This window comes from Mustela nivalis, assembly GCF_964662115.1.
Source record: "Mustela nivalis genome assembly, chromosome: 7".
NCBI lineage: Eukaryota > Metazoa > Chordata > Mammalia > Carnivora > Mustelidae > Mustela > Mustela nivalis.
Window position 1 is genome coordinate 82,017,447 of NC_139026.1, and position 104,743 is coordinate 82,122,189.

General features: G+C 36.0%; 1 protein-coding gene across 1 annotated transcript; it reads right to left on the minus strand.

Moving 5' to 3' along the window:
- Positions 1-412: 412 nt before the first annotated feature.
- ADAMTS20 (ADAM metallopeptidase with thrombospondin type 1 motif 20) lies at positions 413-103,894 on the minus strand. The gene is made up of 27 exons (XM_082742264.1): positions 103,690-103,894; positions 103,456-103,592; positions 100,813-100,930; positions 97,991-98,086; positions 96,849-97,015; positions 96,568-96,697; positions 90,822-90,948; positions 89,062-89,272; positions 88,552-88,716; positions 87,881-88,045; positions 86,945-87,064; positions 86,273-86,380; positions 84,933-85,097; positions 84,534-84,824; positions 83,701-83,862; positions 82,103-82,279; positions 54,780-54,947; positions 45,379-45,552; positions 45,133-45,303; positions 39,859-40,059; positions 39,134-39,263; positions 38,825-38,919; positions 38,645-38,739; positions 37,995-38,128; positions 32,659-32,750; positions 3,023-3,127; positions 413-594 (listed from the first exon to the last, which is right to left on the minus strand). The coding sequence occupies exons 1-27, from the start codon at positions 103,883-103,885 to the stop codon at positions 505-507; spliced, it is 3,990 nt and encodes a 1,329-aa protein (XP_082598390.1). The 5' UTR covers positions 103,886-103,894; the 3' UTR covers positions 413-504.
- Between the last annotated feature and the right edge of the window lie 849 nt (positions 103,895-104,743).

Genomic DNA, 104,743 nt, shown 5'->3' on the forward strand with positions numbered 1-104,743 from the left:
CTATGTACTCTTTTGATATAACTATGAATTTGCTATTTACCTGCCAGATTCAATAATGTTTCTAGGTGTTTTAAATAAATTCATTTTCCTAATTTTTACTTGCTCCATTTTAACAAGTAGAATAAATATTCACTGTACAGTACAATACTGAGTAACGATTTATATGTGTGTTTATAGGCATAATGTAACTGTGATCCAGTGCAAGCTATTTGTTAACAACAACATTATTTTGGCATAATTCATTCAAATATCTCTGTATATTATACCATAAATTATTTTGTCCTTTTAAAAAGTTCCTAACTAGAGTCATATATCTGTTAAGTTTATTTTGAAGGCTTTGGAAAAAGTAAGCAGTGATTTGATTCCCTGATGAGCACCCTGAAAAAAAATAAGCACAGCCATTTTGGAAATGGAAATCCCAGGAAGGGAGGAGTTCAGAAATGAGCACCAGTTATTTGTAGATATTCCAAAGAATATCTCCTCATACTTCCCACTTCTGAATGTTCATACGACTTGAATTGGGAGACCAGTAGTCATGTGAGGAACGCATTTCCCACAGAATCCTCCACATCTGCCGAAGACTTTGGTTCCATCCTGAAAATAGGAAGAGGCAGAAATACAGGAAAATTGGGCAAAAGCTGGTATCTGTGTACATAGAAAAAGCAAATGCTTTAAATCATACAGCAGAAATCATTAGCCAAAGTTTCCTATAACAATTACATTTGAGGTCAAAGATCATACCACTTCAGGATTAGTTGAAATTGGTGGTCATGGGAATCAGATAATCTGAGATTCAGATTAACTACTGATGATCATAAACCACATTATAATTTAGACAATTCATCTCAATCCACGTGTTTTTCCTCCAGGTGTATTTTGCTTCAGTGAGGTTGTTAACCTCTCCCAATTTGCTGTCCGATATTTATATGATTTTATAGAAGATTCTCATAGGCTAAATAAGAAATATACAAACTTGCCCTTAACTGTATACAAGTCATATTCTCCCTTGTTAACCTCAAGCATCTCATGGAAGCCTTAGAAACACAGCTTGAAGTATAGTTTGTGATAAAATGGGGGGAGAAAACTGGACTGAAAGCATTTGTTATTTGAATTGTAATTAGAAATTGTGATTAGAAAAGAACTAAGAAGGGAGTTTTCGTTTTTTGTGTGTGTGTGTTTGTTTTTGTTTTGTGGGTGGTTTTTTGTTTGTTTGTTTTGTTTTTTTAAGAAAAGCAAAGCTGTTCATTGAGGAATAAGTTGACAGAGACTGGTGAGAGGGGTGGGACAGAAATTCTCTCTTGATTCCTTTCCATCCTTGGTCCAAAAGTCAAAGGACTGAAGACAGTTTGATAGGATGAAGCAAAACCAGTCTGAGCTCCTATATGAGCTTCTGAAGAAAGTAAGGGTTTTTTTTTGCTGTTGTTTGTTTGTTTGTTTTGGGGGGGTTGTTTTGTTTTTAGTCTAAAGAGGGCAGGCAGAGAAGGAAACTCAGTTCCTAGAACATTTTGGGATAAAGAGTGTTTGAGATTAGGGACTTTTGAAGTTGCCTTTTCTTTCAGAAATTTTTCTTAGCTCTCAAGAATCTAAATAAAGACAGAAGAAGGGAATGGCAGCAAAAATTCCCCTTTATGTACATTGCTATTCCCAGATTGCTTAAGTAAAAACCTAATCTTGGTTAAATGTCCTGGCAAATGCAAAGAAGCTTGCATTTCCGTATGTAAACCTGGATTCCACCAGTCATAGCTTCATACGAGGCCACAAGTTTCAGGAAATACTTTCACGTGCAATATTTTTGATCAAGGTAGACATTCTCAGTAGATTAAATAATTAATTAACCTTTAGAATGGAACTTAAATAGAAGTAAAAGGAGATTATACTAATTATTCATATCTACTGGTGACCTCTTTACAATTAACCAAAAAATATAGAAAAGCTGGATAAGTAAGATAAAAATATTTCTCTTTTACACAGAGACCTGCTCAGAATATACTTTAATTAACTTATTCCTATTCTTCTACCAAAAGGGATTAAACCTAATATGCCAAGAGTTTAAAAATAGCTGTTTGCTCTAAAAGCTGACTTCTTACCCAAATGAGAGAAATAATAAAATTTGTAAATGCTTCATTAATTAAAACTTGGTTTTGTAGTCTTCAGAAATAGAATGTTTTAGTCTATGAATATCAGAAAATTGAATTTCATTACAAATAATATTGATACAAGTATTTAAAAAAAAGTCCCTTTTATCCCAAGAAAGAAAGACTATAAAACAGAAGGGGCAGGGGCCATGGATGGTACTGATTGATGAGCAACATAGGTGAGAACACTCAGAAAGTAGATCCTGATTTACTAGAGATAGAGTCAAGCTATCTGAGACATGGTCCCTGTGAGTAACAGGAGCCGTCTCAGGAGACATATGTGCAAGTACCCTATACTAACAAAATTACATGTGTCCTACCTGTAAAAGCCCAGTACGATGTTATCTGCATAAAGGCAGAGGAAAATATGCATACAACCATAAAACTAGTCCTGATTTTTATAGAAACTATGAAGAATATATGCCAAATAAAAATGGCCACCCCATCACTAAATCAAGGCAGTGAGATAAATAAACCAAAAACCCACTCCTCACTTTGAGACAGTAAAACTAACAAATCTTTAATAATTAAAATACAGCTAACAGCACCACCTCTTCTTGAAATACATGCATTTCAAGTCATTAGCTCTAAACTTGAGCTACATAGAATCTATATGCCCTAGTATTTAATATTTCTGGTTCAAATATTGGTAACCTATACATGAAGTTTATATGCAAATAAGGCCACATATATACATTAATCAAAATGACCCTGGTTTCATGATTTCAAAGATTACTATTATGCCCCAGTATATGTAATATGCCTCATCTATGCAATAACTCATTAGGCATTAACTTTATAACTCTAAAGTTAAGATAAGGGACCTTTAATTCTAGTTCACAGCACAGAAGTATTTCAAACAAGCATGTTGGTCCAGCAGGACTTACTTGTGATCTGTGTATGATGACAGAGGCATAACTCCCCTGAGCAAGCCACTTTGCTGTGCTAGATATCTTCATTCCAGTTCCTGCCAAGTTAATGCTGAACTGCCCCTAGATTATAAACAAAACAAGACAGATGAAATTCATAAAATATTTAAGAATGCTCAAAAGAAACACCTGAATTTGAATTATATAAGAAAGGTCTGGGGTGCCTGGGTGGCTCAGTGGGTTAAAGCCTCTGCCTTCGGCTCAGGTCATGATCTCAGTGTCCTGGGATCAAGCCCTACATTGGGCTCTCTGCTCAGCGGGGAGCCTGCATCCCTCTCTCTCTCTGCCTGCTTCTCTGCCTGCTTGTTATCTCTGTCAAATAAATAAATAAAACCTTAAAAAAAAAAAAGAAAAGAAAAAGAAAAAGAAAGGTCTCAAATTGGTTTTTAAGTGTCTTCCTTTAAAAAATGAAAAGAAAAATTCTTTTTGAGAGAGGGAGAGAGAGTGAGCACAGAGAGGGGCAGAGGGAGAGGGAGAGAGAATCTTATGCAGGCTTCATGCCCAGGGCAGAGCAGGAGGAAGGGCTCAGTCTCCTGACCCTGAGATCACGACCTGTACCAAAATCAAGAGTCAGATGCTTAGCTGACTGAGCCACCAGGTGCCCAAAATGAAAGAATACTAATGTAACTTTACTCTAAAGGAAGTGGACCAGCTAATGTTTTTTTTTTTAAATTTATTACAAATATGTCTTCTCAATATGAGATACCTGAATCAATATCATATAATGTGATTTGTGTAAAAATAAATCCGTCTAACCCTAGGACTCTAGGCTTGACTGGCTACAGTTAGTGTTCTTAGAGCAGTAGGCAAGTCTTAACAGAAGTGGTGCTCATAGGGACTAGTACCAAACTTAACATTTCTCCAATTTCTATTTTTGACCCCTTCTTGTTCACTTCCCTGATAATAATTCCCCCGTTTAATGTATTTTCTAGAGTCTCCTGTCAATGTGCCATAAAGATATTACTTCTTAACCCCACAAACAAAACTACGGAATGTATCATTTATTGTCCCAGCTACTGCATTCTTTTTAAAGTACACAGAAATGTATATGGGATGTGTGATACCACATGATTTACACACAGTATGTGAGCCCCCTAGTGGCTTTATGATCTAATTCTTTTTAAGACACAAGAATCACTTTCATGTCAAAATATTTCAGACTATCTCTGTTAAAAATTAAACTTTAAATGTCTGTTAATTGAGAAAATGTGTGACTAAAATAGGTAAAATTCTGACACATTTATATGATCTTGCAGTACAGAATTACACACTGAAAAAATAATTAACAAATGCTAATTAAGCCTATTGCCAATGTTCAAACATACATAGATTCAGAGTGATAATCTTGGATCACATAACTACATCCCATAGCCTAAGCTTCGTGAATCTTGAGGAAGACTGTGATAAAATATAAGGGATTACATTATATTATGTGAAAGAAAATATTACCTAGTCATGAAAGCAAAAGTGAAATAGATTTCAAATATATAGATAGTAAATTTTACTATTGTTAAAACAATTATATATTGACTTAGTTTAATGCTAAGAAATCCAAGTTATTTCTTAACTAAAATCAAAATAAATTCAAATCCACTTATAGTACAATTTTAATATATGAAGAATTTTCCCTGTAATAGAAATAATGTTTAGATAAATTCCAAATAAAAATTTCTTATTATATACATCATTTAATTATAAATTTAGAATATGACCTAGATGTTTCATTGCTATATTTTCAAAGTCCAGAATAGGGCTAGGGTACTCAGTGTTTTTGAATGAATTAAGTACAGCATTACAAATATTAAATTTTCATATTACATACACATAAATACACAAATACACATCTAAACCTTTCATACATTGTGATAATGAATAACATTAACACTAGAAACAATGGTATTTTGTATTGGTAAATACTTGAAAAATAATTTTAACTACTTCTCTAATACTTGATTAACAACCTGATACCAGTTTTGCGTTGAATATCTTCATTGATGGGATTTTGATAGGGATTGTATTAAATGTGTAGATTGCTTTAGGTAGCACAGACATTTTCACAATATTTGTTCTTCCAATCCATGAGCATGGAACATTTTGCCATTTCTTTGTGTCTTCCTCCATTTGTTTCATGAGGACTTTATAGTTTTCTGAGTGTACATGATTTGCCTCTTTGGTTAGGTTTATTCCTAAGCATCTTATGGTTTTGGGTGCAATTGTAATGTAAGGTAATTCTAATAAGAATTCCACTGGGAATTTTTGTAACTCTAGAGAACTGATTTTAAAATTTATATTAAAAGACAAAGAAATTAAAATAGTTGAAACTATTTTTAAAAAGAAAAAACTTGTAGGACTCACACTACCTTATTTTAGTGCTTATTAAAAAGCTATCATAACCAAGAAACTGCTGTGAGAGGGAGGTAGATCAATGGAACAGAACAGTTCAGAAATAAACCTATATTAATAAGTCCACTTGGTTTTTGACAAAGGTAGAAAGTTAATTAAATGGAGAAACTACAGTCTTTTCAACAAATGGTTCTTAGACAATTGGATGTTTACATATAAAAACCATCAGACTTCACATGAAATTAATTCAAAATCAATCATAGGTCTATAAAACTATACATATTTTCAAAGGAAACATAGGAGAAAATCTTTGTAACTTGGAATTAGTCAAAGAGTTCTTCAGTATGAAACTAATTGCACAAGCCATATAGGAAAAAGATAATATATTATGTGTCATTAAAACTTAAGATTTTTGCTGTGTGAAAGATACTTAAAAGAAAGATACAGTTCATACCAGTAAAAAAAAATTTGCAGATGTCATATATAACAAAAGACTTGTATCCAGAATATGTAAAGAACTCTTAAAATTAAATAGTAGGAAATGAACAATCCAATACTTAAAATGAGCAAAAGACTCTAAAATACACTTCATCAAAATGGATATGCAGATGACCAATAAGCACATGAAATATATTTAACATCTTTAACCATTAGGGAAATGCAAATTAAAGCCACAGTAAAATTTCACAGAACATGGGGAGGGGAGAGAAAACTGGACAATCCTAAGTGCTAACAGGAAAGCAAAGACTGGAACTTAAATCTTCACTGGTGGGAATACAAAGCCACTAGAACTTACATATCTACACTCTATTAAATGTTTTGGTAGTTTCTTATAAGTTAAACATATATGTGACCCTATAATCCCATTCATAGCATATTTATCCCAGAAAAATTAAAATGTATGTTCACATGAATACCTATACACAAATGTGCATATCAGGTCTGTTCATAAATTCCCAAACTTTAATCAACCCATATCTTCCAAAGAGTGAATGGACAAACTATAGGACAACTGTACAACATCTGTATGATGGAGTAATTTTCTCAGCAATAAAAAAGGAACAAATTGCTGACATCTGAAGCAACACAGATGAATGAATCTCAAAGGTGTTATGTTGAGTGAAGAAAGCCAATCTTCAAAGGTTATAAACTGCATGATTCCATTTATATGACATTTCAGAAAAGACAAAACTATAGCACAGAGATCTTGATCAGTGTTTACCAGGAGGTAGGTCCAAAGGAGAAACTGACTCCATGAATGGCATATGAGAAAACTGTCCTATATGCAAATTATGATGTTGATAAAATGAATCTGTACAGGAGAAAAGCAAGATGGTGAAGGAGTAGGGGACCTAAATATCATCACGTCCCAGGAGTTCTGCTGGACAGTTGTCAAACCATTCTGAACAGCTACAAACTCAACAAAAGAGAGAAGAGAAGAAGAGCAGCAATTCTACAAACAGAAAATTGACTACTTTCTGGAAGGTAGGACGTGCCAAGAGGTGAATCCAAAGCAACATTTGGGAAGATAGACCATGGGGGGAGTGGCCAGCTCCTGACAAGTGAGAAAGCAGTGGAGCACAAAACCATAACTTTTAGAAGTTGGCTTCCCTAAGGGACCTCTCTCCAAAGGCTAAGTGGGTGGTGGAGCTCTCACGGGGACAGTGTGATTTCAGGATCTGCAGGGTCACAAAAAGACCAAGGGTGTCTGAGTGTGGCTGAGCTCCTAGGTTTTGGAGCAGGGAAGCCAGCTGCAGAGATGGAGCAGAGGGCTTTTAAACCGTGATCCAAGTCACAGTTGGGCCACTGCTCTTCGGGCAGGAACCCAACAAGCAGCAGATCTGGGGAGACTCACTTTTCTCCTCTGGGAGGAGCAGTGCGGGAGCACACTGCAGGAATCAGCTGAGTTTGGAGACTCCAAATGGGGCTGGGCAGCAGAGATAGAAACATTCAGTCACAGGCCAGGTGAGCTCAGAGTTCGGCTGGAGACCAGGGAGATGGGAGGGACTGATTGCTTCTCTCTGAGGGTGCACTAAGGAGTGGGGTCCCCAAGCTCTTGGCTTCTATGGGCCAGAGAGTGGGAGGCCTCCATTTTCATTCCCGTCCTCCAAAACTACAGAAAGTATTCAGGGAACAAAAGTTCTGGAAACCAAAACCAAGCAGATTACATAGCCCGGCCCCTGCAAGGATAGTATAGTTCTGCCTCAAGCAAAGACATTTGAGAATCACTGCGGGGGAGGAGCTCAGACCCCTCCAGAAGATCAGCAAGACCATTCAGCCAAGACCAAGTTCACCAATCAATGAGAACTGCAGAATTCCAGATTTAGGGGAAAGCAACACATAGAACTCATGGCTTTTTTCCATGATCCTTAGTTTTTTAAAGTTAAAATTTTTTAATTTTATTTTTTTATTCTATTTTTTAAAAATTTTCTTCTCCTACTTTAACTTTTTTTGATTATTTTATCTTATCAATACCTTCTAAAAAATCTCTTTACATTTTCATTGTTATGGTCATATTTTATCCCTTCATTGTATTTAACCTTATTTTTTTGTATACATATAGGCTTTTTTTCTTTAAAATTTTGAGATACAATTTCTTCTAATAGATCAAATTATGCTCTAAATCTATCACATGGCTTTGTTCTCATCTCCAGCCTGATCACATTCTTTCCTTTTTTTAACCACCTTATCAATTCCTTTTTTAGAATATTTTTTCTTTAAAATTTTGGGAGGTAGTTTCTTCTAACAGACCAAAATTACACCCAAAACCAAGTGTGTGGCTCTGTTCTATTCACCAGCCTAATATTATATATATATATATATATTTTTTTTTCTCTCTTCTCCCTTCTTCTCCCCCTAGTTTTGGGTCTCTTCTGATTTGGTTAGTATATATTTTTCTGGGGTCACTGCTACCCTTTTAGTATTTTGTTCTCTCATTCATCTATTCATCTATTCTTATTTGGATAAAATGGAAAGGTGGAAATATCACCCAAAAAAAAAAAAAAAGAAAAAGAAAAAGAGGTAGTAGCAATAGCTGCGGACCATATCAATATGGACATTATAAATATCTTAGAACTAGAGTTCAGAATGACGATTATCAAGGTGCTAGCTAGGCTCAAAAAAACCCATGAAAGATATTAGAGAATCCCTTTCTGGAGAAACAAAAGAACTAAAATCTAACCAAGCTGAAATTAGAAAAGCTATTAATGAGGTGTAATAAAAAATGGAGGCTCTTACTGCTAAGATAAATGAGGGAGAAGAGAGAATTAGTGATATAGAAGACCAAATGATGGAGAAAAAAGAAGCTGAACAAAAGAGAGACAAGCAACTACTAGACCACAAGAGAAGAATTTGAGAGATAAGTGCTACCATAAGACAAAATAATATTAGACTAATTGGGACTGCAGAAGAAGAAATAGAGAAAGGGGCAGAAGGTATATTGGAGCAAATTATTGTAGAGAAATTCCCCAATTTGGAGAAGGGAACAAGCATCAAAATCCAGGAGGCACAGAGAATTCACCTCAAAATCAATAAAAATAGGTATACACCCCATGATCTAATAGTAAAACTTACAAGTCTCAGTGACAAAGAGAAAATTTTGAAAGCAGCTTGGGACAAGAGGTCTGTAACATAAAATGGTAGAAATATTAGATTGCCAGGAGACCTATCAACAGAGACGTGGTAGGCCAGAAAGGACTGGCATGATATATTCAGAGCATTAAACAAGAATAATATGCAACCAAGAATACTATATCCACCTAGGTTGTCACTAAAAATAGGAGAGATAAAATGTTTCCAGGACAAACAAAAACTAAAAGAATTTGCAAACACAAAACTAGCTCTACAGGAAATATTGAAAGGGGGCCTGTAGGCAAAGAGAGAGCTTAAAAGTAGTAGAACAGAAAGGAACAGAGACAATATATAGTAACAGTCACCTGACAGGAAATACAATGGTACTAATTTCATATCTCTCAATAGTTACCCTCAATGTAAATGGGCTAAATGCCCCAATCAAAAGACACAGGTTATCAGAATGGATAAAAAACAAACAAACAACAACAACAACAACAACAAAATCAATATGCGGTCTACAAGAAACTCATTTTAGACCCAAAGCCACATCCAGATTGAAAGTGAGGGGTTGGAAAACAATATAGCATGTTAATGGACATCAAAAGAAAGCTGGGGTGGCAATCCTCATATCAGATAAATTAGATTTTAAGCCAAAAATATAATAAGAGATGAGGAAGGGCACTATATCATACTCAAAGGGGCCATCCAACAAGATTTAACAATTTTAAATATCTATACCCCTAACGTAGCAACAGCCAACTATATAAACCAATTAATAACAAAATCAAAGAAACACATTGACAATAATACAACAATAGTAGGGGACTTTAACATCCTTCATCCAAGCAAAACTTCCAAGATCATCCAAGCAAAACATCAACAAGGAAATAAAGGCTTTAAATGACACACTGCACCAGATGGACAACACAGATATGTTCAGAACATTCCATCTCAAAGCAACAGAATACACATTCTTCTCTAGTGCACATGGAACATTCTCCAGAATAGATCACATCCTAGGTCACAAATCAGGTCACAACCCATACTGAAAGATTGGGATCATTCCCTGCATATTTTCAGGCCACAATGCTTTGAAACTAGAACTCAATCACAGAGGAAAGTTGGAAAGAACTCAAATACATGGAGGCTAAAGAGCATTCTTCTAAGAAGGAAGTTCTTTTCAGTTCAATCAGAAAATAAAAGAAGAATTGAAAAAAAATCATGGAATCAAATTAAAATGAAAACAGAACTATTCAAAAACTTTGAGATGCAGCAAATGTGACCTGAGAGGAAAGTAGATAGTGATACAAGCCTTTCTCAAGAAACAAGAAAGGTCTCAAGTATACAAACTAACCCTACATCTAAAGGAGATGGAGAAAGAATAGCAAAGAAAGCCTAAACCCAGCATGAGAAGAGAAATCACAAAAATCAGAGCAGAAGTCAATGAAATAGCAGAAAAAAAATCAACGAAACTAGGAGCTGGTTCTTTGAAAGAATTAATAAGAATGATAAACCCCTGGCCAGACTTAACAAAAAGAAAAGAAAAAGATCCCAAATTAATAACAACATGAATGAAAGAGAAGAGATAACAACTAACACCAAAGAAATACAAACAATTATAAGAAAACAGAATGAGCAACTATACGGCACCAACTTCAACAATCTGAAAGAAATGGATGCATTCTTAGAGATGTATAAACTACCACAACTGAACCAGGAAGAGATAGAAAACCTGAACAGACTCATAACCAGAAAGGAGATTGAAGCAGTCATCAAAAATCTCCAAACAAACAAAAGCCCAGGGCTAGATGGCTTCCCAGGGGAATTCTACCAAACATTTAAAGAACTAATTCCTATTCTCCTGAAACTGTTCCAACAAATAGAAATGGAAGGAAAACTTCCAAACTCATTTTATGAGGCCAGCATTATCTTGATCCCAAAACCAGACAAAGACCCCATCAAAAAGAAGAATTACAGACCAATATCCTTGATGAACACAGATGCAAAAATTCTCACCAAAATACTAGCCAATAGGATCCAACAGTACATTAAAAGGATGATTCACCACAACCAAGTGGGATTTATTTCTGGGCTGCAAGGTTGGTTCAACAACCACAGATCAATCAAGGTGATACAATACGTTAATAAAAGAAAGAACAAGAACCATATGATACTCTAAATACATGCTGGAAAATCATTTGATAAAGTACAGGATCCTTTCTTGATCAAAACTCTTCACAGTGGAGGGATAGAGGGTACACACCTTAATATCACCAAAGCCATCTATGAAAAACCCACAATGAATATCATTCTCAAGGGGGAAAATCTGAGATCTTTTCCCTAAAGTCAAGAACACTGCAGAGATGTCCACTATCACCACTGCTATTCAACATAGTACTAGAAGCCCTAGCCTCAGCAATCAGACAACAAAAAGAAATAAAAGGCATCCAAATTGGCAAAGAAGTCATCAAACTCTCACTCCTTGCAGGTGATATGATACTTTATGTGGAAAACCCAAAGACTCCACTCCAAATCTGCTAGAACTTGTACAGGAATTCAGTAAAGTGTCAGGTTATAAAATCAAGGCCCAGAAATCAGTTGCATTTCAATATAACAACAGCAAGACAGAAGAAAGAGAAATTAAGGATTCAATCCCATTTACAATTGCACCCAAAACCATAAGATACCTAGGAATAAACCTAACCAAAGAGACAAATCATCTGTACTCAGAAAACTATAAAGTACTCATGAAAGAAATGGAGGAAGACACAAAGAAACGGGAAATGTTCCATGCTCATGGATTGGAAGAATAAATATTGTGAAAATGTCTATGCTACCTAAAGCAATCTACACGTTTAATGCAATCCCTATCAATATCCCATCAATTTTTTTCAAAGAAATGGAACAAGTAATTTTAAAATTTATATGGAACCAGAAGAAACCTCAAATAGCCAGAGCAATGTTGAAAAAGAAAACCAAAGTTGGTGGCATCCCAATTCCGGACTTCAAGCTCTATTACAAAGCTGTCATCATCAAGACAGTATGGTACTGGCACAAAAACAGACACATAGATCAATGGAACAGAACAGAGAGCCCAGAAATGCACCCTCAACACTATGGTCAACTAATCTTTGACAAAGCAGGAAAGAATGTCCAATGGAAAAAAGACAGTCTCTTGAACAAATGGTGTTGGGAAGATTGGACAGCCACAGGCAGAAAAATGAAACTGGACCATTTCCTTACACCTCACACAAAAACAGAATCCAAATGGATGAAGGACCTCAATGTGAGAAAGGAATCCATCCAAATCCTTGAGGAGAACACAGGCAGCAACCTCTTCAACCTCAGCCGCAGCAACTTCTTCCTAGGAACATCGCCAACGGCAAGGGAAACAAGGGCAACAATGAACTATTGGGACTTCATCAAGATCAAAAGCTTTTGCACAGCAAAGGAAACATTCAACAAAACCAAAAGACAACTGACAGAATGGGAGAGGATATTTGCAAATGACTTATCAGATATAGGGCTAGTATCCAAAATCTATAATGAACTTATCAAACTCAACACCCAAACAAACGATCAACACCCAAACAAATGATCCAATCAAGAAATGGGCAGATGACATGAACAGACATTTCTGCAAAGAAGACATCCAGATGGCCAACAGTCACATGAGAAAGTGCTCCATATCACTTGGCATCACAAAAGTACAAATCAAAACCACAGTGAGATTATCAACTCACACTAGTCAGAATGGCTAAAGTTAATAAGTCAGGAAACACAGAGGCTGGTGAGGATGCGAAGAAAGGGGAACCCTCCTACACTGTTGGTAGGAATGCAAGCTGGTACAGCTACTCTGGAAAACAGCATGGAGTTGCCTCAAAAAGTTGAAAATAGAGCTACCCTACAACCCAGCAATTGCACTACTGGGTATTTACCCTAAAGGTACAAATGTAGTGATCTAAAGGATTACTTGTAACTGCATGTTTATAGCAGCAATGTCCACAATAGCCATATATGAAATAACCTAGATATCCATCAACAGGTGAATGGATAAAGAAGATATGGGGTATGTGTGTGTGTGTGTGTGTATACATATATATATGTGTATATATATATATATATATATATATATATATATATATATATATAAAATTGAATACTGTGCAGCCATCAAAAATAAATCTTGCTATTTGCAACAACATGGGTAGAACTAGAGGGTATTACGCTGAGCAAATAAAGTCAATCAGAGAAGACAATTATCATATGATCTCTCTGATATGAGGAATTTGAGAGGCAGTGTGGGGGGTTATAGGGGATAGGGAAGGAAAAAAAAATGAAACAAGATGGAATTGCGGGGAGACAAACCATAAAAGACTCTTAACCTCATGAAACAAATTGAGGGTTGCTTGGTGGTGGGGGGGGGGTTAGGGATAGCATTGGTAGGTTACAGACATTGGGGAGGGTATGTGCTATGGTGAGTGTGATGAAATGTGTAAGCCTAATGATTCACAGACCTATAACATGGGACAAATAATACATTATATGTTATAAAAAAGAAGAAAAACTGGAATTCCACACAAAAAAATTAAATATTAAAAAAAATTAAAAATAAAAAAATTATCTGTACATACATTAAAACTGCATACTAAAAAGGGCAATTTTTTCTGTATGTTACAAAAATATTTTTAAATGTGAATGGGTGTAACATTTTATTTAAAGAATAAATTTTTCAATTCCCTTGCAAATAAAACCCAACAACATGTTATATGTAAGGGACACACTTAAAGTGATTCATAAAGGCTAAAATTAAAAGGATGAGCAAGAAAATACTCAAGGAAAATGAACATAAACAAAGAATAGGGGCAGCAATCCTAAGAGACAAAGTAGAATTCAAGCCTTAAATCAGGAAAACATGACAAATCAGTACTAGAAACCATAATTTACAATGAAGAAATAACATGTAAACATTATGAATTGAATAACACAGCAACTTTTATGAAGCAAAACCATAGGAGATGCAAGTAGACATAGGCAGAAACCCCCAATAGGAATTTTTAATACACTACTTTTAGTAACAAGACAGATCAAGCAGGGAAAAATAAGGAGAGGGATCATCTAAACAATATAATAAAAAAGGTAAACCTTATGGATATATATCAAACTCTACATTCTTATAGTAAGAAAATATATGTTCAAAACATTTAACTGGCTCTGAATATTCAAAATAATGCTGGCCATGATCTATTGACATTGGCTGAATGTGGTTATTTCTCTTGCTCTTATGTGATCAGTTTTAATCACAAAACAGTTTTAATCACAAAACAGATACATGATATGTTTTATTGTCAAATTTTTGTGGCTCTTTGAAAAGTACCAAACATTTTACTTTACTTCACTTTTGATGTATGTATTCTAAAGTCACATCACACTCCTTAACTTCATCTTATATTGCAATGTGGCAAAGTTTATTTTCCCTAAGGAGTGCCATATGTATCCATTCTCTTTTTAGCATTCATGTCCCAAAGTGCCCTGTCATATGCAAACACAGAGGATGTGGTTTTGATGAATCCCAAACAAAATAAGTTCTTTCTGTGACATCAAACATCTGGAGAGTATTCATGCAGATGTTGTATAACTTAACACAGGATCTGGTTTATATATTTGACGGAACATCTCTAAGAATACTAGACATTCTGTATTTTTGGTAACAGAAACCTCAGTCGCTTGAATAGAGAATGAATATAGATGGGCAAAGTTCCTGTTGATAATACATACTTACCTATGCCCAATAGCATCTAACTTGGGAAATAAAACTCTGCATTCCAGATATCTGGAGAGCTATGTTAGGGAGGCATCTCACCTTGATCAGTAGAGAGGAATATTTTATTACTGTACTGGTTCTTTCTGTGACTTTCTCAAGGACCTTAGGTAGGTTATTAACATGTAATGTCTGTTTCTCCTAAGTATAAAGTGGGGTTACCTAGTTTACATCTTTCACAAGATATTATAGGGAGGAAAAGGGGTTACATTGAAACTGGAGAAAAGGATTTAGAAATTAATGGAAATAGCTCTCTTACCTTTTAAAACCCCAATTGTGCTAACACTTCTTATTCCAATTCCATGCTCATCAAGAAATATTCTATTTATAGTAATTAATTTTTTGTTATTTCCCATTAGTAAAGTTAAACAAGATAAAAGTTTTGACTCCACTTGACAAGTATATGATTTACTTGAATATCAGCTCTCTTGTGAATTTTGTTGAGGTCTCACTGACAAGACCTTACTCAATTCAACATGTAATAAAAAGGACTGGATTCCCAGAACTTCGCAACCTTTCCAAAGTAATGGCATCTTTGAGACCCTGTATCAGACTTTCACAACTCTAAGTGGCATTCTCAGTTTACTTCTCTCTAATCACATCAAGTATTTGATGACAAGGCACAGCTTATAGGAAGGATGGGTTGCTGGACAAAGTTGATCAGTCTTGACATGGGTTGATCACTAAAGAATGAATACTCCCTATTTAATCTCTACTAAATCTCTATTTAAATGGAAGTGTTATTTTAAAAAATCCAAACCTGAGTAAAAATTTTGCTGAGAGGGACACATGGGTGGCTCAGTCAGTTAAACATTGAACTCCTGATTTTGGCTCAGGTCATGATCTTGGGTTGGTTGTACGATCAAGCCCCAAGTCTGGCTCTCAACATAGCAGGGAGTCAGCTTCTCTCCTTGTCTACCTCTCCCCTTCTTGTGCACGCTACTCTCTCTCTTTCTCTCTCTCTCAATCTCTCAATAAATAAATAAATAAATAAATCTTTAAAAACAATTTGCTGAGAATGTTAAAAATTTTAGATTTCACATCCTTGATTTTAGAAGAGATGTCTGAAGAGACAATATTTAAGACTTCAGAGTTGATCAAGATAAGGACAGTCCTAAGAAGATAATTGAATAAAAGATGTGGGTCAGAGAGTCACATTCTGGGAAGCAGACCAATCATCTGACAGACCAATATGAGTGAGGTGGGAAAGGGGAAGAATGGACAGAGATAGAGCTAACCAGCTTCAAAGAGCAAATGATAACTTAAGACTTCCCTGCCGAGTTACCTTTAAAAATATAGCCAAGAGAGGAAACATTTCTGAAATGGCAACTTGAGGACCTCTATGGTCTCACTCTCCAGCAAAACAACCATAACTGGTAAAAATTATAAAATATAACAACTATTTAAGGTCTCTGAAAAAATATCCCAAGGTTATACAACAAATGGAAAACATTAATTCACAAAAATCTGTATCTAGGTAAAAAGAGTGTCTGTGGCATTTGAACCATGACCTGCCCTCTCCTCCTATCTCAGTAAGATGACAGTTTTACTCTTGATGGGAACACAAGATTCTATTTCCCTAGCTCCCTACTAGGGTTAGGTTTTCTCTTGGGAGGGAAAAACCCCCAGCAATTCTCATCTCACCCAGTTTACAGAAGCTCTATTACAAGCAAGAATGGCTGGGGCTCTGCCACTCAGTCCCTACTCATAGAACAGAAGATCTGCCCCAGGCATGGTAAGCTAAGAACGCAAGACTCAAATCATCCCCGTTCAAAATCACTGCTAAGGCAGATGTTCTATGCAGAGAAGGGCAAGCCAAGAAGACCAGGGCCTACTGCTATGACTCAACATCCTGCTTAAAAAGTGGTAATGTTACTCTGAGAATTTGGCCCTATCCCTAGATCCACAGAATTGGTGCAATGTTTCTTCCTTAGAAGAGAGTCAAGATGTAAGGACAAAAATACCATAGCCTTTTCTAAGAGATATGAGCTTATTTGAGAAAGAACATGGGAAAATTTCAAGCCTATAGATGTTATTGAAAATGAGATTTTAATGGTGTGCAGCTAAGAGGAAAGTGGTGACAACTCAATGAGAGCAAAAAACAAATGGTAGATAAAACTGAATTTAACAGAGATAATCAAGGAAAGAGACAGCTAAGAATGGCTCCTTTTGAGGTCTTACCTGACCTCAAAGAACCTGTAATACCACCCTGGCCAAAAGGCTCAAATTTAGTTGAATCAGACCATGGAGTAATTTACTCCTCCATGATGTTATTGAAAGAATAGAACAATCATCTAGCAATTAGGTGAAACTAAGAGCTGAACATGGTATCAGTAGATTCAGACGAACTTAAAAACTTAATGGGGAGTTGGGAAAGAGACAGAGATTCCAGCTAAAAACACCATCATTCCAGGAGGATCAGAGTGACTGTGTACATATCCAAGGCTGTGCCCTCCAAGGAGTGGTATCAAAGACTACACAGGGAAAACAGATGTCACTGAAATAGTCCAGCCAAGGAACTAAGCAAATAAATAAGCAAGCAAGAAACAAGACTTTGGTGGGAGGAGCTGAGATTTAATGTCCATAGCTACTAAAATACATGATCTAAAATTCCCAGTTTTCAACAAAAAACTGAGATATGCAAAGAAACTGGAAAGGATGACTCAGATTTAGGGGGAAAAGGCATTAGAAACTGCCTGTGAGAGGTTTCAGATGTCTGGCTGAGCAGATAAAGACTTCAAAGCAGCTATTATAAATATGTTCAAAGAACTAAAGAAAACCATCTTTTAAAGAAAGGTATGATAATAATGTCTCATCAAATAGAAAACGTCAATATAGAGATAGCAGTTACATTTAGAAAAAGAAGAAAAGGACAATTTCAGAGCTGAAATGTACAATAACCAAAAAGACAAACGTCAGTAGAGGGGCTCAAACAGTAGATTGGAGCAGGCAGAAGAAAGAATTGAACAGATATCAATAATGAAGATGCAATCTGAAGAACAGAGAGAAAAAAGAAGAAAAATGAACGGAGCCTCAGATAAACAGAGAATTTAGGTGCAACCACTAAATGTACCAATGTATGCATAATGGGAATACCAGAAGGAAAGGAGAAAGGAGTAAAGGATATGTTTAAATAAATAATACCTGAAAAATTTCCAAATTTGGTGAAATACGTTAATCTACACTTCTAAGAAACTCAATAGATTTTAAGTTTGGCAGATACACAGAGATCCACATCCAAATATGTGATACTAAAGATAATGAAAGTCAAAGACAAAGAAAATCTGTACGTATCAAGAGATAAATGACATAAGAACCCCAATAAGATAAATAGCTACCTTCCATGTTTTTATCTAAAATACAGAAGACAACGGGGTGATATATTTAAAGTACTGAAAAATGAAAACTGTAAGTTGAGAATTTTATAACAACCAAATCGATTTTTCAAGATGAAGGCATTTCCAAATAAACAAAACAGAGAAGATTTGTTTATTAATGGTCCCGTTTTACAAGATACGTTAAAGGAAGCTCTTCAAGCTGAAATCAAGTAATACCAATGGGTCAACCAGGAAATTAAAGAAAGATTGAAAAAATTCATGGAAACAAATGAAAATGAAAACATAACTTTTCAAAATCTTTGGGGCACAGCAAAGGTGGTCCTGAGAGGAGCGTGCATAACAATACAAGCCTTTTTCATGAAATCAAGTAATACTAGACATTAATACAAAACTACCAAATAGTATTTATAAAGGTAATTTTGTAGATAATTATAAAAGATGCTGCAGTTGCACATTTCTTTTCCTTTCTTTCCATAACTTATTTTAAAACAATTGTATAAGCCAATAAGTAAATGATTATATTAATAAACTGTAATGTTTATAAATGTAATATATTTGATAATAATGACAAAAATGGAAGGCAGATGGAAGAAAAGCTGTTTGGGAGTAAGGAAAGGACACCAGCTAATAACTCAAAACCACAGGAAGAAAAGAACCCTAGAAATGTTAACTGTAAAAGTTCACATAAAAACCTATAAATACATAATTTCTCATTATTTCTCTCATATTTTCTAAAAACCATAAAATTATTATAAAAATGTATTGTGGGTTTGCTACATATGTAGATTGTATAACAAACATAACACCACAAAAGGAACAGGAAATAGAGCACATAAAGGAGAAAAGTTTCTATATTTAACTAGAATTAGGTAGTATAAATCTGAAACCAATTCTGGTAAGTTAAGATGTATGTTGTAAACTCTCTAGCAGCAATTAAGAAAGCAATTAATGAAAATGCTTTCTTAATTTAGTTAAATTAAAAAAAATAATGAAAAATTTATTAAGGAAATTAAAATGCTATATTCAAAAACATTCAGTTGATAAGAAAAGAAAGCAGTAAAGAAGAAATGGAGGATCAAAAACAACAGAAGACATACAGAAAACAAAGTAAAATGGCAAATATAAATCAAGACATATCAATATCATTAAACAACTCATCAAAGGCAGAGATCCAATGAAGTGCCCTCTATAGGAGATATTCTTAAGATCCAAAGATGTAAATAGGCTAAAAGTAAATGGGATAAAATTATATATCATGAATTATCTGTAAGCTGAGTGACCATTCTAGTGTCAGATAAATTAGACTTCTAAAACAAACAAAAAATGCTACTTCAGATAAAGAAGTACATTTTATAATGATTAAAAGTATTGATATGTCATGAAATTATGACAACTATAATCATAATCATATATAAAAATTCCAAAGTAGGTAAATAAAACCCAAAGAAAGATTAAAGTGAGAAATAGACAATTCAATAATAATTGCAATGTTTCAGTGAATAGAACAGCTAGGCAGAAGATCAACAAGGAATGGAAAAGCTGAGCAATACTTCAAAACAATTGGGCCTGACAAACATCTATAGAATATTTCATCAACAACAGAATACACATTCTTTCCAAGCAATATTAAACATTTTCCAGAATAGCCATATGCTATGCCATAAGACAAGACTCAATGCATTTAAGAGTATGTATATAGAAAACAAAGTTGTATTTTTCAATCACAATGGAAAGAGCACAGTGACAGAAGGAAATCTGGGAAATTTATAAATATGTAAGAATCAAACACTACACACTGTCAAAGAACCAGTAAGTCAAAGAAGACCTCCCGGGTGATAATGGAAAATACTTTATGATGAATGAAAATGAACACACCACACACCAAAACTCAGAGGATGCAGCAAAATAAATACATAAAAGGAAATTTAAATCAGGAAATGCTTATATTAAAAGAGAAAAAAGACATATCAATAACCTGACCTTCCACCTGAAGACATTGGAAAAAGAGCAAATTAAATCTAAAGCAAGTAGAAATAAATAAATGATAAAGAATAGTCTGAAAATTGATTAAACAAATAAAAAATAGAGAAAACCAACAAAATCAAGAGTTGGTCTCTTTGTTCCTACGTATAACCCAGTGAAGCTAAAGCAGGAGGAATGAGAACATTTGAATAGACCAATTACTGGCAATAAAATGGAATCAATTAAAAACAAAAAACAAAAACCAAAAAACCTCCCCCATAACAAAAGACCAGGACCAGGTAGCTTCACAGGTAAATTCTACCAATATTTTAAGAGTTAAATCCTATCAAATATTGAAAGAGCTAATACCACACACACACACACATACACACACACACACACACACAGAGAGAGAGAGAGAGAGAGAACAAAAGATCAATATCTCTGATAAACACAGATGCAAAAATCCTCAACAAAATACTAGCAAACTGAATCCAACAATATGTTAAATAAAAATCATTCACCACAATCAAGTGGGATTTGTTCCCAGGATGCTATGGTGGCTCAATATTCATAAAATAATCAATGTGATACATCAACAAGAGAAAGGATAAAAACCATATGATTATTTTAATAGATGCAGAAAAAGCATTTGACAAAGTACAACATCCACTCATGATTAAAAAAAAAAAAACCCTCTGCAAATTAAGTCTAGAGGGAATATAGTTCAACATAATAAAGACCTTATGTGAAAAATCCACAGCCAACATTATACTTAAGAGTGAAAATAGAGCTTTTCCCTTAAGACCAGGAATATGACAAGGACATCCATTCTCACGAAGTCCTAGCCACAGTAATTAGACAACAAAAAGAAATAAAGACATACAAATTGGTAAGGAAGAAGCAAAACTCTCATTATTTGCAGATGACATGAGATTATAGAAAAGCCTAAATACCCTCCCAAAATATGCTAGAACTGGTAAATGAGTTCAGTAAAGTCATAGGATACAAAATCAATGTACAGAAACTGTTGCATTCCCATATACTAACAATAAAGCAGCAAAGATGAAATTAAGAAAACAATTCCAATTATGAGTATACCAAAAAAACAATAGAATATCTAGGAATGAACTTAAGCAAAGAGGTAAAAGACCTAAATCCTGGAAACTATAAACATTGAAGACAATACACACTCAAGGGTTGGGAAAAGAAATATTGTTAAAATGTCTATACTACCCAAAGCAATCTACAGACCTAATGCAATCCCTATCAAAATACCAACAGTATTTTTCACAGAACTAGAACAAACAATCTTAAAATTTGTATGAAACCACAAGAAATTCTGAATAGCCAAAGCAATCGTGAGAAACAGAACTGGAGGTATCACAATTCTATACTTTAAGTTATATCATAAAGCTGTAGGAGTCATAACAGTATGATACTGACGCAAAAAATACATACATCACTAGAACAAAACAGAAAACCTAATTCATTCAGAAATGAACCCAAGATTATATGTTCAATTAATCTTTGAAAGAGGAGGAATGGATATTCAATGGGGAAAAAGTCTCTTCAACAAACGGTATTGGGGAAACAGGACAGCTACATGCAAAAGAGTGAAGCTGAACCACTTTCTTGCATCATACACAAAAATAAACTAAAAATGGATTAATTACCTAAATGTGAGACCTGAAACCATAAAAATCCTTGAAGAGAGCCTAGACAGTAGTTTCTCTGACACTGGCCATAGCAACATTTTTCTAGATATGTCTCCTAAGCCAAGAGGGAAAAAAAAAAGCAAAAATAATTTATTGGAACTATATCAAAATAAAAAGATTCTGCACAGCATAGGAAATAGGAAATAGTCAAGAAAACTAAAAGGCCACCTACTGAATTGGAGAAGGTAATTGCAAATGATGTATCTGATAAAGGGTTAGTATCCAAATCTTAAAAAAAAAAAAAAAAAAAGAACTTATATAGTGGCACCTGGGTGGCTCAGTCAGTTAAGTGTCTGCCTTTGGCTCAGGTCATGACGCCAGGGTCCTGGGATTGAGTTCTGCATCTGGCTTCCTGCTCAGTGGGGAATCTGCTTCTCTCTCTCCTCTGCCCCTCCCCTCTGCTCTTCTCTTTCTCAATTTCAAATAAATAAATTCTTTAAAAAAAGACAGAGAGAGAACATATAACACAACACCAAAAACTCCAAATAATCCAACTACAAAATGGGCAGAAGACATGAACAGACATTTCTCCGAAGAAGAGGTATAGATGGCCAACAGATACATGAAAAGATGCTAATCATCACTCATCATCAGGGAAATGCAAATCAAAACCATAATGACATATCACCTCATACCTGTCAGAATAGCTAAGATCAACAACAAAAGAAGAAACAGGTGCTGGTAAGGACATGGAGAGAAAGGAACCCTTGTGCACTGTTGGTGAAAAGTCAATCTGGTTCAACCATTATGGAAAACAATATGGAGTTTCCTCAAAAAATTTAAAAAAGAACCACCATATGATCCAGTAATCACATTAGTGGGTTTTTATCCCTAAAATACTAAAAAATTAATTCAAAGGGATACATGCATCCCTATGTTTATTGTAGAATTATTTACAATAGCTAAATTACGGAAGCAGCCCAAATGTTCATCAATAGATGAATGGATAGCTGGAGAGAGAGAAGATGGTGGAGGAGTAGCAGACTGAGATGACATAAGGTTTCAGGAGTTCAGCTAGACAGTTATCAAACCATTCAGATCACCTACAAACCCAACAGGAGATCGAAGAGAAGAGCAGCAATTCTAGAAACATAAAATCAACCACTTTCTGAAAGGTAGGAGATGTGGAGAAGTACATCCAAAGCGATGGGAAGATAGACCATGGGGGGCCAGGGGTCAGCTCCCAGCAAGTGGTGGAGCAATGAAGCACAACATTCGAACTTTTTAAAAGTCTGCTCCACTGAGGGACATTGCTCCAGAGGCTAAGCGGGGTGGAGCTCTCGCAGAGACAGTGTGTTCTCAGGCCCCATGGGGTCACAGAAGGATCGGGGGTGTCTGAGTGTAGCAAAGCTCACAGGCATCAGGGTGGAGACCCCAGCTACAGAGATGGAGTGGAGGAGTGAGCTCTCAGCTCAAGGTTACCTTAAACCATGATCTGAGGCACAGTTAGACCACTGCTCTTCGAGCAAAGACCCCACAAGTGGCAGATGCGGGGAGACTCACCTTCCTTCTCTGGAGGCAGGAATCTTCTGGGTTTGGAGACTCCAAATGCGGCTGTGCACCAGAGACAGAAACGCTCGGTCACAGGCCAGGTGAGCTCAGAGCATGGCTGGAGGCCAGGAAGACAGGAGTGACTGACGGTTTTTCTCCAAAGGCGCACTGAGGCGTGCCACACCCTGAGGTCTGGGCTCCTCCCAGGCTGGAGATTGGAAGACTGCCATTATCATTCCCATCCTCCAGAGCTCTATGGAAAGCATTCGCAGAACAAAAGCTCCCCAGAGAGAACCTGAGCAGATTACTTAACCCCGCCCCAGGCAAGGGCAGGGCGCAATTCTGTGGGCAAAGACATTTGAGAATCACTACAACAGGCCCCTCCCCCAAAAGATCAGCAAGAAATCCAGCCAAGACCAAGCTCACTGATCAAGGAGAACAGTGGAATTCCAGAGGAGGGGAAAGCAAAGCATAAAATTCATGGCTTCTTCCCCATGATTCTTTAGTCTTGCAAAGTTAATTAATTTTTTTTTATTTTATTTTTTCTTATTCTAATTCTTCTTAACTTTTCCTCTTTCTTCTTTTAACATTTTAACATTTTTTAACTGGTTTAACTTGACAATACCTTTCTAAGAAAAATCTTTTTAAACCTTCATTATTGTAGTCATATTTATGACTATTATAGTCATATTATATTACAGTCATATTTAGTATAGTCATATTTTTATTTTATTTATTATATTTTTATTATACTTATGTTTTATGACTTCATTGTATCTAATTTTATTTTTTGTACACATATAGGGTTTATTCTTCTAGAAAAATTTGGGATACAATTACTTCTAATAGATCAAAATATAACCTAAATCTAGGACAAGGCTCTGTTCTAGTCTCCAGCTGAGCAAATTCTCTCTACTTCCTTTTTCCTTCTTTTTTCAACCAACTTATATAATCAATTGATTTTTAGTATTTTTTTTATTTTCATCTTTACAGTCATATTCCATCCCTTCATCATGTTTAACCCTTATTTTTGTATATATATATAAGTTTTTCTTTCTTTAAAATTTCAGAAGCTATTTTCTTCTAAGAGACCAAAACAACCAAAATAAGTGGGTGCCTCTGTTCTATCCACCAGTATAATATATATATATATATATATATATATATATATATATTTTTTTTTTTTTTTTTTAATTAAAAAAAATTTTTTTTAACTTCTTTTTACCCCCTTTCTTCTCCTCCTGATTTGGGCTTTTTTTCTGATTTGGTTAGCGTACATTTTTCTGGGGTCTTTGCCACCCTTTTAGTATTTTATTCTCTTGTTCATATATTCTTATCTAGATAAAATGTAAAGGTGGAAAAACTCGCCACAAAAAAAAAAAAAAAAAAAAACAAAAACAAAAAAACAAGAGGCAATACCAAAGGCTAGGGACATAATCAGTATGGACAGTGGTAATATTTCAGATCTAAAGTTCAGAATGATGATTCTCAAGGTGCTATCTAGGCTCGAAAAAGACATGAAAGATGTTAGAGAAACCCTGTTTGGAGAAATAAAAGCCCTTTCTGGAGAAATAAAATAACTAAAATCTAACCAATCTGAAATAAAAAACCTATTAATGAGATACAATAAAAAATGGAGGCTCTTACTGCTAGGATAAATGAAGGAGAAGAGAGAATTAGTGATATAGAAGACCAAATGATGGAGAATAAAAAAGCTAAGCTAAAAAGAGACAAACAACTACTGGACCACGAGGGGAAAATTCGAGAGATAAGTGATACCATAAGATGAAACAACATTAGAATAATTGGGATTCCAGAAGAAGAGAGAGGGGGGCAGAAGGTATATTGGAGCCAATTATTGTAGAGAATTTTCCTAATATGGCAAATAGAATAAGCATCAAAATCCAGGAGGCACAGAGAACTTCCCTCAAAATCAGTAAGAGTAGGTCCATACCCAGTAATCTAATAGTAAAACTTACCAGTCTTAGTGACAAAGAGAAAATCCTGAAAGCAGCATGGGACAAGTCTGTAACGTACAACAGTAAAAATATTAGATTGACAGCAGACTTATCCACAGAGACCTGGCAGGCCAGAAAGAACTGGCATGATATATTCAGAGCTTTAAATAAGAATAATATGCAACCAAGAATACTATATCCAGCTAGGCTGTCACTGAAAATAGAAGGAGAGATAAAAAGTTTCCAGGACAAACAAAAACTAAAAGAATTTGCAAACACCAAACCAGTCTTACAGGATATGTTGAAGGGGGTCCTCTAAGCAAAGAAAAAGCCTAAAAGTCGTAGACCAGAAAGGAACAGAGACAAGATACTGTAACAGTCACCTTACAGGCAATATAATGACACTAAATTAATATCTCTCAATAGTTACCCTGAATGTAAATGGGCTAAATGCCCCAATCAAGAGACACAAGGTATCAGAATGAATAAAAATACAAAACCTATCAATATACTGTCTACAAGAAACTCATTTTAGACCCACCTCCAGATTTAAAGTGGCAGGGTGGAAAATAATTTACCATGCTAATGGACATCAAAAGAAAGCTGGGGTGGCAATCCTCATATCAGATAAATTAGATTTTAAGCCAAAAAATATAATAAGAGATGAGGAAGGCACTATATCATACTCAAAGGGGCTGTCCAACAAAAAGATCTAACAATTTTAAATATCTATGCCCCTAACATAGCAACAGCCAACTATATAAACCAATTAATAACAAAATCAAAGAAGCATATTGACAATAATACAACAATAGTAGGGGACTTTAACACCCCTCTCACTGAAATGGGCAGATCATCCAAGCAAAACATCAAAAAGGAAATATAGGCCTTAAATGACACACTGGACCAGATGGACATCACAAATATTTTCAGAACATTCCATCCCAAATCAACAGAATGTACATTCTTCTCTAGTGCACATGGAACATGCTCCAGAATAGATCATATCCTGGGTCATAAATCAGGTTGCAACCAGTATCAAAAGATTGGGATCATTCCCTGCATATTTTCAGACTACAATGCTCTGAAGCTAAAACTCAATCACAAGAGAAAATTTGGAAAGAACCCAAATACATGGAGGCTAAATAGCATCATTCCAAAGAAAGAATGGGTCAACAAGGAAATTAAAGAAGAATTGAAAAAATTCATGGAAACAAATGATAATGAAAACACAACAGTTCAAATTCTGTGGGACACAGCAAAGGCAGTCCTAAAGAAAGGTCTCAAATATACAACCTAACCCTACATCTAAAGCAGCTGGAGAAAGAACAGCAAAGAAAGCCTAAACCCAGCAGGAGAAGAGAAATCATAAAGATCAGAGCAGAAATCAATGAAATAGAAACCAAAAGAACAGCAGAACAAATCAACGAAACTAGGAGCTGGTTCTTTGAAAGAATTAATAAGATTGATAAACCACTGGCTGGACTCATCAAAAAGAAAATAGAAAGGACCCAAATAAATAAAATCATGAATGAAAGAGGAGAGTCACAACCAACATCAAAGAAATACAAACAATTATAAGAATATAGTATGAGCAACTATACGGCAGCAAATTCGACAATCTGAAAGAAATGGATGCATTCCTAGAGACGTATAACTACCACAACTGAACCAGGAAGAGATAGAAAACCTGAACAGACTCATAACCAGAAAGGAGATTGAAGCAGTCATCAAAAATTTCCCAATAAACAAGAGCCCCGGGCCAGATGTCTTCCCAGGGGAATTCTACCAAACATTTAAAGAAGAATTAATTCCTATTCTCCTGAAACTGTTCCAAAAAATAGAAATGGAAGGAGGACTCCCAAACTCATTTTATGAGGCCAGCATTACCTTGATCCCAAAACCAGACAAAGACCCCATCAAATAGAAGAGTTACAGGGGCACCTGAGTGGCTTAGTGGGTTAAGGCCTCTCCCTTCAGCTCAGGTCATGATTCCAGGGTCCTGGGATCGAGCCCTACATTGGCCTCTCTGCTCATGGCGAGGCTGCTTCCTCCTCTCTCTCTGCCTGCCTCTCTGCCTACCTGTGATCCGTATCTGTTGAATGGATGAATAGAATCTTAAGAAGAAGAAGGAGGAGAAGAAGAAGGAGGAGGAGAAGGAGGAGGAGGAGGAGAAGGAGAATTATTACAGACCAATATCCTTGATGAACACAGATGCAAAAATTCTCACCAAAATACTAGCCAATAGGATCCAACAGTACATTAAAAGGATGATTCACCATGACCAAGTGGGATTTATTCCTGGGCTGCAAGGTTGGTTCAACAACCACAGATCAATCAAGGTGATACAATACGTTAATAAAAGAAAGAACAAGAACCATATGATACTCTAAATACATGCTGGAAAATCATTTGACAAAGTACAGGATCCTTTCTTGATCAAAACTCTTCACAGTGGAGGGATAGAGGGTACACACCTTAATATCACCAAAGCCATCTATGAAAAACCCACAATGAATATCATTCTCAAGGGGGAAAATCTGAGATCTTTTCCCTAAAGTCAAGAACACTGCAGAGATGTCCACTATCACCACTGCTATTCAACATAGTACTAGAAGCCCTAGCCTCAGCAATCAGACAACAAAAAGAAATAAAAGGCATCCAAATTGGCAAAGAAGTCATCAAACTCTCACTCCTTGCAGGTGATATGATACTTTATGTGGAAAACCCAAAGACTCCACTCCAAATCTGCTAGAACTTGTACAGGAATTCAGTAAAGTGTCAGGTTATAAAATCAAGGCCCAGAAATCAGTTGCATTTCAATATAACAACAGCAAGACAGAAGAAAGAGAAATTAAGGATTCAATCCCATTTACAATTGCACCCAAAACCATAAGATACCTAGGAATAAACCTAACCAAAGAGACAAATCATCTGTACTCAGAAAACTATAAAGTACTCATGAAAGAAATGGAGGAAGACACAAAGAAACGGGAAATGTTCCATGCTCATGGATTGGAAGAATAAATATTGTGAAAATGTCTATGCTACCTAAAGCAATCTACACGTTTAATGCAATCCCTATCAATATCCCATCAATTTTTTTCAAAGAAATGGAACAAGTAATTTTAAAATTTATATGGAACCAGAAGAAACCTCAAATAGCCAGAGCAATGTTGAAAAAGAAAACCAAAGTTGGTGGCATCCCAATTCCGGACTTCAAGCTCTATTACAAAGCTGTCATCATCAAGACAGTATGGTACTGGCACAAAAACAGACACATAGATCAATGGAACAGAACAGAGAGCCCAGAAATGCACCCTCAACACTATGGTCAACTAATCTTTGACAAAGCAGGAAAGAATGTCCAATGGAAAAAAGACAGTCTCTTGAACAAATGGTGTTGGGAAGATTGGACAGCCACAGGCAGAAAAATGAAACTGGACCATTTCCTTACACCTCACACAAAAACAGAATCCAAATGGATGAAGGACCTCAATGTGAGAAAGGAATCCATCCAAATCCTTGAGGAGAACACAGGCAGCAACCTCTTCAACCTCAGCCGCAGCAACTTCTTCCTAGGAACATCGCCAACGGCAAGGGAAACAAGGGCAACAATGAACTATTGGGACTTCATCAAGATCAAAAGCTTTGTCACAGCAAAGGAAACATTCAACAAAACCAAAAGACAACTGACAGAATGGGAGAGGATATTTGCAAATGACATATCAGATAAAGGGCTGGTATCCAAAATCTATAATGAACTTTTAACTCAACACCCAAGAACAAATAATCCAATCAAGAAATGGGCAGAAGACATGAACAGACATTTCTGCAAAGAAGACATCCAGACAGCCAACAGACACATGAGAAAGTGCTCCACATCACTTGGCATCAGGGAAATACAAATCAAAACCACAATGAGATACCACTTCATGCCAATCAGAATGGCTAAAGTTAACAAGTCAGGAAATGAGAGATGCTGGCGAAGATGCAGAGAAAGAGTAACCCTCCTACACTGTTGGTGGGAAAGCAAGCTGGTGCAGTCACTATGAAAAACAGCATGGAGTTGCCTCAAAAAGTTGAAAATAGAGCTACCCTACAACCCAGCAATTGCATTACTGGGTATTTACCCTAAAGATACAAATGTAGTGATCCTAAGGGGCGTGTGCACCCAAATGTTTATAGCAGCAATATCTACAATAGTCAAACTATGGAAAGAACCTCAATGTCCATCAGCAGATGAATGGATAAAGAAGATGAGAGATATATATATATACACATATATATATGTATATATATATCTCGTGTGTGTGTATACACATACATATATATATGTGTATATATATATACAATCATTTGATTGATTGTATATATATTTGACAATATATATTTGACAAGATTTCATTTCTTTTGATGGCTGCATAGTATTCCATTGTGTGTGTATATGTGTGTGTGTGTATACATTCACACACACACAATGGAATACTATGCAGCCATCAAAAGAAATGAAATCTTGCCATTTGCAAAGACATGGATGGAACTAGAGGGTATTATGCTGAGTGAAATAAGTCAATCGGAGAAAGACAACTATCATATGATCTCCCTGATATGAGGAAGTGGAGATGCAATGGGGAGGTGTTGGTGGGTAGGAAAAGAATAAATGAAACAAGATGGGATTGGGCAGGAAACAAACCATAAGAGACTTTTAATCTCACAAAGCAAACTGAGGGTTGCCAAGGGTGAGGGGGGTATGCAGAGGGTGGTGGGGTTATGGATATCAGGGAGGAAATGTGTTATGGTGAATGGTGTGAAGTGTATAAGCGTGATGATTTACAGACCTGTACCCCTGGGGCTAACAATGAGACAAATGGATAAAGAGGAAGTTGTATACATAAACATATAACACCATGGAATATTATGCAGCCATAAAAAGAATAAACTCTTGTCATTTACAACAACATGGATAGATCCAGAGAGTATAATGCTGAGTGAAATAAGTCAGAAAGAAATTAATATGGTTTTATGCATATGTGGAATTTAAGAAACAAACAGAAAAAGAGGTTTTTAACTATAGAGAACAAACTGATGGTTACCAGAGGGGAGTTCGGTGGGGACAATGGGTGAAATAGGTGATGGGAATTAAAGAAAACATTTCTCATCATGAACACTGGGTAATGTATAGAATTGTTGAATCACTATATTGTACACCTGAAAAATAATACTGTAAGTTAACTATACTGGAATTAAAATGTGATAAAAAGAAAAAGAAGAATTAATTCTTCACAAACTCTTCCAAGAAAGTAAAAGAGGAGGGAATACTTCCCAATTCACTTTATAAGGCTGGCATTTCCCGGATATCAAAACTGGAATATGGACCTCACAAGAAAATGATTAGGTCAGTTGTCTTTTATGAAAATAGATGAGAAATTCCCAACAAATCAAGTCAAATCTAGCAACATATAAAAAGAATGATACTACCTGGCCAAATGGGATTTCTCCTAGGAATGCAAGGTTGTTTCAACATACAATAGTCAACCAGTGTGATACACCGTATCACTACAGTAATGGACAAGAGCCTCAGGATCACCTCAGCACATGCAGAAACATTTCAAAAACCAACACCCTTTCATGATAAAACCACTTAAATTAGGACTAGAAGGGCACTTCCTTAACTTGACTAAGGCATCTATAACATTCATAGCTAACACACTTAATGATGGACTGAATGCTTTCCCCCTAAAACCAGGAATAAAACAAGTGTATCTACTCTCATCACTTTTTTTTTCTCTCATCACTTTAACATTGCTCTAGAAGTTTTAGACAGGGTGATGAGGCAAGATAAAGAAATAAACAGCATCCATATTGCCAAGGAGGAATTAAAACTATGTTTATTTGTAGATGACATCACAGTGTATATAGAAAGTCCCAAAGAATCCCGTAAAAAAAAAAAAAAAACTACTATAACTCATAAATTAGTTAAACAGGGTTTCAGGATACAAGACCAATTTATAAAAACTACAGGCAAAAATTAGTGATTTATTGGGTTCCACATCTGGGAGATTTTTTACTGGACAACTCTCTCTTGTCAGAAACCTTCTTTATCTTGAGCTGGAATCTGTTACTCTATTAATGCCTCCTGGAATAACACACTGACCTCATTCCTCTTTCATGGAGCTCTTTAAATAGTTAAAGATAGTTACCATAACTTCACATTCTTTTCCTAGTTACCTTCATTTTCCTTGTGTGACATGATTTAAATGCTCTTTTCCCCCCGCCCTGGTTTTTGCCTCCTACTCTTATATAGATTAAAAGTTACCCTTTTCAAACAGAAATTTAAAATCTTTTGGTGTTAATATTATGTTTAGATACTTTATGATCATATGGGATGGTTTAGAAATTACTCCATAATCTACATGAGTCATATTGAACTCAGGATGGATGAATAAAACACCAAGGTCTTTTTCATATAACATCACCAGCTTCGATTTGCATTTCTGGACCTAAAATTTATAAATTCATTCCAGTTAATTTTTTTCTTATTCATTTGAGCCCATAGTTCTAATGCATTTGGTCTCCTTTAAGTATCTTTGTATAGTATAGAAAATGCCCTCTCTTTTCGACATAAGCATGACTTCTCTGTCACATGATGAAAATAGTGAATGGGAAATCCCAAGAGACGGCTCTGGCAAACCATCAGCTACTTCTCTTGAGAATATCAATATTATAATTATTACTTCTTACACATGATGTTTCAATTAGTGATGAATCTTCCTAACCATGCTATATTAATCTAGCTTACATGTCTCCATCTTATAATGTTGATGTTCACATAGACTTTATAAAATCTCTTGATGAGAGTAAATTTCTCCTAGAAAGCACACTCTATACTGGAAATCACAGAGATGGCCTAAAGGCTGTGTGCAGAGAATTCTGAAAATAAAATAAAGCAAGAGCAAAGTCATGGAAACACACTATTTCACAAATAACAGTTATTCTGACACTGGTATGGACTCAGCTGATATAACCAATGCTAGCAGCCGTGTATGGAGGCCACATGCTTGTGATCCATTCCTTCACTTTGTTATGTACAACCATTTGTTTCCAGGGACCAGCTGGAAAGATTAAAAATGAAAATGCATGGTGGAAGGAAAAATAGGCTCTGAACAATTTGCAATCTGTGTTACTGCACCTTTCAAACAAACCTAAAATTGGCAGAGATGTTTTTCCCCCCAAAATTTATCTATAATCTTTGACATAAAATTCCATATAGGAAATTTACATTTTTCTATTTACTTATGCCTTTTGCAATATTCTGGTCAAGAAAATTCGGAGAAACAGCATCCATTTTTTTTCCACAGTGAGAGAAAAATAAACAAATATGAAATACCTGTGGGCATCTGGCAGCACTATAGCAATCTCCAGCTGTGGCAAATGGCACTGCTTTTCCAAATATTGTTTGGGCAAAAAGAAGATCTGTGACTAAAAAAAATAAATGAAACTTTTTAGCACTGAAGAGTTGCATATTTTCCAATCTTCACTGCAAAACATACAGTCTTTATATTATATTCTTAAATATATTTATATAATTAATTCTAAATTTTAAGTGAAAATGCTATGCAATTACAGTACACATCAGGTTTTTGATAAATAATTTTTAATACAAAAATGTTTATCTCAAAAGTTGCCCTATAAATCACAGGTACATGTATAAATTAATCGAGGTTTTAAGAAAATAAATACATTGTTATATTTTACATTATAGGGAATATCTAAAATAAAGTGGGGTCAGGAGCAAATTATAGAAGGAAAAACATTGAAGGTTAATATATCATGACAAAGCCACACATGAGTGCTTATAGACCATATATGTGATGTGTATATATGAATTCATTTAGGCAACTCAAAAACAAAAGCATCCAACTAAAATATTTGCTATTTTGATTTCTAATATTACTGCATTATATTGCTATTTTTTTTTGAACCTTACTTTTGCCAACATCATTAGCAAAATTTCCCGATTGGCAATAATTCTGGAGATTCTATATGAAGTATCAAAAATAGAGACATAGGCTCAAATACAGGTTGGAAGGAACCCTAAAAGTCAACTGGTCCATTCACTTATTCATGCTTGAATCAAATAATATTCTAACCAACAATCTTCTAGTCAGGGGCTCTCACCTCCGCTAATGTTGTTTCAAATCACTTCACCTTTCAACAAGACTGAAAGATCACTGCATGTCCCCATGATGACACCAGTTGCCTACAGGTAATCGTCAAAGGTAGCATTCCTAGAAATATCATATCACCAAGGACACATTTTCAAGACTAGGAGGCTTTCAGTTATGTGCCAGAGTCGCCTTGTACCAAATCCCGAGAACCAGCTGGGTGTGTCTCTTTCAACATCATGTACAAAAAGCTCGTGTTTGTAGCTTGAAGTTGGCATGGTAAGGATATATATAACCAGGGACATTGGTAAATGCTATAAGTCAGACTTTGTCTCCTGGTTGTTAAATGCTGGTTGTTAAACAAGTATCCACACATCACTGCTTCCACTGGAATTTATGAATTAGGCTAAGGCAGAGCAGACAGAAATTTCAAGTCAAGCATCCTTTGCTACTATCTCCCCCATCATTACCTGGATACCCCACAGATAGCTCTAACTCAACACCCCCAAACTAAATGCATTATCTTTTTCTCCAAACTTATTTCCTCTGCAGTATTTCCATCTCACTGAACGATGTCACCATCCGCCCTGTTATTTTGGAAAACTTTCCAAATATTTTATGTTGCTAATCCCCATGTTCCTTCTGTCTGAAATCTAACAGGGTGTACCTCTTTAATATTCTCCCTATTCTGAGCCATACCCCTATTTTAAGGCCACATCATTTTCTATCTGGATTATTATATTAACTTCTTAACTACGTTCATGGATACCAAGTCTCTTCCTTCTGCTGAAACTTTCCCCCAGTGGTTCTCATAACTTATAAAATCAACTGTATAGTTAGTACACATTGTTCTTAATGATCTGCTCTCTGGGAACTTCTTTAACAAGCTGTCATCTCCCAACCTTCATTTATGTTTAGAGAAAAATGGGCTTTTTATTTTTTAATGGAACCAAGATGATTCACCTTTCCAGGCTTCTGTTCATGCTGGTCCCTTCTCCTGAAACTACTTTTCTCTACTTCATTTAATTCAAATTTATCTTCAAGATTTCCTCAAGACAGTTTCTTGAGGAAAGTTAAAGACTTTTTACTCAACAAATATTTATTTAGAATCTATTGTGAATATGATATTATTTTAAGTACTCTAAGAACACATCAGTGGAAGGAGAAGAGGCTGATGGAATCTGAATCTTACCAGAGTGAGACAGGTAATAAAGTAAATATTACATTATATTAGGGGTAGTACTTAAAAAAAAAAACAGTTAAAAGAAGGAGAGAAGAAGGGATTTTAGGAGTGGAGAGTGTTACAATACTAAATTGTAGGAATACTACAATTTTAGTAGGCATTATAATCCAGGGGAAAATGGTGTGGATTCAGGTGAAGGTGGTAGCAGTGAGGTAGTGAGAAAGTGATATTTAGTGTCACCTTTAGATATTTTTAGATATTTAAGATATCTGATAGCTTAGACTGCCCCAACAAACCACCATTAGCTGTGGCTTAACCAACATAAATACATTTCTCTAACATCTGGAGTCTGGAAGGTGGAGATCACTGGGTCAGTATGGTCATGTTCTGGTGAGGGTTCTCTTCTGGCTTGCAGATGGTCATCCTCCTCACTGTGTCCTCTTTTGGCAGAGAGAGCTCTAGTGTCTTTTCCTCTTTTTATAAGGGCATTAATCCCATCATGAAAGTCCAACCTTCATGATTATACCTAAACCTAATTATCTCCCCATAGCCAAATATCATCACATTGAAGATTAGGGCTTTATCATATGAATGTTGGGAGACTTGATTCAGTCCATAGCAACATGTATGTTAGAGCTTCACCTCACAGAATTTGATGATAGACTGCATGTTGGTGTGAGAGAAATGGAGGAGCTAAGATGTTGCTAGATTTTAGCTGGAGTATCTAGATTATATGTGCCATTTCTTGAAATGATAAAAATTTGAGATAGGAAGAGAGGCTATTGGAAGACATACTGAAAGTAGTTGGGGATTTATTGAATTTGATATGCCGATGAGACTTTCATGTGGATTTGCTAGTGAAGAGCTAGATATTGGAGTTTAGAGGAATAATCCAAATTGGAAATATATATTTGGGTACATCATTTGAAATCTGTAAGTAGAATGAGATTCCCAAAGGGATCACTGTGTCCCAAAGCTCTTCAACATTCAGTGTTATGGAAGACTAAGAGTAAACAGTCGAGCTGAGAAACTGTGAGAAAGACAGGAGAAAGTGGCCAGGACAGGAATCAAGTAAGATGAAAACCAAGAACCTGTCATTTGGATTTCGAAAAATGGAGGTAGAATCAGTAGTTTAAGAGGGAAAGGAAAGTTTGCTGAGGGAATGTTCTCGAATAGGTACGAAGTGATGAAACTGAAGCACGAAAGAGGGCTGCCTTAGGTGGGAGGGGAAATTGTTCACCCACAGTAAGCAGGAGAGAAGGAAAAGTCTATAAGTAAGAGTTTGGGAACCTTGTAAATGGGGTGATGTGGTAGGTTGTGGAAAAGCTCTTCCAGTAGTTTTTATTTTCTCATGAGATAGGAAGCAAGATCATCAGCAATGAGTAGACAAAGTGGAAGTGTTGGAAATTTTAGAAATTTGAAACTAAAGGAGAAGATGTTAGGCATTTAAGGGTGTGGGGGTGGAAATGAACTAGGGAAGGGCAACAGGATTACTCAAACAGCATGTAACTTAGTAGTCATGCGTTTAAGGGGAGATCAGTCAGAAGGGCAGTATATAGGGGGCCACACTCATGTTGCATGTTGCAACTGGATCACAGGGGAAATGTTTAATCAGGACTGGGTTTTCGCCATCCAAACTGGAAGAAAAAAAAGAGAGATCAGGGAGTTGAAAATGTATTGTATTGTATTGTATTGATTTGACATTGTATTCTCAGGGCCCAGCCAAATGCCAGGCAAATGGTAGAGTTGTTTGATAAAATGACGAAGGAAGTTGAGGGAAATTGGAAGGGGAGGTGAACCATGAGAGACTATGGGCTCTGAAAAACAATCTGAGGACTTTGAAAAGGTGGGGGGTGGGGGATTGGGGGAACCAGGTGGTGGGTATTAGAGAGGGCACGGATTGCATGGAGCACTGGGTGTGGTGCAAATGAATACTGTTATGCTGAAAAGAAATTTTTAAAAAAGGTATATAACAGCTTAATAAACAGCAAGTAAGTTACCAAGTTCCCCCTATGTACTTAGCAATATTACAACATACAGTATTAAATAACAACCAGCATTTACTGAGCATTTCCCATATGCAAGGCACTTACTAGGTATGTTACGAGTATTATCTTTTAATCCTCACCAAAAAGGAAAAAAAAGGAAACAAAGAAGAAAGGAAAAACACCTGAGAGGCAGATTTTCACTTTATAGAGGAGGAAATTTGGGCTTAAAGATATATTTCCAAGGTCATGCAACTGGTAAATGGATGCGAAGAATTTACTCCCAGTCTAACTCCAGAGTCGTAAACATAACAGTGAAATGCTTCCCCAGTGCAGTAACAGTGGGTGTTCAGTAAATTATAATTCATCATCATGTGACTGTGATATAGAGATTATGTACTCATGCATTCTATGTCTCAATAATTATTTTGTTTCTTTCTATAGTCTATGCACCATACTAGGTACTGGTGATTCAATTGCAATTTAGAGTGTCTGCTTCCAAAATGAACTTCTTTGCCTTTTCCTATAGGTATGCAAGTTCTAGGATGGAAGGTTGCCTTATGTTCTGTGTATATTAGGTTCTGTAAATATGTTTTGATTTTACTAAATCTCTGAATTATTTCCTAGAAAGGCAGCAGGTACAGAAGCTGGGATCTGTGGGTGGGACTTTATCCCTCAACACCAATTACTAACTGTATGAATTCAGACAAGTCATTTAACTTTATAAGTACATCTGAATTTCATCACTAGCAACGGTGTGAGGCAATTCTGTCTTAACTAGTACAGAATTATAAAAAAGATCAAATGAGACAATTTATGGGAAAATACTTGACAAATTGTGAGAAGAAATTAATGTTAGTTATTACCTTAAGCCCTGCAAAAGGCTTATACAATTATGTTGAGGATATTAACTTCCTTGTCCCTAATGTAATTGGGGATTTTAAGGTAGAGTCTTATATCTTAGAAGGGAAGCATCTTATCACTGTTTTTACGACTACATTTTTATTAAGGGTCCCCATGGCTCATGCCATTGCAAAGGAATTATGTACCTATTAAGATCTTTTTAAAAAATTAAGTAATTATTGCACAATGCTAGGCCCTTCTCTATACCCTGGCTATCACATATGTCAGAATATTGTTAGAATGTCATTAGCAAATAGAGATTTTCTGTTTTAGAGATTTGGTACTTACTTTTATTTTTTCTTTTTAAAGATTGTATTTTTCAGAGAGCGAGAGAGAACAAGCAGGGAGAATGGCAGGCAGAGGGAGAAGCAGGCTCCCCACTGAGCAAGGAGCCCGATGTGGGACTCGATCCCAGGACCCTGGAATCATGACCCGAGCTGAAGGCAGACACTTAACGACTGAGCCACCCAGGTGTCCCAGCACTTACTTTTAATTTGCATGGAATTGAGATCGATTCTTATTTTGCTGAAAACAGTGTACCCAGCAGCCAGGTAGTCATTTTTACACGCACAGTCTTGCCTCCTACTTCCATTAAAAGGGCATTCATATGGATTTTGTAGTCTGAAACAACATTAAAGTATTTTTAGTATTAGATGCAGTAATTCCCCCATCATGTAGATAAATAGTAAACTTCGGAAATGGGAAGATATACTCTTCAGTATTATAGTGTAAGTAAGTTAAATGAGAAAGAAGTTAAAGTCACTCAAGATTAATATATAGTTCTCAATGGGACGTTCAAGAATGGTTTATGGAAAAAAATTCACTATAGTTCTCCTACTTTTTATTACTGGTATTAATTTCATTTCTATTAAAATATACCTAGCTCTTAAACTCTTCTCTGTTGTTCCACAGCTCACTGTCAGTATTCTTCTTAGTCAATCTCTGAGCACATGTTAATACTCAAGTCTTCAGTATTCAACAGGCATGGGCAACTCCTGGCTTAGGTCCTACTATATCCACTTGCTCCTAAATTACTTGTCCCACTTATGAGATACTCAAGTGTCACTCTGAAAGCTGGAAGTTGTAATTCTCCTGATAGAACATAAAAATTCACAGATAAGCCAAAAAGCCTCATACCTAACACCATACACTTCAGAAAAGTTGTCTTCTTCACCTTTGGCCAATGTTATATATTCCTTGGGGTTCACCAAGAGCATGTCAGCACAATAGATCTAAATGGAAAATGAAAACATTTAGAAAAGCTTTTTACAGTCAATAGCCAATGTTAAAATCAAATGCAGACTGTCTTCAAAATACCTTTATTATCCTTCCATTGATGTTAAGGTAATAGTCACCGTCCTTGGTAATGTTGTTTTTTACTTGGATTTCTTTGCAGCTTGTAAATGTTTTACCTTCAAGGACAAGTGAATACAACTTATTGACAATGAACAAATTACAAACAGATCATGAATTTAGCTCAATCACACAAATATTAATATACTTTGAAAAAACAAACATCTTGTTATGTGGAACGTATGACTGCTACAAATATTTACTTTCACATTTTAATTAAAACTCCCAAGGAACACTTAGGTATTAAGTAGATTTTTAAAGTCTATTACTTACAGTCATTGATGTAACATTTCTTTTGAGCATCTGGTTTTAAACGCTTTAAACATAAGTTACTGGACAAACCACTTTCAGCCATGCATTCTACTCTTCTCTCCATTGTCCCAGCTCCACAAGTCACTGAGCACTGTGAAGAGTACGGTTTGGCAGTGAAGTATGTAATGGATAAAAGGATACTGGGATCATGACCTGAGTCGAAGGCAGATACCTAACTGACTGAGTCACCCAGGCATCCCTTCATATGCATTAATTAATTATTATTAATTAATAATCACGATTATTAATAATGCATTAATTAATAATTATTGATTATTAAGACTACAGAGCTTTTATCATTGTTATATGCTGAGATTGCAAAGCAATATTCACTTGCTTTCTATCAAATTGGAAATGGAATATAGTGCCAATGACTTTCATTACTCACACATCAGATTTACTTCTTTAATTAACTAATAAATAGTTCTTAAGCATCTACTCAAAATGAAAGGCACTGTGCAAAACTCTCAGAGGAACAGAAATAAGTCATTAGTTACAGTCCCTGCTTATAAGAAGATTATAGCAAGCATAGAAAAAGAAATATTTATACAAGTATCTGATAGTGGTTTTTATAGACAAAAGGGGTAGGAGACAGCTCTGAGATCTAGTTAGATAGCAGATTACCAGGTATCCTACACCTAGAAAATCTCATTCAAAAGGCTTTCAGTTCATAATTACATACTGACCTTGCTCCATTTCCCCACTTTCCAAGTGGCCACATGCAAACAGCTCCTAAAATTACATTTGTAAACCTGAGGGGAAGGCAGCACAGGGCATTCCCGATAGTCTATAGGCCAAAGTTGATGAAGCTTATATTTCTCAGTAGGCCGGATAGCAACGCAATATGTAATCCTTTGTCGGTAACTAAATCCACAGTTACCTGCACACTGAAAAATACACAATTATAAGGGAGAAAAAAATGTTCTTAAACTTAACGAGGGCCTACTATTTGCCAGGTGCTTAATACATACTAAGCTATATACTCCGCACAATAATCTTATTTATCAGCTTAATTTGCAGATGAATAAACAAATGTTCAGAGGCATTAGGTAACATTTCCAGAGTTGAGCCAATAAATGGAAAGGATGCAGATTCATGCTTGACTGTCTATTTGTAGTGCCTATGTTTTTTGGTTCTGTTTTCCATTACACTGCTAAGAACAGTTTAATTGGATTGAAGCCTTATCTCCCAGTAGGCACAACTTCACAGAAATGGAACATATTAGGAGTTCTTACCTGAAATAAAGAATAGTTATTAGCCTTAACTTACTAGTAACTATATATAAGTTAACATACATTTATCTGAAAACCTACAATGTGATATATAATACCACTTGACCAAAATAAATAAGTGATGTAGACATAAAGATCCAAAAAAGGGAAAGCAGATTTTTGCTTCCGGCAATAATGGAGTGACAAGAAATAAGTTGCCTTCTAACCTGAAGCAATAAAAACATCTGGAAAAAATATAATAAACAATGACTTTTCAGACACTGGACATTAGGCAATGAAATGATACTTGGGAGATGGAAATAAAAAAGTGATCCTATAACTGCTCTAGTCTGCTAGAAACACAAGGGGACAGCAGAGTTCTGACCAGTGCACACACATATGTGAAGACATCAAGTGAGGCCAAAGAATGGATCAACCAAAAGATAGGATTTACTGTATCTGGTACTCACATGGGACTAAATATTCCCTGCAGTCAGACTGGAAAACTTTATATACATGGGATAATAGGTAGAGTACTCAAAGGGGTCTTGACAGAGTAGAGGGGAAATAACCTTAGACCAAATAATGCACTGGTCTGACCTAACAAATCTTAGGAATAAGACAAGAAAAGATTACAGTGTTTCCACACAAAATAACTTCATTCTAGAATGAAGCTCATAATGTATACATAGGAATAAAAAATATCCAATAGCCAAAAAAAGTAAAATTCATGTCTAACATGCAATTAGCTGGCATGCAAAGAAGCAGGAAAATATAACCTATAATGAGAAGAAAAATCCACCTATCAACACAGACCAAGAGGGTGAGTGAAAACAACTAAGTAAGGAAAAGTGAAAATTCTGTCCTCCAGAAAAGCAATGAGGAAACTGGAAAAATTTGTCAGAATTAACTTTCCCAGAGCCTTAAAAATTAACCAAAGGCTTGCAGCAATCCAGGAAGCATTTATTCAAGAAATAAGGCTAAATCTCAGGATGAAGAGGGAACTTTGTGGTGTTCCGACTTACCCTATACCCATTATCCCCTCTCTAGCTCCATAGTAGCCTTCAAAATGAATAGTCCTGCCAACATGGTGAAAACCTGCAGCCTGGCCACTACAAGAGAGGAGGAACTGGGTTGGACATCCTTCAAAGTCTCCTTCCCATAGAATTGTCATAATTTGAACTGCTTGGTGGTTTTTTAGAAGATCCTACTTGCAAGGCTGCCTTTATTCGACTTGACTTAGAGCTTGCTTGCACCAATGCTAAAAGCCTTTTCACTAGGGGTGTTTGTTGAACCCAATTAAAGGCCACTGTTTAACTTTGCAGCCTCCAGAGCAGGGATAACAGATGGAGCAAAAAATAGGATAGTCACAAAAGCTTAAAAGGAAAATCTGGGAAATGAAATGTCTACAACAGCTTTGAAAAGCTCCAATATATTCATAGGAACTAAAAGTCTGTGGATATGCATAAGGTTGTGCACAAGTCCAGGACTTCACACATGCTCAGGAAGCACCTGGGAAGAGCCTACACTCTCATCTCTGACTGACATCTAAGCTATGAACAAAAGCAGGACCTTAAGCTTATGGAAGAGTTGTCAACTCCGTGGCTGAGTGTTAAAGGTGCCTCCATTTACAGAGCTTCTTGGCAAAGGTTGGAGATTGTTTCTAGGTAGCTAAGGAAATCAGTATTGAATTATTAGCTCACAATTATATTAATCAAGCAAAACTTCAGTGACTACATGTGACAAAGGATACCAGACTTTACGGTGAGTTTAAAAAAACTCACCAAACAAGCAAACAGCAATAACAATACATTCTGGGATGGAGAAAGAACAGAACTGTAACCAAGAGATTGAATTAATAATAATAATAATTAAAAAACTTCACACAAAGAAAAGCCCAGGACCACAGACTTTGTTGGTAAATTCCATCAAATGTTTGAATAGGAATTAGCATTAGCCTTTCTAAATCTCTTCCAAAAGAAAGAAGAGTAAGGGACACTTCCTAATTCATCCTACAAGGCCATTATATCCCTTATACCAAAACTAGGCAAAGATGTTACAAGAAAAGAAAACTCTTATGAATGTAAATATAAAAATCCTCGACAAAACACTATCAAAAAATTCCAGAAACTGGGGGGTCTGGGTGGCTCAGTGGGTTAAAGCCTCTGCCTTTGGTCATGATCTCAGGGTCTAGGATCGAGCCCCACATTGGGCTCTCTGCTCAGCAGGATGCCTGCTTCCCCCCACCCCCCTCTCTGCCTGCTTCTCTGCCTACATGTGATCTCTGTCTGTCAAATAAATAAATAAAATCTTTTTTTTTTTAATTTTATTTATTTGTCATAGAGAGAGAAGCAAGAGCAAGCACAGGCAGACAGAGTGGCAGGCAGAGGCAGAGGGAGAAGCAGGCTCCCTGCCAAGCAAGGAGCCCGATGTGGGACTCGATCCCAGGATGCTGGGATCATGACCTGAGCCGAAGGCAGCCGCTTAACCAACTGAGCCACCCAGTAGTCCCTAAATAAAATCTTTTAAAAATTTCCAGAAACAAATAAAAAGGGTTATGTACCATGACCAAGTAAGATTTATTTCAGGAGTACGTAAAATAGGTAGGATTGTAAAATGGTGAAACAACTACGGAAAACAGTTTTGAATTTCCTCAAAAAATTAAACAGTTACCATAATACTCAGAAATTTTACTTCCAGGTATTTGCCCAAGAGAAACGAAAACATTCATTAAAAAAAAAAAAAAAAAAAAAAAAACTTGTACACACATGTTCTTTTTTTTTTTTTTTTTAAAGATTTTATTTATTTATTTGACAGACAGATCACAAGTAGGCAGAGAAGCAGTCAGAGAGAAAGGAAGGGAAGCAGGCTTCCTGCTGAGCAGAGAGCCTGATGTGGGGCTTGATCCCAGGACCCTGAGATCATGACCTGAGCTGAAGGCAGAGGCTTTAACCCACTGAGCCAACCAGGTGCCCCCACAAATGTTCTTAATAACATTATTCAGAATACTCAGAAAGCCAATCAACCCAAATATCCATCAACTGATGGATAAACAAAATGTAGCATATCTCTAAAATGGAATAGTATTCATCCATAAAAAGAAACGAATGATGGTTCTATACTACATCATGGATGAACATTAAAAATACCATGCTAAGTGAAAGAAGCCATATACAGGAGGCCACATATTGTATGATCCAGTTTATAAGAAATGCCCACAGTAGGAATATCCACAGATGCATAATAAAGGTTAAGTGGTTGTGTGGGGCTCAGGGGAAGAAAGCAATAAGGAGTGACTACTCATGTGTATGGAGTTTCTTCTTGAGGTGATAAAATGTTCTAGCATCAGATCATGGTGATCTAATGGTTCTACAGACCATCATGGTGATATAATGGTTGCACAAACTTAAGAGCACACTAAAATTCTCTCAATCATAAATGCACATACATAGATGTTAGAATTAGCAGAGAAGGACACTAAAAAGTTATTACTAATTGTATATTCAAAAAGTAGAGACACGAAAGAACTAAAAAAAACCTGAAATCAAAACTTCTAAAGAGAAATATGACACTGTCTGAGATTAAGAAAATTAGAGAGGATGGGAATTAATGGCAAATCAGACATCACAGAAGATTAGTGGACTGGAAGCTCTCCATATACTGGAATATTATTTAATAATCAAAAGAAATAAGCTAATGATACATACTGCAACCTGACTGAATCTCAAAATACTTAAACTCATCAAAATAATTAGGAGCCACCTGAGTGGCTCAGTCGGTCAAGTGTCTGTCTACAGCTCAGGTCATGATTCCAGAGGTGGGGGAACCAAGCCCTACATTGGACACCCTGCTTGGCAGGGAGTCTGCTTCTCCTCTGCCCCTCACCCTACTCAGGCTCTCTCTCTTTGTCTTTCTCGCAAATAAATAAATAAAATCTTCAAAAAAATAATCAGACAAAAAATAGTACATACAGTGTGATTTTGTTTATGCAAACTCCAGAAAATGCATAATATAGGGAGGGGTCCCTCACATAGCAAACAGATTAGCTGGCCTATAGTTTGGAGGGAGAGGGGAAGGAAGTATAAGGTAACACAAGGAAAATTTGGGGGCGGATGGGGATGCTCTTGATTTTGAATATAGAAGTGGTTTTATAGGCGTACGCACCCATCAAAACTTAGCAAGTTATATATACACTTTCAATATGTGTGGTGTATTGTTTGTCAGTTATACATCAAAACAGCTGTTTTTAAAAAGGAGGCAACTCCTCAGGGCCAGTCTGCCAAACTGTTCTGCTCATTGATTTCACACTTGCCCCAGCTGACGCTTCAGAACTGAACTAGAGTTTAACACACACGTTGCTATTACTGTCTCTGCACCATCCACCTGTCAGTGGTTCCATCCCCTAGACTGACAGGCATATCATTATCTGCCCCCATTTTCAAAATTTTTTTTTAAGATTTCATGTATTTATTTGAGAGACAGAGAGAGCGCAGAGACCAAGTGAGCAGAGGGGAGGGGCAGAGGGAAAAGCAGACTCCCCGCTGAGCAGGGAACCCCCCAAAGCGCCATCCCAGGCCTCCGGGATCATGACCTGAGCTGAAGGCAGATGTTTAACCATCTGAGCCACCCAGGTGCAGCCCCTCCACCCCCCTACCCCATATTCAAATTTAGACACAGTTTCAACTGCATCAAATTTGAAACTTGGTTGTTTTTTCCAGAAGCAACATTTCTCAACTTTCTTGGCCTTACCTGTGACGAGTCTCCTGTTACCACAATATACCTGCAGGAAGGGTTCTCACACTTTTTGATCGAAAGAGGTCTGGTTGAAGGATCACAGAAACTCTCATTCACTTGAATGTTTTGTGCATTGGTGCACTTCACTTGCCGATGTGTCTCTTTTTTGGTACATGACGATGAACACTAGAAGTGCAATGACAAAATGAACAACGCATTCTTTCAGGCAGTGTCTTTGATACCTTAGGGGTCAGTACTCACGTTCAGCCACTGTCCTGCCACCCACTGGTACTGGTCGCAGTCCTGCTGCCAACATTGCCGCTGAAAATAAGGCCGGGTGGATGGATCACACATTTCATCAGCCACCCTACCAATGCCTCGGAGTCGACAGTATACATCCCTTTGCTGAACTCCAGAGCCACAGGTCACAGAGCACTGCAGAGAGGCCCAAAAAATTGGAACAATTAGCTAACAAATATCGAATCATGTAAACACGACAAAATAGTGCCATAGCCTATTTTCTTGTTTCTTTTCAACATAGCCTGATATTACATCAGGCACTAGAGAGAAAATACATGCAATTAGTGTTTTTAAGAGTATGAAGCATCCATACAAATGTGCAAATAAATGTTCTTTATTTTGCAGTATCTACTCAAGCCTTACGGCAACTATTGACAGGTTACATGACAAGTTCTATCAGTCAGTCCATCCCAAAAGATAACTCTCTATTCTGACTTAAATGTGCTTAGTAACTTTTAAACTCACTGCACAAGGAAACTACTTGGCTACGTTGCTTTTAAACATCATTTAAATCCTTAGACTTTCTGTATCATCTCCCTCCAAGGAACAATAATTTCCAAGATTGTGTTATACTCGTCTTTATGCTTGCAGCACAAACTTTGTACAATTTGAGGATCCAAATATTTGCTAATCTGTTGATTCATGACTACCTTCCAATGGACAAGTACTTGGGAAGCTGGTTGCGTAAACTGTAAACATAGACTATCTTGTTGTCTTAGCCTCCCCAGGTCTCATTTTCCTGATGTGCACAAAGAAGAGTCTGTATCATTTGTAAAATTTCATAGAACACTTCCATACATGTATTCCTGGTAAGAGCTCTGCCTCTGACAAGCAGGGCTGAGGACCTGAGGCTCAGAGATGGTAAGTCACTTGCCTGAGCTCCTGCCTCTAGTTACAAGATGAAGGTCAGTTCTTTCTGATTTCAGACACTGAGCTGTCACTGTGCTCCCTGAGGTGGGTGGGGAAGGATTTGGTAACCTCTCAGAGCCTTCCCAGCTCTAGAATACAGCGTCCTATTACAAGAGAGCGTGGCTACAGCCAAGAGCTATGGTGCCAACACTAATAAAGTGTGGAGAATGCCCAGGGGTATTTATTTAATTTCTAAGTTCGGTTTTCTCTGCTGCTTGTGATTCCAGAAAGGATTGGAAGTCCTACTGAGGAATATCTATGGTCTCATCACTGTTTCCTGTGATTCCATAAGGTCCATTGGGGCATCTGGGTGGCTCAGCTGGTTAATCATCTGATTCTTGATTGCTGCTCCAGTCATGATCTCAGGGTCGTGAGATGGAGCCCCACATCAGGCTCTGTACTGAACAGTGAGTCTATTTGAAGATTCTCTTCTCTTTGCCCCTCCCCTCTTTGTTCTCCCTCTGTCTCTCTGACTCTCTTGAAAATAAATGAATAAATCTTAAAAAAAAAAAAAATCGGGTCCTTCACCACGTTCTGAATTTCTGCAGGAGCTCAGAACAATGAATTTATTTTTCTACAACAATAAATGTATATCTGCAGAATAAGGATTTAACGTGAGTGAGAAAATATTTAGATCCCACAATAACTAAGAACTTGGTTCATCCTGTAGACTTGAAATCCTTCTACAAACTGTTGTACCATTTACTCTAGATGCACTTGAAAGTTTAGAATTATAAACAGTATAAGCAGTAATCACTGCTATAATCACTGTCTTAAAAGAGAACTTATATCTATTTTTTAACCTATGAAAAACAGTATTACCTACATAGCTTATACTTACCTTCGTCTAATGCTTAAGCAGTAGAATTTTGCCCCCATTGAGTGTTTTCACAAAAAACTCAGCTCCATGTGTGGAGAAAACAATAATTTAGTGTGTGTTTTATGCAGGGCATAATATTAAGTAGACTAAAATGTCTGGAGATAGTTTAGCTTATCTGAACCTCTTGTGAAAATATTTAGCCTATAGAATAAGGCTCTTGCAAATATTTTTCAGGGATAATTTCAGAAATATAAGCTATATTTGGAAAACTTCCTGCCTCTAAACCTGAAAAAAAAATTTCCTGGAAAAACATAATTCACAAAACATAGCTTAGCAAGAACTTCTAGCAGACAAATATAATTTTCTAAAATTCAATAAACCACAGTGTTTACTGATCCTCTGGCCATAGCACATGTTTAGAAAGATCTGCTGTGACCATGGGTAACTACTATTGTGGATCTCTTCCCTAAAAGGAAAAAAAAATGGATTACTGCTTGGAAGAAAACAAATAACTTTTTGTTTTTCAGTTTTCTTTTTTTAAGAGTATAAAAAAGTAAACTGATACAATTTTAGATTTGAACAAAAAAAGAGAACATATGGCTTAAATGAAATATTTCTTAACCCAATGTCATCAATAGTGCTAACTGCCAGATCCAACAAAAATGTTTCAAATCTTTTCTTAATTTCATGGACACATTCAGCAGCATTAACCTGCTTCTCTTTGTACCCTGTGAGTGCTCTGAACAGTTTCTCCTATGCATCAATTTTCTAAATCTGTTCTCCCTTTTTTTTTTTTAAGATTTTATTTATTTATTTGACAGACAGAGATCACAAGTAGGCAGAGAGGCAGGCAGAGAGAGAGAGAGGGGAGGAAGCAGGCTCCCTGCGGAGCAGAGAGCCCGATGCGGGGCTCGATCCCAGGACCCTGGGATCATGACCCGAGCCAAAGGCAGAAGCTTTAACCCACTGAGCCACCCAGATGCCCATAAATCTGTTCTTTTGATCTCGACATTTACATTTGCATGTGTTTGTAAAAATTTTTTATGTATTTACAGAAATTGCATATGTTTTTTACATAGATACGTCAAGGGCACCTCAAATTCAATATTTCCAAAGTAGAATCTCTGCCTGGCCAGGTTCCCCTACAGTGGTGGATGCTGTGAAGACACAGTTACTCACTCCTTAGTTGAGTGGCTTACTAGCATGAATTCTCAAGGTACACCTCTAAGTCTAAAACATGTACCCTTATTTAACAGCTTCATAGAACTACATACTTATAAGCATGTTCTGTATCATCTTTTTTAAAAATCCAGATAGCTAATGTAAAGCACCAACATTGCATAATTTAATTCAGACAGGATAATCAGTCAAATATCCTATTTATATGTAATATGCTATAACACTGCAGAGACTGGCACCTAACAGATTGGACAGTGGAATTGGAGAAGGTGAATTTTAGCCAACACACAGGTACTGTAGCCATTTTAGCTATTGCAGAGCAGACTTAAAGAAATGTTAGAATGTGTGTTGCAAAAATAAGTTCACCAAACTGCTATTTCATAAGCCACTTAAAATGCAAATGGGAAGCGTTCTCTTTTTGTGCATTATTTATTAGTTCTTATTAAGATTTAGGTCTTGAGGGGCACCTGGGTGGCTCAGACATTGGGCGTCTGCCTTCGGCTCAGGTCATGATCCCAGGTCCTGGGATCGAGCCCTGCATCGGGCTCCCTGTTCATCAGGGCACCTGCTTCTCCCTGTCCCTCTGCCACTCCCTCTGCTTGTGTTCCCTTTCCTGCTGTGTCTCTCTCTGTAAAATAAATAAATAAAATAAAATAAAAAAGATTTAGGTCTTGACATTGGGAGGGTATGTGATATGGTGAGTGTTGTGAAGTGTTTAAGCCTGATGATGCACAGACCTGTTCCCCTGGGGCTAATAATACATTATATGTTAATAAAAATAATTTTTAAAAAAGAAATTAATTCTAAAATTGTATGAAAAAAATCATCATTCTTAATGGTTCAGCATCTTAAATTCTGGGGAGATCTAGATTAAATTCTAGACATAATTAAGGAAACGAAACCCATAAGATTAATATTTGAAACAAAAAGTCTGCATTTTAAGATCTTATATATTCTTCATGTTTTATATAATTTAGCCAATTAAAATAAGATGCTACTTTTTTTTACTTAAAAAAAGATTTTGGTCTTGATTTCCACATAGTAATTTGTAACTGTGGCTTATTTCAAGAGAGTCAATCGTGCAGCAGTAGTATTAGCAATATAGGGCATTTGGAGTTAGGAGTGACTTTAGGAATACATAACTTCAATTTCTCTTCAGTTTTGAAATTCCTTTTATAGCAATAGTAAACGAAAGACCACCAAACCTACCCATTCTTTCCTACCCTCAATCCACTTACATTCACTACATCCTGAAATGGTCATTCCATTTTTGGGTGACCCTAAGGCTAGCGAATACTCAGCTATTCTGAGCTGAAATATTCTTCTTTAAACGTTTACCCATTGTCCAGAATCTGTCCTCCTTCCCAACAGAGAGCAAATCCATATTCACTTTCATGGGAGAAAGTATGAAGGTATAAGGTCTAAAATCGTGGGAGCTGTTTTCTGACCAATAGGAGTTAACCAATAAAATCACAGATATGCCAGTCCAGCACTCTGACCTTATAAAGCTGCTGAGTCAAACTTAAAACCAGTGACATAGTTTTGTTACAGAATGAGGAAATGTCTTGGAATTTAAGCCAGTAATCCTCAGGGCTTTTCCAACTTGCAGTAGGACACAATGGAACTGACAGAACAGTAGTAACTATTTGACTGTACTTCCCTTGGGATTTGGTAAATTTTTCAATGCTTTTCTTAAAGTGTGGGTCTTCTGGAATAGGCACTGCTCCAAAACTCTGAGCAGGATCTGTGCCAAAGATCTGAATGCTATCCATCATTAACGTAGCCTGATATGTTGCTAGTAATTTCAGCAACTACGTCATATATGATATGATCAACAAAACTCTGTTATGATCCATAAGCTATAAAATCCATATATATCTTATACCCATACAACATACTTTTTAAAAATGTAAATAAGCTTGCAATGAATTCGGCACAACATAGAAATTACATTCCCATCGAAGGCATTACTATGTGTGATGCGATGACAGTCTATAACTGTTGCCTTTAGGTGCCCTCACGAGAGTGGCAATATGTTGCTCAGGAAATATAAGGATGTATAATGATACTAATGAAATAATTACGATAGCAACTATAGTAAGAAAAGCTGAAATGGACCTGTGTTCAAGTGCTTCGCCAACAAAACCCACCCCCCGCCAAGACACACTTTTGGTCTATGACCTATACAAGCTACTTAGCCTCTTTAGCTGTTGTTTTCTTTTTTCCAAGCAATGTCGGGATGTGACTGTCCCTCGTTGCTCCCTTCCTATTCTCATCTCTTCCCTTTTCTTTTAAAGATAAAGTTATTTCTCCCTTGAAAAGTTTCTTTTTTTTTTTTAAGATTTTATTTATTTATTTGACAGACAGAAATCACAAGTAGGCAGAGAGGCAGGCAGAGAGAGAGGAGAAAGCAGGTTCCCTACTGAGCAGAGAGCCCGAGGTGGGGCTTGATCCCAGGACCCTGGGATCATGACCTGAGCCGAAGGCAGAGGCTTTAACCCACTGAGCCACCAGGCACCCCAAAAAGTTTCTTGATACATGCCTTAAACCAGAGTAAGTCATCTCAGCCCACTCAGAGAAAGTCCATCAGAAAGAGAGGAGAAAGGAAGGGAGTGAACAGGCAGAAGAGAAATGCAAGAACAGAGCTGCTGGCACCAGTCAGAAGAGATTTGGAAGTATAGATTACTCAGTCCCAGAGCAAAAAAAGGACGTCCTCCCTGTGCTGGGGTTCCAGTCTGTCTCCAAAGCTAGAAACATCACTTAGGAAGAGAGAAGCAGCTCTGGGTTCTTAGTCAGTGGCTATGGGGACTCAATTAAGATTTATTATCTTTTAGGTTATAAGAGATATATACATATACATCAGAAATTTCTGAAAATAAGGAAATATGGATTTATGTATTTTGGAAATACAGAAAATATGGAATTATAGAAATAAAAAATCACTTAAAATATTAACATTTAGCATATAGTGTCAAAAAATTTTTTTCAGGGGCTTTGGGAGAAGGGGGCACTAGCTAATAGATTTGTAAGATTTTGGAACTTCTGTCACCTTTGGTTCCAGCTCTGCTTTTAATCTAGTAGAAAGAAAATGATGGGCCTCTGAGAAGAGAAGCCAGGCAAGTGGTTGGTAGCAGGTGACTCTAGATTCCACAGGGTGGAGTGAGATTCTCTAGGTCATCTTTCTAAGTTGTCCAGCAGATTTGTCATGATCAAGAGGAGGCAAGAATTCTGGACTTTTTTTTTTTTTTTCCTAAGCATAAAACTACATTTGGATGGTACTGAACTAAATAGATGGAGTATGAGAAAATGAGGACTCTAGCACCATGTTAGCCTTAAAAACCTGAATATAACGAGAGAAGCTAGTATTCCCATATAGGTAAAATTAAGTTTAAAAAGTAAACAAACCCTTTCTGGTTTCAGAGAGTGGAGGGAGGTGTTTTTTTTTGTTGTTGTTGTTTTTTTAATGATTCTAGTATTTACTTTGCCTCTAAAGGTATACATCTGGAGGCAGAGGACAAATGGCCCTCTGTACCAATGTTTGTTTCTGTTTAACAGCAGTCACTACAATGCATTACTAAATCCTTTCATTGAAAAATGATATCAAATACCAAATTAAGAGTGTTACTTCAAAACTCATTTGAGCACCTCTGTGGTCACAATTTTCTAAATGAGTCTTTCCATTTGAGGTATAATGTAAAATAGTAATAAAATGAAATAATTTTATAGTGAGTGATTATACTAAAGCAATGTTACAATTTATAAAGTCGGAACAAAGTAGCAACCAGTGATTATCTCGTAACTACCTCTGAAATTACACTTCTGCTGAATATATTATTAAATGTAGTGCAGTGACAGCCTGCAATTGTTAACCTCATGTGGGTACTTTTTATAGAATAAATCAAAAGCCAACGACTTCACAAATGGTCATTTGTTTCTGGCAGAGAGTTGAGGACTGTGTGGGTGTATGAAGCTAATTTCTATGACAAGGAAAACCAAGTCAAAGAGAAGAAAGCAGACTCTGTACAAAAGCATCTGTGTTTTTTATAGTCTTTGAATATTCATATCTGTATCTTAGAAACCCCTTAAACATGTTCATGCAAGTGAGTCTTATATAATTTCATACTTGGTGGTAAGCCAAGGCCAATTTGTTAGCACTGATGGTTGATTCCCTGTTGTGCGGCTGGAGGTCAAGGGTCAGAAAGCGTCCCCTGTGAATACAGACCATAGCAGCAAGGAAATCCTGGGGAATCAATAGGAATCTGGTGGCCAAGAAGCAAAAAGCCTCTCCCACTTCCACACCCATTCCCCCTTGGTTAGGCTGATGTCAGAATTAGGAAGTCCTGCCACACGCTGGGTTCAGTGACTTTACAGTGTTTCACCCTTTGGGAGAAAACCACTTTTCACATCTTGGTCCAGATAAAATAAGGCAAACCCTGACCTGAAGCAAAAAATCACAATATGACAAATACATAAATTAAGAGTTGGAAAGTGTTTTTTGCAACTAAATCACAATATTCAAAATAAGAAGTGTTCAGCTAGATACTGAGTTAGGTGCTTAGTGAGCAAGTTATCCATCGTCCCTGAGATTTTGTGGCCTGAGACCATGCTGAAGAAGTAGGCATGGGTTAAGTTGTTGACTCACCAATCACAGAAGATAGTTAGACATACAAGGATATTTGAGTTATACTAGAGCTCACACTATATGCAAGTAAATAATGGCAAAAATACATATACAGGGGCCATTGTACACCTGGGAACAGATGATGGACTAGACTGGAATGTTTGCAAGGAGATTCAAGAGTTACTTTGAAAGAGAATTGGAAGAACCTGTTGAGTGACTGACTTCAAGGTCAAGAAAGAAAGAGAATGATGCAGTGTTTCTTTCTTAAATAACTTAGTAGGTAGTAGTGGCATTTATAAAATAAAATCAGTTAAAGAAAATCTTTTAAATTGTAGCCTTTTCTAAAGCCTGAAAAAATAACTTTATTACTTTACCAAAATTCAGTGTTGAAGCAAATTCTCGAGATATATGGGTTTTTTTGGTGTGTATGGGATGAGAAACAAACATGTTTGCTCCCAGTTTTCAGCCAAATATGAAGCACTGTTCTCAGCCTGTGAACACTTGACAGAGGCTCTCTCTTCTACAGAGAAATCTGAGATGCTCAATTTGGCAGCATTTCCTTCAGTAACAATGACGTGCTGACACAGTGCCACACAAAACTGATGCCCTGCCCCATGACTCTAACCTCACAGAGTAAATGATGATGACTTAGGAATTCAGGGGAACCCCACTTCTTCTGGTTCCTCTCTGAACCCCTATCTTTAACAGACATTGCTCCAACATCACACAGAAGCAAGGAAGCTGCATCAGCAGAAGAGAGGTTTTCTTTCCTTCTGAAAATTCTGCTCTTTAAGAAATGGCTAAGCCCGTTGAGGTCCTGCTGAGAGCAGTCAGACCATTCTGTGGAGAGCCTACCCCCATTGAAATCAGCCCCCAGAAATCACTCTGGTGAAAATTTCCCACTTCATTTATAGCTTTTACCTCTTTTCTACTTCCCAATCTGGTCTTCATTTGACATCCATGATCACATGCATACAACCCCCAATTTAGATTTTGGGCTTACTTCCCCGTGGATGCCAGGGTAGTTATCAGTCATCTTTCATTAACCAAGTTCTCATTCTGGATTTCATGTATATATTGGCTTCATTTTGGCTAAATCTTTCCAAGTCTGTCCACTCTAGCCTTAGACCAGCTCAGGCTCCCTAGCTCTGATGTGTCCCTAACTCTTAAACAACTCCAGTTAGGATCCTGTTTAGAACCTACCAGTCCCTTCTCCAACATGTAACCTTAGTTCAAATCAAGACTGTGGTGTGGCAACAAGGCAGTCACTAAACATGTCATCATCTATACTTTACTTTTAGACTATCTGGAACTATATTTAGAACTATCTGGAACAATATGATTATCAGTAGCTTCCCATCCCTGATATTCAGTAAAAGAATTTTTTGAAAAGTTTACAGTCACTGGGGCACCTGGGTGGCTCAGTCATTAAGTGCCTGCCTTTGGCTCAGGTCATGATCCCAGGGTCCTGAGATGGAGCCCCATATTGGGCTCTCTGCTCAGCAGGAAGCCTGTTTCTCCCTCTCCCTCTGCCTACCGCTCTGCTAGCTTGTGCTCTCTCTCTCTCTGTCTCTCTGTCAAATAAATAAATAAAATATTTTTTAAAAAGGGAGAAAAATAAAAGTTCACAGTCACAGAAAAATCAACTAATTCATTATTAACTATAGACTTAGTAAACGTGTACTGTACATTAATTCAGAGCATAGCGCAAAAAATGTATAACAGAATAAAACACATTTTAGTGGAGTAAAACCTTCAAGGTTATTGCAACAGACTTGAGATTTTCTTTTTACATGCAAAAATATGTTTATAATTATAAAACACATCTCATACCTCCTTCCATCTATTGGCTTTCCATGAAGGGCATCTGACAGATCTACAAGCTTTTTGAGTTCGAGGTTTCTGTAAGTGACTGCAGTATTTTTCTTCTATTTTTCCTTGGAATTGGTCAATGCAAAGCACCTCACGATACTTTAAACCTTTACCGCAAGAAGCTGAGCACTGGAAAATAAACAAATATGCTTAATTAATTTTATCTTGACTAATTTATCATCAAAATGTATAAAATGAAGAGTCGAAACATCATTGCTTTGATGTTTTCATTAAGATATAACTTTGGTTCCTCGGATTAGAATTTAAAATCTGTCCATCTGTCCTGGACCATCAATGGATGTTGATACCATAAGGTATCCATTAATTCCATAAGTAGTACTGACTGTCTACAGTATAGCAAGTATTCTTCTAGTATAGAAATGTTTTAGATCTTTTAAAGGTAAAGACTATCTGAAGCTAACTCCTGTTATCACACATGATTTAATTTTAATTTTGCATGGTCACCACCTATTTTATTTTAACCCCATATTTCCCACACTGCACTTTGATTTAAAAAAATGCAATGATTTCTTTATGCAGGGATGGAGAAAGAGAGTATATTAGAGGGTTGCTAGTATAGAGAGACCTTTTCCCAGATTGATAAAAACAAAACAAAACAAAACAAAACAAAAAAACTGAACTGAATTGCACTTAAAAATAATTTTTCTTGGTTTCAGAAAAATTATTTTTAAGTGCAATTCAGTTCAGTTTTTTTGTTTTGTTTTGTTTTTTATCAATCTGGGAAAAGGTCTCTCTATACTAGCAACCCTCTAATATACTCAGTTTTTTAAAAAAGGAAATTCTCGGGGTGCCTGGGTGGCTCAGTGGGTTAAAGCCTCTGCCTTTGGCTCAGGTCATGATCTCAGAGTCCTGGGATTGAGCCCTGCATCGTGCTCTCTGCTCAGCGGGGAGTCTGCTTCCTCCTCTCTCTCTCTGCTTGCCTCTCTGCCTACTTGTGATCTCTCTCTGTGTCAAATAAATAAATAAAATCTTTTTTTAAAAAAGGAAATTCTATGTAAAGGTATAAGTGAAATAATAACTTGACTTCATTTTCAGCCAGTTGCCATTTAATGAGTGAAGCCAGGACAATGTAGTGGGAAGAGCTTCTGGTATTGAATACCATGTCTGCGTCTTAATACTTGCACAACTCCAGGCACATTTCATTACCAGTCCGACTCCACTTCCCCATTTATAAAATGGAGATAGTAAGACCAGTATTACAGCAGATGAGATCAGATTGCAGATGAGATAAAGAATATGAAAGGTCAAATCCAGTCCTATTACAAGTGGTACATCCTCAGTAAATATTAGCTTCCTCTTCTACTGTTGTCCTTTGTATAGTCTCAGGATGTTGGAAATTTTCAATGTGATATATGTACCAAGGAAAAGTTAAGCAAAGACATGGATTCCAGACAACTCCTCTTGTACCTCTGAGACAGCTGTTCACATATGGTTTCATTTAAAACATATACTGAGTTCAGAGAGCACGAGATAATATATTATACATTTTATCTATTAGTTCAAAGACTGTTAGAATATCTAATACAGACTATTAAATGCTTTAAATATTTCAAATAAAAAAATAGTGGGGGTGTAATTTATCTTTTTATATTATCTGCAATACTGTATCTCATTTGTGTAGGCAATTAATTTAATAGTATCTTGATTATTAAGACTTATTACCATATCCCGAACGCTCTCTTTAACACAGTCTTACATGTCACTTAGAACATACTTAATTCTGTGAAAATCTCTAAGGGATTTTCATAATTTGTGCATTCTTTCCTATTGACCTTCTCTTCTGGATCTACCCACTTGCTCTACTCTTTCTGACTTGAGTACTTTTCAGTTTCTTGTCTTCCCTGTCTATTTTTCAAAGAGTATGGTATGATTTATACCCCAAAAATCACATATTATTTAGTATCAGGCATATATCATCACAAAGTATATGTACATGTTCACACATGGAAATAATGCTTTTCCCCTTTGGTATATATTATTTTTTCTAATCTTTGTGATCTTTAGGACAGAAGAATATTCACTACTCTTCATGTCAGCCTCTTTTAAAAAGTAAGCATTACTGTGAATATTTAAGATAAACATAGGTGTTCTTATGGAAGATGTAAAAACTTTTAGAATCTTATTCATTTTGTGATTATTGAGTTTCTACCATATGCCAAGAGTTGCAGATACAGATTCATTAAACATCTCTTGCTTTTGCCCTTGATTTATTCTCAAAGTGTTATAATTTAAATGACACATACCACCGATTAAATAAATAGCAAAGTAGAGCATAGATAATATTAAACCCAATAAAGATCAGGAAAAATACACACGACATAAGGACCATTAAAATAATACAATAAAAATTATGGATTTAAGGAATTCTGAAAAGTAGCCATTCTTTTCTGGGATGTTTGATAAGTACTCAAGGAGAAACTGATATTTAAACTCAGTTTTGAAGAAGTGGGCTTGCTGATGGAAAAAATGGGTGGTCATATATTTGTTTAATATCTCTATATGGACATTGTCCACATGTCTGTTTTGTAAAATTCTCAGAGTTTTAAGAGTGCCAAGAATCCAAGAATCACACAGTAAGTATGCAGTAAATTATTGATATTTCTGATAATAATGAGCAATTCATTTACAAAACTGTATAATACAAATAGGGGACACTGAAGATCTTCCTTTATAATTGAGCAATATATTTCCTCTCTGAGCAAAAACTATGAAGGGAATGTAAACTCACACATTGTAGTACACTGTCAAAGTCAAGATTATTCTTCACAAGACTGAACAGTGTCTAACTCAGCATCATCTTTCTCTTCTTCATTATTCCAATCTTTAACCAAGACTATTATTAAACATAATTTTAAACATTTTTTGCTTCCAAAACTGACAATGGCTCTCTATGATCTTTATTAGCAAATCAAAACTTATATTCTTCCTTGTTTTCTTGATCCACTAAATTTCAGTCAGCATATCTTTCTGACCTCATGTCTGTTACTTTTCAATATGCAGTGTTGCTCTACTTAGGCATTTCACGTTCACTCAATAAGAGCGCCTAATTTATGTTGTTTCCTTTTACCTCAACTAATCACTTCCCCGGGTGCTTTCTAAATGTGACTTATCCTTAAAGCTCTAAGTCAGTCCCATGTCTAAGGTAAATACATATCAATCTTTCACTTCTCTGAATTCTTCTGAGTCTCACTGTTTTTCTCACTTCATCATTTTCTACTTTTGTCACACACTTTATCTACCCAGACTTCTGGAGGTCAAGGACCTTTTAGAGATTACCCACATTACCCACAAAATGGCAGGTACAATAAATATTGGCTGATTAATTGATGTTGATCCTTGTTGCAAGCAATTCTTATTTGTTTTTGTTAAAATCTAAAGTAATTTATTAAAACATTTAAAATTCCTTGAAATATATTTATTGCTTTATAAACACAAAGTTTCTCTAGGAAAGTTAGACAAAAAGTACAAAATCAAAGAACTGCAAAGTAAATTATGCCTGGTCACACTTTTAAAGCAGTGCTTCCTTTCCTTCTCTTCTTTTGAAGAGGAGTAAATACATTATTTTATCATGTCTGATGAGTTCCATGTGAGGATTTAAGTAAAAGAGAACATTTAGGCAAAGAATAATATTTTAGTTGGAATGAGGTAGTCATAAAGTAAATAACTAGTGAAATGGTAGCCTCTTTCTCTCACACCACAATACACTCTGATTTGTAAAGATACCACAAAATAGCTCACTTGATAGGATACTCAAACATGAGAATTTTTTTTCTTCTGGCACTCCAGCAATTTTTTTTCCTTCTATTTTATATTCCGGATACTGTCCTACTCCCTTGAGATTTTACTAACACTATATAGTTTCCAACATTCTTGTCAAGAGAACTCTTAAAAATCACCCCTATTGTCCTTAGTTGACATAGTCTTAAATTCTGAGATATGTTTTCCTGAGTACCATGAAATAGTAGATGTAGGATACAATCCACTTCAGAAGTAGCAACACCAAAAACAGATAACCTGAACTGACTATTCCTGTAAATTAGGTAAAGACAAATATCTATGTATGGAAAAGAAAACATGTGAAACAAATGGAGAATTTGCAAGCCCTAAAAATGCAATAGAATCTCCTTGGATGGCACTTTCAGTTCCAAGATGGAATTTTGGAATTAACCATTCTAATAGGATTAACCTGGAACAAGTCTATTTTTGTTTTTAAAGTTGTGCATAATTCCAGGATAAGATTACTTTTGATATTTGAGGTGTGATTATTTTGTTAAAAATATAACAGAAGAGCGAATTAATTGACAGTTTGTTAAAGATGTTGATTCTAGACACTAAAATTGTTAAAACCAAATAGAGCAATGAATTTTATTTAGCTCCAGTTCTAGGAAATGGAAAACATCACCATCAGATGCACAAAAAGGTACTCAACATCACTAATCATCAGGGAAATGCAAATCAAAACCACAATGAGCTATCACATCATACCTGTTAGGATTATCATCATCAAAAAAAGAAAAAAAAAAGAGAGAGAGACAGAGAGAGAAATAATTACTCTGGTGTTGATGTAAAGAAAGGGAACCCTTGTGAACTGTTGCTGAGATTGTAAACTGTTACGACCACTATGGAAAATAGTACAGAGGATTGTCAAAAAATTAAAAATAGAACTACCATATGATCCAATCATTTCTTCTGGGAATTCACCCATAGGAAATGAAAACACAAACTTGAAAAGATATCTGCACCCCTACATTCATAGCAGCAATACTTACAAAAGCCAAGACACAGAAACAACGTAGGTCCATCAATGAATAAATGGATAAAGAAGCTGCGGTATATATATATATATATATATAATATATATATATATTATGGGATATTATTCTACCATAAACCTGGAGAAAATTCTGCTATTTGCAACAACATAGATGGATCTCAGAGGAATTATGCTAAGTGAAATAAGTCAGAGAAAGATAAATACCATATGATCACACTTATATGTGGAGTCTTAAAAAAAGAAACAAGTTAGAGATCAGATTTGTGATTATCAGAGGTGGGTGGGGGAGGTGAATTGGAGAAAGGTGATCAAAGGTACACACTTCATAAGTACTAGGAATAGCATGACTATAGTGAACACTGCCATAATATATATAGGAGATTGTTGAGAGTAAATTCTAAGAGATCACAAGGAAGTTTTTTGGTTTTGTTTTTATCACATCTGTATGAGATGACAGATGCTAACCAAACTTATGTCAATGATCATTCATAATATGTCAAATCATTATGCTGTGTACCTTAAACTTACAGTTATGTATATCAATTATATCCAATAAAAGTGGAAAATATTAGATGAAGTGAATTTTTTCTTTATTTCTAGATATCACATCATCTGTTAGTTATCTGCTGAAAACGTAAGCACTCACAACCATGTGGCTGGGTGTCACATCTATCCAATTGTTCATTGTATGGTGATACTTGCTAATTTCCTCAAACAAGGAACTCTTATACTAGGTGACAAAAGTGTTAACATAATTTTTTTGTTTTAGGAAAGCTAAACACACAGAACTGCAATCATTACACATTACAAATCTAAATCCAGAAATCATTCTCTCAAGAGCAACTGGAGAAGCATCAAATTATAATGTACAAAATGGAGTGGTTTGATTTAAACACAATTATAGCTAAAATATAATCAGGTATTGGAGTGTCTCTTGAAATAATTTAAGAAAATTAGTTGTGTTTGCCTTTGCCTTAAGTGGCATTCCAAATAATCAATGAATTTCTCAATATAGGGACATGTATTATTTATCTTTAGTTTGATCTTTTTCAAAACTGAACTATGTCATGCTTCTGTAGTAAAGTTAAATTTTTTAATGGGAAATTTTGACCATAGCTATTTTTTTTAGGATTTTATTTATTTGACAGAGAGAGACACGGTGAGAGAGGGCAAGTAGGGGGAGTGGGAGAGAAAGAAGCAGGCTCCCCGCTAAGCAGGAAGCCCTAGATGCTGGGCTGGATCCCAGGACCCTGGGATCAGGGTCTTGCACCTAGCTATTGCACCTAGCTATTTTGCAGGAGAATTTTTTTTAATGCTTTGGTAATTATATGTTAAATGTCTTTATAACAGTATCACAAATCAAGATTTATCTATGAAATGGTATAAGAAAATGATAGTTTCAGATCAAGACAGACCATAAATTAGGTATTTTGTGGAGTAAATGACTTGTGCGCATCGATTCATGCATGTATGTTTTATCTATTCCTTTTGATTTTTAAGAAGCCTGTAACATTCTCTAAATAAAATAAAGAGGCTGTCTCTGAACCCCAGGAACAGCATGGTTTTTGAAATCTTCATCAAGCCAGTAACACCTACATAGCTAAGAGAAGAGCCTAATTACAGTAAAATCTTAGATATGAGTTTTATACAATTACTCAGTAATTGGGAGCATGCCCCACATTGATGGAACCCTCTTTTAAATGGAGTTCTCCTCAGTTATTAAAGAAGTAAAACATTACTCTTAATCTCACAATACAAACTGAGGGTTGCTGGGGGGAGAAAGGTTGGGAGAAGTGGGGTGGGGTTATGGACATTGGGGAGGGTATGTGCTATGGTGAGTGCTGTGAAGTGTGTAAACCTGGCGATTCACAGACCTGTACCCCTGGGGATAAAAATATATTATATGTTTATAAAAAAGAAAAAAGAATGGAAAAAAAGAAGTAAAACATTAACATAGTTAGAATAAATAGCCAGAATATACTAGAATAGGGTATTCCTGTGTTTAAAAAAAAAATTAACAAAATATGCATATTAAGAGTAGGATGTCAACTCTGCAAAATAGTACTGCTACTGTTCCTTTAATGCAATGCATATGTGCACTAAAAAGTAAGATACTAAATCTATCAACAGGGACCCTATTCATACTATTTCCTGAAAGATTATACCTTGAGTTTTAAAGTTAAATGGAGTTTGAAAATTCTTTTTAACCTGTTACAGACCTTCTTTGACTATGCAGCTTTAATAAACCAAGACAGCATTCGGTCCCCAAAATAATCACTACTGAAATAGTTCATACTCTATTTGCCTCTAATTTAAAATTTGCAACTTCAGACATATAGCATTTTTTAAAGTCAGATTCATTTGCAAAAATGTTTTGAGTCCCAACTTAAAGGACAAAGAAATGCATTATTAACAAACATATCTAGCAAGCTTTCTTTACATTCACATCATTGGTTAATAATAACATTTTAATTTCTATTTCATGTTCTAAAATACTATTTCTAAATATTTACATATATTGTATATATTTATATATTTATGTACATAATGAATTTATGGTTCAAAGCTAATAGGCGTATCTCATGGGTAATTAATTTGGTTAATTCAATTGGAAGTACTATTTAAAGATAATTTATTATAAGATAATTGTTAATATTTTCTAAATTATGACTTTGGAAAATTTTTGTGATTATTTTCACTTTCAAATATAAAACCTGAAGTAAAGTTGCAATAATTAATGCAAGTACTTCACAGAAATTTTCATTTACCATATAATATTATTTTCTACACACAAAATACTAGAAAATTAGAATGAAAAATCACCTCAGTGAAAGTTAACTAAAATACTCAATTATTGGATTAGTTTTCTTCAATAATAAGATTTGATGAACAATCACTACAAACATGCTAAAATTTATTTTGCTATGTGAAATAGTAAATGCAATTCTAATTCAAAATGTAAGCACTATCCATAGTAAAAGAAATAGGAAGATTTATCATTAGTTTAAGTCCTGTAATTTATTATTTTAGCTTTCTCATGGTATAGTATCATCGCTTCTTGGCCTTTTGGCTAAGATCAAGTGTAGTATAGTTTGGGGGTAATGAACATTTCAGACTTTTCTATAAAATCTGTTTAGCAAGTGGAACTCATCTAAAGAGTTCCTGTTTAGAGTTTTTATTGACTCACTGAGTAACATAAATCTTCGCAATCATAAGGTAACAGGATAAATGTTATTGTCAATATGAGGAATATAAATCTTGACTAATTTTGGTAATTCTTTAGGGGCCATTATTGTAAGTTTACTTTTTCTTAATGTCTTTATACAACTCACAACAACTGGGATGTTCCTTTCATAAGACCACATGACACATTCCATAATGAAAACCACCCTTGTCCCCTGGGAGCTACATCCAGAATCATGAGCCTCTGCCTCCCCGGATGGAACAAAGTAGAAAACTGTTCAGTGCGAGTAGACCATAAAAAGGTTAAAAGATCATAATAACGACTAAAAAAGCATGCCTTTAAAAAAATAATGACTTTTAAGGCATTGCTATAGTAACATTTACAAAATTCTTAAAATCAAGTGCCAGCGGAATAGCAGGATTTACCATTTCAGATTTCGCCAAGTGTTTTTGTGCTGGCTTTGTGAGTGAACAGAAATAAAGCCAAGAAGCTTGCTTTCAAGTAGGGTTATAAAGGTCTGGAAAGGAGTATACAAAGAGAATTCTCAGATGAGAAGTAAAAAAAGAGATCTGTGAACGCTTTCACAAGACAAAGTCAGAGTTGAAATCAAAAGAACAGTATCCATTGAACATATTTATATCTACTTATCATATGTAATAATAACTGTGATGCAAGAATATTTTAGGGATTAATTTCTATGAATTTAAGCTAATTTCAGAATTATCTTAATTAGATTAAAAATAAATTCTTTGGGTCAAGTTTCAGGTGGGGTTTCACGGTTTTTACTTTTGGAAGTAGAGGACAGAATAAAAGAGCACAGGATTTGGAATCGGGCACCCACATTTTAATCTCCGCTGTCACTGGTTGAGCAACCTTGGCCTAGGTGCTTAACCTTGCTGATCTTCAGTTATCTCGTCCGAGACTGGCAATAATAAGACCTGCCTCAGGTAGTTGTGAGATTAAAGGATAACATATGAATAACCTAAAACAGTGCTTGACACAATTCTCTAAATGCATATTAATTTTCCATTCCCCTTTCTTTTTTCTTCCTCTCCTAATCCTGAGGAAATATAAAATGGTGAAAATACAGTCAATGAAATGGCTTTCTCTATGAAACGCTTGAATGGAACATAGGGATTGTTCAAGGCTCATACATTCAGATTTCATTCAATGGTGAGACAGAAAGGTAATCACCCCAGTGGAATTCCAGTAAAAGTCTATCTTGTTCTCCATGGGGAAAAAAAAATGTGCTTACCTAGATACTGAAAAACACATCAGGTACACCTTAAATTATAGTCACAGTGGGCATAAGGAAGAGAAATTGGAAGGGAAGGCAAATAAACATCTGATTTAAAAAATTAACCAGTTTTGGGACGCCTGGGTGGCTCAGTTGGTTAAGCAGCTGCCTTCAGCTCAGGTCATGATCCCAGAGTCCTGGGATCGAGTCCCACATCAGGCTCCTTGCTTGGCAGGGAACCTGCTTCTCCCTCTGCCTCTGCCTGCCACTCTGTCTGCCTGTGCTTGTTCTCACTCCAAATCTTAAAATAAATAAATAAATTAATTAATTAACTAATTAAAATTAACCAGTTTTAGTTAAAAGTGGTGGAGTGACCACGTGTATTCATTTCCTCTTCATCATCTTTTTTCATCCTACAAAGTCAGAGTGAATCAAATACATTTCAATGACTTTGGAAGATCTAAAGAGGATAAAAGGAATGAAGAACACCAATGAGAAGGAAGACAAACTTGCACCGGCAGAGCCAAGAGGCTCCGCAACAGATGCAAGCGGGTGGGGGGAGCACAGCTCCTCTTCCACACATTAGCAAGATCTACAGCTTATTCTCTGCAGAAATTAAATGTGTGCATGGGGGAGCTTTTGAATTGGGAATGCTGAAGGAAAAGTTGTGGAATTCCACACATTGAACTCTTGACCCTTACTTAGTCTCTCTGCCCATATTATTCTTGCTTGCAGACAAGGCATTAGAGGGTCCTTCTCTGAGAAACTGGGTCTCCAAAAGAACAGACCTTCAAGTATTGACTTACAGGGAAAACCAGTTACTAAACTCTATGCAAATGCAGAGTTTCCAATTAATTCTCTAGTACCTTATTTTTAAATAATAATGAGCTGCAGAAAATCATCAACTTTTGAAGAAAATCTTTGGCAGGAAAAACAGAAAACCATTCCCACCATCACCTTAGAGAAAGGGTATGAAAGTTAAAGAGATAATCAAGAATCACTCCTCCAAAAACTGTAATTAATGTAAGAGAGTAAATATTGTCTGATGAAATAAGAATAGGTTACTATGACCTCAAAACAATCAGAAGGCAAGAAAAAGCTTCTGATAATTAAAAACATAACTGAAATAACTCTGGAGATAGTTTAGATATTGACAGTTTCCCACTGAGTAAAACCAAATGACAAAGATAGGAGAATATGAAGAGAATTAAAGGATCAATCCAAGAATCCCAATATCCAACTAGAATGAGTTCAGTAAAGAAAACCATTCCATAGAAATTATAAAAAAAAAATTCTGGACACAAGTCTCCTTAATGAAAGGGCCTAAAAATGACTAACAAACTGAATTTTCAACACACAAAGTTGCTTCATCATGAAATATTGGAATGATAGGGATGAGGATACCAAAAGCTTCAGCAGCATAGAGAGAAAGATAAGGGCACATAGCACAGATTGGAATTCAGAATCACCAGACTTCTCAATAAGGAGGTCAAATGCTGGGAGATAATGTCTAAAACATTGCAGGGAAATTTTTTATTTCATTTATGTGGGATTTAAAAAACAAAACAAAGAAAAAAGATAAAAATGCAAAGAAAAAAACCCCCACACCAGACTTTTAAATACACAGAACAAAATGGTAGTTGCCGGAGGGGAAGTGAGTGGGAGACGGGTGTAAGAGACAAAGGGGGTTAAGAGGTACAAACTTCCAATTACAAAATAAGTCACAGAGAAGTATAGCACACTAATTCGAAAAGACGTATGCATCCGTATGTTTATTGCAGCATTATTTACAAGCCAAGATATGGAAGCAACCCAAGTGTCCATCCATAGATGAATGGATAAAGATGTTGTGTATGTATACAATGGAATGTTACTCAGCTATAAAAATGAATGAGATCTTGCATTTGCAGCAACATGGATGAACCTAGAGGGTATAATGCTAAGTGCATTAAGTCAGACAGAAAGACAAATACCATATGATTACACTCATATGTGGAATTTATGAAGAAAGAAAAAGCAGACCCCCCCCCAAAAAAACCCACTCAAATACAGAGAATTGGTGGTTACCAGAAGGGCAGTGGGTGGGGAGATGTGTGAAATAGATAAAAAGGATTAAGAGAACACTTACTGTTCGGAGCACTGAGTAATGTATGGAATTACTGAATTATATTGCACACCGGAAACTAACACAACACTGTATGCTAATTATACTTCAATAAAAAATTGTAGGAAAAAGTTGAGGGAAATTATTCTCAAACTAGAATTCTATAACCATTGAAATTATTAGTCAGATATGAGAATTGATTAAAGACCTTTCCATGTTTGCAAGATGGAAAAATGTTTTCACCTGTTTCTTTTTCTTTTTTTTTTTTTAGGAAGATACATAAAAATGTTTGAGAGAGGAAATTTTGAAAAGAATTACCTGATGCAAGAAAATGCCACCAACATTGAAGATGAGTAAAATGACTTCAATAGGATGAGAGAATGGGACAACAAGGTTAAGTTCATCCAGACCAGATCAGAGAAGGAAGATTTTATTTTGGAGGAGGGTATCTGTCTGCAAGGTGTCTAGGAAAGAGGAAATATCTGGACATTTAAGAAAAAATGTTCAAGGAGATTTTACATACCTGTTTAGGCACCTGAGAGAAACACTAGTGATTGGACACTTAAAAAACTAAGCAATATTTTAAATGAAGCTTTTAAAAAAATATTTATTTATTTGACAGAGAGAGATATAGTGAGACAAAGAGGACACTAGCAGAGGGAGTAGCAGGCAGAGGGAGAGGGAGAAGCAGGCTCTCTGCTGAGTAAGGATTCCGATGTGGGACTCGATCCCAGAACCTGGTATCATGACCTGAGCTGAAGGCAGATGCTCAACCCACTGAGCCACCCAGGTGCCCCTAAACAAAGCTATTATTAACTCCAGGAAAATTAAAGAGCTCTTTAAAAAGGAACAGTGCACAACAGTATAGACACTGGCATAAGGAGTGCTATTATAACTGAAATTTATTTGGAAGATAGGGTTAGTGGCCTTATATAAGAGAATTAAAAACTCAACCTCTATTAAATGAAGCCAATAGGTAACATTATTTGATGCAACAAGAAATAGCAGGAAAAGCCTATTAATTGGAAATATGGAGGCAAATAGCAGAAAACGGAAGGATTTAAAGATTATTTCTGAGGTAGGAAAGACTGCAACAGGAGATAGCTTTTTCTTTATCAATATTTTAGCACCATCTCTTAACTATGTACATATGTCCCATCAATAAGACTATTCAAAAACTATAATCAATTATATTTCATTCATTAATGAAGATTAAGGTCAAACCGAAAAGTTGTCTTGAGACAACTAAGTCCACCCTAGGTCCACCTTGTTATGGAGGATGTTATTAGCTACTTCATGAAGACAAGTAAAGTATGCTTCCTGATTTACTTGTGACATAAAGTTGAGAGAACTTATTTAAAAGTCACATCTGGGATCTAAATAAAAACCTGAAACTAAAAAAAAAAGTCAGGCATGAGAATAAAAAGTAAGTGAGTTGAGGCTAGAATAAAAAGAAATAGAATTGAAATCAAAGTTCTACACGCTGGCTTAAAAATATTATCTACTGCTAAGGATAAATAAAATGATTAATGACAGTATCACTTCTAGGTTTATACTGATGTAAGATCAGTATAAGAAAAACTGAGTGACTACTAAAAACAAATTTGATGCAGTATCAAATATATTGGATGCAACATTCGCACCAAGGATTGCAATATTCTATACAACTAGACCATTTTGCTAACAAATGAAATTCTACATGTCACATTTTGAGAACAACAACAAAGGAGATTGGGATGGCTAAAGAATTAAAATAGATATATTTAACCAGGAACAGAAGAACAGCTATCCTTAAATAGTTGTCCTGTGAAGAAAGAACATTCTTACTTCAGTGTACAGAATGAGAATTACAGGTGAATCTTTTCTACATACTGGTTTTGGCTCAAAACAAAGAACAATTATATAGTTTTCCTGAGAAGAAGTAGGCTACATTGTGCTGTGGTACAGTCTCCAATTTCAGAAAGATTTGCTAGGCATGGAAACTGTATACTTCAGTGGAGAAACTGAATTTATGCTTTGTGTAGGATATGAAAATTGAAGTTCTCTCCCAACTTTAAAGATGGGATACAGAAAAGAAAGAAAGGAAGGAAGGAAGGAAGGAAGGAAGGAAGGAAGGAAGGAAGGAAGGAAGGAAGGAAGGAAGGAAGAAGGAGGAAGGAAAGAAAGAAGGGAAAGACCACAGTGCTTTTCAAGTATTGTAAGAATCACAATTTAACTCTTTAGATATGTATTTAATAGGTTCACTTAAAAAAATTCTATTTGTTTCCTCAAATGAAAAAATGCAATCTTTTTTTTTTCCCCCTTTAAAGAGAGAGCAAGCTTGGGTGTGGGGAGAGGGGCAGAGGGAAAGGGAGAAGGAGAAGGAGAGAGAGGAAGAGAGTGAGAGAGAGCGAGAGAGAATCTTAAGCAGGCTCCAAGCTCGGCATGGAGCCTGACGTGGGGTCCATCTCACAACACGGAGATCATGACCTGAGTCTAAATCAAGAGTCAGATGCTCAACCGAGTCACCCAGCACCCTGAGAAAACACAAATTTCTGCATACCTGTATTATGGGGGCATCTTTGGTAGAAGGCAAATAGGTCATTTCTTAGTTCTTTAGAATTATAGGATACACCTCAGTTTTATATATTGTCCCTCTCTTATTATGACATCAGTTACATGAATGAAATCCTGAAGTTAATACCAGGATTTCAAAATTTTAGTTTCTAAGAAAATGGGCTCCCCAAAGGAATCTGCCTTTTATTATCTTAATCACAGCTACAATTTTTCCAACCAATTTGTCTTTTAAAAAGTTCTCTAGAGCTTTCCTAAGCATTAAAAAGTATATAAAAAATTCCCAATGTATAAGTGAGATTTACTCCCAAGTTTTCTCCATGTTTTGACTTACAAACTATAAAATATTCTCAGAGCTTGAGTGCCAAATTTGAAGACAATATTGAATTTCATAAAATGCAAAAAAATCTCCAAAAGCTCTCAATATAAACCATAATCTTAAATGACTTACTCTACCATATCTAAATAAAGGGAATAGCTTAACATAACAAAATTGAATATTAGGATGATTTTCCTGTATGAATTATATGGCAGGAAAAGCAGCTAGACTTTCTACCAAAATATACCCACACATTAAAGATGTTGAAGAATTATGAGAATTCTAAACTTAAGAACAGAAACCACATCTATGTTTACTGAACAAGTAAGTATATGCCATGTAGAATGAAACATGAGAAAATATATACAAAGATCTTTTAAATATGCAATGTTTCATATGAATGAGATAGTGAATTTTGTTTTACAAAAATAACACAGAAAGGAAAGCTTCATGTAATAGAGATCTTTCTTCAAAATTGTTGTTGTTGTTCTGATACTATGGGGTGCCCTGTGGATCAACAGAGATAAGGGTATCCTCCTGGATTCATCTAAAATTGAGATCTTGCCAATTTCAGCAAAGTAATGCTGGCATGGAGACAGTATTCCATATGAGCTACTGCTTTTGAGCCTGGTCCCCAACACTAAAGAAATGCTTGGGAGTGAGGAAGGAACCATGCCTGATTAATTTCCATACCACTAGGTGTGAAAGTCCTCCAAAAGCCCAGGAATCCACACTAGAGAACTTTCCCTCAGTTGGAAGAGTGGGGATTCTCTCTGGTGGCAGAATAGGGCGTCTTTTTTTTTTTTTAAATTAATGTGGCAGTATAAATTGACTTTTTTTTTTTTAAAGATTTTATTTATTTGACAGACAGAGATCACAATTAGGCAGAGAGGCAGGCAGAGAGAAAGAGGAGGAAGCAGGCTCCCCACTGAGCAGAAAGCCCTATGCGGGACTCCATTCCAGGACCCTGAGATCATGACCTGAGCTGAAGAAGGCAGAGGCTTAACCCACTGAGCCACTCAGGTGCCCCTGTAAATTGACTTTTTATTCTTCCATTATTCTAAAAATATAGAATATTTCCATTTACAGAGCATAATCTACATTTTAATTCTTACACTATTTTTAATGGTATCCCAAATAGAATGTTATTAATCATAGAAAATGCTTTCTGGTTCTATCTATCAAATATTATATTTGGGTTTATGATAGATAAAATTAATTATAATGAAAAAAACTTCCATAAATATATATTTATACCCTGAAAAAAATTACAAGCTAGAAACAGAAATGATTCTGCTTTGGACAAGCCTTCTTCTGACAATTTTAATGACTATACCAAAGTAACATTCCACAGAAATCTAACTGTTTGATACAATATTTTGATTAATTATATTTTAGAACTAATTTATAGTATTTGCTATTAAATAAGATCCCATTAAAATGAATTTGTCTCAAAAATAAATTATGACAATCATCTCCATTTCTTGTGATATGCGTACTGGGTGTTATAAGTGATGAATCACTGAATTCTACAACTGAAACGAATATTACATTGTATATTAACTGGAATTGAAATAAAAATTTGAAAAGGAAAAAATAAAAACATTTATATCTGAAAAAACAAAAGGCATTTATATATGGCTAACTGTTTAGACTTCTGTATAGTTCTTACATGTGACTCAAAGATTTTATCTGATATTTTTAATTTAAATTTTCAACAGTGGGTACCTGGGTGGCTCAGTGGTTAAGCCTCTGCCTTCAGCTCAGGTCATGGTCTTTGGGTCCTGGGATCAAGACCCACATAGGGCTTTTTGCTCAGTGGGGAACCTGCTTCCCTCCTCTCTCTCTGCCTGCCCCTCTGCCTACTTGTGATCTCTGTCAAATAAATAAGTAAAATTTAAAAAAAAATAAATTCTCAAAGGCTTTTTTCAGATATAGCTTATGTAATTACTAATTATTGTTAATAAATGTATGTATATTTCAAATCTTCATATTAAGAGCCAATTAAAATCAATATTTATCCTAAAATAATAATTTCAATTTGCTTCAATATTGTTTAGTTTGTTTGCTTTTTCATTGCTTTTGCTTACACTTGGTTCTTTCATACTCAGTCATTAAAATCTTTTCCAGATAGCAAGCAATAGCAGTCCATCTATCAGTATATTGAACAGCAAGCTGTAAGATATATAAAATGTATGCTTTAAGAACAATAAAACAAAATATCCACCTTTCAAGTCAGGACACGGGATATTATGTCCAATATCTTCCATGTCCCTCTCACAATAGTACCCTTCTCCCCCTTTTTCAGGGACTACTGCAACCCTTAATTTTTATTAATTATATCCTTCCTTTTCTAATTTTAAAATTATGTTGTATCTGTAAGGTTTCAAACTAGAAAAGAAAACCACTATGAATATTATGAAATACGAGTTGTGTTACATGAATTAGTCATTACACAACTGTGGAAAGAGATAAGGAAGGAGAAGTGTAAAAAGGATTAGAAAAAAATAACCATGCCTAGTATTAACAAATCAGATCTGGCAGGATGCTAGGCAAGTCCAGCTACTACAGTGGAAGTAGAGAGAGGCTTGGTGGAATATTCAAGGGAAGGTTATTAGCTCTTGGGGCTATTGCTTCATATGTAATATGCATGTAAGTTTCCTCCTCCATATCTACTAGTTGCAATATATAAAATCTTTTTTGAAAATATGTAATATTTCTTATGGCCTGACCCATTCCTATTGTTCTCCTCCATACCAAGTGCTTTAAGACTTCATTTATTTATTTGTCAGAGAGAGAAAGAGAGCGCACAAGAGTGCATAAGCAGTGGGAAGGGCAGGCAGAAGGAGAGGCAGACTCCCCGCTGAGCAGGGAGCCTGATGTGGGACTCGGGACTTGATCCCAGGATTCTGGGATCATGACCTGAGCAGATGTTTAACGGAGCCACCCAGGTGTCCTGCAAAGTGCTTTGTAAATATCACTAACACATAATAGTTACTAGGTAAATATCTACAAAGTTTAACAAATGCACAAAGATTATAAATTCAAAAGCCTGATAATGTCAAGTATGGACAAGGATGTAAAATAATTGGAAGTCTCATTCAACCACCCTCACAAAACAGATATGAAACCCAAACCTGTGCATACACTAAGATTCAACTTCTTTCTACATATTGACAAGATCTCCATGCAAAAAACACATGAGAAATATTCTTAACAGCCTTATTTTCAAGTCTCAAATTTAGAACAATCCCAAATGTTTGTCAAGCGGAGAATCATATAAAACATATTTGCATACTCATAAGTCATACAATTGTATGCTCCCACCAGATTTGCAGTGACAAACTACAGTTACAACATGAATCTCACAGATGTAATATTGTGACTCTCAAATTATCTAAGTTCTATGTATATAAAGTTCAAAGTCTGGCAAACATCTATATTTATGTCTGCATAGGTGTTACCCTTGGAGGGGGATAGGGACTATAATGGGGTACATGGGGGAATTTCTAGGGTGTTGATAGCCTTGGTTTGGGCGCTGACTATACAGATGTGTTCACTTTGGAAAATTCACTGAACTGTACCTTATTTTGTTGGATATCATATTTCCAAACAATTTTACTTAAAAAAGTCCAGTTCAAATTAATTTTTCTTATACCAGAGTATAACTTGCTTCAGTAGATCTTGTTTCCGGTTGTTCAGTGTGTTATCAGCCTTATATACTACTTGGGTTTTTAGCTCCTTGAAGAAAGAGAATTATTGGATAAGTGATAGTAAGCAAAATACATCGAGCTTCTAGATAATGGGCCCTAATGCTAACCCCCTTACCTACTGTTCCATTTAACTCTAAAAAAAAAAAAAAGTCCTCTTTAGGTAGTCACTGTTTTTATTTCAAGAAAACAAATTCTTAGAAATATTAATTTGCCAAAGTTCCTTCCATGAACTCAAACCTAGGCATTCTACTTCAATATTTACTCTTAACCACAAGATCCAGGATAAACTTAATACGTATATTGCACAGGCTTAAGAATTATGATCTTTCTCCAAATTCTTCTGGTAAGTGAAAGCCCACATTCACATTTCTCTTGGTAAAATAAAGATTATGCTCCCTTATGTGAGACTAGTTAGCGTAAAATCAGTTTATTTACCATCAAACTGTAGTTTGTAATCCTAGTACTCCAGATTAACTTTTGGACTCATTGTGCAAACATAATTGATCTCAAAATCTTCCATGATGACTTTTCTCAACTTTATTCTCTTGACTATAAAGCTCTTGATAGGATGTTCTCTTGTGTATCTTTTCCTTCCATCTCCAAATGCCATTTCACCTCTTGACCAAAAACAGTCCCATCAATACCCCTCCTGGCTGCTTCTACTCAATAATTTGTGTTGTAACTAGAAATATGTGAATAACTGAATGGTCCCTAAAACATTACCCTTAACTTTAAGAAGAGCCCCCTTTGGACCCCCCAACTCTAGTCTGTCATTTTCAGTGTGCTCATACTTTATGAGAATTGCCTAATCATTTTCCTAAAACTCAGCTTTAACACCCACTTCAAAAATTTAATAGTTAATATATATATTCAGAATTTTTAAATTTTTAAAAAACTCTTAAGCATGATTCTTATTAATCCTCCTTGATATGACCCTGTCATAACTTTTTCAAGTTATTTAAATTTTAGTTAACATATAGTGTAACTTTAATTTCAGATATAGAATTTAGTGATTCAACACTTAGAACACCCAGTGCTCATCAAAAGTGCCCTCCTTAATCCCCATCATCTATTTAACCCATCCCCTACCCACCTCCCTTCTGGTAACCATCTGTTTGTTTCCTATAGTTAAGAGTGTGTCTTGATTTTCATCTTTCTCCCCACTTCCCCCATGTTCATTCGTTTTCTTAAATTCCACAGGTGAGTGAAATCATATGGTATTTGTCTTTCTCTGACTGCCCAAGTTTTATTTCTAACCTTATGCCCACCTGGTGTCTCTCACAAACCAATCTATTAATCAAAATGAACCACTTTTTCCAGCCTCTGGTTTTGCTACAAAATGGTCTTCCACCCCAACTCAAGTTCTATCCACCAAGGCCCATGCAGCCTCCTCCATAAATCCTTTCAAGTTCAGGCAACTGAAGTATACTTTCTTGGGCTTTCCATGACATGTTTCTGCCTCATTACTTGTGTGTATATTTAATTTCCCCTGAACCGTGAATCCTTGGAGGACAATATGTCATTCTTATCTTTAGTTTTCTACCATTCCTAGCCCAATGCCTGACATAGATAGGCTCTTAATGATCTCGAATGGACCAACGATTTTTTTTTTGAAGTTCAGTGGCTACCATTGCCTTCATAGTTATTTCCTAAGTCTGAGTTTTCCCAATTGCAAAATATCAAAAATCCAGGAAAATCATAAGTTCAGAATGGTCTTAGAGGATCACTTTAGAATTCAGCTGTGTAAAGAATTTATGTGATTTACCAAAAACTTTGCAATATTTCATTTAAATCTCACACATATATGTATATCATAATATAGGAGACTTATTACAATGGTCATATTACACTCTGATGTGATAAAATACCTTCCTAAACATATTCTACTAGATTTAGGATTGAGATAAATTGGTGCAGGAATTTAAGAACCATCTTTTAAGAACACTCTTTTCTCAACTTTGTTCTCTTGATAACCAGAAAGCAGATGGTATCTATGAGAATCAATGAGTTAATTCCAATCTCCACTGTTGTTTGACATTTTAGAGAGGTCACTAAACTTTTATACCTCATAGGAAACGATGAGGATCTAAGTCACTGTCTTTCAAAAGTCTTTCTCGGAGGTGGCAAGGTGATTCAGTGGAGCACCAACAACATTTCTTAAAAGAATGTGTTTATATTTTATCTAAAATGAGCTTCACCATAGAGGTTTATATGCTAACCTGACACATACCATACCTTAGGTATCCTGACCGAGCTCATGACTTTCCCATCCCACTTTGTGTTCCAACTGCCATTCATACATACCCACTTAGGAAGATAAATGGATCATAAGTACAGACTCAATAGTCTAACGAGTTACACAACAAACATTTTTAGTTTCAGGCTCAGTTTTGCTGGTTGTGTTCAAATGATCAAATGGGCTCATGAAGATGAATTGTTCATTTTTCCATTACAAAAAGGAGGCTTGTTCCAAATTTGATTTTTTCTATGAGTGTAATACCTAATACTTTAAAAAACAGACCCGTAATTTCTCCTTTAAAGGAGACACTTAAGAGTGGATGGCACAGCAATGATTTTTGGAAACTACTTTTTCTTAGAACATTTTAAAACTCTGGAAGTGTTTCTAGTATTATGTGATTTAGTTACCATAAACAATATGTCAACTATCAAAACTTTCAAATGTGTATTTTGAAAGTTTTGAGGCAAAATTTTGTTTAAATGGCTTCCAAATCTTTCAAAGTCTCATTGAGCTTTAACACTATTTGTTAAAATATATGTAAATATACAAAGTTATACAACACCAAAAAAAAAACCCTAAATAATTTGATTAAAAATGGACAGAGGACCAGAATAGACATTTTTCCAAAGATGACACACAGAAGACCAACAGGCATATGAACAGATGTTCACTAGCACTAGTCATAGTAATCATTTTTCAAAAAAATAAAAAGACCACCTTACATTTATCAAAAAGACAAGAAGTAAGTATTGGCAAGTGTATGGAGAAAAAGGAACTCTCATCTACTGCTGGTGGGATGTAGCAAAGCTGATGCAGCCACTGTGGAAAACAGTTTGGGGGGCCTCAAGAAATTAAAAAGAGAACTACCATGGGGCCTGGTTATTCCACTACTAATATTTATTCCTCCCAAAATGAAAACACTAATTTGAAAGGCCTTTTGTACCTATATCTTTGTTGCAGAATTATTTACAATAACCCATATATAGAAGCAACCTAAGTGTCCACTGATAGATGGATATAGAAGAGTGGTATATATACACAATGGAATACTACTCAGTCATAAAAAGGATGAGATCTTGCCATTTGTGACAACATGGAGGGACCAGATGGGTATCATTCTAAGTAAAATAAGTCAAGGACTAATAATGGTTTCACTTATACGTGGAATCTTAAAAGTGAACTAACAGAAACAGACTTATAAGTATGGAGGACAAACTGGTGGTCACCTGTTGGGGGGAGAGGCAAAATGGGTGAAGGGACGTGGGTAGAGGCTTCCAGTTATGGAATGAGTAAGTCACAGGAATGATAAGTACAGAGTAGGTAACAGTCAGTAGTACTGAAATAGCACTGTATGGTGACAGATGGTAACTATACTCCTGGAGAGCACAGCATAGTGTAGAGAGCTTTAGAATCACTATGTTGTATACCGTAAACTAATGTAATATTGTGTGGTAACTATACAGCACTAAAGGAAAACACAGAATTCATTCTAGTAATTTTTAGGAAATGAACATCACAAGAAAATGGAAATTTGTCACACAAGTTTCAATTTTTTTTTTTTTTTTTGCATAATTGGTAACTGGATTTAAAAATCAGTTACTAACCTACAACAGGAACATCCCATGATAAACTTTTCTATATGGAGGTATGTATTTTCATGTGGTAATTTTTTCAGCTATGGAAGCTACTGAAATGACAAATTGGAATAAACCAGATTTGTAAACTGCTAGGACAGTGTTGAACCAAGATTTTCAAAACAAATGAAACACCATCCCATTTGTTTAAAAAAATTCAATTCTAGTCTAATTTAAAGTGTACTATTAGTTTCAGGTGTACACTGTAGTGATTCAACACTTCCACACCTCACCCAGTGCTCATCACAGCAAGTGCCCTCCTTGGTCCCCACCATCCTACCACTTTTTAAAAATGAGATTACTATCACAGTTCAGTAAGAAATTACTCATTAAAAATATTTCTTATTCTAATTCACATTTGTATGTTTCATAAATCATATATTAGCTTACAATGTCTAAATATAAAAAAGGGGACATGCTCAAAACATGTTACTGAGAAATGTTATCTATGATCAAGGGATTAGAAATCAACTATCTAGAAAGTGTCAGAGAGACTCTTTAACAAGAGTAATGCCAAAGTCTTTGTTGTTCCTGTGGTTATATAGGAACTAAAATGGTCTTCTCAGACTGCTGAAAGGTAACAGAAAAACTAGGGTATCTAAATGAGCTAATAATAATGCCTATATATCCTACATAAATAGGATCATCATGAAGTACAGAGATACTGTAGAACACTTGAGAATATGTGGTTATAAAACATCTAAAAATCTATTTCCTGAAATTCTTAAACATTCTCAAGCATTACATCTGGGAAAAGAGAATTACCATAGAAACATGTCCATTTTAATATAGATGTATAAAGAAAAACATGGCATAGCACCATTTCACATTGAGTTTTTTAGATTTAACATTCTAACTTCATTCAATATAACACACTCACAAGTCTCTTTTAGGATATCATCTGTATATTATCTATTTAATTTTTCCTAGGTTTTACATTTCAAACCTCCAAGGCCCATTTGTATCTCCAAAATTATTTTCATTCCATCATATATCTTGGTCCACATTCTTTTCGGTGAGACATGAAATCCACCTACACAAAGGAGGAAGATGCTGCAATTATGCACAAAACTATTCTAGCACAGGGACTGAGAACACCACTCATCTCTTGCTAGGTTATAATGGAATAGATTCTACTAGTTTGGCCCTTCTAGAAAAATCTACCAGCAGAATTATTGTGTTGTCAAGTACCATCCTCATTACTAATTCTTGGATAATTACAACCTATTAAGGTCCCAGGGCACAATGCCTAACATGTAGGAAAGGCTCACCTTTGGGAGAGTCAATGACTGTACTGTAGAAAGAGTAACAAATCAATGGAAACATGAGTTTGATACTTACTAATAAGGTGTGTGAAACTATGATAAACTAGGAATAGGTTTCCAGCTTTCACTATGGTTATGTATAACTTTTCCAAACTGAAGAAAATTTATGACTATAAGTAGTTTCACTGAGTTCTACACTCCACAAAGATCTGACAGTTTCTTGAAAACATTTCCCTACACATGACCTTTCCCCTGGGCTGCTCCTGGTCGTAGGAGCAACAAAGTCAGGATCAAGTTTCTTTCTGAGTGCATTTCATCCTCAGTGAGAGCTACAGTGGAAGGAGGCTCCCACCACAGAGGTCAGCCCTTCAGTGTTCTTTTGTTACACAAAACTGTGAAGGTGACAAACTACGCATTTACTGGGTATATGTTGCTACCACATGCTCTTTGCTAAAAGAGCTTCTGTTTGTTGCAGTCCATTGCATCATATGAGAGATTTAGTATAGTGCCTACATAAATACATTTTAAAAAGAAACACTTGGGGGAAAGCACTAGAATCTAGAAGATTCAAGTATCAAACTTTCATTTTTTAAAATGAATCTTCTCATTTATGGAGGGAAAAAAATCCTTAATAGAAAAAATTTGCTCTTTAGTTCTCTGGGATCATCATTAACCCCAGACCACAAATGACTGCATTCTAGGTAGACCATAAAAGTAGGAAAACGAATCAGCTAAATGAGACTTAATGGGAAAATAGAGAAATTATTATAAGTTTACTTAAAGAGTGTTTGCTAGAACAGTTTGATTACATATGTAATGTTCCATATTATATATGAGACAAGAGAAAAATAAAACTTTTACTCACCTTTTAAAGACTATCTTGGTCATGAGGTTTTACCTTACCAATAAATAAGTTTACATCATAAATTTTTATTGTTTATAAAATACAAATTTTTCTAGTATTTAAAACTGATAGCTGAACAATAGATCTTATGTTTTTAATCACCAATGTTCCTAATGGATTTAAAACATAATGTTTAAATATTCAAATTATGAAAACATACACTATTCAGCAATTAAATGTTTAATAAGAAATTAATAGTTAGTTAATTTAAGAAAAATAGCACCAAGAGAAAAGAGGCATTCATTACAATACAGGATCTTTCCAGAGACTTAAAACATTTTAGGTATTGATCCAAGTAGTAAAAATACAACATACATATGAATTATGCAAAGCACAAAGTCACAATACATGTTATTAATAAACAAGGGTTAAAATACAGTCATTTCACATTGACTAATCACAAAAATACAGTCATTAAATTAACAGACATAGGTTAAGTTTTATTTCCTTAATCATGTTTATAAATTATTACAAGATTTTCCACAAGATGGAGAAAATTTAAATGTATATTTACAACTTTCTTCCTAGCTACATTTTAATGATTTAACACTTTATAAATCTGCTTTAAAATGAAATGTTTGAGATGTCATGTTGTTCATATATGTATATGTATACATATATACACACATTTGTAATTTTCTAACCTAGTAAGTAGGATCTGCTGAAATTAAAGTTACCCTTGAAAGAACATTAATCTGATATGTTAATAAGAGGTATTCTGAAGTTTGGCTAATATATAGCAACACAAAGAGGTAAAAAGTTATATCTAGTTTTAACAAAAACAAAAAAAAAAACTTCAGATCCCTTAAACCCTTTTAATATAAAAGGCTAATTTAAGGAATAAAATTCTTCATATAGTAACAGAAATCCAGGCACTTTAATATATATATACTTTATTCCTATAAAAAGTGAATAAATAAGTTTGCAAAAACTCTGATATAAACATTGTGATTTTTAAAATTTCACCTTCAATTTACAAAAAAAAAAAAAAAAAAAGACATTATAGTTCCTTACTAGTGCAAAGACTGAATTATTCAATGAACTCCTTTTGGAACAGACATGGGTAAACAATGAAGAATTGTGTACTGCTATGTACTATTTTGTAACTGTGGTCATTTTCTTGGTTATTGGTTTTTGTGAGGTTGAAAAAGTTATCTATGCACAGAACTTTACTTAACACTCAGGTTTTTTTTCACTTACAATATCATTTACATACAAAGAGCATGACACAAATATATCGAAATATAGTACTAGATATGTTCCAATACCATATATAAACATTGTGTGACACTGTACACCTTAAACGTACACATTGTTACATGCCAAGTATATCTCAAAACTGGAAAAAAATAACCTGTCTAAATACCCTAGTGAATATTTGGAGAAGGTTAATAGACATTGTAAGGTGTTTTAAAATATTAATTAAAAACACCTAAAATTGACCCCAAATGAATATTTGTAATGCTAAGAGTCTATAACTTTAAGTACATCTTATCCTAGATTTAAAAAGCATCATGATGTTTATTAAATAGAACAGGGGTCAGCAAACTTTTCCCGAAAGGGCCAAATAGTAAATATTTCAGGCTTTAAGGGCTAGTCTCTATTGCAATAATTGTTGTACCCAAAAGCAACCATAGAAAATACTTTTAAAAATGTGATCACTGTGTTCCAATGAAACTTATTTACAAAAATAGACAATTGGCCAGATTTGGTTCATGGGCCATAGTCTGCTCACCCCTGAAATAGAAAATATGATTGAAATAATTTTAGGTATGTCAGTACCTAGCACAAATGCTTAATGCTTTGTGAATTAATGAAGTGACGAATGAGTAAAAAAATAAAACTTGGCTGTGCTCAGAAACAAATGTCATTACAATCTAATCCTCTAATTAACTGGTCAGGATGCTTCTTTCCTAATTGGGACAAAACTCCAAAAAAAAGCAATCCATAGCCTTAGTAAGAACTAGGCTTGCAAACTAGAGCCAGAAAAATTCAAGACAATGTAACAGAACTAGTAAAGAGAAAGTGAATTTTCAGTGTAAGATGGCTAACAAAAAAGGGTATCGTTTTATAGTTGAGTTCCTACTCAAATCTCTCCAATCAGACTGTAAACTCCATGGGAGTAAGAAGTAATTCTTTTTTTTAAAATTTCTGTATCACACTGCCTAGGATATACATGATCAATATTTTATTAAGTAAATATGTGAATGCTTTATGCTAAAGTATGTTTTTGTTAGTTCTAACAAAGCCATGCAACAATTTAAGATCCTCCTATAAAGTTATAATTTCCTTTTGTTTTAATATTAGTCACACTGACTATAGAGATCATTTCAGCCTGAACTAGAACTTGACTTACTCACGAAATAGCATGAGTTTGAAACTTAGGTTTACATCACAATAAAAAGCTTTGACTTGGGAAAGCAAACCAAATGCTGGCATCAGGGTTGGTTTTAAAACCAGACTTATAACTATTTTCCAAATAAAGAACTGTTTAACCTTGTAAATTATAACTAGACATCCATTTTTCACCTGGATAAAGTGTACTTGGTTGTTTAGGATTTAAAATATCAAAAGTGACCAAAATGCTAACTTCAACATATTTATATATTAATTATTCTTCAAGGCCTGGATATTTGAAATATACTAAATAAATCAGTCATGAACAATACTTATGAATTTTGTCTATGGCTCCAGACAATAAATTAAAACATCCCCCAAAACAAAGTAACTCCACACGGTGAAGAAATATTCATATAAATTACTATATAAATATTTTCCATGATGTATGTAACAAACTGTAAACAATTCACTTTAAATTTCTCTATCTTTTAATATTTTCACATTTCCAAACAAATACTAAGTTTAACAATGGTAAAAAAAAAAAAAAGTTTTAAAGAATGTTATTTGCTATAGGATCAGTTACTAGACGTTGACAGACAAAAGCCACATACAGTTATACACTTAAACAAGACACAGCCTTAATTTGCCATTGTAACAAGCACAGTGTTAACATTATATACATATGCATACAGTCAAACATTTACAATTAGAGGACAAGCCAAAGATGTACTGGAGGAAAATATTTCCATTAGAATAGTGCTATGGTTCAATATTCCTTATAAAAAATAAATACATATAAAACTATTATTTATATTACAGTACTTGAAATTGAATGCATTCTTCTTCCAAACTATCAACTTTAATACCACAAGACATGGTGGCCAGTAATCTGCTTAAAACATCAGAAGATAGCATGTACCACAATTTATAAACAAGCAGTTAAAGGAGGCACAGTAAAACAAAACAAATCAGACAAAATATAATAATACTATCGTACCGATTTCCATGGTCCCCGATGCCATGTCACCTCATCAGGGCAAGCATGCACATGACATTGTACCACACTAGGTGGCTTGTTTAAGATTTCACAGTTTTGATCTTGCGACATTTGGCCATTGGGAAATTGACATATTACGAATCTCGACTTTATTCCTCCTCCACACGTTTGTGTACACTAAAAATAAGAAAATCCAAAACTATGTTGTTTTAAAGACAGTATTATATTGCTTTATTCAATGTTCAATACATAATGTATTAATGCTAGAATTTTCTTCCTGGTAAAAAAAGCTTTAGTTCTATTATAAAAAACAAACAAAAAAACAAAAACAAAAAACCTAGACAAATTTTTGAGGATTGGTATGTTTCAGTAAGATATCAAGGATCTGCAAAATAGACAAGTCAAATAAAACGGATTCGCTTAAGTAATAAGTATTAACTACACAATTTAGGATAGCCTATCAATAGATTACTGGGTAACCACGAAAGCTAGTAAGTTAAACCCAAGTTTATAAACAGGGAAAGATGTTCAGTGTGTATTACATGAAAGCAGCATGTGGCAAAGCAGCCTTTGTAATATGAATCTATTTGTGGAATCCATACAAGACCAAAGTCTGGAAGGAAATGTATCAAAGGTTGAAAGTTCTTATCTTATCATAATTTTTCCTATCATTTCAATTTTTACAATGAGCATGCCTAATAAGCTCAGGAGTAAAAATGTCATTTTCATTTTAGAAACTGTCAAAGAACACTTTTTAAATGTACTTGGTATTCATTAGTACCTGGTCAGAAGTATATCTTTACACAATGATTTCCAAATGCTCTGTGAGAAAATATATTCTAAAAATCATTAAACAAAAATATTTGACTAAAGTAGTTGGTTTATTTTGTCCCTGTAAAGCCAATATAAATCTCTTATTCTTTCTCACGCATAATACAGGTAGAATTAATATTCATGAGAACTACTTTAAAAATGATCTTCAGGGCGCCTGGGTGGCTCAGTGGGTTAAGCCTCTGCCTTCAGCTCAGGTCATGATCTCAGGGTCTGGGATTGAGGCCCGCATCAGGCTCTCTGCTCAGTGGGGAGCCTGTTTCCCCCTCTCTCTCTGCCTGCCTCTCGGCCTACATGTGACCTCTCTCTCTCTCAAATAAATAAATAAAATCTTTAAAAAGAAAAAAAAAAAGATCTTCAAATCCCCAGAGTCTAGAAGAATGCCAATTGAGAACTCTCTGCTTAGAAAATTTACCACGAGTGGCTCTGTAATAGGATATGAGGATGGTTATATATTAATCTAATTTTCTATCTTTATATCCACCAAATCTTCTAAGGAAAGAATAGACTAATTTTAAGAGAGGCATTAGCGGTCCATAGACATACTGGCTAGCATATTAGATTCTGTTAAAAAATCTGGAGTATTTCCTATTACGTAGGAGTGATTTATACCATGACGGTCTATTAAAAGAACAAGAATTTCCTGAAAATAAAACATTTCTGTGTAGTATCGTGAAGTAAGGTTATCCCAAGGAACAGTGTGAAGTACTTAACTTTGTCTTCAGAAATTCACCATTGCCCCAAGTTTAGAAAGCATGATGACTTACTTCTCCCCAGCTTCCATAGTTCCACCGTGGACAAGGACCAGAGTCGCAGTGCCGGGTCTCTGGGGGCCTGGAAGCTGTATCACAGTAATGGGCACTCTGTCCATTTTCATCCTGACAGACCACAACCCGGTGCTGAAGACCTCCACCACAGCTGCTGGAGCACTGCCAAGGATAGAACACAGACTCTGGGTGCCGCGTCATGAAATTACATAGAGAAGAACATCAGGGTCTGGACTCAGATTCAAACTCCCCCTTTTAACATTCCCCTCACTGGAATAATATGAATTGAGAAGAATCTGCCCAAAACATTAGTGTATTAGAATTTGCTGATGAATGGTGGAATAGTAAAGTCTGCAAGGGCCAATGCAGCCCTGTCCTAAGGGTTAAGCAGAAAAGAATAAAAAAAAATGAAGTCTTAACTTTGATATTGTTTTTCTTTGTCTCAACTTTTATCTAAAGTAAGAGCTACACTTGTAACTTTTGTAGTTTCATGGTTTTATACCCACTTACTGCACTATTATAGTAATTTCTAGGTTTGTTTTTTAATAAACATTTGCAGTCTTAACCTCTTAAAAAATTCTTTTGTTTTGATTATAATGGGCTCTAACCAGATTGTTTTAAAGTGCATTCCTCTGTAATCATAATATCACATTAGTGTATACTTCAATAAGAACTCTGGGGACTTGTCATCTGCATCAAAAATCACTTAATCCTTTTAAGACTGAAACTATTGATCTTCAGATAAATTTAGCATTAAAAGTATTTGGTATCTGTTAAAAGGCTATAATCGAACAAAATCACAGAATTAATATAATTCAATAAAGACAACTTACTGATCCCCACGGTCCTGTTCTCCACTGGTTTCCTCTGATTGACGGATGGACCCCCTGATTTTGATGATCTTCTGGTTTGTGAGTCAATGGAAAATTTCTGCCTGGAAAATGACTCGGCTGCTCTGAGGAGCTTGGGAAGTGACTGTACATGGGTGGGCAGGCTGCCAGGTTACATTCTTGTTCTATCAAAGGGCGAACTGCTGGGTCACAGTAATTCTCATTAATTGGCTGATGGTAGCTGATGCATAAAACTTGTCGCGTTGTTTTCCCATGGCCACAGGAAGCTGAACACTGATCACAAATTTAGCCAACATTTATAATGTAATAAGTTACATTATGATACTAAATATCAATGACATTTCAACTTGTTCATTTTTTTTTTCTCATAAAAATACTTACAGGTGACCAATTCCCCGTTTGCCACTCCCCACAAGGGTTAAAACAAACAGATACTTCAGCAGGTCGGGGTAAATGGGCACAATGGGATTCATCTGCTATTGCATCATAAGCATCGCGACAGCTTACGTAGCGCGCTTGGTTGCCTTGTCCACAAGACACAGAGCACTTAAAAAAAAAAAAAAAAAAAAAGTTTACCAAAGTCTTATATGGGACTTCTCTCTTCTAAAACATGAAGTTTCTTTAAAAATAAATAAATAAATAAATCCTATCACCTGGTTTCACTTCTGAGTCAAATAAAGACAGAGCAACGAATGCCCCACTCAGTTCAGATCGTATATATGACATGAGAATAAGATACTACTCAACTTCATGGAGTACTAATTATTATTTGCTAAAAAGATTCAGGAAACACTTTGTGAGACAATCTTATTTTAAATAACTGTAAACATCTAATAGAGTCAATATGATCCCATAATTAAAATATTCAGAGAATATCTGAAGCTTACTAATATAGCTTCTATATAAGACAAAGCAAAGCATATACCCCAAATTAAAAGCTGATAAAAGCCCAACTTCACATCTACTCTGTATAACCAGTTCTGATATAAATATTATTACCCGCATTTTGTAGATGAGAAAACAGACCTAGAAAACATCAATTTCTTGCCCAGAGACAAAAAGCTCCGGGTAAGTGCAGGATAGAGCAGCATTTAGCCATTAAATTACCTATTTCTGAACCTTATACCACTTCTCCGTTAAGCTACGTGGGAATGAATGCATAACATTAATTTGGCTAACCTGAAGCAATCATTTTGTTGATATGTAAAAACCTCCATAATACAAACACTATAGTTTGGTTTTTTTTTTTTTTTTTTAAAGATTTTATTTATCTTTTTGGGGGCAAGAGGGCACTAGGGTGGGTATGGGCAGAGGGAGATGACGAGGGCCAAGCACACTCCCCATTGAGTTGGGAGCCTGATGCGGGGCTCAATCCCAGTACCCCGAGATCATGACCTGAGCTGAAGTCAGACACCTAACCAACTGAGCCACCCAGGCACCTCAAACACTGTACTTCTTTTTTTTTTTTTTAATTTTTTATTTTTTATAAACATATATTTTTATCCCCAGGGGTACAGGTCTGTAAATCGCCAGGTTTACACACTTCACAGCACTCACCAAAGCACATACCCTCCCCAATGTCCATAACCCCACCCCCCTTCTCCCAATCCCTCTCCCCCCAGTAACCCTCAGTTTGTTTTGTGAGATTAAGAGTCACTTATGGTTTGTCTCCCTCCCAATCCCATCTTCAAACACTGTACTTCTTAAAGGAATTCACTTACTGGGGTCCAGGAACCATGTCGCCACTGGGCAATCTTTCCTATGGGAACAGCTGGCAATGAGGTAGCCCCAATTTTAGGGATAACAGGGCAGGGTATGACCATACAGTCCTGTTCAAAAGAAAAATGCATCTCAAAACATCAATGAATTCATCACGCTGATTTATATTAAATTCTATACTTCATTTCTTCCACATGGCTAATTCAAGAAGAACTGCATAATTACAAATTAGTCAGGTAAGCATTTTAATTTTTCAGAGTATAAGGTACTGTCAAGGGCTACAAATGGGGAGTACAGATCTGAATCCTAAGGTCTGGATCATTCTATCTGATGATTGAAAAGAAACAGTGCCATAGTCCTTCAAAAGTACCACTAAGCTGAAAAATCCTAGGGGTCCTCTAGAACACTACCCTCAGAAAGTTCATCACACCATAGTCACAGCAGATACGATCCTTCTGCAGGGCAAAGAATGAAAACCACAAAGTTCAATGAGTGATTCAGTGGCAGGACTAAACAAATTAACAGAGCTGTGAAGCTGGCAACATTTTAAAAGAGGTAAATTCTCCAACATACACGTGCACAAACATGGAGAAATATGTATGAAATAAGTTCAATACACTGATCCTCCCGTAACAAATCTTTTTGTTTCTAATCTATCAGGAAAAGTCCCTTACCTGTCTGTCACTTGGGCGGCTGGCCCCACGGCACACTCTGTCGTCTAACACAGCACTGAGGAGCTCACTGACACATTTAACAGCACGCATCTGATACCCACGTCCACACGTGGCCGTGCACTGCAAGGGTATAGGCATGTATCGAACACTGTTATTCAAAAATTGTATCAGCCTAATTTTCTTAATACAGTTAATATACTTTCAGACTTTTTATTAGTTCTTTACATTGGATTCCATACAAAATTAGCAAATGGAATCAATATACATTTGTTCCGATGTAGACAGATAATACCCAAGTTAAAATGGGTAAGAGTTGTCATAACTTTAAGAAGTTATGTAAAAATGTGACTTGAGTCTTCATATTTAGGGAGCTAACATCATTTAGAGGGACTAAATACTTTTCAAAATCTACCTGGTGTATGTAGGTCTTTAAACATGCTAAGTACATTTCAAAGAGAGGAAGAAGGAAAAGCATAAAGTTAAATGGAAGATGGGACAAGGTTTCCCATCCACAGCGGCAACATCCATGGGTTAACATGCTGTCCGTCTTCCTCCAGCCTGATCACTGCTCATCCTACAAATTCCTAGCTGCCTGGTTGGTGAAACTTCTAAACAATGCCTACTCTACATGCAATAACGCTTATTTAGACAAAGACCATGAAAACATTTATAGCTTAAACGAAGCTGAAAAATAAATATGCAGCATTTTGGTTAACACGTGAGTTCAAAAGCAAAGTTGAACTATTTACCACAGCAAAATTAGCTGCACTGGTAAAATTTCACAGATCAGAGTTTACATTTCAAGAACTCCCCCCACCCCCCCGCAAAAAACCAACCCAAATTTAGCTGGCTCCATTAAGAAAGCGAACACACTGCAATTCTGGTGCTACTCGATAGAGATGAATTAAATCAGGAAAACCATTCTCATATACTCACAGAACCCCACGGTCCTACTTGCCAGGAAGCACATGCATGAAGCTCACACGGTCTCAGAGACTCAGGTTTGGTACTGGGATTACAGAGACCATGACTCAAGTGGTCTTCGTTCAGCTGACACCACACTTGCCGCTGTTTTGTTCCTTTTCCACATGTAACAAGACACTGAAAGAACACAGCTGATCATTATTTTCAATCTTAGTCAATATTCAATCTTAGTCAATATAAATGCCTTAAAAAAGACACAGTAACCAAGTCACACATTAAAATGCCCATGAAATGGAAGACCATTCCTAACAGCATTTTCCCTTCAGTCCTTCAGAGATATTCACCAGGTAAAATCAGCCACCCCCAATTTGCTGCCCAAATCCCAGTGCAGCATCCATTTGTCCTAGAAACAAAGGTACAAAACTAATCTTAAGTATGTATCACAGGCTACTGTGGACACGGGGTCTTTATGAAAATGGTTAGTGATTAACCACCAATCAATGTTATTGTTAGCCAGACAGCATAAACAATTGAAGAACAAACCATTAATTTGTTATTGTCTTGATAATACAGTTATTTTACAAAGCAAGAACAAATTCCTTTAGACTTCTTTAAAGCCTTAAGTTGCAAAGCTTTCCTATGAAACACTGTAACAGTTCTTAGCCTCATCTGTTCAATGTTACCTCACTCCACTCACTAGTAGCCCAACTGGGACAGGAAAATTCATTGCAATTCTCAGTTGTCACCCGTGGAAGCTCTTGGCATTCTCTGTTAGCAAGACGGTGGCCAAAGTTATTTATACAGTAAGATTCTCGAGACCGTTCCCCTCCTCCACAACTCCTGGAACACTGAAATGATGAAAACAAAAACCAGTGGTGACAAATGAAAAAAAAAAAAAAAAAGATTTTAACAAGAATATACTTTAGAGTAACAATTATTTAACAAAAAGGGGGGGCAACTTTTTTTTTAAGATTTTATTTATTTATTTGACAGACAGAGATTACAAGTAGGCAGAGAAGCAGTCAGAGAGAAGAGGAAGCAGGCTCCCTGCTGAGCAGAGAGCCCGATGTGGGGCTCAATCCCAGGACCCTGGGATCATGACCTGAGCCAAAGGCAGAGGCTTTAACCCACTGAGCCACCCAGGTGCCAGGGGGGAGGGGCAACTTTCCTTAAGCAATACTGGTTATCTGTACCTGGGACCATTCTGAATAATGCCACCTTGTTAAGACACAATCACCGTGGCAGGACTCTCGTGTGGCAGGTTTAAGTTGGTCACCACAATAGCGATCATCTACTGGAACAGTCTGTCCTTTATGAATGGAATACCGCATGCAGTGGACATCCAAGGACCTATAGCCTTGACCACAATGGGATGAACATTCACTTTTGCCAATGATGTGCCACCTAGAAAAAAAGATGTTATTACACTTAGGGATACCAACTCATGCGATAAAAAAAAAAAAAAAAAAAGGATTCAGAGAAATTCATACATATGATTCAATTTTGAAAAAATTCTGTTAGAATTCATTGACAAGCCACTTGAAAATACTTGATGTATCATCAGATAAAAAATTCTGACAGAAGCCCAAACTTTCATTTTTACAGATGAGAAAATGATGCCCAGAGCTGTGTGTCCGCATGATATAAATGCTTGACTTCTGTTAGAAATCATTTTCCCCCCAAAATGAAATTCAACTTATTCTCCAAATATATAAAAATGGAGGTGGTCTGGTTTAAGCCAGAGATGGGAAGGCAGCACTGTACCTCACGACTTCACTCTGGCATCTGGTGGTGCTTTTGGAGGTATCCAAGGAACCCCAAGCTTTCCCAAAAGCCTTTAAAAACAACTGGTTTAGATCAAGATTACTTAAGTACTCAGCAGCAGATTTAAAACTGGATATATCTGAATCACAATCAGGTAGTGTCTCTCTCTATACAACCACACTAAAGTATTTCATGATCAGGAAATATCCGGGAATCTGACTGTATCAATAAGACCAAGTTTTAAAAGTTGGCAAACTAGGTTTTTGTAAAGCATATCACTTGTAATCTATTTTTAGACATTTTTTCAGAGAAAACTTTTTTTTTCTGCAAGTAAAAATCTGCTAGATTTAGCCAAATTATACCGATGTAGTGTAGCAATCTATCAGACAACACGAGTGCAACAGTTTAACAGAGCATAGAATTCAAAGTTTGTTTCAATTTCAATTCCCAACAGCATCTGGAGGATTTTACTGTGCTTCACTCCACAGCAATAAATGGATGTGACTTTTTCAAGCAGCTCTTTCACTATGCCTTCAAACAACAACATAAAAATATAAAAATGATCTTCCCTGCTGAATGAGAGGTTCTGGCCATCCCTGAATGTTAATGATCACTCGCTGGAAAGGGTTGTTCTTAGCTTTGCTTTATGACCAATTCCTGCCCCCCCCCCACACACAACCCCCACCAAAAGACAGGAAATTTAAAAGTGATAGTTCCCTGCTCCAGAATCTAGGATGCTTCTTAATGTAATGGACAAAATATGGATAAGATTGAGAAACCAATTTACTAATTTGTTAATCCTTAAACTTCAAAAATTTATTGGTTTATAAGTTCAAAGGGAATTACACAATTATTTTACAAAATTTACTGTTTCAGATCTTTAAACTATGGATTTTAAGATTAGAGTTTACCCGTATATTTTAGATTTGTTTCCATTTCTTACACAAAATTTTGAGGCCTATATACTGGTATTCATTAAATACTATAAAAAAATTTCAAGTCAGTTGCCAAGTTTCACAATAAATTAGTGAGCCTGAAATTTTATACTGGCAGGGACACAGGACAGACATTAATTACATGTCCAATCTGAGCAGGGATTGGACTAGATACTTTACATCTTATCTCACTTACTGATTTTGACCTGGTTACATTATACTTACACTGGTTACATGATACATTTTTCTTTTACCTTAGTTCACAGTCTGTGTTGCACTTTTCAGTCACAAACAATGGAAGTGGTAGGTGGTCACATCTTTGATCAGACACTACCATGTGATCACTCTTCCGAATGCAGGTAATTTTTCTTCTGTGAAGACCTTGGCCAAAGTCAAATGAAAAGGGAGACAAACCATAAGTGACTCTTAATCTTACAAAACAAACTGAGAGTTGCTGGGGGAAGGGGGGTTGGGAGAAGGGGGGGGTGGGGTTATGGACATTGGGGAGGATATGTGCTTTGGTGAGTGCTGATTCACAGACCTGTACCCCTGGGGATAAAAATACATGTTTATAAAAAAATTAAAAAATTAAAAAAAAAAGGAAGTTTCTTTAAGTAGATGTTCTAGAATTACTTAATTCTGCTAATAGCCTAAAGGATTCAGCTAAGAAAGTAAAAACATTCCAACACAGGATACAGGATACTACTAGCATATTCATTTAGTCAGGAATGACTGTCTGGAATAAGCAAGAGGCATCCTGAAAGACTGAGGAGTTTACTTAGGGAAGGCAGGCCGGAGAGTGAATAGAAAGAAATTCATGAGAGCTACCTGGAGTCTTTAGTGGAGAACTGAGTGGTCAGGGTTGGCACTGATGCTGTGTAGTACATTATTAGTTCTTTGTTATTTGCTTCCCTTTTCCCCATAATAGGAGTGCATCTCTCCACTTGCTACAATGTTACTATAACTTCCCCTGAAGGGAATATACTTCCCTGTTCTTTGACTTTGGGCTTATGCCAACCAACTGCAAAAGGGTGTGCCTCTTTCCGTATCTAAGCAGAAGCCCTAAAAGCCACTATAAACTTCTATCCTCCTCACCTTCCCTTTCCCTCCTCTCTAAAACAGCCTTTCTCTAAAGAGGTTGATCTTTTAGCCTGGAATGGAAAAGACCCAGAGTAAAAAGATAATTGGTGGTCAGGTTTGAGGGGGCAGGGCGGGGAAGGGATTTTTTAGAGCAGTGGAAGTATTCTGCATGATACTGTAATAGTAGATATGCACAATTACATATTTGTCAAAACCCACAGGATGTATAACACAAATGGTGAATCCTAAGGTAAACTATAGACTCTAGTTAATAATGCAACAAATGTAACAAATGTGCCTCACTCATTCAAGATGTTAAAAGGGAAACAGGAGGGGAGGGTGAAGGAGAGAATGTGTGAATTTTCTCTACCTTCTGCTCAGTTTTTCTATAAACCCCAAACTACTCTAAAAAATACTCTTATTTTTTTTTTAAATGACATGGATGCAGATACCAAGCTGAGAACAGTCATAGCCAATTAGCAGCTAAAACGTAGTAGGACCAGGAAATAAACCTTTGTCTTTCAAAGCCATTGAGATTTCCTGGTTGGCTGTATGCAGCATAACCACAGGGAAAGTAAAATTAAGAAGTGATTATAATGGGCCAGAGCAGACAGAACTTTCCACTCTCTGCCATGAGGAGACAGGAGAAAAGTTTAAGCAGTCAGTGACATGATCAAGTTTCTGTTTCATCAAAGTTCAACTGTATACTTTCAGTTAGCTAAACATGAACGTGCGTGTTTACCTTTGCTCCTTACTAAATATCATCTGAAAAAAACATAAGGGATTTTGAAAAGGAATAAACCTAAAAGAACAAAAAGAAAAAGGAAACGCAGTAGGCAAGAAAAGGAAATTCTGAATATGAAAAGTGGATGGAAATAACTAACAGAGCCAAGGAAGCTGAAACATAAGCCTGCGGAGGAAACAAGTGAATAATAAACCATTCATGCCAAAGAATCCAAGAAAATCCCAGGGTTGAAAACACCAAGTTCAATGAAGAGATAAATGTGTAAAAGTATGCCTGAAAAAATGGATAATGGATTGAAAAGTATTTAAGAATAATTAGAATTTTACCTTTCTAGTGGAGAATAGCACTATCCAATAGAATGTGAGCCATGTACATAATTTCACATTTTCTAGTAGTCATGTTAATAAACATAAGTGAAGCATTTCATTTAATGTGTTTAACCTCAAGTATCATTTTAGCCTATCAATATAAAAATTGATATTTTTTTCATACCAAGTTCTCAAAATCCATTGTACATTTCACATTTATACTACATTTCAATGGGCTAGCTATATTTGCTAGCAGCTACCATATTGGGCAGCAAAGCTCTAGAGGAACTGAACTTGAAGGCACAGACACAGCTCAGGGAAGTTGGGGAAGCATGGTTCCAAAAATAGGAGAATTAAGAAAAATTCTCCATACTGAATGATGAGAACCAGGCCTACTGGACTCTTTCCATTTCCCTCTGGCTTCTGGTTTTTATGGTTTTCAAGTCTCCCTGATGACCATTAGAAGATGATTAGATTCCTCTCTTGAGAGGCTCTTTAGCCCCCAAAAGATCAACTGACAATGACCTGTGGGGCTTCTCCTCCAATGAAAGAGCTACTGAATGATCCAATTACTTTTTTTTTTTTTTAAAGATTTTATTTACTTATTTGACAGACAGAGATCACAAGCAGGCAGAGAGGCAGGCAGAGAGAGAAGAGGAAGCAGGCTCCCTGCTGAGCAGAGAGCCTGATGTGGGGCTCGAACCCAGGACCCTGGGATCATGACCTGAGATGAAGGAAGAGGCTTTAACCCACTGAGCCACCCAGGCACCCCCAATTACTCTTTAATGGGGTCCTACATGACTTGTCTGACCAACACAGAACTTTCAATCAGCATTTTAGGCTTAAATATAAACAAACAGCCAAGGATCAGCGGACATTTCAGGAACTTCACTAACACAACACGAGACCAAAATAAAAACAAAACAGAACTAAAATGAAGCAGATTATATCAGAAGAAAATTTAAAGACTATGATTAATACTGTCATAGACACAGATATTACACATCTATGAAACAAAAGCAAGGTGCCAGGAGTAAAAATGTTAATGTGAAGTCAGAAATTAGCAAATAGTGATCAGTCCAGGAGGCTGAATATCTAAAACATACAAATTTCAGAAAGATGTAAGAGAAAGTTCAATGTGAGGAAATTACTAAAGAAATCATAGGTAAAATTTCTCAAGAATCTGTTTCCAAATGTGAATGACATCCTAATGACCTAGGAAAATAGATATCCAATATCAAGGCAAATTGTCCTGAAACTGTCCTAGAATTAAAGACAGGAGCTACAAAACTTCCACAATGGATAGTGTCATGTGGAAACACAGGAAACCAGAAAACAAGACTTTCAACCCTCTAAAGCACAATTATCTTAGAATTTATTACAAACTACTGATCAAATGTGAGAATAGAATAATGCCATTTTCAGATACGATAGGTCTCAAAAAGACTACTTCTCTGGAATATCCTGAGGGATATATTCCACCAGTGGGGGAAATAAAAAGAGGAATTCAGGGAAATCCAACACAGAAGAGAATCCCCAGAACAATACTGAAGGGGAAGTTCAAGATGACAGTCATGTACAAGAACTAAAAGCAACAAAACCAAACTAGAGCAAGAGAAAAGAGGGTCATATTAACAGTAGACTGATTAAAAAGTAAAGGAAAATTGAAACCAATAGATAATACGCTTGAAAATATTATGATAAAATTTATAGCTCTCACAAAGTTGGGGAACTCATGGGGCACCTAGGTGGCTCAGTCTGTTAAGCATCTGCCTCCCTCCAGAGACACCATCCCAATGAAAACTTCTGTTGCCACGCAATCATTCTGAGCACCACTATCTCAACATCGCAGGACCAAGCCCATGTTGTTTTCTGAATGGGGCATCACAACTTCTTTGTGACCTTGGGGTCAGTTCATTAGTCTGTCCCTCATATTCCCATCATGCATGGTCACTGCCTCTGGCTATCCACCTTATCTCAGCTCATTTCCATTCGGTCCTGAGCCCCCTCTCCTCTGGACCACTGCTCCCTTAATTCCCAAAACTTTTCTCCAGTCCCCCTGAGAACTACTTTCGATTGCACCAAACTTCTGTAGCTTCAGATTCAATCTCTCACAAACTGTTCCAACTTTTCTGTGGTTCTCTCTGTGCAGGCCTGGAGCATTGCACTTACTACCTTATACCAAGAAAATCTATTCCTGCTGGTTTTATCCAGTAGAACTTATAACCTGAATGCAAAATTGGTGTCTTAATTCAAAACAAAGTAGTCCCTCAAACTTACTGATCTGAAAAATCTTACACAATTAAATATCCATAATCACAGTTCTTCCAAAGACTCTGGTCTCTTCATTTTCTTTCTCTGCTGTAAATTTCCCTGCTTTTCCACTTGCCACTATGCTCCTTTCAATTATTCAGGCTGACAGGACAAATGTATTTTCTTGTGGTCACAGAAGGAAAATACAAGAATGAAAGGAGTCCGATACCCCAACACTGAAAGGAAGAGATATGTTACTGGAAAGGTGTATGGAAGGGAGTGGGTGAGAGAACACTTACTTCACTGGGAAACAGTAGATCTTAGTACCCCCTCTTCTGTGGTCTCAGTTACCTGCATCAGTCAAGGTCCAGAAAATGATCCACTCCCTAATGTACCATCTGAAGGTCAATAGAGCGTACAGCCTATCTCCGTCACAAAGCCTACTGAATTCACCACACTTCATCTCACCCTGTGGGCATCTTATCAGCTCACATCCTCACTCAAACGGTGAGGAAAGGACAACAAACTGAGAGAGACCACACTCACAGACCTTTTATTAAGTACAGGTGACCCTTCAACAACATGGGTATGAACTGTGCAGGTCCACTCACACATGGTTTTCTGATAAATAAACTACAGTACCATAGATGTATTCTGTCTTCTGATTTTAGTATTTTTGTCCTTGAGCTTGCTATATTGTAAAACTACAGCATTGAATACATATAATGTAGAAAATATGTATTAACTGCCTATTATTGGTAAGGCTTCTAGTGAACAGTAGGCTATTAGTAGTTAAGTTCTTGGGGAATTTAAAGTTTATGCAATTTTTTTTAAAAGGCTTATTTATTTATTTGAGTGAGTGAGCGAGTGAGAGTGCATGAGCAGGGGGAGGTGCCGAGAAAGATTGAGAGGGAGAGAGAAACAGACTCCCCACTGAGCAGGGAGCCTGATATGGGGCTCCAACCCGGGACTCCGGGATCAAGACCTGAGCCAAACACAGACACTTAACCGACTGAGCAACTCAGGCATTCCCATATGTGAAATTAATTTTAACTGCATGGGTGGGGGGTTGGTACTCCTAACTCCTATATTGTTCAAGAATCAGCTGTATATGGTTATAATTGTTTGATTTTATTATCAGTTATTGTTAATCTCTTCCTGTGCCTAATTTATAATCATAATACACATGTATAGGAAAAAACACAGTACATATGAGCTTCAAAAGCATCCACAGCTTCAGACAACTACTGGGGGTCTTGGAATGTATCCCCTGCCAATAAGCCGGGGGATGGGGTGTACAGATTATAAGTAGGAGAAACTTCTTCCAACTGCAAGAAAGAATGAGAAAAAAAAAAAAGCAGTAACTGAGAATGTTGGAAAGGGGAGTGAATAATGAGATTGTTAAGTATCAGAAACAATGAAAGGGGGGAAACATAGAAGAAAAGGGTAGGAAATATTTTTATGTTGGTGTGCTGATGTGTGTGTGTGTGTGTGTGTGTGTGTGTGTGTGTGTAGACAGTTGGGGGACTCCACAGGCAGATACCCCCAAAAGTACTCCAAGTTATACCAGCACCCACACACAACTTCAGTCTCTCTTACTTAATACCAGTGTACCTTGACACATCTTGGTACAATCTTGCCATGGACCATATGCATCCCATGTGAATAGGTCGCTCTTCTCCTCCACAGGGATACTGAAGGAATATCGCACATCAGGGTTGTATAAATTACCCACACATAAAACCTCAATAGAAATACACAGGAGCATACAATTAATTCATAGAAAAGTATTCTTGAAAGACATCATTTTTATGATTAACAAATGCAAAGCCCTGAACCATCAGTTTACGAATAGGCTTAAAAGTAGGTCTTATTAATGACTCCTGAGAATTTACCTGCAAAACAATTTCTTCTTCCAGCCGATCAGTACTATTAATTCTTTCAACTGAGCTGTTTGAACCACTGTATTCAAAAATAGCTCCTTGTATGTGGATTTCTTTTTTTGACATACTTACAACAAAATTTCCATTCAAAAGAAAATTCCCTTGAGTATCAGATAATGCTGTAAAAGAACAGTACTCGTGAAATAATACAATAGTACAATCAATAATACGAAAAGTACTTTAACTTTTAAAATGCAAATCTTTTCTGAAAGTAAAGTAAATGTAAATTATTTTTGAGGAAATAAATTGTATTTTACTATAATGTGTGATCTAATCCATATGAAGGGAAACTACAGCATGTCACCTAAAGATATTAAATTTACCCTATACTTTTCTGAAAATGTCATCTTTCAAGAGGCCTGCAGCTTCAGGAGAAATAGATAGGAAGAGAAAAAACATAAGTCACAGACCCAGAAGACATATCAGCTAAAGCAGTCCTGGTCATCGATGGTGAGGAAACGAATACCAGCCCGACGGCTGCAATATTCCAATATTCTCTTGGAAAAAATATACAAAGCTATGAAATCCTAGGGGTGAATATTCTAAGGAGCCATGCAATGACCATTCTATTCTTTCATATAAATGTCTGGATCTTTTTCATGGAGAGACACTCTGTCATTATTGACACACCCTGAATGACTGCTTTCCAAAATTTCCCAGACAGAAGGAAAGGTTTGTAAAGCATTCTTTTCATAATTGGGCCTAAGTGAAGTTCTTTAAGGCTAAAAGCTAATTTCTGAAAATAAACATAATGAAGCCTATACCTTAGAAGTCTATAATTAATTTTAGATAAAAAGAAAAGAATTTTATTCTAAATATGCATGCAACTTTAACTGAACATAACCTTTGGTTATTTAAAACACTCTTACGGGGAAAAACCAAATTTTCAGAATTTTGTTTAGTATTTTTAAAAGAAGATCCAGCATATAACTCAAGAGGAAACATGTACAGGAAGTCAGAGGACTTAAGCTCAGTATGAACTGAACTGCATGTTTGTTCAAGGGGCTCTTCTTGCCTTCTAAGAATTTATATCAACCACAGACCTCCATGAAATTGCACGAATCACATGTTGGTCGTTTACTAGAAATGTTTACCAAGGTAATTGTCATCTTCTGGTTTTCCAGAATAGCTGTGCTGAAGAATATCAATGTTTGTTGCTCCTGGGGGAATCTTGACAACAACATTATAACCTGCAATATAATTTTATACACGTTAACTTTCATAAGCTGATGGCCCAGAGGCTGTTTTGGCTGAATGACTAAAAACACTGAATAGCACAGACTTAATTTCATTTTATCTTTGAAAAATGATAGTGTTCACTCTTTTTGCATCAATGCATTACATAATTACTAAGGATTGAAGGAAAAATAGTTGTCTTAAAATACACAGTTTGGGGGCACCTGGGTGGCTCAGCGGGTTAAAGCCTCTGCCTTCGGCTCAGGTCATGATCCCAGGGTCCTGGGATTGAGACCCTGTATTGGACTCTATGCTTGTCTGGAGCCTGCTTCCCCCTCTCTCTATGCCTGGCTCTCTGCCTACTTGTGATCTCTTTCTGTCAAATAAATAAAAACTGAAATCTTAAAAAAAAAAAAAGAAATACACAGTTTGGGATCCTTAAGGTACAACCATTTTTTCTTCTAAAATTCTAGACTAGAATTGAGACAGAGTGAATATTATAGTTCCCAAGATATTTAGAACACATTCATTTTTTAAATTTTACACTAATACTTTTAGATTGTATACTTCCCACTGCGGGAAAAAAGAGAGGATTTCAAATATTATTCACCAATCCTGAAGATATCAAAATAGTTGCTCATTGTTCCATGTTTACACAGAGAGTCAGTGAACAGCAAAATAATGAAAGTAACATTTTTTTAAGCTTTTAGCTTCCAGGGCAAGCAGAATTCCTATAGCTATCCCAAAATTTTACATTATTTTCAAAAGTCTACTAACAAATTGTCATGAGAAAAGTTAAGCATTTATGGGAAGGAAATGAAAACAATATTTCTATTTTATGAGACCAAATTCAACAACACTGGCGGTGCTCAGAAGATGAGGAAATACTTCATATTAAAAAAAAAAAAAAAGAATGTTTTCCCTATACTACACTCATTACATAGTTTTCCAAATACTCTGATTTTTCAAGTCCACAATTTTGGTCTAGTGAGTATTCTAAGTTCCCTTTCCTTATTAGTTTTTCCTTCTATTTAATACATGAGTAAAATGAGTTGCATGGGTTTTTCTTGTACACTAACTTTGATAAATATGGAATGAAATTAAAAGGAAGTTCTAAAAAAGATCAAATTTGTAGCTTTGATGTGAGGTTACCTTGTATGTTTTTAGAGTGCTTTATATCCATTTAAGGCATCAATATTTTGAATATAAAGTGATACATGGTCTTCGGATTCTGACTACACTATATGCACATTGGTTTTAAGTCATAAGTCTACAAGAATTTTATGATTTTTTTCACAATAAAATATTCCTACTATGTCCTATTTATGTCATCTCAGTTAAGGTTTTTGAAGAAAGCAATTCCTAGACCTTACAAATGTGAAAGACAAAGGCTACCACCAGGGGGCAGAAATGTGACAAATGCTACAAACAAATGAGTTCAGTATCTTTTTCCATTTGCAAACTGATTATTAATTCCTAATACAATTTTGGCAAGGTTATATATTTGATCCTAATTTGGCACATGTGGCTTCAAATAGAAAAAAATGTTTTTCAGTGACTAGAGCCCAAACTTTGATACATACGCCGCTGGTTTTAAAAAGGGATCAAATGTATGTGGCTCTCATGAACTAATGAATCCTAACTACAAAAATCATGTCATGGCTAGCAACTAAGATTCTTAAGCATCACCAGAGTATAGATGTACTATACTTTTGATACAGATTAATATATAAATTCTGTGTTTGAAATTATACTGCTTTAATTGAAGCAATTCACACTAACTTAACTCTGTTCAAACTAAAAAATCCATTTTTCATTTTGCAAGAAAGCTTCTAAAGGGCTACATTTGTTACCATACAGAGCATAAGGTTTTCCTAGAAAAGTCTCAGAAAACATCCACTATATTCTCATAAAATTTTTAAAGAAAAATGAAATCATGGCCAAATATCAGTTATAAATATAATCCAGATACTTCCTGAAAAACCAAACACAATAATCCCAAATCAACACTTGAATTAATGGTTTCTTCACCTTTAATCATGTTTAATATATCAATAAGAAACCCAGCAGATAAGATAGCTTATAGAAAAAAGTGGTTTAGGGACGCCTGGGTGGCTCAGCTGGTTAAGCGGCTGCCTTCGGCTCAGGTCATGATCCCAGCGTCCTGGGATCGAGTCCCGCATCAGGCTCCTTGCTCGGCGGGGAGCCTGCTTCTCCCTCTGCCTCTGCCTATCACTCTGTCTGCTTGTGCTCACTCTCACTCCTCTCTCTCTCTGACAAATAAATAAATAAATAAATAAAATCTTAAAAAAAAAAAAGAAAGAAAGAAAAATGTGGTTTAAGTGATGAAAAGTAATTGAAAGCAAGTTTCCTGAAAAAATTATGAGTATTACATTTCAGGTTACAGGAACATCAATAAAGACACTATTAATTGGGGGGCTATTCAAACATCATTATTAAATAGCACTGGATTTACTCTAATAAATGCACCTACTGTATTTTCAAGAATCAGATTTGCCTTGAGCAGATGAACTCATTAATTCAAGGATACATCTTGTATAATCTTTTTATATTTAGGAATACAAAATATTTTGCTTTTTTATATGTAGGAAAGTTTTACTAATCATTTTGAACTAAGGGTACAGAAAAGGCAAAACAATAAACCATTATTATTCCTTCATTATATACTCCATTATGATATCAAAAAGAAGGGAAAATTGAAAACAAATACACAGCTTACCATAATGAGCACTATTGAAGACACCTGCCATTGTCCTGCATGAAGAATTATCCCCACCACACACTCCACATTTGTCTCTCTTTGCCTTAGAGTTTAACACATGATCACAGCCAGCTTGCTTCAAAATAACAATGATGATAATCAGTATTATAAAAGTGACTAACTATAAGTATGATGCTTTGACAAACTTTTCACAAATGTTCTTTCGATTAATGGGAGCTTTGGTACAACAGGATTTTTCAGATTATCTACTGATTTTGTTGTACATGAACATTTTCACACACCTTCGCATCACACGGCTGAAAAAAGTGTTCTGCGAAGGGTTATCCACATACCCTCCTGTATCAAAACCACATGGGATGGCATTTAAAAAAGGCAGATTCCCAGATTTTCTGAATTAAAAATCCTTGGAGGAAAAACTAGGAATCTGGGACACCTGGGAGGCTCAGGCGGTTAAGCGTCTGCCTTCAGCTCAGGTCATGATCCCAAGGTCCTGGGATCGAGCCCCAGTTTGGCTCCCTGCTCAGGGGGGAGTCTGCTTCTCCCTCTCCTCCCCTGCTCTCTCACTTATGTTCTTTCTCAAAGAAAATCTTTCAAAAAACAAAAAACAAAAAACAAAACCCAAAAAGCTAGGAATCTGCATTGAAACAAATATGGACCACAATTCCTATGTCCACTGTCTATTTAAGCCATTCTTTAAAGAACTGTTAATCCAAAGAGACAAAAAGTACGATTGGGTAAGTAACATATTTAAAATAACTTCCAAAAGATGTCTTTCATGATTTTGTAACTCGTGATTTTAGAACTCTGGGAATAAATGGAGTCCATTTGAAAATTTATTTCTCCAATACTAATAAACAGCCTAGTAAGTTGTGTTTATGTTAAGAATGAATAATTGGATAAAGGTTGACAGGGAACTGTTTGGTTCAGGGGTTTAAAAGAACAAGTGCAGTTCTCCATGCAGATATACGGCAGTAACTCTTAGTTCTTTAGAATACTTCTCTAGGGTGCCTGGGTGGCTCAGTGGGTTAAGCCACCGCCTTCGGCTCAGGTCATGATCTCAGGGTCCTGGGATCGAGTCCAGCATCGGGCTCTCTGTTCAGCAGGGGCCTGCTTCCTTCCCTTCCCCTCTGCCTGCCTCTCTGCCTGCTGTGATCTCTCTCTGTCAAATAAATAAATAAAAATCTTTAAAAAAAAAAAAAAAAAGAATACTTCTCTAAAGTTTCATGATCAGGTGAGAAACTTTCATAAGCTTCAGTCTTTTATACACAAGGCAAATATTTCCAAAACGAATTTTAAGCTGATGTTTTCCGAAAGTAATAGGCATCTGTAAGTTCAGAAAACCACTGTTTTTCATTGTGTAGGATTCTGTGCTGTTAATTTACACGAAACTTTAATTTTTCAGGCCACTGAGTCCCCTTTTTCTAGTCTCTGGTTCCCTTTGAACACCTCATTGACCTTTGAATGCAAAGCATTTCATCACCAGATAGATGCTTGGCTAAGAGAAAATTGGTTACCTTAACCCAAGGAATGAGTTCATAATATTCCATTCATATTCTTTATACAGAATTCATTATCCTAGTTCTCAAAGTCACCATTGTTAAGAGCACCTTCTGCAATGTGTGTGCTTTAATTCCAGGCTTCATCCGCTTCTCACCTAGAATCTGAAGTGGCTAACCTATATCTGATTCTCTCCTAACCCAGTATATTCTGAAGATTCTAACATGCAGATCAAATCACATCTCTCACTCAACTCCAAATCCTTCTAGAGACCTCCAGGACTTCAGAAAAAAGGTGCATTTAACAACTAGTCCCTATCCAACCAGTCCATGAGCATTCTCTGAACCATTTACACACTTCTCCATAGAACACTCCTTCCTCACTATTCCTATGCCACCTTGCTGATGACCCCATAGCCCTGCATTTGAATTATTCATGTGTCTATCTCCCCTACAAATCTGTGACCACCTCTGTTTTTCCCTCTGCTACAGTCTTTCATCCAGGAGACTAGACAAGTAGCCAACATTTTAGTACATGCTCAGTGAAGGTCTGAATATGCTCAGGAAGTTAAAGACAAGGATGAAAAGAGGGAGGAAGGAGGGGTACCTGGGTGGCACAGTCAGTTAAGCACCTGACTCTTGGTTTCAGCTCAGGTCATGATCTCAGGTCATGAGATGGAGCCCAACATCAGAGTCCACATGGCATTCGCTTAGGTTTCTCTCTTCCTCTCCCTACCCCCTCTCAAATAAATAGATGTTATTTTTAAAAAGAGAGAGGGAGAAAGAAAGAAAAGAGGGAAGGGCTAATATCATCACTAACCAACAGGGAGAGGTCACCAGGGAAGGTCACATTTGAAGTAGCCAAAGGACTTTACAACCATGTGTCCTAAGATTTTCTTTTTAAGAAGCTGATTCTCTGTATGCAAAACAAAATCAAGAAATTTATTTTAATGTTTCATGAATCACTCTTGATGACAGAGAGCTGCCTAGTAACAAGGTCTCCTGACGATATTCCTACCAAAAGGGTGACAGCCCCCAAGAGTACCGCAATGGGATTCACAGGCACGGATTCTGAGGTAACAGAAGTAATACGTGGTTAGAGAAAGAATATTCTGACAGGCATGTTAAACGCAAGTTTACTTACCCTACAGAGTCCTTGAACACAGATGTCATTAGTTTCGGTCCCACAAGGAGTACCATCAGCAACCCTATCCTTCAACTGGTAGAAGTTAGTGGTTCCGGCAACCCGACAATAGAGTTTACAGCGATCTTTTATGGCAACTGTAAGAAAAGGTTCAATTTGGGGTGTACAGTAAGACAGCTGTGTGTTCCTAAGTCTCAAGAAATTTTTCCATCAAAAAATATTCTAACTACTTACTCCCACTGTATTTTGGAAGCCACCTCACATTAGGGGAAAGACCATTGATGTTGAAATGTTTACCATCAAAATCAGAGCACTGCTTCTCTCGAAAGTCTTGCTTGCCTTTTGGACATGAATCAGTGTTACATGATCGAAATTTCATCCTGCGGCCCACACAGTACTTTCCTCCGTTTCTTGGCCTAGTCAAATTCATTACATTTTAAAGCACATCAGTACAATGTTCTTTCTGCCGTTTACTTCTAAAACTGTTCCATTCTGTCCCAGGATCCAGAAAACCACCTATGTCCCATTGATACTTTTTTTGTTTAACAGAAAGCAATTCAATGGCTAATACACTGTAAAAATACTCATTTTCAGGTGGACGCTATGGCCTAGAGGGCAGCAATGATAACTTATTCATGACTTGGTTAACTCACAGGGAACTAATGATGGGATTTTGTTTCAAAATGTCAATTAGGGTTTGTTCATTTGGGGAGGTTAAAAAAAAACAAAAACAAAAACAAAAAACCTAGTGAACCACAGATGATGAAGACAAGACCATGTTAAAGAAATATAAAGGCATCTTTGTTGTGTATATACCACTTATCACTCACTTCAAAGACTTTCATGGTATTAATTTCTATCCACCCATCTCTTTATTTCAACTTATGCTGGAAAATCAAAACTCTTATTGTTGGTATTTTTTAAATATAAAGACTTCAAGCATAATTCAGATGATCTGAAATTCAAATGAACTGTGTCATTTCAGAGTGAGTCCTGTCTAGGCATTAGGTTGCTGGGGGGAGGGGGATTGGGGGAAGGGGAGTGGGGTTATGGATTGGGGAGGGTATGTGCTATGGTGAGTGCTGTGAAGTGTGTAAACCTGTTGATTCACAGACCTGTACCCTGGGGGATAAAAATATATGTTTATAAAAATTTTTTAAAAATTCTTTATGGCCTACCAATTTATATATCATAACAATAGACAAAAGTCAAATAGACAAGTCAAAAGCTTATGGAATCCTACATCTTTGTGCTTCAGTACTTAGTCAAGTTAAACACACTGATGCAT

Excerpts from the sequence above, each read along its gene's own strand:
- ADAMTS20 (XM_082742264.1), bottom strand. The coding sequence starts at position 103,885 with ATGAATTTGACTAGGCCAAGAAACGGAGGAAAGTACTGTGTGGGCCGC. Across the intron at positions 90,949-96,567 it reads TTGTACCAAGATGTGTCAAG|GTCTTCACAGAAGAAAAATT; the intron begins GTACACTGGTAT and ends ACTTTGGCCAAG. Across the intron at positions 84,825-84,932 it reads AAACGGGGAATTGGTCACCT|TGTTCAGCTTCCTGTGGCCA; the intron begins GTAAGTATTTTT and ends ATTTGTGATCAG.